Genomic DNA, 144,179 nt, shown 5'->3' with positions numbered 1-144,179 from the left:
ATAGTCGAATTTAACGTTACATGGAAATTGGAATCTAAATATATTATGTATATGTCGGCGAAAGGTGTAGAATGTGGATCTATTTTCAAGCTGTGGGCGTTGCGTTGGGTAATCGAGCAAAGAAACACCTCTAACTCAAACATTTCTTTATTTACCACCGATTCGGAATGCAGTATCTACAGAGAAGAACCGGCAAGAAACTCCATAGTTGCTCTTTTAAATCATGTCAGTTTTACAATACAGTCATTTCTAATACAATCACTTTCACTTGGTATTACAATTATTATGACCACTAATAAAATAAACTTCACAAATAAGTTATAGTAAGCTACTACGTAATAGATGTGCACTCGGCAACGGTCGGCGAACGAATGACCCGAGCAGCAAGGGTCTTCACACACGCGGCCTCCGTTAGGAGGCTGCGTGGGGGATGCTGTTCAGGACGATTCGTCCTCTGCAGCAGGTTGATAGCGCTGCCCGCTAATACGGGCAGGTCACTGGGAGGACGAATCGCCCTGTTTGGGGATAGAAATATTTGTTAATTGGGGCACAGTATAGGAGACTGTGCCCGACTTTTTAAACCTTTTCGCATTTTGCGAAGACTCGACCGACCTGTGTTTGGTTTTACGAGCCCGTCTTAGACTTGTGTCTAAGCCGGGGACGGACAGGGAACCCGGGAGCGACACAAAACCGATGGGTGTGATAGGAGGCGCCAATTGCGCGTGGGAGTGGGCGGTGGATTGGCTGGGTACGTTGTGTACCGACTGTGTAGGAGTTATGCAGGGTGAGGCGACAGACGGCGCGATAGGAAGCGCCGTCGCAGGCGGAGCTTGCGTGGGTGGGGGCGTTGTATAGGATTGCGCTATTTGCGCGTGGGAGTAGGTTTGGTAGGAGGGAGTAGTGAGGGGCGCACAGAGTGCGTGGGCGGTAGGTGGCGCTGGAGGCGCAGTGTATGGTGCCGGCATTGTTTGCAATGCCGGTGGTGAGGACGGCGTGTTCGCCTTAGGAGAGGGGGGAATGACCCGAGTCGTGCGCGCGCGCTGCTTTATATCGGTTCGCCGTTCGTTATTTTTTAAAGCTTCGACGGTGGCGCCGTCACGGCCATTCTGACATACGCTCGTCCTCGAGCGACTTCTGAGCACCTGGGAACAAGACAATTAAAACAATGTGCTGGTCCGGCAAGCCCTTCAGCAACCGTGCTAGTCCGGAAATCTCTCCAGATTTCCCTCTAGCGTGCCAGTCCGGAAATCTCTCCAGATTTCCCTCTAGCGTGCCAGTCCGGAAATCTCTCCAGATTTCCCTCTAGCGTGCCAGTCCGGAAATCTCTTTAGCTTACTGCTAGACCAGATTTCCCTATAGCGTGCTAGACCGGATCTGCAATCCCTATAGCCGAGTTATTGGACCGGACTCCCTTCAATAACTCGCTCTCTCTTTTTTTTTTGCACCATTCTTTTTGCTCTCCTTTTTTTTGCATCATTCTTTTTGCATCATTTTTTTTGCATCATTCTTTTTGCATCATTCTTTTTGCATCATTCTTTTTGCATCATTCTTTTTGCATCATTCTTTTTTTTGCATAATAATTTTTTTTGCATAAATTTTTTTTTTTTGTATAATTTTTTTTTAAGGATTATTTTTTTTTCCTTCTTTTCTTTTTTTTTTTTTTACACAACAATATTAAATCCAAACTCACGACTCTCTCCACTCTCTCCACTCCTCGGCCATACTGACAATCGTACGTCCTCGTACGTCCCTTCTTGTTTTACAGCACTACGGTATTTCATCCCGGGATTAGACTACTATACCGCTCGGCCATACTGACCTTACAGAAACCAACAACATCCACATAACATAGACACGACGCTCGCTCACCACAAATGAAGGCTCAACTACCGTGGACTGCAAACCAGATAGCACGCACAATTCCTGCAATGAAATCATTACCGTTACAATAATCCATGTTACAAACTTTTACTTTACACAAGTTATCTCCGATACAGTCATACTTGCGTCCTCGTACGCCATAATATCTCACACTACATTACTACGATAATTCATTTTCATTTTTTTTTTTGTCTAAATAACATCCATCCTGCCTCAGCCTACACTGACCTTACAGGGTTTCCACACTGCCCCGATCCTACTGACCGGTCAGAACACACATGTACTATCCTGGACCTCATGCCAGATAGCATATCACTTTCTTCTAATAAACGACATTACCGTAGTAATATTGGAATATTACGTAAATGTGTGTTGTGTGGACACAACACACATTTACTTCGTACAGCGTACGAGTAAACAGATGTCAGTATGCTACTGGTCAACTATGAAAACTGAAAACAGAGTGTTGCCGCAGCAAATCAGTAAAACGGTACGCGACCGTATCCTCAACGTTTGTGCTGCGTCATCCTGGCATCGCGTCATCGAGCCGTACCATTGGCCGCTGATGATGCTACGTTGCTCCATATGCTACGCAACCGCTGCGCCGTACTGTTAACTGCCTCGCTTCTAAACGCTGTGTCGTAAAACGCTCTCTGTAATTTAGCTAATTAAAATCAATCTGACATTTCCTGTCGTTAATTATGATCATTGACTATAGCGCAAAAATTACAATATCTAAAAAGTTTAAAACGAATAATTCGTAACTTAACCGCAAAAAAACACAAAATTTCGACTAACTCAAAAAGTGGCAAAAGCTTGTTCTCAAATGTGGTTAAAATTCCTTAACGGTATGTTAACTTTTGAAAACTCAACTTAAAACAATTGATAAGTGTAGGCTTAAACTCATCTGTGAATCTCATATCGAACAGTAAAAGGGCTGAGCTAAATTTTAGTTTCAACGTAAATAAGAATGTACTGCTCAACAACTACTGTACAACTACCTAATTGATGTATTCAGTTGATGTCAAACTGCAGCTAGTCACAAAAACTATTATCAAGGAATTACATTAAATGCACACAATGTAAATCGATTATACTATCGAATACTCCACGTTTAGGATTTGCGTTCTTATATTTTGAAGCTACAAAATAACCTTCAGAAAACCTGGATGGATTTTTTTCTTTTCTCTATTCAATTAAACAGACATTATATTCTGACGACAGTATGTAAACTGTAAATGCGCTATTAACCTTGAGATTATTTTCGGTTATTATCTTTTTTTTAAACTATCGTAATATTTAACGGACCCTTACGTTGATGGGATAGTTAAGAGTTTTTTTTTTTTTTTCTCTTTTTTTTATTTTAAAGCAATCAAATTACATACTAAAACCAAATCTAGACCCGTACTCCAATCATAAAATCTTACGCCAGATGTTTATTTGAACACACGCTAATTATCTGTGACATTGTATTATGAACTGCCTAAATAGGGACTTAATAAATTATCTAAGTAAAAATTCAAAACTAAATGCCTCGATTTACCGTTCAAACTAAATCTGCCACATTTCATAAAACTGCATATTGTAAAAACTGTATACTGTGAATTGTTCACGACTTAATATTTTTTTTTTATAAAGAAATGACCTCAATAATATCACCCTAAATAAAACCTACGAAAAGTTTATTAAACCTCTAAGCACAAGTTAACGCATTGCTTTTCGTTTTTTAATCGAATGGCAATAAGGCTGTCTTTGTGTAGCAATTAATTGCTATTTGTCAAGGGTATAGTCTAAATAAAAACTAACGCAGGTAGTTCAAGAAATGAATGCGGGTAGTCAAGAAACTAACGCGGGTAGTTAAGAAACTAATTTAAAAGTAATTCGCATACTGTTTTTGTTCTGATACACGGACAAGTGAATGTTTATTGTTTACGTTTGATTGAAGAATCTGGATGCAGTGTACAAATTAATGTGTTTTCTTTTTTTAGTGTTAATTCTTAAACTTACAAACATTAAAGCAAGTCGTTACTTAATTCATCTTGAAGACATGCTTACGCCGCGAAGTATTTTTTTAAAATAACACGAATTACCTACTAAAGTAAACGCGTCTCTGAATAAGTGAAATACAAGTCACACGACCTACTGATAATTTATCACTGCGTATCTATAAGATGGGCTAAATGTAATGGAATAAGATTTAACTAATTACAAAACCGTAAAGCAATATCGCACGACCTAATAATAACATGCGTGAATAAGTCGAGTTAAATGCAATAAGATTTAACTATACACTGGTTTTGTAGGTTACAACTTTTAACAAAATCTGTACGGCCTGTAAATCAGCGCTGTTTTTATGCAGCATTTAGCTGAGGCTGTGACGATTTTCCTCAATTAATTTTAAGATAAATTTTGTAATTAATGTTTTTGGCAATAAATTTCTTTTTCTTTCAAATAAGTTACTACATTTTAAAAACCTTACTTTCTTTATCTAATTGCACACTCAAAGTGAAATGTTATCTACTGACCTTCTTACAAGAGAACATCAGAAACATAGTAATAAAAATAGTACGACTGACCAGATTCACCAGCACTTAGCCTCATACATGTGCCGAGTGGCAGCTGCCAACGCGTCGTTTCGTTACACCATACGGTCCTCTGCCATGAACCACACGGCTTGTAGGCGCACCGCCCGCGCCACTGCTACTGCGATAACGCTGCGATGCCAGACTTGTGAAGTCATGATGAAGCGCTGCTCTCGATGATACGGGGTCCATACGAGCACATAACGAGCTCTCCCTTTGTCACCGGCTGCTCAGTGACACGTATGCTCGTAGAACTGTAGGATGCCTCTTCCCGTTGAAACTGGATCGAAGTGCCACGTGGTTGCGGCATTTTGTCTTTTAATCAGCACACGCATCAATTGTATCCAGGTTATCGCCACGTGTTTTCTCATTTGCTCGATTTCATCCCAATTCTGATGTCGGCGAAAGGTGTAGAATGTGGATCTATTTTCAAGCTGTGGGCGTTGCGTTGGGTAATCGAGCAAAGAAACACCTCTAACTCAAACATTTCTTTATTTACCACCGATTCGGAATGCAGTATCTACAGAGAAGAACCGGCAAGAAACTCCATAGTTGCTCTTTTAAATCATGTCAGTTTTACAATACAGTCATTTCTAATACAATCACTTTCACTTGGTATTACAATTATTATGACCACTAATAAAATAAACTTCACAAATAAGTTATAGTAAGCTACTACGTAATAGATGTGCACTCGGCAACGGTCGGCGAACGAATGACCCGAGTCGCGCGCGCAAGGGTCTTCACACACGCGGCCTCCGTTAGGAGGCTGCGTGGGGGATGCTGTTCAGGACGATTCGTCCTCTGCAGCAGGTGTATGGCGCCGCCCGCTAATACGGGCGGGTTACTGGGAGGACGAATCGCCCTGTTTGGGAATAAAAGTGTTAGTTATTTGGGGCACAGTATAGGAGACTGTGCCCGACTTTTTAAACCTTTTCGCATTTTGCGAAGACTCGACCGACCTGTGTTTAGTTTTACGAGCCCGTCTTAGACTTGTGTCTAAGCCGGGGACGGACAGGGAACCCGGGAGCGACACAAAACCGACGGGTGTGATAGGAGGCGCCAATTGCGCGTGGGAGTGGGCGGTGGATTGGCTGGGTACGTTGTGTACCGACTGTGTAGGAGTTATGCAGGGTGAGGCGACAGACGGCGCGATAGGAAGCGCCGTCGCAGGCGAAGCTTGCGTGGGTGGGGGCGTTGTATAGGATTGCGCTATTTGCGCGTGGGAGTAGGTTTGGTAGGAGGGAGTAGTGAGGGGCGCACAGAGTGCGTGGGCGGTAGGTGGCGCTGGAGGCGCAGTGTATGGTGCCGGCATTGTTTGCAATGCCGGTGGTGAGGACGGCGTGTTCGCCTTAGGAGAGGGGGGTGGTAGTAGGTCGCGCGGATTCGGACGACGCGACCCGGGAATGGCGCGGTGCGGAGCAATCTCTCGGAGATGGGAATGAGAGGAGGCGTCCGCCCGCGAGAACATGTTTTGGGAGAGACGAAGGATAAACTCATCCAGCGTTTCTACACCGAGATCGCTACGTATTAGCTCGTTTCTCACATACCTCGGCGCACCGACGATAGCGCGTAATGCGAGTGACTGCCGCGCACGCATTTTGCGGCGCAGGCTTTCACACACATACACATACCAGGCGGGCGCGGCGTACGTGAGGAGCGGCCGTAGGTAGGTTTTATAAACGCTTACCTTTATACGCAGCGGGAGTTCAGAGTATAACACCGGACGAAGTATGGCGTGGGCGGCTTTGCACTTGTTAATTACCTGCTTCACGTGGCTGTTAAAGCGAAGCCGGCAATCAATAGTTACACCTAGGTAAAGGACGGTATCGGACCATGGGATCTGCTCACCAGCCAGAGTGAGTTGGTGGGAGGGAGTCAAACCACCGAACCGAATCACCTGTGTCTTTCGTGCGTTAACAGATATCCGCCAACGATCGAAATACGCAGGCAACTCATCAAGCCAGCGTTGCGCCTTAACCATCGCATGCGTTGTATTCAACGATGCGGCGATTAAAGCTACATCGTCGGCGTATAGCGCGAGGATTTGATTAGAATTTGGCGCGGGGGAGGGGAAGTCATCTGTGTAGGCGGAGTATAGCGCGGGCGATAAACAGCTGCCCTGCGGGACACCCGCCTGCACAGAGTGGTTTCGGGAAATGGCGGGGGACACGGAAACGTGAAAGGAGCGGTCCGTGAGGAAGGAGTGCAATATCCTCACGAGCCGCGCGGGGCATTGGGTAGTGGTAAGGATCTTATATATAAGACCCTCGTGCCAGACGCGGTCGAAAGCCTTTTCGATATCTAGGAATATTGCGACCGCTCTCTCATTCCTGTTCAAGGCGGAGCTAACATGGTGCAATACTCTAGATACCTGAAGGGTGGTACTGTGTGCCGAGCGAAAGCCGAATTGCTCAGCGCGCGGCGACACGTACGGACGCAGCATAGGCAGCAGTAGTGACTCGAACACTTTGGAGACTGTGCTCAACAAGGTGATGGGTCGATAACTGCCCGCTAAGGAGGCATTCTTGCCGGGTTTGGGGATCATTATTACGCGACCGGTTTTCCACACTGAAGGGAAATGACCGGCGCGCAATATACCGTTAAACAGCCGCGACAAAGCCGCGACTGTTTTACGGGGGAGGTGGCGAAGGGATTCGTTCGTCACGCCGTCCTCACCGGGCGCTTTGCGCAACTTTGTACGCGAAATCGCACGGCGGACGGCGGACGGGGAGGTGAAGAATACTTCCTCAGCGGGCGGTATCGGTGATGCTAGAAAACCTGATAGGTGTTCGTTCACCACTGCTGCGTGGGCGGCGCTCGACGGCGTCAGGGGGTTCGGCTGAAAAACTTGTGCCAGATGTTCGGCGAACAAGTCAGCGCGACCCTGAGGGGCGTATATATAATTACCCGCGGAATCGGTGAGTGGGCGCGCGGGGGCGGCTGAGGATTTAAGCCTGCGACAGAGGTTGTGGAGCGAGGGCCAGTCCTCGGCGGCCGAGTCGATCGCACGGTGCCAGCCCTCGATCCTGTTCGCCTCAAGCGCATCGCTAACTTGCTCTCGCAAACGAGCAAGTTGCCGCTTGAGGGTGGGACAGCGCGAATGCTGCCACTGCCGTCGCAGAGCTCGCTTCCTCTGGATAAGGGCTTTAATGTGAGAAGGAATAGGGGGGAGTATGGACGTGGACGGTTTGAGTGTCGTGGCCTGGGAAAGAGCGGACTTAAGTGCTTCATGCAAGTCATTTGCGAATATCTCCACGTCCTCGGCGCTTGAAACCGCGCGTGAGGGCGTGGAGCGCTCAAGCGTATTCGCAAATAACTCCCAATTGACACAGCGGCGGGAGTAGGATGGGGCAAGCGCGGAACTGTTTGCGGTGATCTCGACCAATACCGGCAGGTGGTCTGAGCCGAGATCGTCCACAATAACAGTTTGCGTCATCGACTGGCGGATCACATTGTGAATCGTAAAGTCGATGACGTCCGCTTGGTGGGAGTCTGTACGAGGATAATGAGTAGGTTCGGAAGGGCCCTCTATAACAATGTCGTTATAATCGATAATGTTATAAAGGGCTTTGCCGTTGCAACAATCGAGGCGGGATAGCCAGTGCGAATGCTTACTGTTCCAGTCACCCGCGGCGATCGTCGGCACGCTCGAGGCGAAAAGACGTTTCACCTCGTTCGTGTCAACTCTCCCCCCGGGCGGCCTGTATACAGCATACATTCGCAGCCTGCCCACCGGAAACTCCGCCTCGATGCCGAGCGCGGAAAAGGATTGGGATGCGAAAGCGGGGAGTGGGGTGTGAGGGATGGACTTGCGGATAAGGATCGCAAGTCCGCGGTACTTACGCCCATACGGGGAGCATTCGTCCTGTCTGTACGAGACGTAGCCAGACGCGCTGAGTTTGTCAGGCGCGCCCAGGTGCGTCTCGTTTAGGAGGACGACGTCTACTCGTTGTTCCCGCATGAGGTGGCGCAGTAGTGTCGCTCTCTCCTTGCTGAGCCCGCTCGCGTTCCAGTAAATGAAGCGTATACTCACTGTTGAACGAGACTCAACAGGCCCTGCATCAGGATGGGTATTGGGTCGGCGCCTTCCTCCAGCGCGTCCATCGTGCTCTGGAGCACCTGGCACGCCGCTCGTATGACCGTCCGCTTGGCTGGGTCGAGGTGTGCCGGTGCTGAGCCGAGCTGTGTCGAGCTGGGTCGAGCTGTGCTGCGTTGAGGTACTCGGGCAGGTTCGGGCAAGTTCGGCTGTGTTCGTTGCGCCGAAGTTACCCGAGCGGAGATCGGCGGTTGCGCTCGTGTGCGCTCGGGCTGGCGCTGTTGCGCATGCGCTACTACGTAATAGATGTGCACTCGGCAACGGTCGGCGAACGAATGACCCGAGTCGTGCGCGCGCGCTGCTTTATATCGGTTCGCCGTTCGTTATTTTTTAAAGCTTCGACGGTGGCGCCGTCATATACTTATATTAAATCTTTACATGAAATATATTTCCTAAATAACTATCACGGGGTGATTAGGGATCGACACTGATGCCAACGAAGCAAACAGTAAAATTTTTGTCCGTCTGTCTGTCCGTATAACCGTTATAGAAACAAAAACTACTCGACGGATTTAAACGAAACTTGGTACAATTATTTTACATATTCCTGAGCAGAGCAGTAAAAGTAGAGTTAAAGCTACACAGAAATCATATTGTATGAAAGAAATGTTCTCCTTATTATATAAAAAATATCTCCCGACATCATAAATGTATATATCTTTTATGGTTGACTCACAATAACACGTGTAACTTCCGATAGCTTAGGAGTTCGAAGCTTTCTGATTATATTTGTCTATAACACTCTCAGTCCGTTTCAACTCAATTTTTATTTTCATGCATCAGTGCCACCTAAAAAATCTTTATCTCGAAAATCGAGCAAAGCTAAGAAAATGAGAAATAAGAGTTCTCAAGAATCGTTAGAGGTAAGAGGCTTACTATAGGCCGAAAACAACATGTGTTATGCCGAGAACCTGAAACCGCTTCACAACGAGAATTGCGGCTCACAGCTGACCGCGAACGGCATGTACTATCCCGTGAGACCGAAACCTTCACTGAGAGGGTATAATGTCTCACAGCTGATCACGGCCGTCATATTTTATCTCGAGAATCTGAAACTTTTACTCAATATGAAGACCGTTTGACAAATGATAGGGTGCACCATAATATTATTCGATCTCTTGAAGATGAACATGAGCATAAGCAATGACTAGAGTAAGGACGCGAATATTACAATTAATTGAGACAAAAACGATCAATAAGTTTGTTTAATGAAAGATTAAGAATTGAAACTATTCGGTCTCTGGAAACGGACGAATAGCGAGAGGCCCCTCTTACTGCAGACAGATTTCGACATAGTCTTAATGACTTAGATTAGAGGTAAACATAGAAGATCAATCTACGAATTCGGTGGTGGGGTCCGACAAATATAAAAGTGGGTTTGCTTATAACCTCACAATTGATTACAGATCATCTTCTGTATAGGCGATATTAACGTAGTATGTTATTTTTGTAATGCTTTAAAGTGGAGTAAGGACAATTTTAGAACATGTTTCATCAGGTTAATTCGTATGTATGCAGTTTTAAATCGACATTAGAAGCTTTTCCTCAAGATGGTGAATGGTGATATTAATATAAAATTGTTATAAATGCCGATAGACGGACGTCTATCGGCATTCAGGAACTTCCTGGGCGTGTTATAACGCCCAGGCCACAGTATTACAATTTTTTCTACAGCAGGGCGACGAATGTATTTTCGCATAGCAACGGAGGGGAACTCGCGGGGGGTCAAGTGACGCGGGCCACGTACCATTAACATGCTTAGTTTGTGGTACCAAGCGCGAAAGAAAGTCATCGTGTTTTTGTTTTGTTACTATGTAAACTAACGTAATTTAATATCTACTTAGGTACAATATATTCTATAACGGTGCGCTCAAACTGTTAATCTACATTTAATTTAGATTATTATTTGAAATACTAAGTAATGTAGAATTTAAATCACATTCATTCATGCTTTCCTCAGATTTTCGATTTTAAGATTTTCTTATCAGTGTTCAATTTTAATTTAGTTAAATTTTATAAGAGACAATTAAGAACATTCAAAAATAAAGTGTCACGTATTTTTTTAAACGACGAATGACGAAAAACGACGTAATCGCGGACGAAGTCGCGGGCAACAGCTAGTTTTAGAAATAACCATGAGAAATAACATAGACTTCAATTTAAATCTTTCTAATACCATGCTTTACTTTTAGAAAATGGCTTATATTATTATTCATTTGGATTCTTTTACCGTTTCACTAAACATTTCTTCATTTTAATTAAAATTAACGGACATTATTTCTCTTATCGTTAATAGGACTTGTGAGTGTTTTTGTATCATATAATGGCAATAATTATAGTACAGCGCAAAGTGACTCTAAAGATATTCTAAATCTATTCAGTAACTTAGAAGTAACACTAGCATAGCAAATGAATGTCCACAGAAATATTACGACTTCTTAATTGGAAAGTCGTTTTATAAGTGAACTTAAAAAATATAAAACAAAACATCTATTACGAAATATAGGAAAAGATTTAAATAATTTAACAAGCATTGACATTTTCTATTAAATTCAAGTATTCCATCATATAAAAAGGGTTCTATTCATATAAAAGTATAATACCTAGTTGACTTAAAGTGTGAAATGTTTCGACACTCAATCTTGAGGCCGATCAATTTACGGCACCCTTCTTCCGACGTCTTAACACTATTCTTATTTTAACTGGCCTTGTTTACTGTCTTCTCACTCTTGACCCAAGTAAACCCATACTATACAACCTTTTTTGCAGGTTCTTTTAATAGACGAACCTTTTAATGCTTCTTTCAAACTGGGCTAAAATGCTTTGAAAATTATCCCTTTAAATAGGTATACGCTAGAGCTGCATAAAATAAGCAATTTATGTAGTTTCTAATACAATTACTACTTCAACTAGGAGTATAACTCATATAACGTCAATTTCGTATAATATTTTACAAAGCCAAACCCTCCTCCACCGCCTCGACTATCATTACCGTCCTAAAACATAAAATGCAAATTTCAACCTCCTCGTACGTCGAAAACTATTTCATAAGCCTTCGCTACGTTCATACAAATTATTTGTTACGTGGATGTTTCCAGAAAAATGAAAAGCAAGCATACAAAGACCGCAAATAAATAAACAAAACACCGCGAAGTGTGTGCGGTGCTTCAGTTCACAAACGAGCGGAGATCCGCGCCCTCGTGTGGCGCACTCAAACCTCCAATTGCATACAACAAAAACAAATACGAGTGCAGAAACGAGCGTGGCCTTTGTGTGAAATCTGTCTTGGCAGGTGAAGAAAGCTAAACAATGGGCCGTACAGTCTAACGCTGCCTCGAGACCCTAAACTCCGCCGAGCGAGACAATAGCACTGCGAATATGGGCTGCCGAGAAACGTTCCTGTCTTGTTATTGCTGGCAATATTGTTAGTTTTATGAAGGAACTCAGAAAACCTTTGTGCAAACTTTTACAGTACACAACACACGGCCTTAAATTTTTGCTCGGGTTTCTAATATACCCGTTCACTAAAGCCAGCTCTTTGTTATATTGAGTAGAAAATTTGAGAAAAGATCTTGTTAGGAAATATTACGTTGCGGCGACACAATTTATTATTAAACAGGTAGAAATATATTTGTAATATTATGATACGTATTTTACCTTCAATCTTCATGATTTCAGAAAAATTATGAAGATTGAACAAAAATACTTCAGAAACTATATCATCGTATCACACACAATATATTATGGTGAGCCGATACCAAATATCTGTTTGACAGTTCGAAAGTTGTATAAAACTTCGCGCGTGGACAAAGTTTCCCGATGCCCTCGAAAACACCAAATATGTTTGATTTGTTTCTAGATATAGTATAACCATAGAAGTAACAGGTAATACTAAGGTCTTGTACGATTACTTAGGTATATTATAAATGCAAAAATGTGTTTATTTGTCTTTCTTACACGTCGCAACGGAGCGATATTGTGATATGATTTTTGTAACTGGAGATATTTATATTCTTATGGGAATTTCCTTAGTGCAGCCATGGACGGAAAACTAGTACACTATACATATACTCATGAACAACTGCCATTGACGCAATTGCCTCATATTCCTAAAAAAGAGTTAACCCGCCCAGATGCCACGAAATAACATTTGGAAGAGTACACAAATAGTGCCTACATAAAACCGTTTCAATTACGTTTCCCTTATTATTTAAATAAGGAGCACGAAAACACTAATTAATTTTAAATTAAAATAAGTCAATATACGTTTGGTTCACACATTTTTCAATTGCCAATGATTTCTAGGAAATTAATCCACAAATGTACATATAAATCAAAACATTGTACAAATCAACAATCTTTTCAAATACGACGGAAAAACAGAATAAATCTGGCAGATAATAATCAAACCATAGGCCACTCTTATAGAGAAAAGTAACGAAAGATGTTCCACATCGAGCCTTGTCACATAGCCAAGCTATATTCATATAGAACGCGATCCGTGCTAATCAAATGTAAACGTTACTCCATGATTGAAAGGGAAGGCTATTTGGCCGTACAGCAAACACAGGAGTTAACTAGAGACCAAAGCCACTGTTTGCGGGGTCACCGCTCCGAGTAGTTTTGTAATTAGCATCAAATAGACACATTTAGAGAAGGTTGTTTCGGTTGGGAATGAGTTAATTGCGTTGTTGGTACGCATACATTACGCAGTATTAATTTTAACATTTTCGAAGAACACGAAGTTCTAGTGACATAAAATGTATGCAATACATATTTCAAAATAGATTTACATAAGAAAAATTCATGATATACAAGTAGTAAGCACATAGCAACCAATAGCAGTAAAGCATGGATTTCCATCACGTCAATTATAATGCAACATTTTTAAGATATCGATTTTATTTAATACAAACACAACAAATAAACCATCACTGCCCCTTTCGTTAAGTGACCAGTGAGAGATCCTGGGTTCGGGCTGAAATAAAAGACATTTTGCTAACAGCGTAGTCTGGTAACTTACTTTTCCTTAAATCTAAATGATAAGTGAATCAGAAGTGGGATTTTCCTGCCATATAAACCACAAGGAAACACAGGATTTTCATAATTGCTATATCGGTATAAAAAATAAAGAAAGCATTTAATAGCTAGTATACGCGTAATATATATTTCGTACACAAGTGTAAAAATAATACTCGAAGTAAGAAGTATAAAGTATTCTACTGTTTTAGACTTTATAAGAATAACCAAATATGATCCCTTTCTATGCATAAAATTTGATCTTACATATTTCGGTATATCATAGAAAGTATAAAAAGTGGTCTAGACGAGTAACCAAATACAATAGTTGTCATTTCTAACAGAATATATTCAAAATAATTGCGTATGTTATATATTATATTATGCTTGATGCAACCCACACTATCAAAAAAATCTACACAGATTTAAGCTTTTATTATTATTCTTTTTTTGTTTTAAACAGAGCCTGTATGTTACATCAAATAATTATCTTATTACACAACAAAAGCCTAAAAGAGCCAGTGTCCATTAGCTAATAATTCTTTAGACGATATACTGCAGATGAATTTTCTATTTCATCATTCAGTCCAAAGCAGGGACAATGTGATGGGCAGACCAACTTGAGATAACTTATTTACTTTTCCAAAAAATATCATTTTACCCGGACGAAATCGGCTTAATATTTTCGGTTAACAAAATTACTGTTCCCTTTAAAACATACGATTTAAAGCAAATAAGTATTAAATAATTTAAATCCCCTTGATAGCTTTAATCTGTTAAAGTGCGTTCTGGGTTATTCATCCTTCAAAAACATTATATTTTTCGAAAAAATATCAGTCTTCGTACATATTGCAAGTTTGCTTTTAATATTAAACAACTTAAACCAATTTATCGCTACATGGACGTTATCGTAATGAAAAACAATTTAATATATCTCTACAGATTTTACTTCTCGACAAAAGTTAACTTAGTATTCGCTCTCGTATACGTTTAATAACTCAATTAATTTATTTCATTTTAAAACATGAAAGAGCCGTCTAACACATATATTTTTTTCAATTAAGCTCGTTAGTTTAAACAAGTTATCGAAATAACCTTTGCATTCGTAAAATAATGGGGGCTATACGCACGGTCTTTACATGGCTTGATACCATAAACCAAAACTAGTCTTGACCTTATCCAGCTCGTAACAAGTTCAGGTAAATGTATGATATCACGAAGTTAGTTGTTACGTGTTAAAACTTCGTGCGGCAAGGCGCCAAATCACGCAAGGTTCCTCGCCTTGGAGTCTTACCTGTTTCTAGCTTTCAACTAATCACACCAACAACTAAACACAAATATACTGCACATTCCATTCACTTTATTAATTAGTTTGCGAAGTTTTCAACTCTATAGAATTCGATTAATATATAAAATGTAGAATTAGTATCTACATGTGTGTTAGTATCTACGTTTCTTCCTTAATATACCCATACCTGTGAATGTTGAGGCGATCTTTAGCATAAATCATTTGTTGGAATGAAGCTTAAGGTAATGTGGGAGTGTGTATATCGACCTTATTAAAATTTTCAGGTGCCAAAATGTGTCCCAGCTTTATATTTTCCTTAAAGAGCGATCAATATAAAAAGTTAAAAGAATAATAGAGCAAGCACGAAGCAATTCCTGCGCGAAGCAGCTCGATTAGAATGGACCCGCCTTTTAACACTTTATTAAATGGCGTCATTTTTATTTTCAGTAATTATTTGTTCGATGTACACAAACACAAGTACGTAAGAAATATTCTTACAATAGTAATACACTTTCCTTACGCTTAAGAGTTTCCGCAACGCAGAACAAACTTAACAAGTCTGAAATACTTTAAAGTGGATGGAAAACAATAAGAACGTATTAGTAGGGAACTAAAGCGAAATATTCAAACACTATATATAGTATCTTTGAATAATCCGGCTTAAGGTTCCAAATAACATCGTCAAAGCATAGGTAGGTAATTAATAGGTGATGGCTTTCACCAGCATGGCGGATTTTGACTTCATGATATGGATAGGGTAATTAATGTACAGGCGTATGATGAAATTTATTTATAAGACTCTTATTTAGGTTTTGTATTGAATTGATGTTACAGAATCTTCACGAAGCAATTGTTGCACGAAGCTGCTCGCTCTGCGTAATTTTGACTCTAGGATTTAACAAAAAAAACTTATGAATTATTAAAATAATTACATAATTGATTTTAGTTTTATTTCTACCACTAATATATTATGTATTAAACAGCTGGATGAAATTTTATGCAACCATTTTGAACATAGATTATTGTATATTGGATAAAAGTACATAGTAAAAATAAGTAACTGTATAAAGTGTACTAAATACCTAGTTCATCGAGGTCGCAGGGTAAAGTTTAGAAATACCACAAATCGACATTTTCTTCATCAACTTTGCAGAAATAGATTTTCACTTCAACGATTTTAACTTCATTGCGCTATTCTTTACTTCTACAAAGTTTTTACTAAGCTTTCTGATTTAACAGCTTTTTTAAATGTATCTCTAATTTCTCTTTAACATCGTTGGCAGTGATTTAATTTCAATTATTATTATTTGATTATGTTTTGCCGTGTCTAAACAACATTACATAAAGCTAAATAATAATTTGTTTAAATATAATTAGTAATAACTAAAACATTTAATTGGTAAAAGGATTGTTTATTGTGGACTTAAGGATTAGTAATGCTTAAAATTCTTAATTTTATTTAATCTAAGATAGAGTTGTTAGCAATGTTTTATAAAACATTGATTAGCATTTAGGCGTAACATAGAGATGCCTAAAATTTCAATATATATTTTTGTGTTTGTTTGTTTGTTTGTTTGTTTGTTATTTATACCTTCATAAAATAACTAAGAAAGTGCTTGTTTTAATTGTATAAAAAGTTATTTTAAATGCATATCACTGTTTGGGACTAGCAACATTTTAAAATAAGACTCAATGTTAAGGTATAGACATAAATTCATACATATGACTCGTAAATAAATTCGATCAGTGAAACACATGTGAAATGCATCTTCCACCACAAGGGAACAAGAGTTCAATTTAACAGGAAATTAAACAAGGTGTTACCAGACAGACGCGCTCATTAGCGATAGAACAATTAGTTCAAAGTGGGATAGAATTCGGATTGTGGGATAATGGGATAGATCACCACTTCATATGTTAAATGCAAAATCGTTTGATAAATGCAGGTTGTTGTTGTTAAAACAATACTGTAACGATTAGGTCGCATATATTTTGATTACAATAAATAACTAACTTTAAAACTAGGGTCTTTAAAAACTTACGTATGTCGAATTCCAATAAAAAAAATGTCTAAGACGTTGTACAATTTTGTGATCAGGTAAAGAGTAAATAAGGAGATCAATAATAGATATAACCGTGTAACCATTTATTAAAAAAATATTAAAGGTGAGTTTGTTTAAGGAACTCACTAAAAGGAAGAAAAGAAAATCAATGAATGAAGCACATTTCCAAATCAATATCCCTATACATCACAAAATACACAGGAATTAAGGTCGTGTTAAATTTTGTGATGACCATAAAAGTTCCTATGCATATACTAAACACCAGAAACCAATATGAGCTTCACAAATTTTCCAGTCGGATAGTCTTTATATGTTTAACAGTCCATGAGCAAAAAGGGATTGCGTAAGTGTTGTGCTGCGTAAGTATCTGTGCTTGAATAATACACCTGTAAAAATGTACCACATTATTATTAGCCAGCCAATTACTATTAGATTATACGCGTTTTCCTTCACAATAAAAATTCTAAACATAACAATAAAATATATTCTGGTGCAATCAAATTTGCAAAACCAGGCTCGCTATATTCAAAACGACATAATTAAGTAAACAGTAATAAACCGAGTTAAATGGGTAATTAAAATACTTTTGACATAAAACAAGCTATAACAATCGTCTATTAAGGGCACTCGGTCGCCAGTCTGCTTAATTATTAAGAGCATAAATCACTAAATATTTGCTTATTATGGTTTTCTAATTCTAGGCTACTTGGACGTCACGCTATGGGGAGAAGCGGGTATAATAATCCCGGTCAACTGCGGGAAATAAACGCGACCACTCATAAACCAAAACCGATTTCGATTAAAATAATCTTACCATTAATATGCAATACATAGTTAAATTTCTGAATTCTAGCTATTACAAACGTTTATTATAACTTCACTTGATAGAATAAACATGTTTACCACATAAGTTCCAGACTACGGTCTGGTTGGTCCAAGAGAGCATTTATTGTTATTGATATTTTATTTAATGCAATAAGACAGTGAGGGTGATGGGACATTCCTGTACACATTGAGGGGAATAAGCTGAATGCAATTTGTGGCTACGACTTGCACAAAATAATATAACTGTAATGTACCTATTACAATCCAAAAATAATTAAAACAATCCATACTGTTTACTTTTGTAAAATCTACTATACTTACTTTTCTACTCACACAGTTCTCCTGTTCGATGGAAAACCTAATTTTTATTAACATTTATAAAAACATTCAAATAATAAAAATAATATTTTTTATAATAAAACATTTCTCTCACATCGATGGATAACCTCTAAATCGTGGCCATCCAAATCCTTCGGGGTTACTTGATAGTTTATCCGTTATCGTATGGGATAGTAAAGCCCTTGCCCTATGATTGATAGGACGTTGGGCGGATGCGGGACGCTTCCTCCAGTCATCCTGACTAAATACATTTCGAACTAGTACGCACTTACGGTGGATATCGTTTCTTTCTATATATAAGGTCCTATCTATAAGTGCATTTAGAATGTATATGTAATATCTTATGGTAACCAACGTGTTCAATTTTATACCGACTTCTATGTTTTATTCTGTAGAGCAATGCACGCTCTAGAGAAGTGATACGTGTGTAACAATTTGTGTTTCACATAATCATGTAAAAGCAATAGGCACATTTCTTTATAGGTTAGCTGAAGCGATATCATAATACAGTGAATCCTAAAGTGGTCCTATTGATAGAATATACCTACTGTACGAAAGAATCAGGTCTCGTTCTCAACAGTGAATTCACATCTTCTTTCATGTTTTGGCTATATGGCAGGCAAGCAGGAAAAAACAAACTCAAACATTTTTTTTTTAATTAGACTTTTAGAAGCATTTTTGAATCGACATAATGTTTTACCATGCACCACCCTAATCAGGCTACATCATCTACAAATACATTGGGAATGGTTTACAGAAAGTAAAGTTTGAGTACGTGGTTTAATCTATTGTTAGCGTTTAGCTACTATTATTTATTCTGTGCTATTGTCTCAATCTAAGTCTCCATCGTCAATCTAATTTCAGAATTCAACAATGAACGTTTCGAATGCAATTTGAATTGAGTGAGCGATATCCGTGTAACATAGATTACATGGTGTTGATAAATCTACAACTTTCTCGCCGAACTGTGTACAAGTGTAGAGTGCATTTGTATATGGAATAAATTTTTCGTCTTTATATTCAATTTCAAATTCAACATTCATATAAAATATAATAAAAATGTTTCGAATCATTTTATCAAAGATGACACAGTGTCGCAAAATATAAGTCTAGGTAGTAAGATACGCATTAATTGTCTCATCTTCTTAAAAATAAACAATTCTAGACTATTTAACAGATTTTTATGGAAAAGTGTCTTAGATCTTAGAAGGACTTGCATAACCCTAAATACCTCGCACCTCGGTAACAGATAGTCTTTTATCACATAAAATTCAACCCGATCATAGAGAAGCTAGACGTTAGCAATATATTTGACCTAAATAAAGCTTATATCTAACTGTATTAATATACCAATAAAGCGGAATCTGTTTCTTTGAGCTATTGTTTTCTGCAAGAACACTGTACATAGAATGCACATTGCACGTATGAATATTCTCGGTACGTGATATCGGAATGTATAGTTCTAGAATATTCAACATTCAAATATTAATAGTAGTCCAATACAATACACATGCTAAGTGACCAGTATAAATATCCTTTTTTTTGTTTCTATAAAATATGAAGGTGCTAATATTTTTCTTAGTTGTTTCTACAAACTTCTTTTACGATTTCTAGTTGATATTCTTGAACATTAGAATTCAATTAATTGAATTCAGTTCCGACAATTCTGCAGAATATACCTACCAGGAATAAAAATTGAGCACAGGGCACTTTTTAATTAATGACGAAGATTGCATATTAAATCACAAGCATAGATTATATCGCTTCAAGAACGTGATTTTGAAAACATTTTCATTTTATTTAAATAAGAATCTAATATTTATTAGCATATTATTATGATCTCACCTAGCTTGTTACTCAGGCCATTATTTTCACTAACAAGCTATGTTAACTGAAGCTGATAATAACATTTTTGCAGCGTCTCTTTAAAAATGTAAAGATTAAGATACTGCACTTAGTATTCGAAGTTATTTTACAATTTATTTTTATGTTGAACTATCAACTTCTCGCGTTCAAAATCATTATAAATTATTTCGAAAACGATTTAAAAATGGTACAATAAATTCAGAACCTAAGATCAATCAGTTGACATACGATATATGAAATTGATTTACCAACAATAAACCTAATATATAGCTCAAGAGTTTGTTTGCTTGTTTGAACGCGCTAATCTCAGGAACTACTCTGTCCGATTCGAAAAATTCTTTCGGTGTTAGATAGCCCATTTATCGAGGAAGGCTATAGGCTATATATCATCACGCTAAGACCAACAAGATCGGATCAATGTAGGTGAAACCGCAGGACACAGCTAGTAAACAATAAAGATCTATTATAAAACGTCGTACCTACGTACAATGAACTACCTTCATGTCTCTCCTTACATTATCCTAAACCAACGAACGTCCAGACAATAGACATTAATGTGAAACAATACGTTTATTTATAGATGTTTGGATTTTGACGTTAGTATAATAAAAGGACCGCCTCCTTGGTACAGTGGTTGGCGCTTGAGCGTAGAACCGAGGGGTCCTGGGTTCGATTCCCGGTGGAGACGAAGAAAAAAAAAATGCCTCGGTCTGGCAGGACACAGAAGGCTGATCACCTACTTGTCCCTAAAGAAAATCGATCAGTGAAACAGATGTATGAATAATGCATCTGCCCCTTACCCCACTACGGGGACACGGGACTTCACTTTTATAATAAAAGGAAATTACAATAACAGTAGGTAAGTATGAAAAGAAAGCATATCGTATTTAAAAGGGATAACGTATCTAATATTTTACAATTTTGTATTTAGTTTAAAAAAAGGTCTCTACCGTTAAACGTTTTTCCATCACGTCAAAACACAAACTTTAAGCAGCATGTCTCATAGGCATAATATTTATACAAATTAAAATATAGATTCCTAGCCATCTATGTTTATTTATAAGTATACATCTTTATATTTAAGTAAGAAATTGGTGATTTTCATACGATATGTATCTTTAACACACTGCGATCTCCTCGCATAAACCCACTTATTAATGTTGTTCCAATATTTAAATAAAAAATTAGTCTCATCTCGTAGCAAATTTAATAAAGACCTAATTAACTACACTCGAGCCATCAAAGGTTGAACGAATTGACTCTGGCCTCGGATTTTTATACCCGTCATTAAAAGGTTTCTAAGAAATTTTTTATAGCTCCTTAATTTATCATTTCCGGTGACATAAATAAATTTCTTCAATATTTAAAATTGCATACTATTTTATGACAAAACGTAGTTTTTGATCAATTGATAAATATAATTATTTACAAAGATAAAACAATCTAGTTATATTATGTGAATATATGCAGTTTCATAATATTATTGTGGAAAATATGTGAATAATCTAATTACAACCTCTGCATTCGGAATTTTTCATATTATACATTTGCTAGCCGCACGGTACGGGCTATTTGAGCTAAGTAGTGGAATAAGAACCTCTGGGATTACCTTATCCGCGAATGGGCGGAATAAATTCAGAGTTCTTTGAAATAATATCTCGGAAAGCAATAAACCAGTAAGTTAAAACATGCTCCGGAGAAATAGCGGTATAGAAAAGTTTTCAGCTGCTACCATAAACTGAGGAAAGGTTGAACATATACTGCGATCTGAACCGCACTTATAACAATTTCCATATCGTAAATAAAACAGAATTATACGCATGTTTTAATACATTTTGCCCGGTATTAAAGTGAACGAAGGAAAATGTAGTTTCTTAACGGAATGAGATACAAATGTATGAGCAATAAAATCAATGAACAAATAATACAGCGAAACGTGGAGCAATTTGTAAACGAGGAAACAAGTAACCGCTCCGCCGCAGTTGACAAATTGCGAACGGTCCAACTGATATTCGGCTCTACGCCGTAGATTGGTGATAAGCGACCAATTTGAGGAGGCGCCACGACGGGGTACGGAAGTCGTTATTACAGTAGGCGGTGCGACTGAGCAAATTGCACCCGGGCACGCCATCTGAACGTGACAGCGCTGTCGAACACATTGCTTATTTGAAACGTCTCAGTTTGACATTCCGACTGTATGCGAATTATGAATATCGAACTAACACTTGAAACAGTTGTTTATAAATAATGAAAGTTTCCCGGGCGAACTTGATAAATGTTGGAACAATGAATACTCATTTGTTTCCCTCTTGTTATTTGATGAAATTTAAAACTGTATTACGTAGAATTCGCTCAATGTTTTGTTAACGTTTTCGATGTATTATTTTATTTCGCTTTGTGATATTAGTTCATCTATTGGTTTGATAAAATTCAATTTAATCACTAAACAGTTATATTTGTAATTTCCGCAAACAATAATATATTAAATTAACTAGCGACCCGCCCCGGCTTCGCACGGGTGCAATTGGGTGCAATGCTGATACTAAATACACTACAGAAAAACTTTTAACGTTGTAAACATAGCGGCCCGGCCTGCCGGTGCCGCCGCAAACGCTACGTCCCGCAATTTTTAAATCTGTAATATCTTCGAAAATATTCACTTAAATTATACGGTGTAAAGGGCCATATAGATCTATATTAAATGAACAATGTATTTAAGGTATTTAATTGGTTAAGGATTAATGCTGTATTGGTTAAAATCGCTTCGAAAATTAGCCATTATTTGTTGTAAAAAGTAAATGACAAAAAAATGTTATTGTGGGTTATCCATAAGAGATAGACATATGCCATCGCGGACTTTTCTGTAGACCTTTTCAATGTGTACAATACGTAATACATTATTTTGATAAAACTCGTAGGGTTCAGCCTGCGTTTGCAATGTAAGCGGAAAAAATGTAATTATTTACGACATCACAATAGAAACCTCAAAAATAACAGTACTTCTCCACTATTTAATGGATGTTATTATACATGTAAACCTTCCTCTTGAATCACTCTATCTATTAAAAAAAACCGCATCAAAATCCGTTGCGTAGTTTCAAAGATTTAAGCGTACAAAGGGACATAGGGACATAGGGAAATAGGGACAGAGAATGCGACTTTGTTTTATACTATGTAGTGATTAACATATCTGGAATGGATCCAACGTAATTATCGTTTTGTAATTAGTTGATTTCTGCTTAATTTCTATTTGCGGAAAATTATAAGATTCCGCCTTTGTAACATAAATATTAGTATTTATTGGAATTGCTACTCAAGTAGGTACATTAAATTAACAGAAATCTTGATACATTATGATATCTTGATATGTATACTAGCAGTTTATCAATTTGTTTAACCGTTCGTTCGTATTTTGACCTAAAATATTGAAACTGATTTTGGATAGACTGTCCATAGAAATTATTTTAAGTTTCATATGAAAAAATAGAGTCGCGTCGCAGTGAAAGGTGACCTTTATATTACAATCTTCTATTTAGCTTTACTTGTCCCTACTGTACTGTCTGTCTGTGAAAAATCAAATCATTCAAGTCGAAATATGTTGTTTGTTTGAATAAAATTTTACATACACATATGTAGGTACTATCAGACCAAAGACAGAATATTCAATATTATGATAAAATATACATTCATCTTTAATTGTAAGTTTTTTTTTTTTTTCATTAAACGGCTTTCATCTCTTGAAGGGTATAATTGAGAGTTGGAAAAAAAATTTATTCATTTTATCTTCTAGTTTATATTTTTATTGGATACGACTCACGTGCGTTTCCCTACACGTGTTGTGAAAAACAAACATAATTATACTGAAATAACGATATACTCATCATGGCTCTTTCGCAGAAGAAACACTTTAAGCGCAAGAGAACACAATCTACTCTGTAATAAAATTTATAGATATAATGTTAAGATTATAGGCAGAATAAATATTTAATTAATATTTTCGCACGATGAACGTAAACTTTTATGAATAAATGAAAATTAAATTCACATTTTCAATATTTATCTCAGTTAGAAGAGTTTTCATTATGAGAGCCAGTACGTACAATATACTCTTTTTGAATCCGCCATTTTTGGACATTTAAAATGTATGGCCACAGTCGATATATGCCAGAACCGCTATTCTCATAAAAACATAAACAAATCTATCTAAATTGATCCATACAAGTCGATTACCACACTGTGCTTAAGAATATAATTGCGAATGTTAAATATTCATTTATATTGTGTGTTAGATGAGTTTTTTTTTTTTTTTTTGTGTGGTGTCTCTCAATGTTAGCCAGAAGGGCTTCTACATTTTAACGCGGACGCGGGGGTGAACTGAAGGTTCACCCTGGTAGCGACATGCACAAGGGCGTCCCCCCTTGACGGGGACCACGAACCTCGGCTTGAGCTGTCGCTTGAGTGGAGGAGGCCAGAAGGGCCCTAATCGGACGGGCGCTCACCCGGGTGGGCGCGGGAACGCGGAACAAGGGACCTCGTCTTCGCCGGCGAAGACGGTGTACGCTTTCTGCTGTGGTGTGTGCGGTGTCGCGGTTGGTTCGACGTTGGGCTTCAATCGCCGAGTCTAGCCGTGCGTTGGCTTTGGTAATGTCGTCGTCGGAGTCGTCCAAGACGTGTCTCGGCCGCCTGCGACGACGAGTGGGATCGGGATTCGCGACGTATGCGATGGCCTTTGTCACCAATGGGTTGGGGTGGTTTTTAGCCTTGTCGAAGTAGCGCTTAGACGCTTGCTTCATCCATTGGGCTATGGTGGGGAGTTCTAGGTCCCTATGTAGGTCCACGTTACGCACGAACCAGGGCGCTCCAGTCGCCGTTCTCATGAACCGCGACTGAATCGTCTGGAGCTTGTGTATGGAGCTGGGAGCGCAATGCGCGAAAACTACACTACTATAAGTGAGGATAGGACGGACCACCGTTTTGTAAAGTGTCACCTTATGTCTAAGGGACATTTTACTGCGACTGTTTATAAGGTAATAGAGCCGGCTAAGAACATAGCTGGCTTTCTTACGGACTGCCTTAATGTGGGCTTTAAATGACATGTGTGCGTCTAGAGTGACGCCTAAGAATTTGGTGTGCTTTTGCCACGGAATGACTTGGCCATAGAGTTTGACACTATCTATGGCCTCGGGGCCGCCGCGCCTGAAGAGCACGGCGGCGCTCTTGTCGGGGTTCACAGTGATACCCCATTTGCGAAACCATTTGCCTAGTGCATCGGTCGCGGATTGTAGGAGTGGAGTTATTCTTTTGCGGTATGGACTCGACACGTAGAGTGCCGTGTCGTCCGCGAAGAGGGATAGTTGCACTTTATCGTGCTTAGGGATGTCGCTAGTGTATAGCGCGAATAGGAGGGGCGACAAGACGGAGCCCTGAGGGACTCCGGCCTGGATGGGACGTGAAGACGAGAGCGTGCCGTCTAGTCTGTAGCGGAAGGACCGGTTAGACAAGTAGTCTCGTATGATGAACACGAGACTGTCTGGCACGCCGAGAGTGTACAGTTTGTAAATCAAACCGTTGTGCCAGACCTTGTCGAACGCCTTCGCTACGTCAAAGAAGACCGCTCCCGTTCTGTGGGGTGTGAGGCGGGTGAGGCCCGCGAGAATGTACTCCGTGATGCGGTGTACTTGGTGAGGACATGAGTGAGCTCGCCTAAAACCGAACTGTTCGTCCGGGAGCAGCTTTTTGGCAATGACTGCGTCCCAGAGGCGTTTAGAGATGATTCTCTCATAGATTTTCCCCAGAGAGCTGAGGAGACTGATGGGACGGTAACTAGATGCCACGTTCCGGGGTTTGCCCGGTTTGTGGATCCCGATCACAATTGCTTCCTTCCACTTAGCGGGGAAGGTACAATTGGCCAGGAGACAATTAAAGGTGGCTACTAGGAGAGCGATAAGGGCGGGCGGCAGGCTTTTTAGAGCTCTATTGGGAATAGAGTCTCCGCCTGGGGACTTCCTATTGGCAAGTGACTTGATGAGTGATTTTACTTCGGTGGCCGTCGTTGGTGACAAGGGCTCGGCATCGATACGAGGGGTTTCGGTAAAACGTGCGATCTCTTGATTAACTACGTTAATGTGAGTCGAGTCGGTCATGTCGAGATTGGGGGAACATTGTTCCTCTAAACTGTCAGCTAAGCATTCGGCCTTCTCAAAATCGTCAAAAGCGGGAGGTTGGTCAGGACGAATGAGCGGTGGCGTGGCGGCAATACCATCAGATTTGAGAGTCCTCGCAAGCCGCCAGTAGGCAGTGTGCGAGGGAGAGAGATCGCTAAGTAAAGAGTCCCACCGCTCGTTGCGTATTTCGTGAATTCGTTCTCTTACCTCTCTCTGTAAGGAACGAAGTATTCTACGGTTTTCGTCTGTCGGTGCTCGGTCGTAGGCGCGCGTCGCCGCGTTCTTATCGCCCACCAGCCTTCGTACGTCCGGGGGCAGATCCAACCGGTGGCCGAGGCCAACGGGGACCCGCCGGGACGCGTATTCAATCTTGGATTGAATGTGGCTGGTGACCGAGGAGACCGCGTCGAGCGCCTCTACGACCGTGTCGATTTTGTCAGGTACAGACTCCAGTTCTGGCGAGTCGACGGGCTGTAAGGCCTCGTGCAACTTTCGCCAGTCTACCTTCGTCATGTACTCTACGGTGGTGCTATCGGGGGGACCCAGTTCGAACAACACGGGCCTGTGATCAGAGTCGAGCTCGTGCAACGTTTCAACGGAGCGCAACTGTAGCGTCACGTTCCGCATCACCGCCACATCGAGCACGTCCTGTCTGTGTTCCGTGTTCTTCGGAAAATGAGTCGGTTCTAAGGGGCCTACAATCGTGACGTTAAGTAGGTCAGTCAGTCGGTCTAGTCGTTTGCCATTGGCATTCTCGTAGGAGCTATTCCAGTTCCAGTGCTTGCAGTTGAGGTCGCCGGCCAGAATGACCGAGTCGCCCAGTGCAAGCAAGGCTCTGAGATCGCTCTCCAAGATTGCCTTTGACGGTGAGAGATAGACCGAGGCGATTATGACGGGTTGATGACCGGTCATAGACACCTTGATCACTGTGGCTTCTAAGTTAATTAGAGGCGGCGTGTCGATGGGCGTGCAGTGCAAGGCCCTTCTGTAATATATAAGGGTGCCGCCTAAGGGGCTGTTTACGCGGTCGTTACGCACCAACATGTAGTTGGCGATTCGCGGATTGCGGTTAAAAGGCTTAAGGAATGTCTCTTGCATTACTAGCACATCGACACGCCGTCTAGTGACAAAGTCCCTAACTAAGTTAGTCTGTTTGAGAAGGCCGTCCGCGTTAAAAGTAACTACGGAGATCGCTCTGGGTTTAATTCTAGCTGTAGTAGCCATTAGGGAGTTGTGTTGATTTTATTTATTAACTCCCAATGGGTGAATACAGTGATCATGGCCTCATCACGGCTTTTGGCGTTTCTTAATTTCTCGGCCACTAGATTTACCTCATCAGGGTTGAGGTTGAGGTTTTTAACATAATTCCTAATGTAGATAACGTTTGCTAAGAACTCGTTAGGCGAGGCTAATTCTAGTGAGTGCACTTCAGCTGAAGGCTTCGGTGCTGCTTGTATGGCGGGAGCCGCTGAAGGCGGCGCCGCCACGCTCGGCTGGGCCTGCGTCACTAGTGACGGAGGTTTCGCCCAAGCGTTTGTTTTGGGTGGTGGAGCCGGTATAAAGGCCGGCTTTGGTTGTGGGGGTTGAGCCCCGGCGCGGGCGATCCCGCGAGGTTTGTTCGCCTTCTGGCGACCCCCAGCCCTGTGTCTGGGAGCCTTCGGGCAACCCCGGTAGTTCGCGGGGTGACCCGAAGTCTCACAGAGCACGCAGGACGGTGGATCCTCATTAGGCAAATCCTTGGACCTCGTGCAATCCTCCGTGCCGTGGTCGCCTAAACATTTGACGCAGCGAGGCCGCGAGAAACAGTTACGAGCAGAGTGCCCGTAAAGTTGACAGCGATGACACTGTCTAATATAGCTGTGGGAGTCGGGTGTTTCCACCTTGAGCCCTGAAAGTTTGCAGCAATGCCGCATTTTAAAAATGTCTTTACCCTTCGGGGTACGATCTAGGACCGCGAGGACCATGTCATATGGTGCTTTAGTGATTCTATTGTGCATGCGGAAGCACTCCTGCACAGGGAAACCTTGGTCTTTCAAGTCATTGAAGACTTGATCGGCAGAGATCTCTTTGGGGATCCCTTTTATAACGACTCTTAAAGAGCGTTCCTCCGGAAGGGGGAACGAATGACCGCCTATGTTTTGGTCTCTAAGATAGGCCGTAAAAACCCTATGGTGGGTTGACGTAAGCAATTGGACACGTATATTGTCCTTAGTAGGGCGAGCTTTGAAGGAGATTCCTTCACTATCTAAAAAGGCTGAGATCTTCAGCCACGCGGACTTATCCCTCACATAGACGGGGGGAGGGGAGGGCGGTTTACGCGTCGCGGCGTTGCCCGCGGTCGGGCCTTCGGGTGCCTGAGGGGCGGATGCCTGAGGGGCGGGGGGCGCACGGCTAGATTCGGCGCGCGCGGAATCGCGAACGGTCGCGTTCCGTTTGGCGGGCGGAGCAGCATTTTTTAGTTTGCGTCTCTTTTTATTTGTGACGGTTTCGAAGCCGTCTGACGAATTTGAGGACTCCGCCTCAGAAGCTATCGACTCTGGAGCGCTCTCGCACTCCATAACGGTCGGGGCTTCGAACCCCGCTTCGACTGCCACTGGGGACAGCGGTGGGGACTCAGGAGAGTCCCTTAACGGTTGCGCAACGGGCGCGGCAAGTTTTTGAGCCCCGGCGGCGCTGTGTGCTTTAAATGCATCCAGCACCTCCGGGTTCTCCCTGACTAAGAAAGCCATAAAGGCTTTTATATCTAGGTCCTCCAACGAATCGGACATCCTAACGGTTTTTAATTTTTCCTAATTGTCGTCCTAGCGGCCCTCCCCGCTTCCGGGCGGGGGGGGGGTTGTGTGCCTACACGTATGTATGTGTGTGTGGTGTGTTTGGTGCGTCCCGCTGGTGATAGCGGGGTGAGGTTGTCACTACCTAACAGTTCGCAGGGGTCTTGGAGTGACCCCCTGCGAAAGCGTGACGTGGACCCGTCAGGAGTAGTTCTCGGCCGAGTCCGGGCGCTAGCGAGCAGTTGGAGTACCTGCCCGCCGTGGCAGTGCCTACTAAGAGGACCCCGGACTCACAGTCACCGAAAAGCTCCCGAAGCGGTGAGGCTGTACGCCGTTTATACAAACGTGCGGTATCTGCGCCCCACAGATACTTCCACCGGATGGTGTTAATTTCTCCGAAGCCCGTTTGACACCGTTAGGTGGGCAACGGAGAAACCGCGACTGGCGCGTCGAGAAACAAGAATTAGTTGTACGCTGCGAGTGCAGCTGCGGTTGCACCGCGACTGACCAGGTAGTAAACTACCTGAGCAGGCGGGGTGGGACCGGTCGCTTATCGGTCGCTATTGTTCACAACAAAGGCGCGGGTCACTTCCCGGAATTTGCCTTTCGGCGAATCTCAGGCAGCGGTCCCCCGTCTCTATGGAGAACAATAGACGGCAGGTAGGGCGCTCTTGCTAAGCACGAGTGCTCAGCTCGAGTGCCAAACCCGGTATGTGTTAGATGAGATTTTCAAAGATCTAGTTAAAAAAATTGTACCTACATATACCAATATTATATTCTTCCCGAATCCTTAGAATTTTAAGTTCGTGTAGTTACGAGTAATTCATGCTTCAGAATTTTATTATTCATAGTACGGGCCCCTGTGTTGAAAATCTATAATTTGTTTTTATAACACTCTAGCATTCCGCGCGCGATTTCACGCGCGTGCATTTTGCTATCGCGATATTCTATCCCCATATAAATTAATATCCCCTTTTATCTTCGTGTTATAAAGAAAGCGTTATCATTTAATTTCTACTGAAATATGTAAACTCTATTTCAACTTAACTAATTTTAAAAATAATCAATAGGTAATCACAATTATACAAAAAGCAGGTTTTAAATTTCAGAATACTTATTATCCTAATCAGATCAAGCATGAAAATAAACAATATATTGTAATAACCTAATACGTTATAGTATCTATTAAAATTCCTTGAATTCCGATGTCATAATTGGTTTTTCTGTTCTAACGCTTTAAAACAGGAGATATCTAAAATTCTATTACATCGTATCGGAGCGCTCGAGTTAATCGATCCGATGTTTTAATTAATTTTTTTAAAACGTTGTCAAAAATAAAAACGACCAACTCTGTCCGAGTACAAAAGACTAGATAACGAATTGAAGCTGCATAACAAGTTTTAAATCGGCTTTTCCATAGTAAGCTGTAATCTGTATTTCCTACCTTATGTAACGTTTTCATGGATTATTTATTGTAAAGGTAATGTTTAATAGATAAATTGCTCTTTGATGAGCTGCTATTGAATTATTTTTTACTACATTTATAATTCAGATTAAAATTGCATTGATAAAATTGCAAAAAAGCATGCAGTGCTCATTATTGATTAGTTGTCCATCATGTCCCATATTTTTTGTGTATTTTTCATGTAAAACAATCAATGTACAGCTGCTAATGAGCCTTAATAAAATAAAATTTATATATTTTTACCTACTAGCTACTATAAATTTAACCTATAAATTATTTTTTTTTTTAAATTATAGCCAATAAAAAACAAACTTGAATAAAATAAACAACGAATAATAGATATGCCTTTTAACTCCTACTTTGACTTTTTACTTATCACGCTTAAAAAATTCTACGAAATATTTAATTTGACGCAAAATCTTAAAACAAAAAGCTAGCGCAGTCATCAAAACAATATATAACACAAAGCCATTACGATGCTAGCATAATAGGGCTATAAAATGTAAGAATGTTTTAAGTAGCATTCATATATTTTAATTAAGGCAACGTGCTCAAATCGACATTGATAAGGTAATACGAGCGGTAGACGGTTACTCAGTCTGGCTCGTTTTATTTCACATAATAACATATTAGGAAAAGCCCCGAGGCACGCGGTCCGTACGTCGCATATTTTCGTTCCCGTGTAAATAAAACTCCACTGCAAAATGACGGCACGAAACTACCGCAACTTTTTACATTTAAATTATTTTATAACCGCATTTGTACTACATTGTTACATTATTCGGTTGAAGCATTACATGTTTCGTTTATGGTTTACGCTTAAATTCCAGATATATGGAAGTGTATGTATGACGAATTTTGTTTTTGATTATTTTCCTTGCTAAAGTGGCTGATAAATCATAGGTTCATCATTGACATCATGATCTGAGTATCATTAGAGAAGCAAAGAATATTTTTACCTGTATAGTGTATACATATAGTGTATACTCTCGAAACAAATGAACCAAGTTTTTATTTCAAGAAGGTTGCATCGAACAGTTTCTAACGATCTGTCGAGTGTTGTGTTATGCGCGTTCATAAAAGAACCTATTGTATTAGCGGAGTACTGCAATACTGTCTGTAACAATCAAATGAAACTCATTATGGTAAAGCAATAAAGCTATCGAGGGGAGCTGCTTGCAGTGCGACCACGCACTTAAAGTATTTATAGCTAGACATCGCAGCAGACAGCGGAGCACGGGAGCCCTTTACCCTTATATCATCTACGGGCGGGCGGCCGCGATAATGAGGGCGAGTTGCGTAATTTACGACTGACCCCCTCAAACCCCTCAGGGGCAAGAACCCACCGTGATGCAAGTGTTTGAAGTTCTTCCGCATGCTTAGTCGGACACACCTAGGTTTGTGGCACTACCCTTCGATTTTCAAAGGGCATACGCTACGCTGGAAACATAATTTCCTGACAAATGACTTCAACATTTTAAAGTTTGTTTGTTTTTATTTTAATTTGTAAAACCTTTCGCATTCTGCGGATCTTTTATGTGCAGTTAAAGCAAATTTAGTCCCTAAATGTAGTAGGGGTATAACGGTAAAGTTTTATATCTATCTCACGAACTAGTAGCGCTTCAAATTGGCCCGTATGCTACGGACGTGCTACGGCTACGCGGCTCTACGCTAATGCTACAAAGCGATGCCTCACTCCTGTCAACTGTTTAACTATTAAAGTTTATCTTTGCACAGCATTTTCAATGCTAATTACAATATGGTATCTGATTATTTTATTAAGGATAAAATATTTAATAGATTTCAAGTTACATATTCACAACTCGAACATTAACTAGTATAATTATAAATTGAACACTATTGTTCATTAAAGAAAAGGTTATCAGTTTATAATTAAATTCAAAAGAAAAAAGATGCTTGACAATGTCGTAGAAGGTTTTCTGTATTTCTCTTATAATTTAAAAAACTGTACTTAAATATTCTTTATATTTCTTTATAACACGTCTCTTGCCAAAATTTTACTTTCAAATGCTAAACAAAAATACTAACTGTCTAAAATTTTTCATTAAAAAATACTCTTACTTTTTTTACAAAAACCTAGAAATTATAAATTAGGATATATTTCTAATTAAATTGTTATGTCTGGAAATAGTCCTTAGTGTTTGTGAGTTGTTTTCTAGATCTAACCTCCTTACTCCGCCCACTTAGTTTATCGTCAATAGCCCTTGATTGGCATTTGTTACCAATTGACTGCCTTAGTGTGGCCTTAGCTTGGTATTCGAGGTGTACATTTCTGTTAGGATCATTATTACTTTATATCTACACTAATAGTAATATAATATAAAGCTAAAGAGTTTGTTTGAACGCGCTCATCTTTAAACTAGTTTATCGATTTTTTTAATAATTAATTAATTGATCCTTGACCTACCTTACTATACCACATAAGCTATATTTTTACCACAGGTAAAGCTAGGGCGGAACGTGAGTTAAACTAGCAAATTGATCGAAAAAAAAACGTTGAGACTGCAATTAAACTCTATCATGTCGTTTATACAACTTAGACAATCCTAGCAATGCCCCTTGCATGCAAAGTTCAGCCAGAAGTTGGATGTAACAGTGAAATAAAAGAACGCATTGTACTTATCAAGCATCATTGGTGTAATGCATTACACTAATTTTCTGTCACAGTCTTGTAACTGATCATTATAATTAAATAATATATATTTTACTCATCCATCGGAGAAAACCTTACCTATAAATACTATTTATAAATCACCTAAAACTATAACTTCTGGTGCTCAGTAGATAATGCATATTAATGTCGCATAAAGTTAGTCGAACTCTCTTCCCACATTAATTAGAACCCAACATTGCTCCAGTCATAAATTGATTTATTCAATTACCTAAACACACGTGGAAATTGAAATTTTCCAATCCAATAAAGAAAAGCACGAAAGCTCGTGACAAATTGTTAAAATATTCACCTCAAATTAGGTAAACGTTAAAAACCGTAATTACGACAGTTCAACACTATTTACCTCTAATAGAGTGCCGTTAAAACTGATGAGAAAAAATCGGCGCTCCATTATATAACATTAAATGACGACTTCCTTTGCCGCCCTGGCGGTTCAGATCTTATCATTATGAGTTATACGTTGCCCAACGCGTTAGCATATCATTTCTAACTTATGTAAATCGAGATTTGACTGATATCCGAGACACGATTTAATGTTATTCATTAACGAAATTAACGCGTTTACTGTAACTGTGTATTATGTGGAATAATTAAACAGCGTTATGAGATACGTATTTATTAAAACAGTATGGGAATTAATTTGTAATTTTATAATGGTAGGTTCATTACTTAAATATTTACTACAATTAACCAATGTATGAATTCTCTACTAATTAACCATGACGTATATTGTCCATAAATGTAAAAAACAACTTATCTTTATATTTGAATTCAATTTGAATTGCAATAATTAGTATTTTTAATTGTATCATTTTGATCTCTAGCCAACTAGACTAAATTATTCTTTCTGGAAGTTTCTCCACAGATAACATTATTATACTACCAAATTCAATCTACCTAGTCTGGTCATAAGTTCTGTCACATATGTTTTATCAAATAAACAAAAAGTTACTTTTACATATTTATTGTTTTATATGTGGCAATAAAGCTTACATATTACTTAATAATTTCGTATAAAAATTATTTAAAATGGCATCCATGTTTTGCGATACAAGCTTTCAATCTCCGCGGCCAGTCGTCTATCGCAGCACGCACCATGTCCATGTTTATTTCAGCAGCTACTTTAATAATGGATGCTTTGAGTGACTCCAAATTTGGGTAGGATTTAGCGCAGGTTCGCTCCTCTAAATATTACCAGATTTTATAATCCAGAGGATTCAGGTCCGGGCTAGAAGATGACCAATCTTCATGACGAATGATGTCAATCTGATGGACCGCCAGCCAATTTTGGATACTCTTGGCTTTGTGGGCAGGTGCTGAGTCCTGCTGGAATACCCAGTGCTGATTTTTTAACATGGTCTGAGAAGAAGGTTTTACGAGATTTGTTAGAACCGTATTTTGGTAAACATTGGCACTTGTTTTCACACCCTTTTCACAGAAAAACACCTCTGTTAGGCTAAAATAAGACATTCCCAGGAAAACCATTACTGATATAGGGTGGTGGCTGCGTTGGACTCGAAATACACGTTGAAACGCTTCTTCACTACTGTGGGTATACACTTTGATATTCTGTTTTTTGCAGCACTCCTCCACTGTAAAAATTTTTTCATCTGAAAACAGGATTTCACGGTGCATTTTTCTTGCGCATCGTTTAAGTAAAGCGTAACATTTATCCAGTTTAATTTCTTCAAGCGTGTGTTAAGAAGATGCGATGTTTTTCTACAATAAGCCCGTAGTCCTAGGTCCTCGTTAAACACCCTTTTAACAGTGGTTCTGCTAAGGCTCATCTGCAGTGTTAACTGTTTTTTATTTCGGACCGGATTTCTTCTTATTCGCGCACATACTGCATTAATCACTGCCGTTGTCCTAGCCATGCGAGGAAGACCACTTCTCTAGCTATTTTCTAATCTTGAATCTTCCTTTAATAGTTTTATATGGCGATCAACAAATCTCTATGTTATTTGTAAATTTTTAATCAACCTGAAAAAGTTACTCGGCGCGTAACCACAACGATGCAGAGCTAGAACAGCGACTCTGTCTTCTTTTTGCGTCCACTCCATTATAACAAATATGTTATTCTAATAAAATAATTCGTTTTTAAATGCGTAAAATATTCAAAAACCGAACGTGAAAAATAAATTGGCGGTAAACATTAAAAATTTGAAAATCGATCATAATGACAGAACTTATGACCAGACTAGTTATATAAAACTTGATCTCTTAAAACCAGGCTTCTCAAGAAAATAAAACACAAACATCATCCACACTAAAGAGATGACTAGTGAAACCCGGTACTTTTATTTACTCTGTGGTAAACTAGCTTTTCATTGCCCGCCCGCTATGGAAAGGCGGTAACCCTAATCATTTGTCAAATCAACAGAAATATATTCGTGGGAACTCACAGATTGATGGAGCGTCCTAGATTGAATTACATCTCCGAATAACCTGACGAGGGTGTAATATTCCATGCGGGTACTGCTTCTAGAATAATACGGTTCTGCAGAATAAGATGGTGGAATTTTCTTGGTAAATGCCTGTCCGTTCGTGTGCAGTTTTCTATTAATGTCCTTATTCAGATGACTTTTGTATGTATATTATTATGCATAGCATTCTCCCGTGTATTTTACAAATAAATAGGTTTAAATCAAAAAATACAATCCTTGGAAACTTAGATTTTTCTAAAAATTTTCCAAGATGCTGTCATAGACATATCAAATACATCGTGCATCGGTCGCAGGCTTCAGTGGGTTAAATATCAATCAATAAAAATGTTTATAAACGGAAAAAATCTTTATCCATGTGTCAGGAGGATTTCTAATAACATGAATATAATTATGTTTATCTCATATTTTTATCGGTAAATGTAGGGTGAAATTAATAGCTCATTTAGCGAGATTCGACTTTACTGTTCAAATTCAAATTCATTTATTTGTCACCAAAACAAATATAGTGTATTTAACTTAAAACTGCAGTGGCCATATTTAAAAAAAAATAGAGGAGTTTTGGCGGCATATTTGACATTTACAATATATATCTTCTTCTTATATATAAAAATGAATCGCAAAATGTGTTGGTAAGCGCATAACTCGAGAACGGCTGAACCGATTTCGATAATTCTTTTTTTATTATATTCCTTGAAGTACGAGGATGGTTTTTATGTAGAGAAAACGTAAATATGTACCACGGGCGAAGCCGGGGTGGACCGCTAGTAACCCATACAAAAGAAATTTGAAAATTATCGTTCACGATGACAACGATGAAAACTCATCCTGTGGGTGCACCAATAGGGTTGTATCTACGTTACAGTTTTGTTAAAATACTATACGTCAATCGTAACATGTTATATTTTACTGAGTAGGTACGCTATTTTACCGTGTACCACTTGATAGCATCCGCGGTAAGAAGCTAGTTTGCTATATAATTGAATTTCATACTTCAAAGCGTCTAACCAGTGTGGGAGCATGCTCTTTGTAACTGCACCCGAACTAATATCATACTTTACACAGATAACCCGGCAAATGTGGTGTAAGTTGGACTCGCCGCAATATTCCGGCAATATTAATATCACTTGCCAAAAATAAACCTGCATTTTGCACGTAGCATGTGATATTTGGACGAAGCAAATAACGCAGAGACGCTACAGGTAGCAAAAAATGTACCAATTTTCTTCGTATTATGTAATTTAATATTATAAAATTATGTATCATCATGAAATTACTACTAAAAATTAGAACAAATACGGATGTTATTAATAATCCTTAATAATAGACAATATGGCGCAAGTTCAATGACGATCAAGATGCCAACATTACACGGGATTTAAAATCTACCTTAACACCCCTATTTTAATACTCCTGTTAATCGGTTCCATTGCATGAGGTGCGGAACCAAAAGTGATTAATACATCGAACTATGCTATCCGTAACAGAGTGCGTCCATCAGGTAGTTAACGTGGCATGAGCGACCGTAATCAGATCATTTAGCAATGCCAAAGCCGTCTCAAATCATTTAAGCCACGATTAATACCGCTAATGTATGTTAACAGTACTGCTTGGTATCAAACACTCTAAATTAATACGTTAAATTCGCGGAGGATTATGCCGCGTTTGTTTAAATCGATAAGGGAAATTAATAGTCTAAGCACATGCTTACTGAGCTCCTAAACTAGATGTTGCATATTCAATGAGTGATTTGCGTAGGTAAGCAATCGCTTATACACATAACACAATTTACGTGCCACCGCTCAATATCTCGTATCTAAATATGATAAGAAATAACAAGGCCTGTAGAGTGTAGATACATCATAGCAAAAGTCTTCGAGTATAGGTACTTCAGGTTAGATTCTAAAATCTCACTTATTTATTTTAGTTACAATTTTAGCAGATTAAAATACATTTCAAATATATACATATCAACTTAGAAACGAAGCTTTTTTAATAAATGATGGGGACAAACTGATGGATTTTGATCAGGAAATTTTATAAATTATTAAAATAAATAAAATTCAATAAATACTTTTTCTGCGAGATTTATTTATAAACTAAATATAATTTGCAACATGTGCTACACTTACTTGCTACTTAACTGGAGCCTGCATATTGAAGAGCTTTAGCCTTGAAGCTTTTAAGCATTTCATATTTTATGTTAAATATAATTTATAATCCAAACTTTAACGTGCTATAACCGAACGAAATATAAATAGCTTCAATTATTTTCCATAGAATAGCTATTCCTGAAAATATATAGTGTTACCACAGATAATATAATTATTGAAGTAAAACTTCTTTAGGCGCGACTAGGGAGTAACTCAGATTTTTTTTCTGACGGAAGTAACGCTTACTATAGTCTGTGTAGTTTCCGCCATTTAAAAATAATAATTCTGATTGGTTGTAAGTATATGTCATATACTACACGCTTCTTGACTTATACGCCAGCTAGTGGCAAATATCATAATCAATTAGGATTATTTATTTTCAAATTTTCAAACGGATCAATTGTGAATAGCAAAGTGAATGAAAATTATTTTAAATTGCAAAATTTTTTGAAAATCTCTAAATATACTTGTTTATTTATTACTTTTAAAATAAGTAAATTAAAAATAAAAATAAACATGTTGCGGATTATAATCAATCTATTTTAAATATTGCTGAAGACAAAGTAGTATCCATAGCAACAGATATGTATATAGGTTGTCATTCAGTTGAACAAGAAGCATATGTACGCCAACAATTTCATAAAATGTCAGTTATTGATACAGGAGGATCGCCTTATGAAATCATATTAGTTCTTAACAAATTTTACATTATTACAACCAATATTGATGTATCTGATGGCTTAGCCAACGGTTGTGTTGGAAAGTTAGTGTATATTGAACGTGATGACAGTGATAACATCATACGCTTATGGCTTGAGTTTCCTGGTAAGATAGGAGAGAAAATTAGGAAAAAAGCTGCCCATCATATTCAAACTCTAAACATTAGTAGAACAGCAGTCCCAATTTTACGAAGATCGTCATCTGTACCAATGAATAGAAATAAGACAATATTTGCAAAGAGAAATCACTTTCCATTAGTATCTGCTTGTGCGCTTACAATACATAAGTCTCAAGGTGGTACTTTTGATCAAATCGTTTATGAATACAATAAAAGTCACAGTCAGCAGCTGTTATATGTAGCATTATCACGAGTAACTGATATAAATGGATTGTTCATTGTCTCAAACACCGATGACAACAAATTTTATCATGGAAGAAAGCGTCCAGGGGGAATAGTTGATTTACAGTGTGAATTTGAAAGACTTTCAAATTCTCGCCTAATAACACAACAGGAAGAATTATATAACCTTGTAAATGAGAGTAACATTACACTATTTTCCTTCAACTGCCAAAGTTTACGTGCTCATGTTTCTGATCTGAATGATAAAGTATTAAAAAGGTCCACATTGCTGTTATTTTACGAAACTTGGATGAAAAATGACGAACAAATTCTTATTGAAAATTTTTATTGCGTTACCCAATACAAACGACCCAACTCAACTGCTGGTGGAGTAGCTGTATAATATCATTCATCTACAGATACACTGAACAATGTAACACCAATTCAAAATATTTCACCAACTATATTATCACAAATTTCCGATGAGGTTTCACAAATTGGTGACATCGCCTTGGTTCGATGTGTTAATACGAATGACCAACCTGTGATTATCGTTGTTATTTATATTTCTACAAATACTAGCCTGACAAATATCATAAAATTTATTCATCAGCAATTACTTCACTTCACAATTGAAGGTTCTCGACTTTTAAATAGTAATTATCATGAATTACCGATGATTCTAACTGGAGATTTTAATGTTAATTTTCGCTCTCAGGAATCTCAGCCGTTAATTGATTTTTTAGAAGAAAAATTTGATTTATCTATGAATACTTCTCGACTTCATTCAACAACGCGTTTCGGTACAACGATAGATGCTGTATTTTCAAGAAAAGTAGCAAATTTAGAGAGTAAAATTTATGTTTCACATTATAGTTACCACAAACCTATAATTTCGTACGTAAGAAATTATGATGACATTCAATTACCTGTTTCGAATGAATAATATTAATATAACATTTAAATAATCTTTGTAAAGCACATGAATAATAAATATAATTAAATTATAATATAATATTTATTTATTCAAGTTAATATTTAATCATTTCAGTGATATATGTCGTCAACGCCAAAGAAGTTTTACTTCAATCGCGCGTAAAGGTTACACGCACACACTTTTTTTTTTATTTCAGGACAATTTTTCACACACGGCACGATCTGATCCCATACTAAGCTTTCGCTTGTGTTATGGAAACCAGATGGCTGATAAACATACATATATAATTTTAAATTAATACTTATATAGATAATTAACACCCAGACACAGAGCAAACATCTATGTTCATCACACAAATATTTGCCCCGGGTGGGAATCGAACCCTCTGGCTTGGAAGGCAGGGCCACTACCAACCAAGCCAACCGGTCAGTCAATTGTAATGTTTCTCTATAACTTCAACCTTTTTATTTCCCTTACAATTGCCAATCTTGAAAAGATATAGACTTATTAAGAAATAGATTTTATCTACTACGGATGCGAAGATACTTGAACTAACAACACCAATGTTATTTCAACTCGCCTTCGCTTTTGCTTGATAGAAAAAAAAACCGGTCAAGATTATATTGAACACGAAGAAAATTTCGTAGGTGGCTTGTGCAAAGACCTATATTTAGAATTTTAATAAGTAGGTAAGATATTTTTGTTCGGAAAAAATAAGATTAATACACAAAAATATATGAAAAATATTTTAATGTGAGTTTTATATATGTGGCGAATTTATGGAAAGAAAATAAATTATACATACTGCAACAACCATTCTCTAAATAATATTTAAGATATACTCTGTATTTGACAAAACTAGAATAAGCAATGAGTTCTTTAAAATTTTATATTATAAAAACATTAGATTACAAATCCTAAATCCAAATGTAAAAAGACAGACTATATTCCAGATAACACCCAAAATGGTAGACGTAACAATCTTACGACAAATGAGTTTGAAATTCTATCACATAATGTTATTTACAAGATTTTCGATACGCGACGGTGTCAACAAAAATATGACATACAATTTTGTTATTGTAATCCAATACCAATACTATCTTAATTTCATAGTATTTGTATTAAAGCTTATTTTAGGATTTAGACAACATTTACCGCAAGAATTTACAAGAAACATTGTATATCCAATAACATGTTGCGTTTAGAAATCTATTTATATCTAACAATAATGAAGCGTGCCCAAATCAAAAGAAGAACCTGATAAAATCAATTCCGTCACTATTCAGTTCATTAGCAATTTCAATTAATTTTTCTCACTTAATCGATTGTTTCGCGCCAGAACAAAGCAATTACAACAGTAACGTAACCGATAGCAATTAATTTGTTTTCGCCTGAACGAGCAGTCCTCCGAACTCACCCTTTATAACCGTCAATCCAACGCCTTTCATATTAAATTGCTGTAATGAATTTTACATTTGTAAACTTTAACAAACATTGAAGCCGGACTCTTACAATTTTCTCCGACAATGAAGCGAAAAGTGATGACGTAATAAATGCGATCCATTGATGCGTGTTTCAGTTTCGATTTAACATGAAACGTTGCGTTGAGGTACATTTTAAATTTTACTTTCATCTTACTAAATTTACTTTAACAGATTCTAAGCTAAAACATTTGTATAATATCTGTATCAAAGCCTACCCATACATAAGTTTCATCACGCACACGACCAGACTAACGTTATCATTATAAAATACAGTCACATAACTTATATAACCGACCAACGTAAACAAACTAAACCCTACGTTATATTAAAAAGATATTAAAAACTTTATCAAGACTGCCAACGCAAAACAGTGACCCAGATTTGCTTGCAACTAGAACGAATCTTAGTAATTAGATAAGTATTATAAATGACTTGTAAGGCGGTACAAAAATATCTTTCTAGCAAAATATTGTGAAGAAAATTCTAGTGGTAGAGACTTGTCACTGTATAAACAAATGATGTCGAATACTTTTGTAATTTACCGCTGTGTTTTGAGTAAAGATATGATTGCATTTTGAAAGTGTTGTCAAGTGGAAATAATTCTGTATGTACCTTAACCAAAGGAAGAATTATGGTAGGCAACACCCATAACGTATGTTATGGACGTCTATCATATGGGCGACGCACTTTGCCATCAACATCGGCCATTGCGTCTGCTCGTTTGCCTTCCAATGTTATAAAAAAAGCACAAATTATAATAATTATGATCATAATCTAGTACTAATTGTTTTATATATTTCAACAATTAACCTAAAACCTTCTTAAAATAACAAACATTTAAAAAGTAAAGAAACATCGCAAACAACGTTTAAAAGTTATAATTAACTGTACAATAAATACATTTTTCAGCAACGGTTGAAAATCTAAAATTATACACAGGTCAAACTGATTTAACCTTTCTGTATAAATTATTTCACTATAGGTAGTAATGAAACGGGTTATTTTTAACCATAAAACGTAACAAAATTATAATAAAGAACACAAACTGTTTACAAAAATATTTTTTTATTCTTTGTATAGTCTATAAAAATAATAAATTTACCCTACGGTCCTATTTTCTGGAACAATTTTGAAGTGAGGTAATGTTTGTATAAGAAGGCTTTACTGGGTAAATCTGGGCGCAACATTTTAAATAGATTTTGTTCTTCAAAAAAGGATATTCCTGAAGCTAAAACAAAAACAATAATTCTACCTTTCTAGTACCGAAGGGTTACATGTAAGTATGCAAAATACGTAAGTATTTGTTCAATCTACAGGTATTCTTATTTCTAAATATTTTGCATTCGACTAAATCTTCAAAATGATAACACATCACATAGCAACGTACCTAATACAAGCCAAAAAACCCGACCTCTTGCAATTTCTTACAAAATGTGGCAAGACGAAATAGATTCAATGCGTTAGCTTTCCTTCGGGGCGGTCAATCGGACACGTATCTACAAACATCGAGTCACGGAAAACAACGAAACGAACGTGTAATAAACTGAAGACGTGATTTTTGCCCCGGCCTTGTTTTACTCTTAATAAAAAAGGTGGGCTAATTGATTAATTCTGGACAATGTATTTTATCGCATGTCGAAAATAAGGAAATGCAATTTTATTTAAGTTCTTAAAATCGTTAAATAGTATTTTCTTGTAATATATTATAGTCTCCAGTTAAATATAACATAAATTAAACTGAAAAAAAACTGAGAGACTTGACTTGACACGGTATAGATAATATTGCATACCGCTTTAAATTTCTTTATAATCTAATTGTTTCTGTGTTTGTATGTAACTAGCCAAATCACAAAACTAATTCGTCATCCGCTCTACGCCATGATTTCATATTGGAATTTCTTTTACTGAAAAACTGAGCTACTTTATGTACTGACCGATAATTTATGTAATTTAGAAGTAATGACTTAATTTTGTTTCAATAGAAATCAGAATTACAACAATTCGAAAGTAAAACAGCGCATCATTTATAAAATTAACACGAATGAGGATCATAAAGTGGAATCATGAAAGTTTATGCCCTGCTTTAGCTGAGGGCGGACCATTCAATCGTGACGTAAAAAATTTACGACAACACGTCAAGAGAAACACCAATGAGGCAATAAACAGTCCCCTTCTAACACTTAAGTACTTGTAAAGTTTCATTAGGTATTGCCAAAGCCGATTACAGAATTGTTTTTCGTTATATGCCTAAACGTTGAAGAAACATATTTATTGCAACCTCAATTTACGTCGTACATTGATATGGTTTTTCATCCTATCTAAGTAAAAAAGATGATTGGTTCTTTAATAAATGCGAGCAAAGACGTTTCCCCGGTAATGAGGTTTGAATAAGTGCTATGAATATTATAAGTGTTCCTTGAACTACAAAAAAATACGTGGTAGTTGGAAATTTATGAAACTAGATAGACCTTATATTCAAGTGGGTTTGTCTCGCAAGAATTGAAACTAAGACATTTCTTAATGAGGAATTAAAAAATATGTATAAATAATATTATGTTTATTGAGGTCAAAGAAATATTACTGAATATTTGAAAGTATTGGTACCATATTATACGAGCACGTCTTTAATTTATTTAATAATTATTTACCTCCATTATTGGAGTTTACTAAAGCGTTTATAAAAATCTTCCTATAATTAATTTACTGATTTATGAAGAGTAGATAATTAATAGCTTATTCATTCAATACATTGTACATTTCTTTTATATAACAGACTCTTTTATATAAATTAAACCTTTGTATAAAATGAGTCTCGCGCTATTTTGTAAGAAATTATTTTACAAATTATATAATATTTACTATTTGATCCCTGTATTAATTTTTCAACCTTCACACAAATTTACCAATTAACATAATATTATTACTAACAATATTTATTGACAATCAAATATTCGAATATCATTGATGAATTAAATATTACGGGATAACATTCATTAAAATTATGAAACCAACAATTATACTAATGACTAATTTACTAATTTGTTTTGGTTTATGCTTTATCGATGAATAATTAATCAATATTAGTTATATTTATAATAATATAAAAATAACAGTACGACAAAAGGCAGACCACACATATTATATTCCTGTTTGTAACGTTATCATCACAATACCTATTATAATTTACCCATAAGTTATACCTTTTTTTCTTTGAAAATATTCCGTCCATGTTCCATATCTATTTTATTTCAATATAAGTCGCTAGTGTTTGGTAGGCGTTAAATCACCAATTATACCACACTTGCATACGATCGGTATGTGCACCGAAATAGTTTTTTGGACCGAAAACTCGTTTGTAAGCGGATATTGCTTTCGAAAGCTTTCAAGTTAGATCGATACACCGTAAACTATTTACGCTTGCTGTGATAACTGACAAAAAAGCATTAAATGCATAAAAATATAACAAATAATTGTAAAGCATCTCGAGAATAGATAGTATTTTTTATCAAAACCTTAAAATTATTTCGTAATTGTAATTGCACTCTTATGCAATGTAGGTACTTCATGAAATCGAATCATATTCAACTCCTTAATAAGCCACTATAATTGAAGCATTGTCAATTCCATCGAAGAAATTATATTCATGATTCATTTGTTTCCTTTTTTACTGATTTTGATAAACAAAAACTACAATATTTTAATATTATACAAAAATAACAAATTTACATTTATTTTATCGAGAGCTCGTATTTAAAACACTTTAATGCGCAAAATATAATATTCACTTACAAATATTTTGATTTGGATTTATAAAATGTACTAACTGTATGTTATTCATCAATTTGGAGTGTTTGTTGCGCTTTCCTATAAAAGCTATTGACCCGATTGTCTAACAATTAAGAAATGAAATACTTCCAAATAAGCTCTCTATTATCCGAATTCCGATGGCCACGTGGCTTTTGTAACCGCAAGCAGAAACTAGTATTAAAAAGACCTAATTTCCCTTTTTATCTTCAACCCGAACGCTAATCCCACAAACAGTCTAGTAGGCACCTAAAGCTCATTACGGCAGAATAAATAATGGTTGAAATCCCTAAAGTAACAGCGTTGTTATTATAATAAAACGAATTTTCATACGTATTAACATTGAATGCGAGTAAAATATGAGGAATTAAGGTTGGATTAAGGCAGGGCGGTGGACGATCCAGCAGTCAGGTGAAATATTAAATGCTTGGGCAGACGTTAATTAATAATGCGACGTGCGCGAGCTCCTGGTCTCCTACTCGCCGGATATAACGGAAAAATTGCCGGATCAAACATGAGAGCCCGCTTAAAATTCTATAAGCAGTTTGAAAGTGTAAACACTAAAGTTATAGAGGTTTTAAGAGGATCACCGGCACGATCGAACACTGCATAATTAATTCCTTCAGCGGAATGAGAAACGAGGCAGCCTTAACAGCTCGTCTGCTAACAGTGTTGAAAGTGTTGTCCTTAATCAGTTAATTGATAGAAAAATATGTTTCCGTTTTTCCTCATGATGGTTTTAATAAGGCCCTTGTGAATAAATGAAAACAGAATCTTTTAAAAGCCAGATCGTACGACTAGAAACAATAAAATTTTAGGCTAAATTGTGTTATTATCGGACATTTATATAAATACAATAAAATAAAAGGCTTTTACTCCTCAAAACTTTTACTCTTGCCTTTGCTTTACCTAATGTGATTTATTAACTATCAACGTTAAATTGTTAGGGCTAGTATATTGTATAGTACAATTATATTTCTTCACTTATTATATTAATGGTATTATATTCCAAATAGTAATTGTTCCGCTAGTCAAATCGCTGACGTTGAAACCCTAGAGCCTATAACGGGCAAGTTCTAGATAGTCAGTTAATCAATGTCATAGTCCAATTTACATAATGCTTGATACAATTTGCAATTAGTAGCCGCATGATAAATTTCCAAACTGATATTCAGAGAAATTGTGTCCGTCTATTTTATTAGAATGACAAGAATCTTCAATTTAAATAATATGCAGGAAAATCAGTTAAATAATCGGATACCTCGTAAATTTTTGTTTTGTAATTTAAGCAAATGATAAGTAACTAGCAAATGTGTAATATATAGTATGTTAAAATAAAATATCTCCTCTATATCATATATTATGTTTAATGTATCTTATTTATTTAAACACTATAAAAATAATTATCTTTCCAAATATGTGGTCGATTGCAACTCAATTCAATATTCATTTATTAAAATTGAAACGCCGTTAAAGTGTTTGTATGAGATATTATTTAAGCTAGTTATGGATAAATTTAACCCGCTCATTTATAAAAGCAAAATACGCAAAAGTGAACCAAATTATTAACACTTAAAAGAATTGTTTACAATGAAAGAAAAATACTATAAAGATACATAAGTAAATAAAAGCTTTAAAGATAAAATATTGTACTTATAGATATTAAAATTTATTCTTATTTGTCATTTATAGTTTCGTACAATACAAAGAAACTAATAAACAGATAAACATGTAAGAAAGACGTATTCGGTCAATCTAGACTGGGAAGAAATTTTCTATAAAATATCATAATAAAGGCCACATATATGCATATAAAAACACATACGTATTACGTATGTTAGATATGAGTTAAGTAATTATTAGTGGCTTTATCTAAAAAAGCTTATTATTATTCTTTGAATTTATACGGACAAAGAACTCCTTAAAAAGTTTCCATTACATTCTACCTTCGTGGAATATAGCGTCTTATAAAAAATTGGTTTATTTTTCAGTTTGAATTCAAATTCAGCTCGGTCGTTTTATCGTACCAGACACTATATTTTAAGATTTTCGTTTAAGTTTATGAGAAACGAAAAGCGATCTATTAATTAGGGTTAGTTTTTTTCATGAACAATGGAGAAGGATCAGAATCGAGCAACGCCAACGATTTACATATAATAATCTTCAATTATTTCAGTATTTCATATAATAGATACCTGCCTATATGTGTAATATTTAATACTTATGCTTTAAATACTTGCTCTATAATTAACTTAAATTAATTTTAAAAAGAGTAAATATTAATAATTCATGCAATATCAATTAACTACGTCTAAAAGTTAAATAGTATTTAGGTATTCCCTTTACAAATACTAGAATAAGTAAAGCAAAACTAAGCTCTTTAAAAATGTAGTTATTTTAATATTCTCAGTTTCGTTTTGAAATGTATACCTAGTCACTGTCATATAAAGATAAACAAAAAATAAACCAAACAATTAACATTAAAAGTACGAGTAATCTAATAAAAACTTTGTCTCTTAGGATCTGCCATTTATAGCTTTTAAAGCGAATGAAATGAATCCTACACAAGTTGCTTCATTTTGCAGCCACAAAATAAGAATTATGCGAATTATAGTATCCGAGAATTATCCTTATTTAAGCGCCACAGATTAAAGGGAAAAGATTAATCATAAAGGAGTTTGCAGTCTGAATGAAGTTACCTCAGCAGGTTACCTTTATTGAACTTAGTAATAGAGTTCTATGAAGAGGAGTCAAAGCTTAAGAGCGCTCTAGAGGTAAAGGCCTCTTATTTCAAAGTGGCGACTTTCTTGAATATTCCTTTGATCCACATATTATCGTCGAATGTTAAAACTCCGTGTTCGTCAGGCGTCAAAGCTTGCCGTCAAATTAAAGATATGTACCTTGAAATGACTTTCAATTTTTACCACAAGTATATTAAAACCGACCGACTGCAAATAACGACGAAACGCGCTTAATACTATGTGATTTTATTTCGTATACTGATACTTTAATTTTTTTATAACTAGCTATCGAGCTCTGGCTTAGCTCGCATGTACATTCTGTTAACGCGACGTTTGTACTCGATCTATTCCCCTTTTTAAATTTGCATCCCCTATTTAACTTTCTCCAAGTTCTCATACCAAACATTTCCGTGTGTTAAATACACAACGCAACCTTTAATGGTCAAGAATAATAACTGAAAAATTTCATTTGTGCCAGACAAAGATAAGAAAAAATACAAAAAAATTCTTAACACATTACGTGATTAATCAAATGCACTTATGCACTTAGGTATTAGTATTAGTATTGACTTTAGCAATTAAAATAGAAGCACTAACAAACACGTACTTTTATTACAAATTCTTAAACATCCTCTTATTTAAATAAACCCAGCGACACAAACAAAGTTGCGACATATCGCTAGTATATGAATAAATGTCGCCTTTTTACTGCCAATAATATAATTTCCAAGAAATAACAAGCCATTAGGGGAGTCATTTAGGTTTTCTATTTCGCATAATACCACGATGCCAGTATTTTCGGTCACGCTACCTCGCCTTCCCACTTCAGTAATTTTGTGAGCAATCACATGCATTTGATTGTTTTGGTGTATAATTTGGGAAATCATAACTAATCCAATCTTTTACTATTCTATAATTTATGAAAAAAGAGGCGATGCGACGTCGCTGTATAAAACATAGTTATATTAAAATAAAAATTTACATTTGTGTCATGTAGATACAAGTACAATGTAGATATATTGCAAATGTACTTCAAATAATTATTAATTAATTAAAAGGTAATTAACGAAACACAAATTGTGTAATATAAAACATTAAATTATACATATAAAATAACTCAGAAATTTTTAAAGTCGCGTAAACAAGAAAATAGGGTACAGATTATGTAAAACTATATCTACTGTTTTACTTTATTTGTATCTGTGTTTTATTAATGCATGCATATAAAACAAGGTAGGTATATAAAGAACATAATTCAAAAGATTACGAATATAATCTATTAAAAAATTAAAAAAAAATGACACTATATTTAAGATCTTAAAGACAACATTATGACAAAAGATAGTGATTTATGCAATATAAACTTTGTACGAGAATAGTTATTATCACCATATGGCATTAAACTAAGTGCTCTATGAAGCCTGCAAGCGTAACAAGAAGTAGAAATACCTAATTAATTTGTAACATCAACTCTACACATTTAATATGAGTTTAGCAACATGCACGCGCGCTCTTTGCCGCTTTCACATGAGACGATTCAATTAACATTTTAGATATCATATTATGGAACATTAAAAAAAACAACGATACATTATGATTCCGGTAAAAGTTTTGATCCATCTCTTTGTTATTGAAAAATAAAGAAAAGAAAAACTCATATTTACAAATAATTTAGAAGCATACTCACTACTACTAGTAAACTATTTGTTATATATCTGGGATTACTGTCTTATGGATTCATGTTATAAAAATTTCATAAATAATAAAATTGAGAAAACGTACCTAATTTCTACGAAGTGCTACGCCGTAGCTTATTCACATCATGAAGAGAAAATACTTGCTCATAAATAACAATAAACACATAACCGTTGCAAAATAAATTTTACACAACGCGTACATTTTCACAAAGAAATGTTAAATCTAAGCTGGATAATATAACTCCTTGGCAAAGAATATCGCGAACTCTCATGTCTGTCGTGTGTTGCAAAGTAATAAAAATGCAGCCGTTTTAAACGCTCATGTGAAACACCGGCTAAAGCAGTCACTTTGAAACACTGCTTAAGCACTGATGTCGCTTTAAGAGTTGTTTCACTTTAAAGTCGCGCTGCTCGGAGATAACACTTGTAGTTAATTATCTCGTCGTTACACCTTCTTCTAGAATGTGATCACAAAATCACTACTCTATAAGACGAGCGTTATAGTTATAGTTAGTTATATATTCTTTATTGCACACAAATTTTTAATTTTACAATACAAGGATATCAGAAGCAATTGGCGGCTTTATTGCTAAACAGCAATTTCTTCCAAGCAACCAGTACCAAGCATGAAATATACAGTTGCAAATATGGGAAGATAGTGTACACATAAAGCAAATAAATTAATACAAAAACATTCAAATCAAAATAAACAAAAAAAAACAAACAATATCAAAAACACTAAAAATAAAACACAAAAAGAAAAACAGCACAGAAAATTAGCAGCTTACTTCTTAGCTAAGACTCTTGTAAGATATTGTCTACAATCTACGAGATATTAATTAAATTTTTATCTCTAGTCTTAATCTCACCACTCACAAAGCAATTAGTATACACACAGCCGAAATAATTACAAAGAAGGGTAAATTTAATAACATTATGATAAATAGTAAGCAGTCACCCATTAAAATTGCAAATTTTAATTTAAACGGGATCATCTGCTAATGAAAGAGAATTAATGTATAATAGAGCGGCCTACGCAGCAACAATGTACAACAGCTACAAAGCTCCCACTTAAACATTTACAGCAAAACGAATGTAGATCGTTAGTGCCCTCATTATTCTCTAATAGAAGGAACATAAACGAGCACCCATAGCGATTAGTTAACCGTCGAGACATACTTAATGAGATAGTAAAATAGCGGCCATGACGCCTCTTATGCGAAACGAGTGACCGACCGCAGTCTAATTAAGCCATCTTTTATATCACTTCATTATAAGGATGCAACCCTTATATACCTTTTACCACAACGGTGGCAACAGTCGATTTAATAACACCGTTTTAAAGGATCGTCTTAATATCAATTCCCGCCCTTTTCGTATTTATTTCCCAAGTTACGACTTGTTAACTTTATAAAAGTCCCCATGGGAAATATGCTTTCTTGTTGTGAATTTGTTTCTTGACCAGCCATGCGAGAGTTCTGTACTTTTATATTCCACAGCGTGTCACTTATAAAAAATTTACTTTTCTAAACTTCAACAGTTCACTTTTAACCGCGGGTGCGGTGTCATGATATTATCTATTTTTATGACATCATTATCGGCAGACTGAATTGTATGAATTTTCCTAGTAAGCCCAAATTTTATTATTAGCCACATGTCAATCAGAGAGTTCAAAATTGACTCACATAACAACTCACATTTGCTTAAGTATATAATCAGATCATTTCATTCGGCTATAATATTGTTAAAAGTTATTATAACTCGGTACAATAACACTAAAGCGAAAGCGTAGGTACCCGGATAGCCGGTCCCTGGACGGAAGTCATATTCATAAACAAATGCAACGGAAGTTTGGCAGGAAAGTTTTTGTGTATTTATGGCACCGGGCGGAGCCAAGCTGTGCTGTGTTCCTATCAATACGAGTTTTTGGCAAACGACACCAGAGTTTAACTCTCTTTATTGTAATGGTTTATGAATTGTAGGAACGTATCGGAATATCGCCTTACCGCGAATAGCTGGGAATTTTAAATTTTTATTGACGGTAAATGGAAGGGAATATTTAGAAACTAAAAATCCTCTCGTAGTATTTTATTATCTTATAACGAAATAAAACACCCTCCCACCTAAGCCTCACACATACAATTTTTGTGGTACCTACCTAATAATATAATTTTCAAAACCGAAAGTACCTAAGCCTAAGTAAAATTCTACCTTATTCATCCTCAAAATCTTTCTAATACATAATATATTCTTAGTGAAACGTCGAAAAAAGATTGACAATAGGATTCCCAAAGGATTGAACGAAACAAGGTACGATATGCCACATCTACATAAATTTCCACTTATTATTATCACGAAAAGGTTTAAAAAAACGGCAATGTGGCAGTGAAATCCCAATGGTGTGTTTATTGTTCACCAATATAATGTCTCGCAGCCAATAAATACTAAAATGCATTAGTTTATAGTTTACACAAAATAATTGATGAATATGGATTGTAGACACGCATAGTCCATTCCAAAATTCGAAAATCTTATAAAAATTTCATTTCCATACGAATTAAATATCAGACTGAGTTCAAACTGTATTTGATAAATATCTGATGACCATAATTAAGAAAATTGTACTATCGAAAAATCCTTTAACAAAACAAAATACAGAGCTATGTTTACCCACGCTCTACCTAGCAATTTAAATCGGAATATCTTGTTTTATAGGAAAATGCTTGCTTTCTTTCATGAATAATAAATTAACGAGTGATAACATTGTATTAAGTTTCAAACCTACCAAGGTCTGTCTGATTTGGAGCATAAATTATTATTATGATTCAAATAAAACGGCCGTCCTATTTTTTGTAACATGTCATGTTGTGCGACATTAAGAAACAATTACTGATATGTTTATTGTATATTATGGTATATTACTGGGTTCGAAACAATTTATGATTTATTAAAGTATTGTATGACGATTTTGCAAAAAGAAAAACTGTTTTATCCGTGGTTGTCAACCTCCGTACCCACTTTATGTGTGCAGCCCGCGGCAAAGTTAATAATTTAAATACAAAACAGATTTTCCGTTGGAAATATCCCGATCGTTATTTCCGGACATATCAAGATTGTCAATTAACTGTACGGACAGGAACGTAAGAAATATTATCTATCGAAATATAGTTATTATATAGGTAAAGTAGTCAGGGATCAAATTAGGTAGTAAAAACTTGTAACATTTTATTCATAATTAATTAACCAAAAGCGAAAAAGGAGACAGCGAAATATATTATGATTTAATATTGCGTTATTCAGAAATTATATCAATACCAGACTATAAACGTAAATAGATTCTTATTTTAATGGAAATGTCATAAAAACGGTCATAGAAAAAATTAGAAGATCAGATTCATTTAACAATTTAACCTAATTCGTACCACAGAAATTATTAAAATGGCAATTACCTTCTAGTGTACAAAATATGTGTGAGAATTATGTATATTATCAAATATCGATGTATCATGTAAGAATGTTACGATGGTAGGTAGCAGGTAGATATTCTATTCACAATGTGTCTACTTTTGAAGACAATCAGTCTGACATCCAAAAAGGTGATTTTATCGGCAGACGTGTGTAAAAACTACAGTAAAAGAGAACTTTTTTATGACTACTTGCACGTTTAAGCATAAACTCGTAAAAAGTTTTACTTAATACCACTGAATGCGCTAAAATACTAAACAAAAGTTTAGAGCATTAATAAATCTATATTCCCGTCGTATTTAAAGATTTTACGACACCTCCAAATGAAAAAATATATGTATTCCTTTTGTTAAGGCAAAAATAATAATAATTTGTCAAGAGAGCAAGCTTTTTCAGTAATTTACCACGAATATGGCAATAGAAATACCTATTCATATTGAAAATATGTATAGAAAAAAAACTTAATTTTAAATACATAATTAAATAACATAGAAAACGTATTTTTTTAAGTTGGTATGTACAACATGAGCGACATCTATGAACAATAATTTTAGAGAAGTTCCTTCCTGAATATCTTCCGGAGCATTTTTATTCATAGTCCGTAAGTATATTTCGTCGTTTCCACACTGAAATCAGCATACAGATGTCGTGCGTATAAGTTTGATTAAAGTCGGACTTATAATCTAGTTCAAATAATAATTAGAAACTGCTTTCCGGTGGTCAGTCTAGTCGAATGAATAAATGTTTGTGTTTACTTATTTCAAAGTATGTATAAAATAAAAACATTTATAGACATAGAATAAAAGTATCGCGCTTTGGTATCGCGTTCAGAAAACTTATTTTCGCTTCGATAGTAAATTAAATTTAAATTACAAATATTAACTATAGTCTCCGATTCCTTGTTGGTTTAATGCTCTAAGGATTCCCTTTTCAGTCAGCAGCTATTTTTGACCGATTTTGATAAAACATAGCTAAAAACGATCAATTAATCCACCTTTCAAATAATAATATAACAAAATTAAAATCCGTTCATCCGTTTGGGACCCAAGATACAAGAGACAGACACACCACACACACTACGAATCTACGATCAGCATAATAGTTTGATTTTTAAAATGAAATTTCTTAAGGCGCGTTGAGAGTAAAATTTCAAGGTCGCGTCATGGCAATACCGTCACGTCATGCAGTAAGACGACGATTTTGTTATCTTTGAATCTTACCAAAAATGTCCACTTCTGACATAATTATGTACTCAGCTCACACGCTCTTTTTATTATTTTCTTTTAAAGCATTCAAAATGCTTTATACATATATGAGAAACTTATATAATATAGGATAGAAAAAAATCGATCACGAAGCGGGATTCGAACCCTTCTTGTGTCAGTGACACAAGACTTGTTTGTTACGAGATAATTTAATCATTATTTAAATTATTTTTACAGTAATGACTTAAAAATGATAATTTTTTTTTATGATAGAAAATTGGTTGTGTATAAAAGATTTTATGTTTATGTTTACTAGTTTTTTATGTGTATAAGTAGAAATGCTATTGGGCAGTTATAATCATAGGTCTATATAACAGAAATAAATCAATACCATAATGCAAATTGGTGGTGAGACAATATATTTTATTAGATCATAAGTTTTACTTAAAACTACGAGACGTAACTCAATTCTCATTGTTACTTTCAGACTGTACAAAATTTCTAAATTCCCGAAAGTTCAAATATATATTCTCGAAAGTTCCAAATATGTACTAAAAATTTTAAGTATTGTATACTTACAACTAAAAGTTTTAGGGTGACATCCAAAAAAATATATTATATATATCAAGTAAAAAAAAATAGCAGTTACATTAGAGAGAATCACTGTTTAATCAAAAAATTAAATACAGCCACACAGTCAATAGAACATTTTTACAGACTGATTCCACCTTACAGTTAGTTACAATTATATCACTCTCTGTGCACCAAGACGTAAACGGCCAGACAAGCTAAAACAGCAAACTGAAACAAAACATATATATATATATATATATTTGATTAATTTAAATATGTCTTGTTCTTAGAAATATCAAGAATAAATAACATAAAATCTATACTAATATCATAAAGCTGAAGAGTTTGTTTGTTTGAACACGCTAATCTCAGGAACTACTGATCCAATTTGAAAAATTCTTTTGGTGTTAGATAGCCCACTTATCAAGGAAGGCTATAGGCCTAACATCACGCTAAAACCAACAGGAGTGGAGCACTGCGGGTAAAACCGCAGGGCACAGCTAGTATTTAATAAGTGCTGTGTAAAACTTAACAAATAATAAACTAAAAACTTTCTCTAACATAAGTTAAAATTTAGCATGAGTGAAAATCCCAGCTTTTTAAAGTAGGTAATCTTTAATCTGAGTTTACATATTATTCAGATTAAAGATTAGGTTTTTTCTTTATTATTTGTTGGCGAAGAAAGTTCTATCACAATACAAATGATAAAAATTTGTTATTATTTCATGTAATTGTGCATTGTTTCTATCAGTTACTATATTATAATAGTTTACTAATAAACCAATCTAAAATAAATGTTGGCAAAATTCTAATACAAATAAAATAAGCAGTGCAACTTGATTTCCCCTGTGGATGAAGCCACAGGCAAAATTATTTTTATAGCTCATGCATTATCCTGGTGTATGGGTCCGCCTAAAGCAAAGGGGGCGCAAAGTAAGGACTTAGAAAATTTTTGATCCAAAGTGAATTTTTTTTTTTTTGCGCGTCGACGGACCTATTTCTGTGTAGTTTTTTTTTAAGAAACCTAACCTAACCTAACCTAACCTAACGGCTAACCCAACCTAAACCTAACCTACCATCAATCTTTGAGGGCGAATATCTCGGCCATTTTTGATTTTAGAGAAAAGTTGTTCCTATAAAACATGTTTATATTAGCGTAATCTTTACGATAAAACAATAATAAATAGGTGTTATAATGACAACGTCCTGCGCTCCCTTTGCTTTAGTCCAACCCCCATCCAACCTCATAAACTTTCGCATTTATTAGTATGATATACAAACAACACATACCTTAAACTTAGGATATTCGTTCATATATATTGTGACCATTCCGACATAAGGCAGAAAGCCTCTAGCTCGACCCACTACGTCCTTCTTGGTGAGCCAGAGCTGCCCTTGTGCGTACAATCCTCTATCGTCTACACTATTATTATCTCCTTTGGTTAAAAACTTCACAGTGCCGTTGTTTCTGAAATAAGGCATTTGGTTGTAAGTATTTTTTTTTAATAAATGTCATTAATAAATCGAAAGTATGTTGCATCTTTAGTGTAACATTTATTCGTTACTGTACTATATATTTTTATTCTTTAATTAGCAAAATGTTAAAACTTTGTTTAGTGTAAAAATTATTCGTTACTGTACTATATATTTTTATTCTTTACGTTAATTAGCAAAATTATTAAAACTTTGTAAATAATCAATACAATTACATGGATTTTGGATTGAAAAAGTAGGTAAAAAGGACAGAGTTACATTATCACGACCAGGAAACTTGCAACAGATTAAAGAACTAGTAATACTTATGATTGTCAGGTATAAAGTATATATGTGTAGTTAATCAAATAAAGAAATGTGTGTGTTCACTAAGAGTAGAAATAGATCTTCAGAAAACTGTGTATGTAATACATATACTATGTATGTTATGTATGTAACCACTCCTGGCTACGTAGTAAATAAATATCCATAATATATCAAACTTGTAGTGTAGCATAAATTGTATACCTTGTTAAAATTATTCTCTGTTTCACCGCTTGTCTTGTGTGGGGTAAAACCAGAAGAAGTAACAATCTATGTATAAATTAAAACTAAAAAGTTACTTCATATTTAGGAAATAAATTCACTACTATATCATTTTAAATAGACATAATGTTACAATAAAACAACATAATTTACAAATCATAATGTAAAATTAATTGTTGTTGTCATTATTTTATTCATAAGAATATCAGATTAATGTAAATGATATGAACTATTATCTTACTTCTCATGCAGCTTCAGAACCCTGTGAACAATGGGAATATCACGACCCTCAACTTTGAACACGACAATTTCGCCAACGCGTACGGGTTCTTCAGGGTAATTGGTAAGGAATAAGAGATCTCCTCTGTGAAAGGCTGGCTCCATACTGCCAGACAACACAACCACGATCGGACTCTCACTGCCGGTTACTACCATCAAACCTTTCCATATCATTAAGGCAGACGATACTATCATACCAAAACTAAGTACTTGGTAAATGAACTGAAAATAACAAAGAAAATAGTTAAATCGGCCGGTGTGTCAGTCACGTCATCTTATTTTTCCATTTTCAATCAATATATATTACCTGGCGCTTGTTCATGCGCTTCACATCATCAAATAAACTGTCCAACATTTTTACGATTGTGTTATTCAAGTTCTAAAACGTATTTTATTTATAATTATTGGTTATCATAAGAATATTGGCTTTCAAAAGATATTTTGTAGTGAACGACAGCAAGAAGACAAGCACCAGTACCACGTCAGATATAAACTTCAAAACAAAACGTAGTATTCGTAGTGTTGTACCTACATTGTTTAAGCTATCTGTCAAATAAAAAATCGGTTTATGATCAAATAAACAATTATTAATAAATATATCCCATTTTTAATGAATAGAAAGTACTAGAAAGCATTATATTGGCAAATATTTATGAGAATTGAGAATTTAAAAATGTAACTATGCATAATAAGGTACCATAATGATCATAATAGCCTGAGCCCTGAACAGTCCAGGACTGTGATCCTGATCACCGACGTGTATGTATTTAATTATTGTATTCTGAATAGATTTAAATATTTAAACAATATTCAAAATTAGCAATAAGTACATAATATAAATTAAAACGTCATAGTATAAAGAAAGGTAGCGGAAAAATAATTCGGAGAGCGAAATGTGGACGGGATAGCTGCGCATGGGCATAGACTAAGTATATACTTATTACAGAGACGCATGGGTACTGTCGCGCCCATAACACAATATGTCCTTATATGAATCGATGGCTATAAATTTTAAATGGTACAGTTACCCACCACAAAAAACTTTTCGCTACCCAACGATATCATATAGTTGCATCTTCGCCTTTTATATTATATCGTTGTCACTACCCATATTCGACGTGTAGCACCTATCTTACCTACAAAATTATAATATTGTAAAAGAGTGTCCACCGAGCGAACAGAGTCTGTCTGTTCGCGATAAACTAAAAGCTACTGCATCTATTTTCATTCTGTTTTTACGAACAGATAGCACGGTTCTCGAGGGAGGTTTTAGTATTTTATTTATTTATTTAGTTTTAAACAACGAGTGAAACCGCCAACCACAAGCTAGTAGTATACATGGTGTCCCGTAATCAGCATATTATCATAAGCCTACATTTGTCCACTGCTGGACATAGCGTATGCATAACTTTAATTATGTACTTATACAAAAAATTTAAACACTGCCCTTTTAAATATTATTTATTCCAACTTATTAATAATATTACACAAGCAAGCTGTTTTTTTTAACGCGACATATCAACATCATTATTGCTCTCTGCAAATTTCAACTTTATTGTCAATGTGTTAGGGGTTGTAACATCTGCAACCAAAATGTCGGCACCATTGTATAGCCCCAATTCCGTGATTTTCTTCTTTAGATTATCCCTTGTTTTCTCTTCAATGCTCTTTATCGAAGATATGTATAATGTTTTGTTGCGTCCGTTAATGATAGTCGTAATACCTGAAAATAAATTTAATTATATTAATCTATTCATATTTAATGTATCATTAGTTTGCATAAATTATTTTTTTTTTTTATTGTCGATAGGGAAGCGCTTGACCACAATCTCGCCTGATGTTAAGCTGAGATGTGGTCTAAGATGGAACGCGCTTCCCATTATTAATTAATTCTTATTAATCATTAAATTAAAATAATTTACGTAATCTTTACTAACCTGGACTCTTCATCAAGAAGGCATTATCTTCACATAACTTGTTATAAATTGCTTGTAAAGTTGCGTCCGGTTCAATTTCTATAACTCTAGTCGTATTACTGCATGCAACACAGTCTGCACGCTTTTCAGCGTTAAATGTGTATGTGTACACACCTTCAGACATATTCAGAACCATATAATTGTTCATATTCGCACAGCACGATGAGGCTAATTTAAATACCTGAAATGAAAAATTAATGTTAATTAATATAACAATAAACAGTAAAAAAAATTTAATATATACAGTGGTGGACGTTTAATTAGAAACAGGTAACACGATGAAGTAGTCATCAAGTTTATTTAACATTTGTGTATTAAAGTATTAGAGATTAAGCATTATTTCATATGTAATAGAACACCCGTTTATCTAGTTTTATAATAAATTGCTTAATTTTAATCAAGTCTTTTTTTGTAGGAGCTCATAGAGTGCTTGATTTCGTCTTTAACTGTTCGAATTTTAAGATCGTGGTGTAACTGTTGGTTTGTAACATACCAAGGAGCGTTTGTGATTAGTCTAAGCATTTTCGATTGAAACCTTTGCAAAATTTCGATATTGGAGTTGGAAGCAGTTCCCCATAACTGGATCCCATAGGTCCAGATTGGTTTAATGATGCTTTTGTACAAAAGTAATTTGTTTTCCAACGAGAGTTTAGATTTTTTGTTGAGGAGCCAGTACATTTTTCTCAGTTGAATGCCAAGGGCTTTACGTTTAGTAAAAATATGTGTTCTCCATGTGAGTCTGCGATCCAGATAGATGCCAAGGTATTTCGCGCCATCGGCCTGAGGAATAGGTACACCATTGAGAGACACTTGTGAGCACGAGCCGTAACGAGTCGCAAATGTTACCTGTACAGACTTCTTTTCATTGGCTTTAATTCGCCAGGTTGATAACCAATCTGTAATTTTATCAAGACAGACTTGGAGGTTTTCACTAGCTTGTACTGGATTTTCGTGGATCGCTAGGGCTGCAGTGTCGTCAGCAAAAGTTCCAATTACCACGCCATCTGTCATGGGCAAATCTGCTGTAAATAGCAGGTACAGTGTAGGACCGAGTACACTTGAAAAATCCATTGTCTGCGCGTTGGTGGCGTAAGCCTTCGTTCCAGCAGCCACCAGCGAGGAGGGTTCTAGTGGTGGGCCTGGAAACGGGCATCTGCTGGGCGGGACACGCGGTAGAGTCGTAACCGTTCCCGCAGTTCCGTCCAAAGCAGCGCGATGGAACAGAGTGGGGTTTTAGTCGGTAGGAATCCGACATAACCACGGCTCCATCCCCGGGAGCCGGGGGTATCTAAGAAGATTTCCCCACTATAAAAAAAAAAAAAAAAAAAAGGACCGAGTACACTTCCTTGGGGAACTCCGGCGTGAGCTTTGTGAAGGGTCGTAACATATTCTCCTTGCCTTACTTGGTAGTGTCTGTCCTCTAGATAGGACTTGAGAAATATGAAGTGATTAGTTGGTAATTTAGTTTTTATTTTATATAGTAGGCCCTGATGCCAGACTCTATCAAAAGCCTGTGATATGTCAAGAAACACTGCACTGCAGTATTTTTTGGCCTCGTAAGCTTTGTGAATTTTTTCTACCAGTCGGTGAATTTGTTCTGTGGTTCCATGTTTTTGTCTAAATCCGAATTGGTGGTCCGGTATGATTTTGTTTTCTTCTATAACTGAGTTCAACCTTTTCAAGTAAAGAATCTCTATTACTTTGGAAAGAGTAGGAAGCAAACTTATCGGCCTGTAAGACGACACTTCTTCTGGAGCCTTACCAGGTTTCAGGATCAATATGACCTGTGCCACTTTCCATTGCCGTGGGAAAATGCCTCTCGATATTATACAGTTGAACAACTGAGTCAAAAATATTAATGCTGAGTCTGGTAGTTAGTTAAAAAGAAAAAGACTTGATAAACATCCCAATGCTTTGGCCATGGATTTAATGAAAAACGACACAAGATTCCAAAGACTTAAAAGAAAAGCTCCCATAGATTTATAAGAAAAGAAAAAAAAAAAAAAAAAAAGTAATAACGGCTGGCATCACTGGATCGCTCGCCCTACAAGTCTCAATACATTCATAACCAAGTGCTGAATGTTCTATGAACAGATTGCATTTACACATACATAAAAAAAAAAAAAAAAAAAAAAAATTTTAATCAAACGTTAGCTTAAATTAATAAAATCAAACAACTTTAGGTGAAGTCTGATTTCCGCGTATTTTCAGTCTGGACAACAAATTAGAAACAGCATGTTTCGAGTGTTCTAAAGTCAAAACCTATTAAAATGCCGTCAATATTTTTTTCATCTATAAATATTTGCACCGTTTTTTAAACATTCTATCTAAAAGTTTCTGAAAATTAATTTACTTTGCAGCAAAAATGGGTAAAAGTAAGATTCGTGACCCATCAACAAGAAAAATAATTTTAAGTTTACATTCTGACAAAAACTGGAGTTACAGGAAAATTGCAAATCATTTAGAGTGTTCGATAAAAAGATATTCAATGCTATAGTTTATTTCAAAGAGCATGGTACTTCTGATTAAGTGCCTAGAAAAGCTTGACCATGAAAAACTACTGCTCGCGAGGATAGGTAAATTATTCTTTTCGAAAAGATAGATCCATTTAAAGGTTCCAATTCTATTGGGAAATATGTTTTTGCAAACGTGTGAAAATCTCTTACAATCTGAGCCACGACGTTGTAAAGCCGTTGTTGTCTATAAAGATTATAACAATCTAAAAACAACCCCATACTATAATGTTTCCTCCGCCTTGCTTAACTGTTTTTAATTTATTATCTAAGGTATGGTTAACTGGACGATGCGCGTATCTTTTGCCATCAGAATTGATTAAATTAATTTGTTTCGTCCCAAAATAAAACTTTTTCACTGGCGGACTGTTCTCAAACAATATTTCTTAGTAAATGCAAATCGTCGTTCCCTGCATAATAAGAAGCTGTACTTTCCTGGCGTCTCTCACAAACAATTTTGCCTCGACTTACCACCCGAAAACCGATCTCATCGACACATGGCGTGGTTCATCTTCGGAAAAAACTAATTTTATAATAGAATTTGAGCTTTTAAATGGATCCATTTTTGCCAAAAGAATCATTTGCCTATCCTCGCGAGCAGTGATTTTTCATGATCCAGCTTTTCTAGACACTTGATCAGAACTACCATGCTTATTGAAATAGACTGTAACATTGAATATCTTTTTATCGAACACTCTAAATGATTTGCAATTTTCCTGTAACTCCAGCTTTTGTCAAATTGTAAACTTAAAATTATTTTTCTTGTTGATGGGTCACGAATCTTACTTTTACCCATTTTTGCTGCAAAGTAAATTAATTTTAGATAGAATGTTTAAAAAACGGTGCAAATATTTATAGATGAAAAAAATATTGACGGCATTTTAATAGGTTTTGACTTTAGAACACTCGAAACATGCTGTTTCTAATTTGTTGTCCAGACTGAAAATACGCGGAAATCAGACTTCACCTAAAGTTGTTTGATTTTATTAATTTAAGCTAACGTTTGATTAAAATTAGGCAATTTATTATAAAACTAGATAAACAGGTGTTCTATTACATATGAAATAATGCTTAATCTCTAATACTTTAATACACAAATGTTAAATAAACTTGATGACTACTTTATCGTGTTACCTGTTTCTAATTAAACGTCCACCACTGTATATAAAGTTAATTTATTTTGTATGGCAGTAACAAATCACAACAAGAGTAGTGTTCAAATATAATTTAAAATGTATTTATATCCATAAAAATTACACAAATAATTTTCGTCAAATAACTGCAATGAGCAATAGCACAAGATATTGGACGAAAATTAATTTCACCATCACTTTTCACATATATATTGAATATCTACAAGAAAGATTACGAATGTGATTTTACAAATATGAAATAATAATTTTAAAAATATACCGACCTCAGTTGCACAAGAAGCCGCAATCGCCGCATTAGTGCTTGCTACAGCCGGAATAATGTTCTTCAAGACGCCCTGCGTTAATCTATATGTTACGTTTGAGATTCCATGCTTCATCGCTCTTTCTTGAGCCTTTTCGTACACCCAGGCCACATGTTGAGGGTCATCACCATCGAGGGCAGTAGACGCACCCCATGGATTCTCTTTAGCCCACTGAATTACCTTTACATATTCTATACAATGTTCTGGCAACCTATGGAATGAAATTTATTAAATCTAATAAGAAATATTAATGAATAAATAACATTCAATAAGATAAATTTTTAGAAATTTTAAGATTATTAAATGAAAATTTTATTAATTTAAGTAGCATTATAATTATGTAACACATAAAAAACCGGCCAAGTGCGAGTCGGGCTCGCGCACAAAGGGTTCCGTAGCAGCAAATATAATAAATTACAGTTAAATCAACCTATCTCAAAAACTATAAGAGATACTTTGATCAAACCAAAAATCGTTGAAAGAGTTAATTAGCATGCATCACCTCTATTTTTTTTAGAATTTTATACCCCGTAGTTATAAAAATAGAGGGGGGGGGACATACTTTTTACGACTTTGAGAGCTGATATCTCAAAAACCGTTCACTTTAAGAAAAATGTTTTTTAGAAAACTTTATATCATTTTAAAAGACCTTTCCATTGATACCCCACACGGGTATGTACATCGAAAAAAAAAATTTCATCCCTCAGTTACATGTATGGGGGGCCCCACCCCCAATTCTTTTTTTTACTATTTAGTGTCATATTTTTGTAGCGGTTCATACAACACATATTCCCATCAAATTTCATCACTGTAGTACTTATAGTTTCCGAGTAAATCGGCTGTGACAGACGGACAGACGGACAGACGGACAGACGGACATGACGAAACTATAAGGGTTCCGTTTTTGCCATTTTGGCTACGGAACCCTAAAAAAAAGACATTACATAAACGACCATATACACAAATATAACGTAAAGTTAACCTACAAGCTTGCTGAAAACGTTAAGATTTAGTCATTAATACTTAAAAAATCTTACCTAGGAGTATTTGCTATAGTACATAGTGGAAAAGTCTTCTGCGGTGGATATAAATCAAGAGTGCATTCAATACATGCGCTCATTCCTGGTAATATCACTCTCGCATTACCTTTAAACCCTTCTGTGCCTCCATCCACTAAGGGAATTATGCTGCTTTGATCTAAACTTCCTAAAACACATTAGAAAGCATTTTGAATCTTTATTTTTGTAATATTGACAATTTAAAACAAAAATTAGATTATCATGTAAATTATGTTAATTTGAAGATGGATTTTTGTGATGTTATCAATTTTTCATTTAATTTTTTATGTAAAAATCTATATTTCATAGCACTTATACTATGTGTTGCAAATTAAAAAGCCTCCATACATATAAATCTGTTTACATTAAAATATTTTTATCATTCCAATATGAAATTTTCCAATAAGAATAAAATAATATTACTGTCATCATTATACTGAAGCAATGACATCAGCATGCCATTTAACCAACGTCTAGCTACAATAGAGTCAAGTCCACACACAACAATGTGAAATTGGCGGTAGAAACAGTCATCCAGATCTTGTATTGGACAGTGGTGTGCGATGGCTTCACAGCCAGGAACTCTGAAATGATATCCATACTAATATTATAAATGCGAAAGTAACTCTGTCTGTCTGTCTGTTACTGAATCACGTCTAAACTACTGAACCAATTTGCATGAAATTTGATATGGAGATATTTTGATACCCGAGAAAGGACATAATACCTTTTATTGCGAAATATGTACTACGGGCGAAGCCGGGGCAGACCTCTAGTTAATGATATGAGGAGGTATTTTATATGTTATAAATAAAATATATAAGCTAAATTGACTATTCTCTTCATATTTACTCAAATAAGCTCAAATATTAGACTTATATTTTGATCATAGTATGTGAATTTTTAAAAACTCGATTAAATAGTTGCTTCAATATACCTTTTATTTACAAAATCAACAGCACACTTTGCTTTTGACAAACCGATATCATTTTTTCGAAACAAAAATTGTCTATTCAAATTGGACAATTCTATTGTATCCATATCTACAATGTGTATCTTCTTGAAACCCATTAAAGCTAAGTCTTTTAGCAGCTCGCAGCCGAGGCCGCCAGCGCCAACTATAAGGACTTTGCAAGAATTCATTATAAAATCAAGTATTTCAGCTGAAGCTTCAAAATCTGGATGGCAAAAAGGACCAGATCGCTCCAAAACTTTTCTGATGTTATGCCATCGCCTTTGCTGATAATCTGCAGTTTGCATTTCACCTGTAGACATGTTTGCCCGATTGCAAATGTCGATTTAAATAATAATATTGAGAAAATACAAAACACTATAATACACTGTGTAAAGAATTTCACTAAAAGAAAATGTAACTTATTTTAATATTGATCAAAATAGTTGTATTTAACGGGCTTTAGGAGAACCTAAACCTTCTAGCTTAGAAAAGCTTTCTAGATAGTTAGTGATTTATGTTAAACAATAAATTCATATTATACAAATACAATAATAATTATAGACATCCGTGATTCGACGGTAGGGAAAAATCACAAATTCTGACATCTGTCAGGGCCGGCATCAATATGTCATTATTTGCAAGAAAATTATATACTTTGCCACCACAGATCTAGCACTAGTTTGCCACTATAGAAGTCCCACGGTGAAAAGTTGAAAACTATGAACTAAGTTTGACAGAACCGTTAAATTGTAGAAATAGGTCGCTCTCAGTCACTCTACACCACAGCTTTACACATTTACACTTAACCAAAGCTATGCGTTAGCTACTATTATGCTAGTATTCTGTGGCTATGCTTTGAACTCTAGTTTAAACTAGACAAAATATGGGACACTGTTCTGTGTATGGGACTAATGAAATGAAGGATTACATTGAAACATTGTTTAAATAAATGTGTCTAGAGTAGACTCTAATTGAGTCATTTTACATTTCCCATCTCTGTTTTGAATTCTTTGGATTTGCATTCAATATTATTGGCAACAGGAAGGCAACAGGGCACAGGTAGCGATAGCGCCACCTATCCGGGACTCCTTTCATGGCGCACTCTCTATTACTATTTTTGAAGAATCTCAAAGTCTAATTATTGATAGAAATACAAAAGTTCAATAAATTATATTTCATATAAAAAGCATTTATTAGAATCATGCTATCTTCAAAGTAAATAATTGTTAAATATCCACCAGTTACCACTATTACCATAGAATAATTATTCATACAATATTTTTAAATGTTTCTTCGTAATAATAAGGCTATATTAAGTTTTTGAAGCAGAATATAATGTATTTTAAATAGGTGGAATGATATATGTTTGTTTATATTTACAAACATTGCTTTTTATCGTTTTACAAAAGAAATTAATCAAGAGACAACAAGAAGAGATCGAATTCACACGGCACACCCTACTTCCGACTTCCGTCATTAAAAAGAAAAGTCGTTCAAAAATGTTGAAAGTAATGAAAATTTACTTTTGAAACAAATCGATATTTAATTAAATCATTTAAATTTTAATTATATTATTTTGTAAATTGCTGTAGATTAATTTTAGAATAGTGTACATATTACAGATAACATATCAATGGCATGATTTTGTGGCTGGTTGGTTAGCATAGAATACAAAATTCCAAAATCCGAGGACAATCGTGCATATAGCTATATATTCATTTGTTACTTATGGAGGTGTGATGGAGGCGCAGTGGTCGAAGATAGGCAATTTCATGTTTGCGATTTCAAGGAACTTGGTGTGAGTACGCATATTAAATTGATTTAATAGGATTCTATAGTGTAAAATCTATAAATAAAATAAAACTTAACGTTATAACAACCAATGTTTTTGATGATATTTGAGGGAGAGACTGACAGGCTAATAGAAAGATATTCTGATCTATTCAGCAAAAAACCCATGCTTACATTTAGGAATATTGTTCGAAATTAAATTTATTTATATTTAATGCAGTGTGTTTATTCAAGTTTATACGTTATTTTAATTATATTTGATGTTAGATAACAATGTGCCACCGACGATGTCGTTTTGGTAGTTAGACGGTACGCGATGTCGTAGCTATAAAGAGGTTCATGGTTATGAATGATTTATGAATTTATATTTAAACCCGTAAGTTTCCCAATAAGAGAATAATGAGAAAAATAATTCACAGTGAGCATGCATATTTTGCACTTTTTAAATTAAACTAAAGTTGTAAATTCGTCAATAGATGTCAATATGGCTGGTAATAGAGTAAGTGCTAAGACGAGAGGAAAAGAAGACAGGAGCAAATTTAATAAAAATGTTACGCAAAATAATGAAGACTCGGAAGATCTCGATTATAGTTTGCTTAGAAAGCCCATACCTACAAGTGTTACAGGGTTTGCTCAAGCAAGAAAAGTGTTTGATTTAGCCACAGAAGAGGTAAGAATTTACAATTTTTATATTTTACATATTTAGTTATTAGATATGATAATTCACATTTATAGAAGACATTATCGAAATTATATAGCTATCTACCTAGACAATATCTGCTATACCTGTATTGTATAAGTATATAATTGCTTTTGTAATGACTGTATGACTCATTGTATACTGGTGGTTCTTGATTTAATAAATGTAGTGAAAGTACTTACATATAATTTAAAAATTATATTCATGCAAAAGTGTTCTTTGGGTTTCAAGTTTAACATACTTTTTAATATTTTCCTTTAAAAATTATAATGAGATATTTTTTTTTCAGCTTAAAGAACTGCTTACAAATGAATGTGATTTGCTATATGAATGCAAAGTTTGCAGAAATTTATTTAGAAGTTTAATGAATTTCATTTCACATAAAAGGATTTATTGTAAGGAAAAGTTCAATTGTGCAGTGCACAGCCATTTCACAAGTGTCAACTCAACGGTATGTATGTTTTATGATAATATAAAGGTTTCAACATACAAACATTCATTATGTTTGTTTGTTGAATAAACTCATAAGTTACTGAGGGCTGATTTTTCAATCCTTGGTTAAAAATTATTCGTCGAATCGTATAAAACTACCATTTTAAAAACATATTCTAATTGCCCGTATTTGACAGTTTATGTGACATTTTAAAATTATCGTGTAATACTTTATTGGACGGATAAGTTTTATCCAAGCATTGAAAAATCAGCCCTAAGTTAAAAATATTAAATTATTGTTAACTTTCAAACTAAAATATTTACTTCTAGGTAAAGTTACCTAAATTTTATAACACAAGATTAACCTTTGTAAGAATTGATGATTGCATCAAGTGCAATTGATTTTTAGATCAAATTTTTACTGTATATGAGAAATTATAACTTTATTTTATAAATTTTCTCTATGGCTATCTCTGCCAAACAACTCCAATATAAACTTATGTCACAATAAATTATATTATATTTTATAGGCCAACGAATTACTGAAGATAAAAAAGTTTGAGGAGAATTATTCGGAGTTTTTAAAAGAAAAAACACAAGAACCAAGTGAAAATGTTGAGGAAAATGATGCAATTCCCATGACAAAAGATTTAACAACAGTAATTGAAAAGATTGTCACTTCTAGAGGTATTCAAGAGGATCAGTTGAAAGAACAAGATGTGGTATTACAGAAAATTCCCAAAACGTCTGTTGCCGTTTATCAAAATATTAAATACAATGATACTTCCAATGTGGATGATATGCGAACACAGGTATTTTATTTCATTTTATAGCAGACATTGCTTTATATATTTTACCATATTAAATACTAGCAGTTTACCCTAAGTCATTTGCGTTTAGAAATTTCTGAATCCAAACCTTGAGTTTAGTGCACTGAAAAATTTCATCAAAATTGGTTCAGCCGTTTTTGAGTAGTTTAGAGACGTACAAAATTACAACAGAACTAAATAGAAAGAAAATGAAGAAGATATGAATCTAATTAGTTTTAGTTAGTATAAACCCACTAATATTGACCACATACTTGTGTGGCTTGCGACTGAAATTTGAAACAAGTCTTAGGTTTTCACTATATTTATATGCCAGATGTTGTATGTCTTCAAGTATATCACTGTAAGAACTAGTCAATGTGTACAATATTATAATTAATATCTGCTAAACAAATCGAAGTACATAATTAACACAAAGATATGTCAAAATGTGGTGTAATAGTTATAAGGCCAAACATGAATTTTACAATAAAGTAATTTTTTACAGCCGAATGTAGTGAAATTATACGAATACCGAAAATTTGTGGTTAAAAAATAATTTATAATTGACTGTTTGAATAGTTACATAAGTATACAATTTTTATAATTTTTGAAATAAAAAAAATATTACCATTACATTGACTAACATTAAAAAAAATTTCAATCCAAGATGGCCGCCAACACAAAATTGGGCGGGGGTTTTTAAATCAATAATTTAATACATTTTTTATAATTTGCTGAAATGATTCTCTTTTTTCAGGTGAATGAATTGGACACAATACTATCACGACAAAATGCAGTATTACAAAGTGATGGCAAATTCAAAATTGAGAGCAATGTGGATTCTGAATCTGAAGGTGTTATACAAATAAGTGATGATGATGACAATGATTGCATAGGCAATCTTAAGTGTAAAATATGTGAGTACAGTGAAAGCTAATAGCTTTTCTTCTTATGTGTTTCGACACAAACAAGTTTTGTAATGAAAAGCATAGCAAAAACTTGCTAGCACTTTTATCAGACTATTAAAGATGTTAGATATTCATTTGATTTTCTGTGTAATTTTGTTTTTTTACTTATATTTGAAACTTGTAATAAGTGAACAGAATTAATTCTCTTTGCAAGTAGAAACACTTGACATCCAATTAATTTTAATGTATTAATTATTTATAAGTACATAATAAGTCTAAAGGTATATTTAAATGTTAATTACAATAATAAAGTGTAATATATTTCAGGCGAGCTTCAATTCTCAACGCAAAAGACGTTAAAGTCTCATATAAAAACAAAGCATTTGGAAAGTCGTCTCGTTTACCCGTGCCCTGATTGTCTCGAAATATTTTCAACGTCATGGAGTGTTTACAGACATTTATTCAAAGTTCATCGGTATGTATAGATTGATTCTATAGAATAATGCACAAAATATTTTTTTGCAAAATATTTTGTGCATTATTCTATAGAATAATGCACAAAATATTTTGCAAAAAAAATATGAAGGGTTTTGTTTGTGTCCTTATTTTTGTACTTGTTAACATATTTAAATTTAAAATTTATTTTAATAAAGTGACAAAATTATTTAAGTACTGATTGTCTCCTTATTCAGGTCTAATTTCGTGTAAACCATTTATTGTTAGTATAATTATTATAGTTCTGTTGTTGTTACTCCTTAGAAAAACTGCAGCGCAGATTCGAAGGTTGCGTGAAACTATTCAATCGAAATCCTTCCGTATGAACAACCCACCGGCGTTTTATGAAAAACGCAAGTCTAATATGAAAAATGCTACAGTACAGAAAATTACTGAGGAGGAGAGAATAGATCAAGAAAATCAGGTAACTTATTATATTTTTTATGTATGTGTTGACCAAGTCTAAAGTACTTGACTTTATAACCTGTTTTGGTAGTGACTTAATTAGACATTCCTGTTTTAGCCATATTTTAATGTCAAGGACTATAGTGATATTTTATTAAATCTGTGTATATCATGATCAAAGTTGGCAATGGGAGATGTCACCCGTTTTGATTGGTCTTTTCTTTTTTTTTATCTCACATCGAGATTCTAAACAGACCAATCAGATGCGATTTCAACTCTTTCATTCTGTACCCACATTCACTTGAAGAATAGTATTGTTAATAAATGCTTGTTAGGACAAGTGGCGTGGATTCGCTGTAAGGCCGGCCGTACACGGGCCGCTTCAAGCAGTTGAGACTGACGGCTTGAAGCCGCTACCGCGCGGTGAACTATAAACATTCATTCACTGCCGTACACGGACAGCTCGAGCTGTCGTGACCGCTTCAAGCCGTCAAATGCGCGGTTTGTAGCAACAGCTCGAGCAGTCGTTAACTGCTCGAGCCGCCCGTGTACGGCCGCTCTAACATGGAGATTGCAATCAGACCAATTAGATACAATATCAACCGTTTTTAAGCTATTGCATAGCTTCTATCGCGGGCCTCGAGCGCGGCGACAGAGTGTAAAAATTCCGTAACGAAAACCTTACACCTCCCACTCCAACCGGCACAGCGGTGCGATTCTATGCAATAGCTTTACCGCGGCAGTCCTCGAGTGTCACCCGTATTTTTGAAGTGAAAACTTCTTTAGCGGCGTTGAGCACTTTTTCTGTAATGGGTATAAAATCTTAAACTCGCGTCAGGCCACGTGACCTGGATCGAAAAAGCGTAAGACGGATACCATTCCAAAATATCAAACATGTTCAACGTTAATAATCAAGTTTTCTCTTCTGCCGGCACTCCCGGAGTGCAATCCGTCTTTTTTTTTATAGTATGTACCCACATTTACTTGTACTAATAGTAGAGTAAATAAATGAATGTGTCAGGCGTGGATGGACAACATGGAGGGCGACGGCGAGGTGCCGCGGTGCGGCGGGTGCGGGCGCACGTTCGAGCGGCGCGCGGCGCTCGCGGCGCACACCAACACGTGCCAGCCCCGCGTGCGCGCGCTCGCCGCCCGCCGCCCGCCCGACACCAAGCGCATCGAGATACAGATCCGCAAGGACTACCACAAGGGGCCGCCCGCTCGAGGTGAGTCGTGTTGCCATGGCAACGCGTGCGTACAGTTGTGCAAAGGGGCCGCCGTCGTCAGTGTGTTGCCTTGGCAACGGGCCAAGCGCAGATAGATAGAGATGAGTCACACTGCGTTGCAACGCGCATTGAGATTGTTAGTGTATGGTTTGTATTGCCATGACAACGCGCCAAGCGCTACCAGATACAAGTCCGCAAGTGGCCACCCAAGCGTGAACACGCCTTAAATTATTGGAATTGTTGGGGATTGGGGTAAATTATAAGATATGAGATTGAGATATATTAAGTTCCATAGGTCGGTTATCCATAGGTCGCTGGTTCAAATCCGGCTCGAAGGACCAATGTATGGGGGAGGTTTGGGGTAATTTATAAGATATGAGATTGAGATTTGAGATATATTTATTTATTCACTATAGACTTATGGGATGAGATGAGATAGGGATTTATGATGGAGATCCGCCCGGAACGGAATCCGACTGCGGACTAACTATGTTAAAATGATTAATACATTATAATAAAAGGTGCAACATCGACGGATTGTATTCCGGGAAGTTGCATTGTCTGTACGATTAGGTACTTAATCATAAAGGAATATTAAATGGAAATTTGTGTGGACGTACCATTACAGCCTGCTAATCTTTCAAATACATAACATACATTTTCTATTGTTAATTTTACAGAAAAGAACACTGCCGAAGACGCACCGTTACCCTCGAAACCGCAAGTACAAAATGAGAAAAAGGAAGCTCCAATTGAAAACACTTTGACCGAAGCCATTATGAGTATTGTTGGAGTGTCCACAAATCAAGAAGTGGTTGATATCGCACCTATAGAACAAATTACTGACGATCCGCCTAAACCTAGTATTAATGTAGATACTTTCAAACCTATGCATAAATTGAGGTTTTCTCACCAAGCCGAGAAGAGCAATTTTAATGCATTAAAGAAAAAAGTACTACAGGATGTCGATATAGACCAATCGTCGTGTAAAAAATGTGAATTTAAATGTAAGCAACCAAACGAACTTTACAGCCATGTAGCAGGTCACTACAAATGGTTGCGTTACGCATGCAAACTGTGTAATTTCAAACATTATGAATTCGAGAAAGTTCCGGAACATGTGAAGATTGTTCACAAACTAAAGGGTGATTCTGATTTCTATTTTAGTACAGTTAAAGCGATCGATGGTGTCGAAGCGACATTGTTATCTGATGTAACTGAAGACGCAAGTGAAGCGAATGAAACTAGTCCTGACTCCAGGCGACCTAGTAGATGTTCCAGTGATTCTAGCAGATTGTCTGATGACAGCTCATCGAGTAGTACAAGAGTAGAAACTGGAAGTAGAAAGAGGAAATCGAATCCATATAGAAGCATTACTAGGAAAAAGAGAGAAATCAGAAATGGTAACATCCTTTTAAAATTTATTGATTCATTTATTATTTAACTAAGTACGATTTTTTTTAATTTAAAAAACAAAGATCAAGACTGAACTAATTTTAACATAATAAATTTTGAAGCCTAGTAGTCTGAAATTTTAATATTACAGAACAAAGATGTTAGAAGTTAGAATAGGACCATGGTAACAAATTTATTTTATTTCTTGCAGATGAAGCTGATGGTGATAGCAAAGATGGCGAAGATTCACCCCAAAAAGACGTCATAAAATTAGATAACGACTCATCTTCAAATTCAAAAATATTTGATGAAAATTCGTCTGATATAGATGACTCTGAAGAAAAAAGTAGTAAACGTCTCAGACTCGATGATATTACTTCAGTCGTACCAAGAAGACCAGTCAGAAAACGGACTAGACCTAAAAATGAAGATTTTGAATATGATTTATCGAATCTCCTCAAAATGGAAGCGCAGGGCTACAGGGATTCGGTGTCAGCCTCTAATGTTAAAGCGGTTTCAACTAAAAAGAAACTACATCAGGAGCTTCAAAATAATTATAACAGTATTAATAAAGAATGTTGTGGAGCTTTGACTTCCCTGTCTAGATTATCCGTCGATAGTGGTAAAGCTCATATGAAAACTTCCAATTTTGCAATTTACTCATCAAATAAAGAACAAAGGATATCCAATATATTTGTTAGACCCATGCTGCCAAAAATCACTCGCGTAGATAAAACTTCCCTTTTAAAAGAACCGTCGGAAAATAAGGATATAAGTAAAAGTACAAAAGTTCCCGAAACAAACGAATCTGTAGTACAACAAATTATAGAAGATGATAAATCACCAAGTCCTCCTGTAACTGAATCAAATGTAGTAGATAGCAGAGTTAATACTGAAACCAATAATACAAAAGAAGTTAACGATGATAATCCTGCAAGTCAAACCACCGATTCTAGTTCTCAAGATAAAACCAAATCAAATTTAAATTTAGTTCCTATAAAATTCCGGAAACAAAGTATAGACCTTATGAAAAATCCCCTCATTAAAAAGAATATTACCGACTTTAGCAAGGCCGGTATGAAAACAAAAATTCTCGTTATCAAACCATTGAACAGAAAAGATGGCGCTCAAAGTATAAATGCACCTTTGAAGTTTCAAACGATAAAGTTAAAAGATCCCGTAAATATTTCCAATGAGGAGAAGAAATCGGATCAGGTTGTTGTGGTGAAAGTGCCCAAAGTAGATTGTGCGCGACCAGTTATAGTTAGTAACAATAATAACGAAAGTAGTTCCGTATCGGATACTAAAGCGACAGACAGTGAAAAAGACAAAGCAGAAAATTGTGATAGTAAAATAAGTGAAGAAAATTGTACTGAAGCTGATAACGAAAAGATTTCAAATGTAAATAGTGATATAGCTCAATCTGAAGCTTTTCCAACCGAAATCTCGGTGCCTGTGGCTGATACAGATGTAGCAGTCCAAAGCTGAATGAAATAATATGATAATGTATTTTATTTTTATTTAGAACATGTACAGTTTATGTTAGTTAGTTAGCTATGCCAATTAAATGATATAATAATTGCAGTGATCTTTTCTTGTTTACCCTATAAATCAATGGAATTCAAAAATAAAAGTATCAAAAATTTAAACTAGCTGCTGAATGAGTTCTTTCTTTTAATTCTAATGTTCCTGTGTGAAAATCGGCATTAAAATAGCCTTAGTTACTCCTTATAATATTAGCTATCAGTCAGTGAAAGTACCGTCAAAATCGGTCCAGTCGTTCCTGAGATTAGCCGGAACAAACAGACACACAAAAATTGCTGTTTTGCAGTGCAGTGTATTTATGCATTATCGAAAAAATAGGTTGTTTCAATATTAAAAACAGACACTCCAATTTTATCATTGGTAAGTATGATTTAATTTTGATATTATAACAACAGCATTTTTCATCTCTGTACCTACTAACTTAATAAAGTTCAGACTGAACAGCTTATTTAACGTAATTTCAAGTAGGAACTAAATAACAAAATTCATGCAAAAAAGGAAATTATGTCGATCACTGGAACGGCCAACGGAAACCAAATTTATGACGTGTGACGACACAAATATGAAATAGGTCGGAGGGTCGGAGGCTTGGGATTTAGAATACATAATACTCCAGTCAGTCAAGACAATCAATTCATAATTTCATAATAATTCCAAAAGTTTTCAAACTTCGGTCAAGTGAATGGTACATTGGGACGACAATAAATCTCCTTTTGCAACCTTGTCCGCAGTCCGGAACATTGTTAAAATTGCAATTAATTTAATTATATGTACTAATTTTTGCTGTATGGTCGTGAAAAAAATTCCAAAAGTTCTACAAACTTGGGGAAGTTTTCCATATAATATTTCATATCACGTATTAAATTTGCAACCAATCTCAGTGTACGGAACATTTTTTGTTAATGAATATTAATGTTTTTTTTATTAAACTGAATGAAAACGTTGAAAATGTCGAAAAAATATACCGAACGGTATGCGAACGGTTGAATAAATTTGCAACCTTTTTCTAATTATTTTTGATTCGAATCCAATTGTCTAAAAATGTCAGTCGGTAAATAAAGATTTATGAATGCAATTAAGGACCTCAAAAATCCATTTCATTCTTATCAGAATTACAATAATTTATGTAGATAATTATGGCAAAAAATGTATTAGATGAGTAGGACGTAGGTAAGTAGGTATGTAATAATAATAATCTTGAAAGCAAGATAATCTTGCGTAACCATGGACGTATAAAAAAAGACGGACGGTATATCGCCTAAACATTGAGTGAAGCCTAGTAATGGCGGCGAAACATCCATGTGTGTGTGCCATGTTGCCATGGCAACAGCTGTGTTGATGACAATGGCGGCTGTATTTTTTTCTATAAATTTTGCCGTAATAATTTTGTCATTAAAACATAAAAGAAATAACTTGCTTCCCTGTGGAATGTAATCCCTTGTGTTTTGTTATTTAAAATTGTACTGTTGCGACACCATTTAACAACGCATGACGGCATTTTAAATATTTTTTGTGAAACAGTGACGCAGTTAATCAGTCGGTAGTTCACGACGTAATGGCGGCCGACTAGCTTACTATGGTGAGAGTGTGTGCGTGTTTATTGTCTTTACGCGATCGCTAGCTTACTATGGTGGCTTCACGTTGTTTGTTCGTAATACGGCGTCCGTCTTTTTTTATACGTCCATGTGCGTAACATTATTAGCATTTAATTTAATTAAAGTACACAACAGTGTCTGTAGAGGTCATATTGTGGTTACTTTTATTTTATTGGAATTTTTTTCTCTCATACATAATATATAAAAGATCATTAATTTACGAACTTGGTATCTCCAAAGTAAGAGTCTAACCAATATGTTTACATAACATTCAAGTAGGGTTAGAAAATTTGTAAATTTATTTTAGTTAAGTATACATATGAAAACTATGTACTAAACTCGAATTATGAGGTTATTATCGTGCATTTTAAGAATTTGAGCAATAAAAAGATTGTTTAGCTATAGATATTTATTTTGAAATAAGATTACACTTTCATACATTCACTTTATGACAGTTATGCACTCTTCGCAAGTGTTTCGGCCTTAGCAACTACTTCTTCAATAGGTCCAACCATGTAGAAGGCGACCTCAGGAAGGTGGTCGTATTCTCCTTGCAAGATCTTTGAGAAACCTTTAATGGTCTCCTCAAGGGGCACCAATTTACCAGCATGACCTGTGAACACTTCAGCAACTTGGAAAGGTTGGGAAAGGAATCTCTGGATTTTACGTGCACGTGCGACTGTCAGCTTGTCTTCCTCAGATAACTCATCCATACCCAAGATAGCAATGATATCCTGGAGGGACTTGTAGTCCTGCAGAATCTTCTGAACACCACGTGCAACATTGTAGTGCTCAGCTCCGATAATGTTGGGGTCCATGATACGTGAGGTCGAGTCAAGGGGGTCCACAGCAGGGTAGATACCCAGTTCAGCAATGGCACGGGAGAGTACAGTGGTGGCGTCCAAGTGAGCGAAAGTGGTGGCAGGGGCGGGGTCAGTCAAGTCATCAGCAGGTACGTAGATAGCCTGCACTGAAGTGATGGAGCCCTTTTTGGTGGTGGTAATACGTTCCTGCATAGTACCCATGTCAGTGGCCAAAGTGGGCTGGTAACCTACAGCGGAGGGAATACGACCCAACAAGGCAGACACCTCAGAACCAGCCTGTGTGAAACGGAAAATGTTGTCAATGAAAAGCAGCACATCCTGACCCTCCTGATCTCTGAAGTACTCAGCCACGGTCAAACCAGTCAGAGCGACACGGGCACGGGCGCCGGGGGGCTCGTTCATCTGTCCGTACACAAGAGCTACCTTGGAGGTCTTGTCCTTCAGAGAGATTACACCGGATTCAATCATCTCATGGTACAAATCGTTACCCTCACGGGTGCGCTCTCCTACTCCGGCAAATACAGAGTAACCACCATGGGCTTTAGCTACGTTGTTGATGAGCTCCATAATGAGTACAGTTTTGCCTACACCGGCACCACCGAACAATCCAATCTTTCCTCCCTTGGCGTAGGGGGCCAACAAGTCTACGACTTTGATACCAGTTACCAAGATCTCCTGCTGGACAGACATGTCCACGAACTCGGGGGCTTCGGCGTGGATGGCAGCTCTCTTGTCAGTGGGAATGGGGCCACGCTCGTCAATGGGCTCACCAATAACGTTGATGATACGGCCCAGAGTCTCCGCTCCGACGGGGATACGGATAGGAGAGCCGGAGTCGAGCACGGGCTGGCCGCGTACCAGACCTTCGGTACCGTCCATGGCAATGGTACGGACGGTGTTTTCTCCTAAATGTTGCGCCACCTCAAGGACAAGCCTTGGGGATCGGTTTTGTACCTCCAACGCATTTAGGATGGGAGGTAGATCGTCTTCAAACTGAACGTCTACGACGGCACCGATGACTGCAACTACCTTACCTTGCCCTTTGCCTGCAGCTTTGGCAGCATAATTTCTGTTTCCTGCAGAAACGGACACAATTTTTCCACATTCTGCAACAGATTTTGCAGCCAGAAGGCTGCTACCCACTCTTCCTACAGCCCCTAACATTTTTAATAAATGATATGCACGGGCTAGGTAAGGATTTGTCGAAAAGTTAAATTATGTAATAACCTTAATACGATACGATATCTGCGGCAAGTCAGATACGTATAATGTTACCAGTTTTCGTTACGGAAGTATGGATACCAAAATTGTTATCAAAGCAAGGCAACACATCTTATTATTATGGCCGTGATTAGCTGTGATTATGGCCCATGTTCATTTTTCATTTTCAAAAATATTTATTTTAGAACTAGTTTATGTTTATTAATCACTCTTATTGTTTAGCATATTGCATATGAAGCACGATTAACAAATAACACAATTAATTAAATTGTAACAAATATAGAACATACTCATAAGTTATTAATATTTAATATCCAGTCATGGCTTTATTATAATGTAATCACAAATATAAGACAATACATAATTAAAATTATCATTCTATAATATAAAAAATACAGTTCGCTGTGGTTCGCTAAGGGTTCGCTGAAAGTCTGGTTAAAAATTTAAATTTGCAGATATCTTTTTAGAGTTTCTGAATTCTGAGTTTTAAGAAAATAATGTGTCAATTCACAATTGTCAAAATTAAGATGTCATATTTTGTCATGCATAACATGCATTATCATAAGTTGCAATTTTCACTTTATTTTTAATGCAATAAATTATAAAAGTTCTAACTTCTGGAATTTGAATAAATATGACAATTTTAATAAATAATTGAAATCTATATAATAATTTTATAAGCAGCGCTTACATTCATAAATCAGAATGATAAGACGTAGTTTGTTTTCTCCTGTAAGTTATTATCATGTTCTGGGTTCCCTTGTTTTGTTTTTTTCTTAAAAGATGCCTATTTATTTTCCTGTACATACAGCTGAACTATAATACTATAATTTATTTAAACAATGTTGTTTTAGATGCTTCGGCAGTACGCACTAAAAGGTTATGTTGATTATGCAAGACCTTGCAATATTATTCCATGCTGTGAAGTATTGAATCGTAGAGTACAAAGCACCATGGCTGTTGATGAAAGCTACCTCAAGAAATTCATGAAGGCAGTGGGATGGATGGATCAAGAAAGAGCTGTAAATATTGCCCTTAATTATATTGAAATATCCTATACTAGCTGTCCCGGCGAACTTTGTACCGCCCTGTCAATGAATGTTGTGTTACCTTTTATCTGAACTAATTTAGGCTTTGATGAACGTAATATAATGATACAAAATAAATATTTATATGGATTGATATGTAATAGTATTTTATTTTATTACTTCAAACACGTCTCAGAGAAAAATGACTGAATTTTAATAATTTGTGCAGCATGGATTAACTCTTTTCATTCTTTAACTGTTATCGACCACGCCATCGTTTCGTTTCACTTTAGTTGTGATAATAATTTTACCATTATCATTGGGCGATCGACGCTGATACAGTGGGTAACAATCATATTCGTGATAACAACGTTATGTCGGTCTAGATCGGTTTCAGGATTAGCAATCCCCGCACACTCATAGGTATATTTTATCTGCCCGAATCCTTTCGACTAACCAAATTAAAATGTGTGCATGCTGCAAGCCAGATTGTTGTCATTCGATTGAATACATCCATCATTGAATAATCCCAAAGATGTGTTCCATTAATGTAACTCATCAGTGATCGGATTTTTTGCTTGAAAACACGTGTGGTGATGTCGTGCCGATCACTTGATATGTGTCCGGGAAGCAGCAGTTGAATAATTTCGGATTACATATAAATGTAATGAATAAATCTGGCCTACCATAATGACGAACATAATATTATTATGTCATTGCATCTTGTGCATATTCACTTGGGCCGTGTATGTCGCCGGTAAAATAATCAATAGACCAACATTTTCTGCACCTTCTTCTGTGCTAATTGCATCGCATAAATTTATGTAATCTTCAAAACGCAATTTAGCTTGTTTATAGCAATATTGTTGACGCAGTCGACGAAATCGCAACAAATAATTGTCAGAATTTTTACATTTTTATAGAATTTTTTTATTATTTAATCGAACTAAACTTCTTGGTTAGTTTCCCCACCAAAAATACCTTATTAATTTCTGAAAACACGCGTAAACACAAACATTTGAGGAATTTTTATGTATCTGCTTTTATTGCACTTTTTAATAATTGATTTTAAAATAAATACAAACAATATTTATTTACCCTTTTTAATTTTTTATTATTTTACACATAATACATTTTTGAACGCATGAATGTCAAACATTATTTTCCGTATTTGACAGGATTGACAACTAATGATTGACATGTACGAAAATCAAAATTTTGGGAAAATATTTATTCGTCTAGTTTTTGTTGTTTTTATGATTTATTCTTCTTTTCTGGACGGAGACAAATCCAACGAATCTAAAACCATGAAAATTGGTTCAGCAGAACTCGAGTTATAAGTGTTGGAACATACAGACTTTCTTTTATATATATAGATATAGATTTAAAGTTTATTTAAATCCAGTTTCGTAATAATTATGGAAGCCAGGTAGCAATGAATGATACTCCTTACTAAATTTAGGCATAAATACATAATATTATGTTGATCATTTTGGAATATAAACAATATATTAATTTAGAAATCTAAACAATCATTCATTATTTATTTTACAATATAGTACTAAATTTTTAATCATAAAATTCTATTTTAATACTAGCGGTCCGCCCCGGCTTCGCCCGTGGTACATATTTACGTTTTCTCTACATAAAAACCATCCTCGTACTTCAAGGAATATAATAAAAAAAGAATTATCGAAATCGGTTCAGCCGTTCTCGAGTTATGCACTTACCAACACCTTTTGCGATTCATTTTTATATATAAGATTTTAAGTTGTTTAACAAATGCAATCTATAAGTTTTACAATAAGAATACATCTATCCATATGCATCTTTATTTCAGCGGCTTAAACTTACCGGTTATTTCCTATACGAGTGCGTACCTGAAAAAATAGCATATCAAGAGTGGTTTGAAGTGCTAGAGCTCCCAGATACATTTACGTCTTGGTTCATAGTCACGGAACTGCATGTATGGTTGATACTCGTTCGTTATATGGCTGAAGATGTTACCGTTACTGGGGATAAGAAGAAATTATTGAAGGGAAACGGCCATTTTGTAAGGAATTGTATTATAGAAGCACTGTGGGCGGACGTCGCTAATAGGATTAAGTTGTTAGAGGTAAGGCTTGATAAATGTTTCATACACTTTAATTAATTGTTATTTTTAAATATGCTATCTTATTTGCTTATTAATTTTTTGATGAATACAACTTATATCATGTGTATTAAAATATATTTTAGAATGAGCATTGAGAATATAATTCATGTATTTTTTAGATTATTTGATATGTTAAATTCAGCATAAATAATACATTGCAAAAGACTATTAAATTTTTTATTAAAACACAAGAAAGTTGTGATAGAAATACCACACATAACTCAAAAACGGCTAAACAGCTTTGAATGATTCTTGTTTGTTGTATGTCTTAATAAGGATAATAACTTTTGAAAATTTGGAAAATTTATCTACAAATAATGTCTTAGAATTTAATGTATGGAAATACACACTGAAAAGAATTTTAACCCCTTGACCACCGAGCGGCCCGATTGGCCACGACACAATAGATTTTCTATTGTGTCTGCGATTCCAGGGGCTGAGGCACATAAATAATTCTAATATAATGTTCTTTCAGGGTGCAAATCCTACCATAGCTAAGAAACAAGTGACAGAACTATCAGAACAATTTCAAGCAGCACTAGTGGGTTATGATGAAGGGTTAGATGACGATAAGGTGTTGGCTGCAGCAGTGTGGAGAAGGTTTTATTCATTGTCACATGATGTCAAAGCAGCACATATTGAAAAGATTGTACATTTTATACGGCATCAGGTAAATAACTTGTTTAGATATTAAAAATTATTAACGCGATGTCGCGACGTCATTTGTATAATATGACGAAAATTTAAATTATTATACATTTTCGGGTACAAAACTCATTAGAAAACTTAAAACAATCATATCATAGCATTTCGCAGAAGTTATGTTCAATTATATCACTTATTAGAAAACTCTGCCTGTATAGATGCATAGGCAGAGTTTAGCTTCGGACACTGAGTGTGATTGTGAGTCTAGTTATTTAATGTAAATCAATGTAGTATATTAGGGTTAATTTTGTTCATAGAATCTATTCCTAAAATTCCCTAATATGAATAGAATAACTTAGCGATTTTTTTTATTGCCTCATAATCATTCAGTGTCTATTTTATGTTTTAGCGTCAGTTTTATACCACTTACTTGATACGAATCGTTTAATTTATCTGTCAACTTAAATAATATATATAATACGACAAATGGTGTTCAGCAGGCTATCATGGATATCAACAAGTAGTGAATTTGGTCCTAAATCTAATATGTGCCTTTTTTATATGTAGAATGTGTGTAAAAATGTGCATTTCTTAAAAATCGTAATCCATTTTTTCAGATGGCAACCTTAGATAAAATACCAAGTAAAGATTTAAATTGGAAGCCTCAATTAGCGTGGTTAAGTATAGCGGATCATTAGTTTAAAAAAATAAATTATATATTGTTGAGATTTAGAAATAAAACAATTTAATTTAAAACAATGCTTTTATTTGAACACTTATGCGAAGAATAATCTTCGTAATTCCTCACACCTCTCTCTTTCGAACAACACAGTGACAACAACTTTGCACAGATTATCAATTTTACAGTAATCATTGCAATGCGGCCATCTTGTGTCGCTAAGTTTTGAGTAAAAAGCGTTATAGATGTCTAGTAACGATTTTTTATCTGTGACCATAGAATTTACCAAGTTATTTAGAGTCGTGGGCGAAAGGTCTTGGATACCAAATGTGTTCTTTAGATCGTAAAGTTGGAACCAGTGCGGTCTTCTACCCGGAGTCAGATTGGCTTCAGTTAAGTTGTAAATGTAATTGTCGATACTCAATGGTTCCTGAAAAAAAAATTATTGAAAAAATGTTGCTACTGAAAAAATTTTTTTCTCAATTTTGAATAAACTTTCTAGATAATAAGTATATCACGATTCCACGATTTTTTATCGATATGAAATCTACACGATAATCTTATAAAAACAAAATAAACCTGTATTTAGAAAGCATTAATAAATAAAAAATATGCTAAATATAAAATACATACGAAATTTTCCGGTCCAAAAGTAGCGATCTTATAATTGAGATTATAATTCGAGTAAGTGGTAGCGCTACCACCGCCCCAAGCAACCGCTACGGGGCTGTTGGCTTCGTCGTAGAACAATCTGAACTCGTCTGAATGTAGGTGCCCGTTGAATTCCGCTGCTATCGTTGATTTGAATCTATGGAAAATATTTATTAATTATTTGTAAAAGTAGAAGCGTGCAATTATAAATTAGCCTATAATGAGTAACTTTTATAAAATCATCATTTCTATCAAGCGAGCTATCTTGAAAGTTCCGATAAAATCTCTTAAAACCGGTCCTTAGGAACTAAGAATAGCGCGATCAATCATACAAACTTCAGTTTTATATTATTGGGTATAGAAATATAGATTGGAATATATTTTACTATAAAACATGTACCTATTAACAATACGATTGTACTCGCGGGTCCAAGTATGTGTTAAATCATGCACGCCGGGTGGAATATGACTCAGAATATGCACTTTTTCGCCATTTTGTTCAGCTTTGTAGAGCTCTCCTACAAGCCAGTCCAGGTGATTCTTAGCGTCCAGAGGATCGAATACTAACCACCTGAAAGAGAAGCTAGTGATTAACTTATTCTTGGTTATTTTTTTTTATTAATATAGTGTAGTATAAAGGGAATTGTGGAAATGGCAAAACAATATAAATAGAGCAGTTGTACGTTAAGAACTTTTTATTTTTTACATATAAAGCATTAAAATGATTTTAAAGATTTGAAAAATTACGCGACGGATGCGTTACGAAACGGCGAAGGACGCGGGTTCTGATCCTGCTCCATCATGGAATTTTTTTTTCTTAAAATAACAGTTCTCAATCTAATTAGAATCAGCATCTCATCATGAGCATTATAGGTACTTAAAAGTTGAAATTGAGTTACAGATTTCATAATGATCTCATTGAGTTACTATGTACTACGTACTAGAGAGGCCATCGCTACTACACTATTTGTAACACTAGTTAGAGTCAATTGTCTCAAACTATTTTTTTTTTGTTACATTGATTGGTTTTAATTGTATTAGATGTATTACTAGTAACTCAATGTGTATTACCAGTTATTTTTGTAGGCGACATTGGTGTTGATTGAAATGACCCGTAAACCCGGTCGGACAACCATAGAGAACTCTCCCCGTCTACGCATTGTTTCCTTTGCCTCGTCAGTTAAATACAATCCCCATTTTTTAGCCAAACCTTCATATAACCAGGTGGTGTTCAGTTTTTCACCAGTTACTCTCTCTGGTGCGAATCTGTTGACAAACGATTTTTAATTCTTTAAAAATAATTTTAAAATGAGAAAATTTTTCAAGCAATAATTAATTCGTTAAAATTAAAATCAAGTTAATAAACTGTCTTTAAAATGAAATTACAAGCAAAAGTTTTTAAGAGCACGATAAATAACAGCGCTTGTCAGTAGTTATTTGATATTTCTCTAAAATATAAATATATTACTGGTTAGTAGGTTGAGATTCGTGATTGCCAATAGTAGCTAAAACTGGAATATGGTCGCCAAAAGTTTTTCTAATTTTTTCCACGAGGTAAAGGTTCACATCGTTTATTAAATCGTATGTTGTTTCCCAAATGTGATGATCAATTGTGTCACCTAAATAATAGATGACATCTATATCCTGAAAGAAAATGAATAATATGATGGACTTCTTTGTAGTAAGTGACCCTGACACAAACATAGATTCGATCTCTGCTATATCTATGTACTAGAAAAATATTGTATAAATCGATTATTTATCTATTGTCGGGATTTTTATAATGATAAGTATTAGGTATTATCGGCAGAGAAAGGATACATTTCAGTAGGTATGTTTTTCTCGTCTTTACCTTTAGAATACCGCATTCTTTGTATGATTCAGTACTGAATGGCCTAAATATTATATAAGTATCTAGAGGGAACATTTTTTAGGTGTTTACCTTATGCGTCGAATGTATCCTATCAATAACATCATCATAAGCCCAAATGGGTGAATCACAATTTCTATAATCACCCCAGTAGCCAGCAGGGGCGGAGTTACGCGTGTTTCTGCTCATCTTGCTTCTCATTTGTTTTAACTTTTTTCCAGCGTCTATATCAAGGACGATTTGTCCATTCACTTCAGAAGTACTGTCTAGTACTATAGGGTCATCTGTTTCCGGGTTGTAAGTGAAGGTCTGAGTGCTTGGCGTTTGTCCAACCCTACAGCATGTTGGTTCAGAGCAATCGGCGACTCCGAAAGGCTCGTATAATGGGTCAATATGCGCATCTGATATGATAGCGACGGTGAGAGGTTTGGTATTGGTCTTTGGAGACTGAAATAAATAATGAGGAATATTTATCTAACTTTATTTTTATCCAAAGCTATATTGATGTATATGAATCCTTTAAAAATTCCGTACTGACAGTGGCTAATTTTGTAACAGATTTATTATTTTCCGATGATAATTCTGAAAATTCCACTTTAATAGTTTTCTACTTACGATGGGTACTCTACTAGGGGGTGGTAATTCAACTTGCCAGTTGTATCTCTCATCATTGTAGTTGCAATTATTGGACTTAGTATTTGTCTGTAGAGCGAAGGCACAGAACGTGCGCGCTTCTGCTTCTGGTGTGTTTCTTATGATATACGTAAAGATGGGCTAAAACACAGAAATAGTTTTTGTAGCAGAACATTTTATATGTTAAATTATCAATTACTAGCAGATTGCTTAGATGAGTCAGCTCCCTGCTGATGAAAAAAAAGGAAATCGGTAACGGTTTGATTGTTCGTCCCAAACATTCAAAAATACTTATAAAATATAAATATTTTCCTTCAATCTTTTTATTGAAAAGATCTTGTTTGTCGCTGAACGGCTCCATCGATTTTTATGTAAAATTCTTCTGTCTCTATATTTATTCGGGAATCGTTAATTAGACAATTCGTAATAATTTACATAAATACTTACCACGTTTAATTCAACAGCACCACGACAAACTTTAGGAGATACAATTGACAAATTGATGCAAATATCCGTTATTGAGTCGACAAGATCATCATCGGATACTGCTGCATTTACCAGGTCAAATAATGCACCAAATGCGCTCCGACATACTAAACAGTTCAACGTCTGAAATAGAAAAGTTATAAGTAAATTTAGAAATTTAGAAAAGTTGATTAAATTGTGTGTAAAACGTGAATCTTTGGGAATCGAATTATAAACGATATCTTATAATTTATTTCATCCTACACAAATATGTAGTATCATCACAGAACAAAAAAACAAATAGAAGTGCGATAATGTCATAATTAGTATGAAAACCAGTGTCGCCAAACCCACACATTTAAACCGATAGTTATACAGTACACTACAAGTAAACTATGCCTTTGATTGGACAGCTTAATTTGAGTAAAAACTGACTTAGGTTATAAATTCAGCATTTCAATATGTACCCTAACGCACCATGTTACGGTTTATTTTAGTATAACATCTCTAGGTATATTAGCTGTTTTGTTTCTCATTGCACAGAAATTCCAAATTCGAAAAACATTCAGCTACTCCACAACAGAGGGCGTTAGTTTTCGATAGATATAACTTTGAACCTCAACACATAGAGATAAGGTTGAAATTTGTGTCACTCAACATTAATGACATTAACTTGATATTTATCTGATGCTATGCCCTGAGGGATGTCAGCCTTGTTATCGATATCGAGATATCGATAATTCACAAATAAATATTTTTTGTGTATTTTTTTTCTTTCTATTATACGAGTATAGTATAATGTGTCACATTTTGGAGTATGTTTATTACTACTAAGTACGTCTTTTTATATTATTATTATTAAATAAAAAACGGAATAGAATAGTATTAATCTATATTTACAAAATACAAACAGAAAATATGCATTATTTTAAATCTTGGAACTGCCGTAGGTTTGCTGTATCGATGGCCTTTGTTAGACTGCTTAGTGCTGTTCGGCATTCAGTTAACTCGTCACGTTGCATTTATCCATTTCTCTTTTAAATTAGCCTCTTTGGGAAATCTGTAAATAAATTGGACTAATGAAAGCTAAGGAAAAATAAAATAAAATTTAATATTTATAATGTTTGTCTTTTCTAAAGTATCGATACTGTCGATATGCGCCACAGGCATCACTAAAGCGACATTCGTTTGTTTATTGCAATAATATTCCAGAAATTCTTGTTTGCTGTTCAATCTATAATAGTACTAATTTCTTACGGATTAAGGTTCATTTTGACTAGATATTTGTATACAATTTTGACAAATTACAAGCGAAGATATAACATAAAATATTATATGTAAAATAAATAAAAATAAGACTTACCGATGGTATGAAATGCCTCCATTGCTGATATTATTTCGTCTGCTATCATTTTTGCACTCTTATACCGAACAACACGTCCTAATTAATGAATAAATACGGAAAAAATGTTTGACAGCTGACAACCGACTCGAATATTTTTCTGCGCACAACTGAGAGCAAGTTAGGTGATCTTACCTTACAAGTGACACGTGGGCCACGCCCACATCACACTTCTATCTACTTTACTGTTCTGTGTATCATCACAGAACAAAAAAACAAATAGAAGTGCGATAATGTCATAATTAGTATGAAAACCAGTGTCGCCAAACCCACACATTTAAACCGATAGTTATACAGTACACTACAAGTAAACTATGCCTTTGATTGGACAGCTTAATTTGAGTAAAAACTGACTTAGGTTATAAATTCAGCATTTCAATATGTACCCTAACGCACCATGTTACGGTTTATTTTAGTATAACATCTCTAGGTATATTAGCTGTTTTGTTTCTCATTGCACAGAAATTCCAAATTCGAAAAACATTCAGCTACTCCACAACAGAGGGCGTTAGTTTTCGATAGATATAACTTTGAACCTCAACACATAGAGATAAGGTTGAAATTTGTGTCACTCAACATTAATGACATTAACTTGATATTTATCTGATGCTATGCCCTGAGGGATGTCAGCCTTGTTATCGATATCGAGATATCGATAATTCACAAATAAATATTTTTTGTGTATTTTTTTTCTTTCTATTATACGAGTATAGTATAATGTGTCACATTTTGGAGTATGTTTATTACTACTAAGTACGTCTTTTTATATTATTATTATTAAATAAAAAACGGAATAGAATAGTATTAATCTATATTTACAAAATACAAACAGAAAATATGCATTATTTTAAATCTTGGAACTGCCGTAGGTTTGCTGTATCGATGGCCTTTGTTAGACTGCTTAGTGCTGTTCGGCATTCAGTTAACTCGTCACGTTGCATTTATCCATTTCTCTTTTAAATTAGCCTCTTTGGGAAATCTGTAAATAAATTGGACTAATGAAAGCTAAGGAAAAATAAAATAAAATTTAATATTTATAATGTTTGTCTTTTCTAAAGTATCGATACTGTCGATATGCGCCACAGGCATCACTAAAGCGACATTCGTTTGTTTATTGCAATAATATTCCAGAAATTCTTGTTTGCTGTTCAATCTATAATAGTACTAATTTCTTACGGATTAAGGTTCATTTTGACTAGATATTTGTATACAATTTTGACAAATTACAAGCGAAGATATAACATAAAATATTATATGTAAAATAAATAAAAATAAGACTTACCGATGGTATGAAATGCCTCCATTGCTGATATTATTTCGTCTGCTATCATTTTTGCACTCTTATACCGAACAACACGTCCTAATTAATGAATAAATACGGAAAAAATGTTTGACAGCTGACAACCGACTCGAATATTTTTCTGCGCACAACTGAGAGCAAGTTAGGTGATCTTACCTTACAAGTGACACGTGGGCCACGCCCACATCACACTTCTATCTACTTTACTGTTCTGTGAGTATCATAATATAAAAAAAATGATAGTAGTTAAATACCTATGATAGGTATATAAAAAAGCTAGATACGTTACCCGCTCTCTATTTTGGCAAGAAAAAACTCAGCTAAGTGCCCGAGTTTCACTCAGTCACGCACCATTCAGCGTCGTGGCTGGACGTTCTTTTTTACACGCTTTATATTAGCTTCACCTGTATGTTTGTAACCGACTTCTTTGGGCGCGATTTTGACCCACTTTAAACGGCCAGATTTCGTTCAAACTTTGTAGATTTATTTAGGACCGATGACAATACACTAATTTGATAAAATAAATAATAGTTAAAAAAAAATAAAAAACACGCGTTTTATAGAAAACCGAACTAAAAGCGTGTTTTTGTTTTTTTAAACTATTATTTTATTATATTTTAATCGGCAGTTGTTATTACGAAGTACATGAGTGAGACATGTATTATGTCTCATGCGTGAGAGTGAAAGAGAGAACAACTAAAAAAAGCCCAAGTAGCCTCAAAAAAGCTTGGAATTCTGGCGAAGGTGAGACAGTATTTCAGCCCGGGACAGTTGCTCAACCTTTATCAAGCACAAGTCCGATCGTGCATGGAATACTGCTCTCACCTCTGGGACGGTTCCGCTAAGTACCAGCTGGAGGCGCTTGAGGCGATAGAGAGGCGTGCCAAGAGGCTCATAAACGACGATGACCTAGTAGGCAAAAAGCTCCAGAGCCTCGGTCACCGCCGCAGAGTGGCTAGCTTATCGGTCTTCTATCGGATACACTTTGGAGAGTGCGCTGCGGAACTGCACGATATCGTTCCGCCATCCCCGTTCTTCTATCGATCGTCGAGGCGCACAGACTCTAGGCATCGCCATATGGTGGACGTTCCATGTACCCGGACTAAGCGGTTTGGTTCCACATTCTTTATCCGAACCGCGAGGGACTGGAACATGCTTCCTGAGTCTGTGTTCCCCGACGAGTACAACATGGGGGTCTTCAAGCGTAGAGTGAACAGGTACCTTCTAGGGAAGCGCGTTCCATCTTAGACCACATCTCAGCTTAACATCAGGCGAGATTGTGGTCAAGCGCTTCCCTATTACCAATAAAAAAAAAAAAAACTGTATTGGTGATAATGCGTTAGTAAGTACTTAAGTAGGTATGTATTAATTACGCTGTTTTTAGTGCAATGATGTTGGCGTATGCCGCGTCTACTAGTATAATAGAGTCATTGGTTAAATACATAATAGATTCTAATTCTTATTGGGTAATGAAATTTTTTAGTAGTACAACTCTTTAATTATATATTAATGAAAAGCAAATATAGAGCATCATTCTCATCCGAGCGTAACTAATAATATATAATTAATTTATATCTAATGGAATAATTGCAGTACCTTTTTCCAGATCGTATAGATTTTCCGGAAAACTATATAGGTCAATATTTTTTAGGTACTTATATCACACCTTAGATATCCTCAGCGTATCATACTCATGCAATCTTAATTATTTTAATTTAATCTCCCTCATGTTATAATAGTTAAAGAATCTACATGATAATAATTTCCTTTTTAATGAAAAATCGTCATCATGATTTTATGATAAGTGATAACAAATCGAGTAGGTACTTAATTATTGCTTAATTAAAAAGGGACGTACACGGGAGGCGTGTGTTGCTTATTAATTTATTTTTAAGTACAATTTTTTGCCGGCATGTGGTATAATAATTTTATTTTACTAAAGATAAATAAAATAGGAATACCTAGTTGATTATAAGTCTAAGCACTGGTCTTAAGATTTTCTTACATTATTCTTACTGTCTTACACGAACACTAATAAATTCAACAGTTTACATACCGATCTAGGTTCCAAGCTTCTATCATCGGCTGCCAAATCTTTTTGCGGCAAATATAAAATCTGCGCTAAATCTTGAATGTAACTTTTCTCCGTTTCATTTAATTCATTTTTACCAGCTTTGAAAAAGAGGCTTTGTAGATCCTCTGAAATATGTTATGATTCGTTTCAATGGCACTTATTACACTTGGAAAAAAATACTGTTAAATTTAATAATTGTTTGTATTGTGTAGAATAAATTATAGAGCCTAGAGGCATGTTATATGGTTATACTTTTATTTCCAAATAAGTATTAATTTAATATTATTAATCCATTTAAATCAATTCAAATGCAAATACAATACATAGATACATTATTGTGGCATTTAGTTGTTAAATATTATCTTACCTGATGATAAATGCGTTGCGACACAAACACTTATAACATAAGTTAATACGATAAAAAACAACTTCATTATGAAAGCATGTGCTATTAATTAGCAAAATACGTTAAAGGCTCACAATTTTTATATATCACAAGAGTTGCGAGGAAAATCGTCGATAAAGCAGTACGTATTGACCAATCGGATTAATCTATACTAAATACTGAGACAACAAGGTATAACAATAGATATGTATATTATCGTTTACAAAGCACACATCTTTCTGATCAAGATAATTCTCAAGTGATCGATATCAGACCACTAGACATTGATCTCAAAATAGATTTAATTTCTAAAAAACCACGCACTTCATTCACGTTCGCCGCATGACATAGCCCACACACTATGTACTCATTATGCGAAAAAAATTATTCGATTATCCACAATCTATCATGTTTAAAATATTGATAAACGATTGTCCGATAGCATACTGCATATTTCCTTTCGTAATCTGTTTAATTAAATAATTAATAGCTATGAATGAACTTATCCAGGGTGATATGAGTTCTTTGCTATGAAGTGAAACTTCTTTAGGCGCGATGAGAGTAAAATTTCAAGGTTGCGTCATAGCAATACCATCACGTCATGGAGCGAAGCGACGATTTTGGTATCTTGTAATCTTGCCAAAGAAGTTTCACTTCTGACACTCGGCACACACGCTATTTTTTTACTATTGCTATAATGTTGCTAAACCACTCTATTAAAATAATATTATGTAATAATAATTTCGAGGATTAATTAATTTCAAAATAGACTGTAGTTAAAATAAAACACAATATAACTAGATAATATTTATTACTGCAAAATTGTAAAAACACGTGGGTTAAACTTCTGTCATATCCACGTCTTCAATGACCAAGTCGTCCAACATTTCAGCCAAAGTGATACGCGGGAGAGACGGGTCGATATCATCATCTGTGTCTATTGGAATCGATTTTTCATCCTTGAATATATTGATGTTTTGCCTGAACGCAGGGTCCTCTTCAAGATCGTCCAGGAACTCGTTGTAGTCCCTGTAAAATAAAATAAAATTTTGAAATATCGTATTATCGAAATGCGGTTTTTTTCCATACTACTTCTCGTCTTATCCACCTTGATATTAATTTATGATTATAGAGCATTGATTTTTTTAGCAGAATAATTATCAACTTCTTCTATGCCCCTATGTTTTCTGTTTTAATGATCCTTTTTTATTGTTACCGAAGTAAAATTGCTTGTTAAATTCGCAAAAAAAGGAAACATAGGGGCATAGAATTTATATCTTAGGTATTGTTTGTAGTTAAGTACAATATGAAATGTTTGAAATAAATCCAGATTTTAAAATATAACGATTACACGGGACACGACAGTCTAGCAGACTTATGTATCTGAAATCTATGAAAGTAAAATCACTAATGAATATAGATATTTGATTAATGTTTATAATGCCAATAGAAAAAAATATATGTTTGTTGATTTCATTCGAACTAGTTATGTCAATAATTTATTTGTTACTAGGTTTCCACTTTCCGCCCGCGGCTTCGCCCGCGCAGTCAAAGTACCTAAAACCCGCATAGTTCCCGTTCCCGTGGGATTTCCGGGATTGCGTCATTTTCCCGGGATAAAAAGTAGCCTATGTCCTTTCTCGGGTATCAAAATATCTCCATACCAAATTTCATGAAAATTGGTTCAGTAGTTTAGGCGTGATTGAGTAACAGACAGACAGACAGAGTTACTTTCGCATTTATATTATTAGTATGGATTCTATGGAATAGAAATTTTTTGACATACTTACTACAAAAAATATGTTAATCTTCTTATATATAAAAATGAATCGCAAAATGTGTTGGTAAGCGCATAACTCGAGAACGGCTGAACCGATTTCGATAATTATTTTTTTATTATATTCCTTGAAGTACGAAGATGGTTTTTATGTAGAGAAAACATAAATATGTACCACGGGCGAAGCCGGGGCGGACCGCTACACAGTATTTTTTTGACCCTTCTTTTGCGACAGCCTAATTTTAATGAATGAATGTATGGATATATACATGACAAACGCAAGAGTAAAACTCCCATGAAGCTCACTATCATACTTTTCGAAAAAATTCAATCTGAATAAAAAGTACCGGTATTTTATATAATTCAATTTTAATTTTTTATTAATTTTTCTACCATTATAACACATTTTTTTGCATTGCGAGCGTCAAGGCTAGCCATAGGGCCAATTTTCGATCCATTCGGGGAAGAGCTGTGACTTCGCAATTTCGAGATAATCGCATAAATAACAAAATTTCATTTCTTTTTTTGTGACTGAACTTTTAAGAATATGCAAATTATTTTTACTTCAAAACATAGTTATATGTATGGACTACTTCCACAAAAAAAACCGATCGCGAAAAGAGCGGGATTCGCGAGATATTAATTTCTGAAAAAGTACCGGTTCTTTAACGATTTTTTTGTATAAAATCCTAAATCACACTTTATCAATATTTTTATTTCATACTTTCATATAAAGGTAAGTAGGTACCCCAATTACTATTTTTTTTCTTTATTTATATACTTATACCACATTATACTATGAAGAGGATTACATAAATTTGTAAGTTTCCTTGTTTGTAAAATTATTAAAATAAACTTGACCTTGGATTTGGCAGGAAAAAATATGTAGCTAAGGGAGTGAAATGAAATGTGAAAATGTCTAAACTAAAAATACGTCATTTTCATTTGTTAGAATGAGTGAACTGTCTTCAATTTCAGTACAATATGATTCTTCTTCGTTGTGTTCATCTTCTTCTTCATTAAATTGAAATGGTTTCAACATTTCGATAACAGCAGAGGGCAAAGGCAATTTTTTCATACTGTTTTGGCGCATACTCAAACGTGTATTCGATATAACTGGATCGGACGATTCCAATGCCCTATGAAATAAGTCTTCCATTGTGTGTTTTCTGTCGTCTTTTCGGCTGTGATGTTCGCGATCATATCGCCAATATTTATTTCTGGACTCTCCAGCTTGTTCGGATAAAACACCTACGGGCAGTACCGAGTTTTCTATAATTTCTTGGCCGTGAATAAGGATTTTGTGCATTGTCGTCGTCATGGGGTGCCAGTTGTAATTAGCTACATATTTTTTGGCTAAATTTCTGCAAAAAATTCCGAACTTCGTTGAGTCTACCGGTAGACCGCAGTTAATTGCCACTAAAATTACGTGTATGTCATCTACAAGCCATCTACTTATTCCTAATATGTCTGCAAATATGCCGCGACTTTCCTCATTAGCGAAAACTCTTCGAGCAGTATTTCCGTCATTAGTTGTTCCAGAGTTCGGACGTACAACATCTACTAGTATACCCAGACGATCCCGTATTTGCGCCTGAATTGTTTTTTTTCGGTCTTCAGTAATTATGCCCGCAGGTGACAACTTTGAGACTCGCCACTGTCTTACTCGGGGGTCATTTTTGTATCCCAAGTGGAGTAAGAACTCTAGAAATCTTATAAATGCATGAAGAGGGCTCAGACCATTTTTTATAGCTTCTTTATTAATTTGTGTAGAGAACGCCAAATCCAGGTCATTGAATTTAGTTGCTGTCAACCCGCAAATTGGACACCTTAGTTGAGAAAAGGTATTGTTGATGATATTGTACACCTTGCCATCTATTATACTTAATGTAAGATTACAAATAGTTTTTACTATGAAGCCTTTTGATGTGGCTGCTGCGATAGGGGACAAATTTTTTAATTGTTGTTCAACGTACTGTTTTTCTCTGAGAATAAGAGACTTTGACTCTTTTCTATATTGAATATGTAGAGGCCTGCAAGAGCGATATGATTGAGGTGTTGGATTTACCCAGAGAATTTGACTGCTGCACGTTTCCATGACCTTTAATGGTACGAAGGTTGTGGCAAATATAGTATTTTCATCATACAAAGGATCTTGGGGTGCCTTCTGCTTATATAATGATTGGCCTGTGCTGCCGTCAAAGCCCCAAGAGCCTTCAAATTTACAAGACAATTCGTCCAAATCCATTCGTTCGCAATACGCATTAATGACATCATCACAGAGACTTACAATTCTTTTAAATGTGTGTGCAAGCAGACCTTGTAGCGAAACAGATGCTTCAACTTCATTTGCCAAGACTCCATCCTCTGGGTAACACTCCAGTTTTGCTTTTGCTACAAGTCTGTACGGTGGAAAAGCTTTAAAACCTCTTTTATTTACATCTTGTTGTAAAAATTTATATGTTTCGACACTATATTTTCGGTCAATAAGTATACCAAGCGCTTCTTCTGGAGAGTATGGATTACTGTACTGATTTATTTTTGCCAACACTTCAGTTGATTTATTTGCAGACTCCAAACATATCTTTATCACAGCTTCTAAGTCATGGGCACTTTTTTTGCTTAGTTTTTTGTTGTCATGAGATTTAATGACTTTAGTAAATGATGAAATCAGTTTTGCTGATGGTTCATTCTGAATCAATAATTCTAGTGATTTTTGTTTTCTAAGTTGCGTTCGTTTATGAAGTTTTGCATATTCTTCATCTTTATTACAACAGGCAATTTCACGCAAGACCAAGCGATGAGGATCGGGAACTATTGGGTGTTCATCGGCTACCTCAGATGGCACGTCCAAAACCATAGGCGATACATCCAAGACGGCAGGTGGTACATTCACAACCTCAGAAGGTTTCGAAATGACATCTTGAGGAAGATCATTTATAAAAGGCTTATTCAACCAAGCGTTATTTTTTTTTCGAAATTGTGACAAAATTCTGTTGCTATCGTTATATCTTTTCTCAACTTTGTTGATAAAACGGTTTATAGCAATGTTTATTTATTTATTTATTTATTTATTTATTTATTTATTGAAAACACACACTAACATTACAGTTTCCCAATACGATAGTGGTTTTACATTTAATTGGTTACATCATGATTACATCGAAATTAGAAATATAATATAACATACAAACTAAATACATTACTTTTTATAGCATATTACAAATAAAGCTACTCGCGTGAATTCATCCCAAGTGCAACAAAATATATCCGTTTTGATTGCTATTTCATTGAGTGAACGAAGTGCACGCGTCATAGGTGCCTGACCTAGCAAGTTGGTGCGAGCGGACGGCACCAGCAGCAGTGGCGGCCGGCGCCGGCGCCCCGCGTATCCATCCGGTACATACAAATACATTTTACCCAAAATATCCGCATTATGTATCCTACCTCTAAAAATCCTGAACAGGTACGAGATTAACGCCAGGTCCCTTCTAACCCTCAGCTCGTTATATCCCACCATGCCCAAAACGAATAAAGTCGGATACATAAGCGGATAGAAAGGATAAACCCCGTATAATCTCATGTAAAGGTAACGAGTGAATTTATTTTGTATGCGCTCTAGCATGAGATTATATTTAATTTCATGCGGGCCCCAAATAACGGAGTTATATTCCAACTGGCTTCTTACTAGAGTATTGTATAAGTTAACAATAGCTCTAATATTCGAAAAATTTCGAGACATCCTCAATATAAACCCTAAGTTTTTAAAAGCTTTCTTACAAATATTAGTTATGTGCTTACTATAACTCAAGTCAGCACTGAGATTAACGCCAAGATCTTTAACTTCAGTTACCCTCGACATCTGTGCCCCATCTACATGGTAGTTATACCTTATTTGGCTTTGAGTACTTTTAGAGAAAGTAATAATCATGCATTTTGAGGTGTTGAACTGCAATAAATTATTTTTACTCCAGTCTACAACTCTATCAATATCGCTCTGAAGTTTCTCACAATCACTTATATCTTTTATTGGCAATGATAGTTTAAGGTCATCAGCGAAAAGCAAGCACTTCGCATAATGAACTACCTTTGGAAGATCATTTATCATCAAAATAAACTCCAAGGGGCCCAAATTGCTGCCCTGAACTACACCAGATCTGGTAAAATACGGTTTTGATGTATGTCCAGCATAATTTACGTATTGCTGCCTATCCGTCATATAATTAGCCATAAAGTTTAACAGATGCGGAGTGAATCCAAATTCTGCTAACTTTTTTATCAGCACATCATTGTTGACCAGGTCGAATGCTTTTTTGAAATCAAAGTAGGCCGCATCGACTTGTCCGCCACCGTCGACTACGGGTATAATATCCACCATATAGCTTAGTAGATTGCTAGCAGTGTTACGTTCGGATCTAAAGCCATGTTGAGCATCTGACAAGTGAGATCGTACCTGTGTCAATATGCTTTTTTGCACCGCAGACTCAAAAACCTTCGCTGGTGAGGGCAATATTGCAACAGGCCTATACTCATCCACTCTGTTACCACGTCCCCCTTTGGGCACTGGAACGACGCGACTTATCTTCCAACAGTTTGGGAAAACAGCTGTTTTAAGGCATAAGTTGTATATATGGAGAAGGGGCTTTGCCAACACCAGGCGGCAATCCTTCAATATATATGGCGGTATCTGGTCTGGACCTGAAGATGTCTTTGGCTTAAGTTGACTAAGAGCCTTCAGCACTTCACAAAGCTGTAATTCCCCGATGTGCACTCTTACTGCTCCGTTTAAACAACTTGCTTGTGTTATCGCTAAGTTTACATCTAAATTTGGTTTTTGCTGAATATAAACCGACCTAAAATATTCAGAAAATGCATCCACGCTTTGCTGTGCAGTCATCACCTCGCCATCGTCGCTAACCAGATGTTTAGATTTTTTTATTACCCGACTATTGTTAATAAACTTCCAAAAAGATTTGGGATCTTCTATTAAATTCGCTTCAACTCGCCGACGATAACTGTTTAACGCCATTTCAATCGCACATTTTACCTTAGATCTATACCTACTGAATATTTCGTAATCTTTTTGCGATTTACTAGCCTTAAAACGTTTATGATGTGCCGCTTTAATTTTAATGTCTCGAATTATTTCTTTTGTGTACCACTCAGGATAAATGTATCTCGAACATACTTTATTTTTCTTCTTTAATGGCACACAGGAATCGAAAATTGAATTAAAAACATTATAGAAATACTTCAAGCTCATATCTAATCCTAAATTATAAAAATCCGTCCAGTCTACTTGTGCTATTTTAGAATAAAGTAAAACAAAATCGGCTTTATTAAAATTCCACTCTAAGGAAGTATTCGTACTCACATCTGTGTCTGAGTTAGGAGCGGCAGCGGGCGGGCCGCGCGGCCACGCCGACACCAGCAGCGGCGGGTGGTACGCGTCCACCGGCACCAGCGGTTCGGACGCTTCACATACACTAACCAAACTTCCTTCACTCAATGAACTCAACACTAAATCTAACTGTCGGTTGTTGATATTACCTACTTTGTTGCACTGGGTGAATCCACAATAACTAAAAAAGTACTCGTAATAATTTAATATATTTAATGAACATGAATACAAGTTGAAATCTCCGATCACTAATAAATCACTGTATTTATTATAATACCCTTCGATAGTTTTAAATAACAACATATATTCGCACTCATTACTATTCGGCGGAATGTAAACTACGCAAACCGTGAATAAATATCTTTTCTTCAAGTACACTGTAGCACAAACAAGTTCGAATGCGCGAGCGGCGATGTTTATGTCACACGGCACGGGTACACTCCGCAGCTCGAAGCGCGGTGCGGCCACAAGACACGCTCCGCCTTGCTTGCGGCCGTCCATGCGATCGCAACGTATGATACTGTAACCGGGAGGAACTAATTCCGCGTCTGATATTGACTCGCTGCAGCCAGTTTCTGTTATAGCGAATAAATCCACTAAAATCGAAGATACGCTAATGTAGAAATCTTGTAACTTCGTTCGGAGGCCTCTTACATTTTGGTATAATATTTCGAAAGGTTTACTTCCGCATTGTTTCTTAATTTGGTGTTCTCCGAAGCTATACCCACTTACAAAATTCGATTGTAGCGTACAAATACTTTTTAATTTAGGGGTTTTGTGTCGTTTTTCGGTTGCGAAATCCACTACGCCAAGGCTTAATGTGTACATCCTCCGCCCAATGAATAGGCGACATATAAGTATCCAAATTTTTTGTGGGAACAGTTAACTTAAAAGATGCATAGTCACCACGCGAATTCAACTGTTCTACCAAACATTTATCATTTGGGCAAATACATAACAAATGTTCAATAATTTGTTCGACTGTAGTTCCTTTCTTTAAATAATATACATGTAAGTAACTTTTACGTTCGGACGCTTCCAATAACGTCGAACCGGGCGCGGCCGTACCACGAGCTACATTTCTCGCCTCACGTCTAACTCGACGCCGCCTCACGTCGACCCATTCCATGTTAGCCCCGTCTCCGTTCCGGTCGTTCGAACCATCCGCGTCCTCGAAGTTGTCTTGCGAATTCTGCGTGACTTGCGTAGAACACGTAGTAGGGGCGATCTCGCCGTCAGTGCCGCTCGGTGGGGACGGAGATGCGAGCGGTAACATCTTCTTTCCTGCTCGCACCTTGGGCTTCGCGACGTTGATAGTCGTAAGCGCACGAAGACGAGCATCGCGAAGTGGCCGCTGCTTAGAGTTACCCTCTTCATCATCACACTTTTTGCTTGGCGAACTCAAATCTACCGCCGGATCGGTCATTTCTTTATTTTCAACAAATTTTTTTATGATCAAATTCTGTTCTAGAATGAGCGTTTCTAGTGAAGTTACTTTGTCTTGCAGATGTAACACAGTCTTATTTAACTCACGAATAACATTTTCCAAAGTTTTGTACGACATATTCACAGATTTTATTTTATAACGTAACAGCTGTGCGAATGCGTTTAACCCTTGCAAGCGCGCGGGGACTACTCTGTACTGTTAAAATTTTTCTCCTGTGGTTCTGAAAGGGGTGTATTTAATATAGTTGCAAAAATCGATTTTACAAAAATATTCCTTTCCGATTTGGATAAGTCAAACGGTTTTCCATAGCGACCATGGAGTTTTTTACTCTCTTGATCCAGATATATGTATATATCATATCGAGTTAGTGTATGGCAGCCTGTTTCTACATCTAGCCTGTATGCGGCCACCTCCGAAGGATAAGAGGTTCCAGCTACAGCGTTATCCATAGCCTTTACGTATACAAAACTGTATGAATGGCAGTGAAAGTATTTAATCAAATAAAATAATTGGATTAAAGAAATTAAAAAACAAAGTAAAAAAGAAAAGTCAAAAATCAACAACCAATAAATGGCTTTACAAAACGAAATAGAAGATTTAATTAGGGTTTTGACCCACAACCAACGAACTGAAACGGTTGGACCGAAAAAACCAACCGATTTTTCGTTTAAAGCGGATAAAACGCTAATTCAACCAACCTTACTTTTCAAACTACCAACTTTACTTTTTTTTACTTATTTCTCCAAACCAATTAACCCAACTCATGGAAATCAGCTTACATCTTATATGTAACTAACAAAACATTTCAATAGCGCGATTCAGCGCGCAAAAGCGCCCTCTAGTCTGGATTGCGAAAACTCCACACACCCCGATAATGTCAACTAATAAGTTGAAATAAATAGTCGTAATCTTGATATCTAGTGCCTAGAGAAAGCAATTTCAATTGATGGATGAGTTGAATAAAAAAAATTTGAACTATTTATTTTTATTTATCTAATTAAATGTCATCCGACCAAACAAATAGAGAATTTATTGAAAGTCTTTTAAAGCAAAAACATTTTTATTATAACACCTTATGTCGCGATAAACGCTAAATAACATCAATAAAAAAATAATTAAGATTAATTTGTAAATGATGTAATTTTACTGCATAAAGAAATTTTGTTTAATTTTAACTCAATTTTTTTATAACTTTTTTATTTTTTATATTTTGTTATAGACACTTCAATTTACTAACAATATGTCTCATCAAATTTTCTGTAGTATTCCGTCATCTGAGAAACGCAACTCTATATAAGTTCAATTTATATTGTGGATTTTATACAAAAAATTCGTTAAAGAACCGGTACTTTTTCAGAAATTAATATCTCGCGAATCCCGCTCTTTTCGCGATCGGTTTTTTTTGTGGAAGTAGTCCATACATATAACTATGTTTTGAAGTAAAAATAATTTGCATATTCTTAAAAGTTCAGTCACAAAAAAAGAAATGAAATTTTGTTATTTATGCGATTATCTCGAAATTGCGAAGTCACAGCTCTTCCCCGAATGGATCGAAAATTGGCCCTATGGCTAGCCTTGACGCTCGCAATGCAAAAAAATGTGTTATAATGGTAGAAAAATTAATAAAAAATTAAAATTGAATTATATAAAATACCGGTACTTTTTATTCAGATTGAATTTTTTCGAAAAGTATGATAGTGAGCTTCATGGGAGTTTTACTCTTGCGTTTGTCATGTATATATCCATACATTCATTCAATAAAATTAGGCTGTCGCAAAAGAAGGGTCAAAAAAATACTGTGCGCTAGTACAAAATAAAAATTAAAAGGGGTTTTTCGTACTTCGCGTAATCAGATCGAATAGACTAAGATGTGGTTATTTCACTAAAAGAATTCGATATGTATTTTTATCTTAAAAACCTCGTTTTACGTGAGGCACAAACATGTAGGTTTGTGCCTCACGTAAAACGTAACGTAAACGTATATTTATAACAATATACATATTATTATGTAGTGTATTTTTCATCCATAAATTGTTATAAAATAAACTATTTTTGAATTTTTTTTAGAAATACTTATACCTAAGTACTTATGCAAAGTTAATAAAAATTTATATGAAAAGCAAAGGATATTTTAATTAGGAATTTGTAAATTCTAAAATCTCAAGCAAGGATCACCAAGTCGTGTGAAAAAAAAATGGATGTCTAAAAAATATACCAATAATTTTTTATTTATCGTATATATCGATATCAGTATCGAATTTGTTGGAGAAATCTTCCATAAAAACATTTTACTTTCTGAGCACAAAATCGAAAAGAATGATCAAAGTCGAGTACATAACCTAGTTACACATAAATTAGATGATAATCGCACAAATTGTGGTATGTATGTTGTTTTGTTTTTTAATTAAGAAGTTAATCTTATCTCGGAATCAACAAACCAGATTGCGTATCGAAATGGTAGTAGGTTTGATAATAAATAACAATTCGATTGTTTTCATTGTTAAATTTAAGATAAAGGTCCTGGTTACCAATCATGTATAAAAATTTATGAGTATTATGGTAGTTAGTAGTAATAATTTAAAATAATGTATGTTGGAGCAAAAAAAATAAGTATAAAAATGATTAACAATAATGAATGTATTATATGTTTTGCAATAATATAATTATGGAAGATTTTTGACCCCCCTTTCCCCCTTGTAACACACTGTAACATTTTTCTGTACCCTATTACGCATCAAAACGTTTTACGAGACCCCCCCCTCCCTCTAAATTGCGTTACGTAATACTTCAACGCCCCCTAATTGAATAGAAAAGTAATAGAAAACTTTATGGCTTGTGTACATTGTAACTGAGAACTGAATAGCTGTGTAAATCGCATAACTTTTTGATTAAGATGGTTCTTAGGCATGAGTACTATTTTGGAATCTAATATAAACCATAGACAAAACGTTCGAAATGTCAAAACCAGACTGGCACGCAATAAAAAACGGACTTGGACGGCGTTAAGGCGTTAGTACACCGGCAGCGAAACAACGAAAAATCTGTCAGTAGTGTGGCAGGATTTCTCATATGATATGTCTCACTCTAGCACATAGATAGATGAAATAGTTGCGTCCTTGTCAGTATTGTTTCGCAAGGAACTGCGTAATGGCCATTACACAGACGCATTGCGAAAAAGTTGCGAAAACATTGCTGTGTACTAATGTTCCGCAGATATTTCGCTACGCAGTAGTTTCGCAGAGATTAGCTGCCGCACGCGAATGCGTAGGTGTACTAACGGCGGGAACTCCTGAAAAGCAAACACTGGAAGGCGAAAAAAAAAAATCAAAAATTATTCGAAATTCAAACTCACTCGTTCGACGACCCGGTCCCGTCGTGCAGCTCATCGGCCATGTGCTTCAGCTTCCAGTTCCGCGCGCGGCGCCGCGCCGACCGCTCGCCGTAGAACTTCTTCACAAGGAACACGTCCGGTATGTGGCTGCGGTCCAGTTTGTCGAAGTTGTCATCGTTCACGTTCGAATCGCTTAGGTTGTAGCTGAAGGGGAATAAAAAAAAAAGACGGGTTGCACTGGGGGAGTGCCGGCAGAAGTGAAAACTTTATCATTAACGTTGAGCATGTTTGATATTTTGGAATGGTATCCGTCTTACGCTTTTTCGATCAGGTCACGTGTCCTGACGCGAGTTTAAGATTTTATACCCATTACAGAAAAAGTGCTCAACGCCGCTAAAGAAGTTTTCACTTCAAAAATACAAAAATTGTTTGTCTGTAAAGGCGGTTTACTGACGATAGTTGAACGTGACAACGTCCGATTGTGCTTCTTTGTCGCTCGTTCCGCGCTCTCGCTTGCACTTCAAGCCTTACATGGAAAGCGGAACGCCTCAGAGCGAGGTAACGCCGCAGTCATGTTTTTTCGTGCGTGCAGCCGACTCTATCGAATTATAAGACGTTGTCACGTCAACAAAAAAAATTAGATAGAGGATAGACCATTGTGTTTTAGAATGATTATTTAAAACAAAAGCCTTGTGTAGATATTACATTCTCATGATCATGGTTATCTTTTATGAAATTGTTTATGATAATTTAATTTAAACTACAAAGTAAAGAATCTGATTCTTGTATAGCCAATAAGTTATTTTAGCTTTTTTTTTCAAAATATGTAATCTACTTTAAAACGATAGAGCGTTATTATTTATTAATCTTCTTATATATAAAAATGAATCGCAAAATGTGTTGGTAAGCGCATAACTCGAGAACGGCTGAACCGATTTCGATAATTCTTTTTTTATTATATTCCTTGAAGTACGAGGATGGTTTTTAATTTTTATGTAGAGAAAACGTAAATATGTACCACGGGCGAAGCCGGGGCAGACCGCTAGTATTTTATAAATTAAAAATCGGAAAATAATATTGCAATCAATAAATTGCGTTTAAAAACGGATTTTAAACGCAATTTATTGATTGCGATATTATTTTTAATATGGTAAAAAAAGAATTTTTAGGATTTTTTTTTCAAATGTGTCCAATTATCATAAGTTTTAAAATTAACCACATACCCGAGTACGGTATCTCCAGGCTTTAATATATGACCCAAATGTGTTTTAGCGTGCACGGGACTGACATCCAAGCCTAACTCACTGGCTTTCACAACCCATACATCGGCCACCACATGCTTGTTCGAGACTACACCTTGTCCTGGGAATGTTTTCTTTTCCTGTGAATTGTAAAATTAATTTGTTAAATTAGTAAAACATTTGTTAAAAATAGGATAAGTAATTAAAAAAAAAATACATAAATCAGAAAAATTCATGCAAAATTCTAATAAGAATCACAAGATAATAAAATTACGAAAGCTTTTCCGGTAAGTATCTAAAATTTCACAATAATATGCACATATCCATTAATGTAATAATCTATACTAATATTATAAATCTGAAGAGTTTGTTTGTTTGAATGCGCTAATCTCAGGAACTTCTGGTCCGATTTGAAAAATTCTTTCGGTGTCAGATAGCCCATTTATCGAGGAAGGCTATAGGTATATCATTACTAGACATCGGATTATATGCATTTGCATGTTTGCATATTTACGGCGTTAGTGCATATTTTAGCCTTTTTCCCCAATCGTGCATATTTCGTTAAGTAGCGGGAGTTTTGATTGGTTGACTAACCTTTATTAGCCAATCAGAACGCTCAGCAAGTAAACAAACCCTATTTTGGCATGGTAAAATGGCAAAAAATTACAAAATGGGCTCCATTTTAAGTTAATTTTGAGCCATCAAAATAGGGCTAGATTACCCTTTTGGGGCTTAAAATTTAAAACACGGGTTAAATTCCAAAAACCGGCTAGATTTAGCCCGTAATGGTCTAAGGTGGCACCACTAGGCTCGCGGGTGACAAACTATATTTAATTTTAAGAAAATTTCGCTGTTTTTGTACAATCTTTGATTAAAATATATAGAAATAATAATGGTTTTTCGATTTTGTATTGTGCATATTTTAGGCAAATCAGTCGTTTTTAGTGCATATTTCAACCTTTTTTAGTGCATATTTGCATGCATATTTTGGCATTTTGTTAGTGCATATAATCCGATGTCTAATCATTACGCTAAGACCGACAGGAGCGGAGCCAAGCGGGTGAAGCTGCGAGCGTAGTCTAGTGTTGATATAAATTTTGAACTCTTTTAATAAATTCATTTTTGAGTAGGTACCTATAAATTTTTTGAATACCTACATGTTCTTTCAAAATATCAATGTCCATAACAATATATTCAACCAATTGCCTTGGATTGCAAATTGGTGAAAATGGATGTCTCCAGTACACAGTAGATGAAATATCACACACTGGAAACAAAAAAAAAATAATAATTAGATTGATAAAACAATATTTTTTTTTTCTCTGAATTAATTAAATAATTTAAGAGACTGTAGTATCTATACTAGTATTATAAAGCTGAAGAGTTTGTTTGTTTGTTTGTTTGAACGCGCTAATCTCGGGAACTACTGGTCCGATTTGAAAAATTCTTTCGGTGTTAGATAGCCCATTTATCGAGGAAGGTTATAGGCTATATATCATCACACTACGACCAACAGGGGTGGAGCCACGGGGGTGAAACCGCGCGGAGCAGCTAGTTAGAGATAAAATCCAACAAACAATTTTTACACATTCATCTTCACAAATATCAAAGTAACTAATAATTTGTCTCTTCATTTATAATGCTTCATTTTTAACATACCTTGCCCCGAATTAGCATCAATCAAATGTATTGTGCTCGTAACTCTCTGAACGAGACATATAGGTGATATAGATCCTAGTTGATGCGTCAATTTCTTCGGCAAACAGACTACACTGTCTTTAGACAACGGCACAATCTCAATACTGTACGTGAACTTGTAATTATACACGTTACTGTGTATATCGTGCGAGATCAGCTTCTTTGAGTGTTGACACTTTATCGGTAGAACCGATTGAATGAAATCTACCATTTTGCGAGCGTGATTTTCTGATGCGTAGAAGAAATCGAGCCCATCTGGAAAATTAAACGAAGAATTTATAAAATACGTACAAGATGTAAATAAAATAAGTCTTATTTTTTTTATTAAATACTTGAATACTGTGACAAAAAAAAATTGGCAATGTGGCATGACTTAATTCAACATTATTGTTAAAAATACGAAAAAATTGATAGTTTGTTAGAGAAACACCTTGGAATTAAGGCTAAGCAATATCAACTAAACTCTTTACAAAACTATACAATCTGAAACGAACCATGCTTCGGTTTAATGCCCAGTGTATTAGCATGTGCCTTATGTTTCAATATCAATTGCTCCAAATAGTAGAATGTTTTCCTGTTACTAGCGCGTTGTCTGACTTGAACTAAAGCGCGCCAATAATCCTGCGCCTCTGAGCGATGGCAAGCGTCGCACATTTGATGTTGAACAACATATTCCACAATGAACGTCTGTTGCAAGACCGCTCCGCCCATAACCTCACCTTGAACTGTCAGTTTTACCTACAAAATAATAAATTATTTAGTTACAAGAACAGCTTATAATAAAATATGGTTTGAATTAGGTTATAATAAAATAAATATAAACTTTGCAGCAATATAAAAGAATGCTTTTTTCCTATGAAAGGATTTAAAAAGTTGGGAAAAACATATTTTCTTTTGAAGTAAGCTTTAACTAAAATATCTACTATCTAAATTTAAACTGAAAAGTTACCTTAATCCTTTTAGAATGTGGTTCAGTCCACGCAAAACCAGCGTCTACCAATTTCACTCTAGTCAAGCCTTTTAGCCTTTTTAGGCATAAAGCCAAGAGTTCCCTTGATTCTAAAGCACAGACCACCCATTCTGCTGGTGGTTGAAGGTACCTAAAACATAAAATAATTTGGAAAATCCAAAAGTGCACGCCTCATATTTTTTTTTTAATAAATATTTATTAATTATTATTTTTGTTTATTTAATAACAATTAAACCACATCGAATCAGACCCTGAAAAATGAAAGGGTTCTATTCCTGAGCATACTCAAGCGTAAGAGAAAAAAAAAGACTCGATTAGTAAAGTATTTCGGTCGCTATCGTGTTAACAAGAAAAAGGATCCGCACATACAGACACACGGACGTCCAAGACAGAACTTTTTTAAACTGTTTTTTAACTAGTTTAAATAACAAAAATGACATCAAAAATATCATGAACGTTAAAAATAGTGTTTTTTCTTAATATGTGTGTGTATGTATTATCTTACAAGTGCAATGTATGATACATAAAGACATTTTAAGTTTGAAAAATCAGATGTTTTGCGCGAAGTGACAGTAGTACCCACCTCAACGCTTCGCTTATGAGGCGTGCAATTACAAATCTATAGTCACAGAAAATATGATATTACATTTAAAATGTATAGGTAACAATTGTGTAAAGGGAAAAGGTAGCTGCTTAGAATAAATTAAGGTTAGTACGCTGAAAATTTATACGGCGAAGTAGCGGGCAGCAGCTAGTTGTGTTATATAGTAGCAACTTACCTTTCACAGCCCCTACAGAAGAATAATGTAGCCTGCTTTGGAATGCCATCGGTAATATCGACGTGAGCTCGTAGACAAGCTACACACATATTGGAAGGATTGGCTTCAATAGGAACTGCACATTGACAGCATAATCTGAAATATTGAAATTAAATACGAGAACATTAATGAGTTAAATATAAAAACGTAACATAACCTCTGTTTACAACATAAAACTTACATTCTGGTGCTTGTAGAGACTGGGGCATCTTCCGGTGCTATGTACTCCATTGTATATCAGATAAATTTATATCACTATTAGTATTTCATTAAAAATTGAATATTTTATTAATTATGTTAAAGAATATAATATCATCAACACTACATAGAAATAGAACCATGCCTGTTTTGACAGATCACAGATGACAAATGCCAGGTGAATGATCATAGAACAGAAAATAGAATGACAGCATGTTTTTTTAATATTCTGCTGCGTATATACACGATCAAATGTTGTGTTCTCGCATGGACGAAATTAAGAAAATACATGAAAGATATTTAAATTATGATTGAATGTAATCTTAAATTATCGAGATACTTTACAATGAGCGAATAAATGTGCCATGTGGTATTGATTTTAAATAATAACACTTGACAAAGTTAACTTCGCAAATGGCAACATTGAACTTTGAAGAAAAAAAAATCACCATTCCTCTTACGTAAACTCAGTGGGCACCGGATTTTTAAAATAAGAATCTTCGATTACTGTACATTCCGACGACCACAAATCCAAACGAAAATGTTTTCTACCGTAGGTAGAGCTGGTCTCTTGGCCACGAAAACGGTAGTTAACAACGCCCTAGCCGAGAAATCTCCTCAAATCGCCGGAGCCCTCGTGAACAAGCGTGATTATGCAGCCAAAGCTGCAGCTGGAAAAGGTCAAGGTAAGGTGGTTGCCGTTATTGGTGCCGTCGTAGATGTACAATTTGAAGACAATCTACCACCTATCCTAAATGCCTTGGAAGTACAAAACCGGTCCCCAAGGCTCGTCCTTGAGGTGGCGCAACATTTAGGAGAAAACACCGTCCGTACCATTGCCATGGACGGTACCGAAGGTCTGGTCCGCGGCCAGCCCGTGCTCGACTCCGGCTCTCCCATCCGTATCCCCGTCGGAGCGGAGACTCTGGGCCGTATCATCAACGTTATTGGTGAGCCCATCGACGAGCGTGGCCCCATTCCCACTGACAAGAGAGCTGCCATCCACGCCGAAGCCCCCGAGTTCGTGGACATGTCTGTACAGCAGGAGATCTTGGTAACTGGTATCAAAGTCGTAGACTTGTTGGCCCCCTACGCCAAGGGAGGAAAGATTGGATTGTTCGGTGGTGCCGGTGTAGGCAAAACTGTACTCATTATGGAGCTCATCAACAACGTAGCTAAAGCCCACGGTGGTTACTCTGTATTTGCCGGAGTAGGAGAGCGCACCCGTGAGGGTAACGATTTGTACCATGAGATGATTGAATCCGGTGTAATCTCTCTGAAGGACAAGACCTCCAAGGTAGCTCTTGTGTACGGACAGATGAACGAGCCCCCCGGTGCCCGTGCCCGTGTCGCTCTGACTGGTTTGACTGTGGCTGAGTACTTCAGAGATCAGGAGGGTCAAGATGTGCTGCTTTTCATTGACAACATTTTCCGTTTCACACAGGCTGGTTCTGAGGTGTCTGCCTTGTTGGGTCGTATTCCCTCCGCTGTAGGTTACCAGCCCACTTTGGCCACTGACATGGGTACTATGCAGGAACGTATTACCACCACCAAGAAGGGCTCCATCACTTCAGTGCAGGCTATCTACGTACCTGCTGATGACTTGACTGACCCCGCCCCTGCCACCACTTTCGCTCACTTGGACGCCACCACTGTACTCTCCCGTGCCATTGCTGAACTGGGTATCTACCCTGCTGTGGACCCCCTTGACTCGACCTCACGTATCATGGACCCCAACATCATCGGAGCTGAGCACTACAATGTTGCACGTGGCGTTCAGAAGATTCTGCAGGACTACAAGTCCCTCCAGGATATCATTGCTATCTTGGGTATGGATGAGTTATCTGAGGAAGACAAGCTGACAGTCGCACGTGCACGTAAAATCCAGAGATTCCTGTCCCAACCTTTCCAAGTTGCTGAAGTATTCACAGGTCATGCTGGTAAATTGGTGCCCCTTGAGGAGACCATCAAAGGTTTCTCAAAGATCTTGCAAGGAGAGTACGACCACCTTCCCGAAGTCGCCTTCTACATGGTTGGACCCATTGAAGAAGTTGTAGCTAAAGCTGAAACTCTAGCCAAGAGTGCATAAACATAAGTGATCTTGTAACTTTTAGTCATTTTCAAAATCAGTTATTTATTGGATATATACCTGTTACAATATTGCATGACTGGTGATTAGTTCTAGCAATAAATAAACTTTATAAAGGATATTATGTGCTTTCTTTTTGTCTAATTCACCTTTTAGTTTCATAGCTTAACTTTTTCATGATTGGATCATAATATTCCGATTATGATGGTAATAAAACACCACAAGTTTTGTTTTGTCGCTTGTTTTAATTGTTTAACTTACTCAAAAGTCAGCTGAAAATCATTTTCTTGAACCTAACAAAGACTACTTATTACATAAAGTTATTGGAATTCAGTGGAAAATTGGCCATATCACAAAATTAAAAATAGGTCACGTATATTTCTGTCATATACATGTCTGTGATCGAATATCTTATATTTCAATACCACAGGTTTAATTTGAAGCTGGCACTACTCGCTTGTTATCTGGTAAAATGGCCTGTTCTAATCCATAATAATTTATCTCTGTACCCAAATTCATACAGATCTGGTCAGTTGTTTTTACTTGATAGAATTACAAACGGTGCCGGGTTCGATCCGCAGCCAAAATATTTCTGTGACTTCAGTGCGATTATGATATACTAGCTATTCTCCGCGGTTTTACCCGCAGTGCTGCGCTCCTGTTGGTCTTAGCGAGATTAGCGCGTTCAAACAAACAAACTCTTCAGCTTTATAATATTAGTATAGAAGTATAGATGAGCTAGGTACCTACATTTCTGCAAAGTATCATCTAAATCTGTTCAGTGGTTTTTGCGTAAAGGTGTAGTTCAATAATTATCAAAAAATATTTTCCGTAGGATTCAATAAATTAAACATGTAAATCTTTACAAACACGATATTTGTTCCTAAAGTGGAAGATAATTATGTGACCCAATGGCACTTGGGCTCACTAAATTAGTGAGCATCTGTTTCTATGATCGATTTTCTATTGTATACGTAGTATATTATCACAGTATTACAATATTATTTCCTACAGTAAGGAATCGCCTTTGATGTCGCGCGATGCCGCCGCCAGCGTAGGTACTTACGCTGCCACACGAAAATACGTTAGGGTTGCAACAAATGGGAAATAAAACAATTTTGATTATTAATATTATAATGAAATCATTTAATCATATGTACATTCAAAATAATTGCGATTATTAAATCTGATGTAATTATTTGTTCATAAATTATATAATTACAGATATTGCACTGCTAAATATTATTTACGTGGACACTTTATTTTTGGATGTTCTTAATTGTATATTATACCATTTAACTAAGTAATGCATTCGCATTGAGATGTACAATCTGATTAGAAAATAATGAGGACAACATATACATAGCTTTGATTTTAATTCAACAAATACAATTAATACAATCTTTCTGAAATATTGTTTCCTTCTGGGATTTCAATGTAGATTTACATCCGTAAACGGAACAGTTTTTGCGCGTCATAATAGAATATGTAAGTACCTATGTATAATAAAATTATTACACAAAAAATACGACTGCGTCATCCTTTCGCGATAGTTAATGCAAACTCAGCGTGATTGCATTAAGCGGCCCGCGTCGCCCGACCCCCCGCCAGTTCCCCTCCGTTTCTCTGCACAAGTACATTCGTCGCCATACTGTAGGATGGTAATACTGTGATATTATTATTAGTCTGTGATTTTCTAAAACCAGCCGGTGATAACCACTGTGACTGAACCAAGAAGGCAGTCTTGGTGGTATGTTCATGTGTAGACTGAAGTGATAATAATGGTACTCCATTAATTGAACTAATTTGTTTATTACTATACTCTTCATTATCTACTGGACAAAGCGGGAACAATAGTAATCAATAAATTTATCACATTTTTACAGCAAATGTTGGAGTAATGTGTAACTGCTAATTTCTTTGTCTGCTATAGGTTGGAGGTAAAATACAATAAATTCGATCGTGAAGCGAATTTCGAATAGTGTCATTCGCCTAACCGCTCTGATTGGTGGCCATTTTAGCCTAGCGATCTAGGAGGCTTGGGTTCAAATCCCACATAATAATAATTGAAAAAAAAAAAATTGATTTTTATATTAACTATTTTCACATAATATATTATAGACCGGGAGATACTGACACAAAATTTCGAGTCATTTGTAACAAGGATGGCGGTTCTACAGGGTTCTTAGTACGCAATGACAAAAAGAAAAATGATGGTGTGAACGCTGGTACCGGTGGCTTAGTCGCGTGGGCGTTTGTCGAACTCGTCAGAAAAATAGCGAAAGTCAAACGATTTGTAACACAAAAATTTTAGAATTTACCGATAGCCCATAAAAAAGTAGTAGGCGGTAGTGTCATGCCATACTTTTCCGGTGTGACTTACAGCCCGCCATACCGACGCGAATGTGTTGATTTAAATAAAACAATCATTCAACCATTTGTACCAGGCTAACTTTTGCACAGGTAACTATCGTCGTGTAGCCATTTACGAAAATCGCCATGCCATACTTTTCGGACGATTCCAAATGGTCGCCATACCGCCGAAAATCTGCAAAAAATTTTTATTTCGCCAAACTTTTTGTACCAGTATTGCATTTGGATTTTTGGAGAGTATTTGATAAAATGTGACCATTATTATATTTGCCATACTTCTAGTAGGGGGAAAAAGTGCTGTCATACTTGAAAACTTAATTTATTATTAATTTATATAAGTGAAGATTTCCAACACATAGATCTTTGAAATTTTGTATTTATATTTGTTGATCCTCAAACTTACAGGAAAAATAAGTGCCATACTGTTACAAATCGTTTGACTTTCGCTATTTTCCGACGAGTTCGACTAACGCCCACGCGACTAAGCCGCCGGTACCAGCGTTCACGCCATCGTTTTTCTTTTTGTCATTGCGTACTAAGACCCCTGTAGAACCGCCATCCTGTTACAAATGACTCGAAATTTTGTGTCAGTATCTCCCGGTCTATTATATTGCTATAAAAAATATCTTAAGGCGCCAATAGTGTATGTAACCTTATTATTTAAGGGTTAAAAATAAAAGAGGTTATTTATGTACTTAAAAATTTATAATTTTTATCGTTTTCCTCCAATGCGAGTTGTTGGTTTCTGTGAGACTTTCGCAGCCTTAGCTTTAGGAGGAGCCTTTACTTTAGTTGGAGGTGCGGTGGCTTTCTTTGCTGCTTTGGTCGACTTCTTAGCTTCCTTGGCAGCCCTGAAAAAAAAATACAACGAATTCAGAACCCCTATAACTAGTTCTTTTCACTTTATTTACCAGCATTTACCAGCATTTACACACATCATTTCTCATACAAATTGTAATTTTTAGTTATGCATGAGATGAATATATTGTCCAACATTTCCTTCAACACTTTTTAACCCTAAAGCAGACAGATCTTTTGAGTAAAAGGGTCAAAACTATGGGTTAATTTTAATTTCAAAGTGTCCAATCACTTTTTAATGGACTCTACAGTCAATTATTCTTTTAAATATCATCAATAATAACTGCCAATTTTAATATAATAACCGTGAGATCACTTGAAATAATGTTCAAGTATTATATTCATTACAATTGAAGTGAAACTTCTTTATCGGGGTTGGAAAAAAAATTTAGTGTAACATTTTTTCGTTACGTGTGACATTTTTCCGTTACGCGCCATCTTTTTCTTATCCCTACCACGCGTGATTCAACGTATTTCTGTACAGTTGCATATTATAGTAAATTATTTTTTGAAAAATAAGGTCATAAAGAAGTTTCACTTCTTACGTGTGTACACCTACACACACACATTTTTTTTCCACTATACAATAAAACATGCCATTAACTCACTTGATAGCCTGTTCTCTTTGCGCTTTCCTGACTTCAGGTTTCATGTTCCTCTTGGCCATGATGTCACTTAGAGAAGCACCGACAATAGCCCTTTGGAACTTTTGAGTTCTGCGGGTGCGCTTCTTAGCCTGTTCCTCCTCTTGACCCTTCTTGAACTTGCGCCTGGTGAAATTATTGTACAGTTAGTCCTATTAATATTGTAAATGTGAAAGTTTGTAAGTATGGATGTATGGATGTTTGTTACTCTTTCACGCAAAAACTACTGAACCGATTACAATGAATTTTAGCACACATATAGAGGGTAACTTGATTAACACATAGGATAGGTTTTCCGGAAATCCCACGGGAACGGGAACTATGCGGGTTTATCTTTGAAAATGCGGGCGAAGCCGCGGGCGGAAAGCTAGTAATAAAATATGCTCGAACCATGTCCTTTATATGGACACAAATAGATCATAATTCAGTAAAAGATAACTTGTATACATTGTGCAATTAATTTGCAATTGGATGAAATCCAATCCTTCTTATACTCTTTTTATAACTATGTAATAAAACAAATACAATAATCTAAATATTGGCGAAGTATAAAACATAATTTTAGGGTTTTTGAGTATTTTTTTTAGTTCTACTATTTTACATCATTATTAATTAATAATTGTGATTTAATAAACAAATCTACACAGCACAAAGTTATAAAAATTTTAAATATTACTTACCTGTAAAGGACAGTCCATGTCACCTTACGAGGATTCCTTCTCATGAGGTGAGCAGCTTCACATTTTGAGTTCAGGAATGTGAAGGTCTGAAATATACAAAATACAAAATTCTAAGTAAGTTTTTCAGTCGTAAAGTTTTCATCAAATGTTCATTTTATATAATAGCAACTTTAGTAATAGTAAGAATAGTGGGTTGACTTTAGAAACGTGCGGCACGAATTTCGGCGCGATTTTAATTTTTATCGATCGATAATGATGCCCCGAAACATACATTAGCGGCTTTTCGTGCGGAAACGTATAATTACAGAGAAATCTTTTTTTTAATTTTTGAGATTATGTTCAAAATTGTTTGAGTTACATTGACAAAACTACAAGAATTGTGTTTGAAAGAGATAACAAATGTCTTAATGTACATATTAAAAACCATAGTTCATTCAAAAGCATGTTGCTGAGGGGACAACAATTCATACGGGTTATAGGCGAGCATATGATTGTTTGGGGCAATATGGGTATGTTCATAAAAAAGTTAATCACTCAGACCCAGACAACCCATTTGTTGCCTCTGACCCATTTGAGTCCCAGTGGCATGTTGTAAAAAGATTTTTTAAAAAAGATAACTATAACCACCCAGCAAACTTCGGTGATAATATTATAGAATATGTGGAGACGATGGGTGGAAATAAATAAAATGGATCCATTCATTGCCATTGTAAATTGTATCAAACATGTATACAAGATTTGAAAAATAATTATTTAAAAAAAATGTTTTTATTGTATGTAAGTATATTGCACACAAATTGTTAATCACAGAACCGAATCTGTCCACCCCGATTCCACGTGGTACTTGTCTGTCATACACTAGAGTGTATTTAAAAAGTCGGAGGCGCGGAGGAGCGTGGCGCCCGCGTGTGCTGAGGAGCAGGCAGAGTCAAGCGAGCCGGAGTGGCTGAGGCTGGTCGCCAAAGGCGACCAAAAAGCCGAAGCTACGAAGGCGAGTGAAGACTCCTGCCTGCAACGAGGTACACGGGGGCAAGCGCCACGTTCTGCAGCGCCGGAGCAGTCAAGAAAGCCCATAATCTTCGTTATATTTCTAACTACATCACTACATAGTATAAAACAAAGTCACTTTCTCTATCCCTATGTCCCTTTGTATGCTTAAATCTTTCAAACTACGCAACGGATTTTGATGCGGTTTTTTTTAATAGATAGAGTGATTCAAGAGGAAGGTTTTAGTATATAATTTATTAGGTTTAAGTCAAAGCGGGCGAAGCCGCGGGCGGTAAGCTAGTATAAATATAATCTCAAAAAAAATTAAAAAAAAAATAGAAGGGGGGATTTCCTCACCCCCCCACTTTATAGGGGGTCTCCTCTTACCTCCCCCCTCCCTTTCCCTCCCCTCCCCCCCCTTAATTCGTGCCGCAAATTTCTAAAGAAATACCAGAATAGTTACTATAGATATAGATATATCGTAATAAATATTTGTTTTCCACACATGCATCCATATCACAAGAGCGTATTCAGAAACATAAACCTAGGTGAAGGTTAGTTATTTGTTTACAGCATTTGCACTATATTTTATATCTCATGTATGCTATGTAAAATGAAATTGAATGTGAAAGAGATTTTGTCTAATAATTTACCTTTCCATCCACTTTAACCATGGTCTTCCCATGGCCGGGATATATTTTGTAACCACTGTAGGCGCAAAGTCCGATCCTGAAAATAAAACACACATAATGTAGTCAACACACAACACTTTATTTTTCAGATAAACACATCGACAATCACATCGTGATTAATTATATTATTTTAAATTAAAAATCTAAACCACAACGTACTTCATTTTGACTTCTGTGAAGAAAGAAAGAGCTAGCAAGCGATGGGACAATTGACAAACGCCTCTTTGACACTGACAAATGACAATGACAATAGATTTTTCTCCTTGCTTGCTACTATAAAATATTATTATCTACTGAGTTGCCCCAAGTTGCCCCGTGGTTGCCCCAATTCTTAAAGGCCGCGTTTCCAAGCTTGCTTGTAACCAAGAAGCTTATACATATCTAATACCACAGACATGTATATTTTAGTAGACAACGCAAGTACCGCGATCTGTATGAAAACCAAGCGTGTCATATTTTTTGTACTGACCTTGACGCGTTATGACGTCACGAGCGCTTTTTAGTGATGGTAATTTCATTTTACGTTAAATCGATTAGGACGCCACTCGCGCGGCGATTCTAGTATCGTCCGTATCCCATCGTACTATCTTGTTCGCTTTACCCCGCGCCACCTCCCAGCCCGCCCCGCGCCCGAGCCCGTCAGTACGATGATAGACTTTTCAATTTTTGTAAATAGGTACGCATTTCAAATGCCTAAGATTATGTTTTTAACAAAGAGCACACTAACCTCTTAATCAACTATCGTTTTCAGTATATCAATTGTCGGATAGGCTGTTTTTGTCAATAGTCGAAGCTTTTTTCCTTCAACAAAGCTGGCTTCATTAAAATGTTTAGAGCAAATTGTGCTATATTTTGTTGGAAACCAATCTTTATGTCCCGTTGCATCGATCCATTTTTCTTTTATGTTCGGGTTACTTGGAAAACTGAAAAAACAAACATAGTCTAAGCAATAAGGAGTTTTCTTAAAAACTCCCAAGATGACACTTTAACTAATGGCGTCCATGTCATAATATTTATTTTTAGTACCTTTGTATTAAAATACTTAAAAGTTCTAGGTCAAGTCGTATTAAATGACAAAAAAAATCTGTCTTTTTTTCTGAAAAATGGCTCCTTCAAATTATCATTTTTCTGTCCGATTATAAAATCGATTAGAATCGAGAACTGTTGCATCAAATGAACATCACTAACCACAAAATTGGACAGAAAAATGAGAACAGAAAAATGAGAAGACGCTATTCATTGCTTGTTATCATACGACGCGATCTTTACCGTGCCAAGTAAAAGCCGCAATGTATTCCGAATCATTTCGTATGATTTGGTATCCGTGTTTGTCACGATCGTTTTCCACAGATATTCTTTATTTAATTTTAAAATAAATAGTGCATAGTCTGATTAGAAAATTACTTACCGGGTGAAGGAAACATCTCTGCTAACTGCCACTGCCACTCACAGCTGTGGAGTTTCTACAGTTTATAACGGCGCAATTCGGCATTTTACTTTATTCAGCTTCACGTCTTTCCTTGGCGAACTGTAAGCGCGGACTGAGTGTAGGCCAGCGTCAAGTAAGTTTCATAAACTTAGTTTGGACACGGGAAGTACGTACACTCGCTTAGTCTATCTTGATACATGTCTGTGTCTAATACACTTGCCAAGTTAGGTGTGAAAGGGATAAAAAACATACAGGCGTCATTCAATGTCATATTTTCTTGTTACAATTTAATGGTCATAGTGCAATCTCCAGTGAGATATAAGCTTCTTGCTTGTAGCATATCTTTGATGAAGACCACAATGAAGACGAACAAAAAATGTCTGTGAGTTTTTTGATTTTTCACCCTTATCCCAGCAACATATTTTTTTTTTAATTCAACCATGGAAAGAAATTCTGTATGTAACTATGTCTATTTGGACTAAGATTTGGACAACGTAAGCACCACGGTCAACCCGCAACAGCAATTTTGACGATAATTAATCAATCTTAAAATAGCATTAAACCAATTTAGTTTCTCCTCTGTTTTGTTTTGTGTTGAGTGTCAAAGTGGTGCTCGGAGCAATTAACAAGCCTGGAGAAGTAACAATTAATTGAACGTTTCTTATATAGTGGCTCTCTTTTATTCAATACCCTAATTAATGCGATAGAAAGAGACAACACACTGTTATCTGCTTGGCATTCAAATCCACATGTAGCCACTTTTTGTTCTAAAAAGGTAGTGCTTGCCTTTACTTTATCGAATACTAAAATATCGATAAATAAAAAAATTAAGTTATAAAATTGCTTGAAGATAATTTAAGATTCGTTTAATTTTGAATTATGGATAGGTAATTTCAAATTTTAAGATTCGTTTAATTTGGAATTATTCATTTACGATGCGTATTGACTGCCTTGCATTGTATGGTAGTGGTATTTATAAAAAAATATTTTAAGGTATTTCGGTTTAGGTTGTTTTTATGGTTTCGTAAAAAGGTACGTATTTTTTCCTGTTTTCATAGATTCATTCATAGAATTATACGGAACCCTTCGTGCGCGAATCTGACTTCCACCTAGTTGATCTTTTTACAAATCAATAGTCGTATCCTACTAATATTATAAAAGCAAAAATTATATAAGAATGGACATATTTTGATACTCTTTCACGTAAAAACTACTGAATGAGTTTTTATGGAACTTTACAATTATATAGTTTAAACATCAGAATAACATATAAGCTACAATTTACCACAGGAAAATAACTCATTCCCACAGGAAAAAATTGGTACAAGTTTAAAATAAATTGCTTCAAATAAAACAAATAAACATTTAATTTTTTAACAACATTTTATTTCGATACTTAATTACCAAATTACAATATTTATTATTTAAAATAGATGCCACCTTAAACTTGTGGCACAGCATCTCTGCAAAGCACTTTACTTTTCTTCCCGTCTGATTCGAAATGATTTGAACAAGGCCGAGAATGTTTTGAAGGCTTCCAATTTTTCCCGTGCTATAGCTTTAACTCAAACATCTTTTAATTGTTCTCAAGCCAGAAACCTGCAAATAACAATAAAATCCATACTTAAATACCTTTTTTTTCTCCTAACCTAAAGCAGTCATTATCAATGAAGTACTTCGTTCCTACTCAAGTATCGATAATTGCACAACACTATGGAAGTTATATTTTGCATTTTTTCTAAAAACTAAGCTGATTATGATTTCATTTCAATGATTACGGTTAGATAAAACATAGATGATTAAGAAAATAAGGTAAATTAACTTATTTATCATACAATTAACAAAAAAATTGATCAAAACACTAACCTGTGAAATGACAAATTTCTATCTTCGTCCGATTTCACATTACTACGGCTTTTACAGCCGTAAGCAACACAAGCCATGTTATCTTTAGTCAATTGTCTTTTCACAAAATAACAAATTAAACTAAAACACTCGTTTTTCACTTCAAAAATAATAATTAAAATCACCATGCGTCCGTGACCAGACTGGTCACTGAAACAAATTGTCATGGGCACATGTCATTTCAAACTGTCGAACTGACATATATCTGTCCTCTTTTTTCGCATGACATTTTGCCATAAGCCGAAAAGGCCAAACTTGTTCAATTAATTGTTACTTCTCCAGCTTAGATTATACACCTATAGATGTAACCACTAAAATGACCTTCCTTGAAAGAGCGAGATCGTTAATTGTCAAACCCATGCAAAGAAACAGGACAGAATATATCTCAGAGGAATAAACCTATAGAGTACTTGTATCGAGCGTATACAATTTACATATATTTGTTTCTCTCTATCAAAAGAAAACGTCGTATGAAAGAATCAGATAGCTATAGACTACAAGCTACGTTTCAACATAGTCATGGCACCATTTTTACTATAGGTACGTATTTAGATAGATAGAAGGTGATAGTGATGGGATGTGCTTCAATCGATAAAATCGTGAATGCATTTTGCATTTACGGTTTCGTGAAATAATAAATAATAAAAAAAAACAAAATTAATCATAAATTTCAGTTGAATACATTATTTGTTTAATCCTACGAATATAATAAATGCGAAATTATGCGAGAATGGATAACTTTCTCTTTCACTGCTGAACCGATTACAATGAAATTTTGTACATACACACATAGGATAGGTTTTATACCAGAAATCCAAACATATAAGAGAAACAACAAACTAAACAGATAAGTCAAATAAAACAACCACGTGGTATTTTTTATTTTCCTGCTGTAGAAAATTTACATCTATTATTTGCTACAACAACTACATATAAATCTGATATAAGAAACAAAATAAATAAATCAACTTTAATATGAAATATATTTTTTGTCATAAATCGATAATATACGCTAGATGTGTTACAACACTACGGTGGTAAACAAAATGCCAAACGTAATAATATTGTGACATTTTTTAAAAATTATTTAATTCTTTTGTATTCCACAACCCCATAAAGTGGGTAAATGTTACAGTTACAACATAAACTTATAAAGAAGCGCTTGATAAAACCTTCACTTCAACCAACCTTCAACCTTCACTTTCAATCACTTACCGATGGAAAGATATTTTTTCATTGTTTTCATCCAAAACTCCCATTCGACTAGTAATAGCCGGTAGCTAAACATACAATAGTCATTTTAGCACACTGACAAATAAAAAGAAACACTATACACTTTATATTTTCTAAATATTTCGTTAAAAACACTTGACGCACTGAGCCCACCAGCTGGTTGGAAAACAAACTAACTGCCGGCGCGCTACGTTTGAAGACAGTGCAGATACTCTTATCGCTATCTCAATCTGACATATGCTATTATTGACTAAGAGTAAGTAGATTAGAAAATATGTATTTTGTTCTGTCTCAATATAAGAACTCTATAGGTTTATTCCTCTGAGGAATATATAGTTTTTGTCTTTGTCGACATGGCCGGTTTTATTGTTTGGCAAGAACAGATTGTGACAAACAAACTTGGCGTCTTTTGGATTTTTCTGTGATTGTGTGAATTTACAGTGTTTATTGCGTATAAAAATTGGATAATACAGAATATTTAGTGTACGTGCGATGGTGGGTTGCAGTGTTTTGGGTTGTAAAAGCCGGAGTGAGCGAAAAATTGAAGGAATAACATTTCACACGTAAGTAGGCGAAATTATCATTTCTTTCGTTATTACAACGCCAGATGATCACCGATTATGATGTTTTGTGATGAATTCAGTGATGTGATGCCAAGAATATTGAGTTGTGATACGTGTTTTCACTATCTTAAAATAAAATAACGATTATAGGTCTACCAGAATCTGATGGCATATTTATATTTAAAAAATAAAAGATTTTCATGTGGCAACTTTATTTGACAACTATCAAATTGGTTGTCAAATTATTTGTGTTGATGATTAATTTTTAGGATTTTGTCTTCAAAATCTTCGAAATGTCGATAAAACCGCTGCGATCACAAGCAAGAGGTGTTGTTTATAATGTGTATAGAAAAATATTCGATGAAGAGGGGTCAAACACATCACAATTTTCAATTTTAAAGCGCGTGAAAGATTTTATTGCTAAATTGGACTGACCCGTTTTGATACTTTAAATTAAAAATGTTATAAACAGGTAACTATAATATTGTTTGTTGATTAAAATATAATTTTATGAAAACTTATTACAGGAGTTTCCAATTCGGCTATTTGTCAAGTCCAAGGTGTACAAGTCAATTTTATAATGTGTTAATACTAACGAAAATAAACATGATTCTATTTTATTATTGTTTTATTTTATAAAAAAAAATGTGTGCGTGTACTAGTGTACATACGTAAGAAGTGAAACTTCTTTATGACCTTATTTTTCAAAAAATAATTTACTACATAATATATGCAACTTTATAGAAATACGTCAATCACGCGTGGTAGAGATAAAAACAAGATGGCGCGTAACGAAAAAATGTTACATTAAATTTTTTTCCAACCCCGATAAAGAAGTTTCACTTCAAAAATTATAAACAATCGTTAAATATAGTAAATAAGTTTTGATCTGCATTATCATTACATCCATATTAATTATGGCATGTGAAAATTTTTCACATGCCATAATAATATATATTCAAATATAGGTATGTGTAAATAAATAATATTATGTATTACCTTTAGAAAAGTAATATGTATATTATACATGTAATAAGTACCTACATAATATTACGTGGATATCTCATTATTAAATACAGTATTATCCACTTGTGTAATGTGACTAATGATATTGTGGACAAAATAAAAAAATTGCAGTATCAAGATCGTTCAGTCCATTTTCCCTAGGGTTGCACACTCAAAATTTTGATTTCCCTAATTGCCATCAGATTCTGGTTTACCTATAACGATGAACGGTTCAGGGTTGCCATAATGGCTACTTTAATTTACCCAAATAAATCATATTTCTTTATTGTCAGTACATACATACGATTCGAGGTCTTGTTTTGTGAAGAGAAAATAAAGATTATGATTATAATTAAAGATTATGATTGTTGGGTTTGCTTATCATGGTAGGTACTCATCCTACTTATATTATAAATTCGAGGGTTTGGATGTTTGTTTGTTACTCAATCACGCAATAACGTCTGGATGGATTTCAATGATATTTTGCACATGAGTAGTTTATTACCTGGATTAACACGCGGATGAAGTCGCGGGTAAAAGCTAGTAGTATAATAGTATAATATTTTTATTGAGAGGAAATTAATTCTTCTGTACGTAAACTTTAATTTTAGTTACATTTATTTAAGGGCTTTATTGTAGTTTATTTAACTTATTACTCAATAAAGATAAACTTTCGTAACATGCGAATAAAATCTTCTTTTTTCAGGTTTCCATCCAATATTGATAAAAAGAAATGGCTGGATGCCACTGGACGAGAAAATTGGCTGCCAACAAAATATTCAAAAATTTGTTCCATTCATTTTGATGATGATTCATTACTGTATAAAAATAAAATAAATTAAAAATAAATCATTCAAAGTGTTGGTAACGAGAGGACAGTAGTGACTTCCGGTTTTCTACTCTTTTTTGCCAAGCTGTACTTATTTCATTATGTATATAGTAATCTTATATATAAAAATGAATCGCAAAATGTGTTCGTAAGCGCATAACTCGAGAACGGCTGAACCGATTTCGATAATTCTTTTTTTATTATATTCCTTGAAGTACGAGGATGGTTCTTACGTAGAGAAAACGTAAATATGTACCACGGGCGAAGCCGGGGCGGACTGCTAGTAAATAATAAACATGTTTATGTTATAGACTGGTTTTATTTCATCATTGAACGTGTCGTGTGTGTTTTATGTCGTGTCGGTCGATAGATGTCTATCATTGAAGTATTATTAAAGAGAGGACACCACGAACAAAATCTGTGCAACAAGCGCGGCGAAGCGGGCCGGCTAGTGAGTCATACACTTTGTAGATATTCTGCCTCTTAATACTTATTAAAAAAATATGAATAAAATTATCAATTAAAACCAATCAATGTAACAAAAAAAAAATGGTCCGAGACGATTGACTCTAACTCGTGTTACAAATATGTAGTTTAAAAGCGATGCCCTCTCTAGTACGTAGTACGTGGTCAATAATGTCCATACAATTCTCCTTACCTACCTTACGGAGGTTTTATTAAAGTATTTCGTACGACTACGACATAAGAGTTACATTATTGAAGCTAGCATTTAAAATATGCAAATTCAGAATTTTTAGTTTGCGAAGTACTTACAGGTATTTATAAAGTCTGTTCGCGATCAAGTAAGATTCATAATATTTTTTACCTAATATGTGGGAACTGCCAACTTATTAGGCAACACCACAAAAATCTATTTCTGTTTCAAGTGCGGCCACGCCATGGTTACATCTATAGGTGTATAATCTAATAGCATCTACAGACGCTCCGATTTGGTTGGTGCCAACCATCCGACCACGACCAAATCGGAAAGTGTAGAGAGCGGTCGGTCCGACATAATTATTATTAATATTGGTTTGACGTGGTCGGATGCGCCGGCGGTACCGACCAAACCAACTTCCTATCCGATCCAACCAAATTGGAACGTCTGGAAGCTTTGTTCCGACCAAATCGGCTCATTCCATAGAGTAATATAGGTAATTGGCTCATTCACATTCGCAACGCCGCCGGTGTAGGACGTCAACATGAACACCGAGGGAGTTACGGTCACCGAACGTGACATATTAATAAAATTGCTGGAACTATATAAAGACTTTCCCTGTTTGTGGGACTTAAGTAACAAAGATTACGCAAATAGAGATGCCAGAAATCAAGCGTATTTTATTATGTTAGAAGTATTAAAAAAAATTGACAGTGCGGCTACATTAAAAACCTTAAAAAATAAGTTGTAAGAGCCGCATATGACTGTAATTTTCTCTATTTCTATAGTAGAATTTAGCCCATTCTCTTCGTACTATGGTCAACTGACATATTACTCTATGGTCAACTGACAGCTGGAAGGCCAACCGTCGGACAATCTGTAGCAATGTTGGAATGGTTGCCTTGTCGGTTCCGATATGGTTGGCACCAACCAAATCGGAGCGTCTGTAGATACATTAAGTTCTCCAGGCTTGATAATTGCTCCGAGAAGTGGTGTCAACTTAGGTGTCAATCATACAGTAATCTGTCAATACAATGACAGTTATGTGTCAATAATTGTCAAAACGACAAGAAATATTAAGTAAAATCTACTGAGATAAAATCAATAATATTTGAGTTGAATCCTGTCTCTGCCTACGCGTACTTATATTGGGTGGAGTTGGGGTGGAACTGGAGCCATTAATTTTGAGACAAAGAATAATGTTAATTTAAAAAAATAATTTCAACTTGTATTAACTATTAAGACAGTGTAAAGTGGTACCTTGTGCTTTGCAATAGTATTTGTTTTGAATGAAAAAGGGTTTTAATTATTAACAAATAAAAAGGAATACTGTGCATTCAATAATCGATAAATTTATAATTCTCATAGCTGCCCACTATTCTCATAGTTGAAACAACATGGGAGAATCAAGTAAAGAAAATTCAAATCAATTAGACATAAATGATAGTAATTTTAATTCGGACATGTATTTAGAATGCATTATGAGATGTGCCACTCTTAAGCAAATGTTGGATAAAGAAGCAGAGGTCTTAACTCAAAGCCAGTTCTTGCAGTCTGAAATGCAGACATTAGTTTATGAGAACTACAATAAATTCATTTCAGCCACAGAAACTGTGCGTAAAATGCGCACAGATTTTCAAATCATGCAGGAAGAAATGGATAAACTAAGAGAAAACATAAATAGAATAACCAGTTTCAGTTCTAAGATTTCAACATCTCTAAGTGATAGTGGAAATAATGTGAATAGGCTATGCAGTACTCGGCAACTGTTGGATAAGTTACAGTTCTTGTTTTTGTTGCCCACGCAGTTGAACAAAGCTATACAAGAAGGTAGATATGCAGATGCCGTCCACGATTACACACATGCACAGAAAGTGTTACAGAAGTATGGTAACCAACCATCTTTTAAAAGTATTCAAACTGAATGTTCAGAAATAATTTATGACTTAAAGAAAAGCTTGAGAGAGAGATTGCTAACTCCGGATACATCTGCATCTGAATTGGCAGAAAGTGTTGGCCTTTTAAGGCAGCTACAAGAATCAGACTCCTCATTGAAAGATATATTCTTAAATTGTGCTGAAAGTAGATTGGAACAACATTTAAAAGAACTTGCTTCCATGGTTGAAATAACAGATATACTGGAATGGGTTGAAAAGTGTAATAACACATTGCTTGCCGATCTAGGTATTGTGATATCTTGTTATCATGAAATGTTTGAAACTGATAATGATTGTTTGCCAGATTTTGCTGACAAAGTAATGACTCAAGTGTTTTGCCTCTTTGAAGATGTTATAAGGAGACCAGAGAATATTGGAACTGAAATCCTAATAAGAGGTCTTGATAAGTTCTTTAGAAAATTGCAGGCAATGTCTGAAATAATATCTAGTGATGGAGTATCTAATAAAGCATTAGAAGTTGTTGTTCAATGTATTAACCATAAAGCTACAATGCAATATCAAACAATTCATATACAATTTAAAGAAAATTTAATGAGAGTAAGGCAATCTTTAGCAAGCAAAGGTACAGAAAATGTTGATCTCAAAGATATACTCAATTCTTTACAAGTATATCTAATGCAGAAAGTGCAAGCGTCACTCCTAGATTTGATGGCATTTTTACAGAACAATTTATCCTTTGGCTTAAAACCTTGGTGTGCTAAGGCAGTTGCAGATAGCTGTTGGAATGTTATATCAGAAACCCTCATAAACCTGTCAGATATGGTAAAGAAAATGTCTTGCTTACAGTCATCAAACAACATTCCCTTTGAACTCTTCCTCATTCTAGCCAAGTTATGTTTAGAAATGCAAGAAAGTGGTGTTACAATTCTACAAAACCATTTAGTTAAATTATTAGAGGAAGCTGCACCTGGTTTGAGTGTAGAGAAAAAGGAAACAAATAATGTCATGGTCAATTTGTCAACTGCTGCTCAATCTGCCTTAGATTCTGAAGTGGTATTTATTGGACAGACTGCGGCGCAAATGTTGCGAGTGTCCGTGTTGGCTCGGGATTGGTTACGAGCACCAGAGCCTCGTGGGCCGCGAGCGGTGTGCCGCCGAGTGGTGGAAACTCTTGCCAGTGCGGATAGTGCCGCGTCACAACTATTTCCTTCCAGTATTAAACCATCGAGCGATTCCAGCCGCCGTACTATATGGTCACGTGCTCCCTCTTCATTCTCGCCAATTAACCGGCTGTTTTCCGAACGAATCGAAGTTTTTAGTCCAGCTGGCGCGGACAGAGCTGCTCTGTCCAATGGTGCATTGAAAGTAGCTCTAAAAGCATTAGTGGAATGCGTACGCTTACGCACTTTTAGTAGACATGGTTTGCAACAGTTACAAGTTGACGTTCATTTTCTACAACAAAGATTATCCTGCATGGGTAATGATGAAAGGTTACTGAATGCTCTATTGGAAGATGCGCTGTCCTCCGCTCAGCTGCGATGTGTAGATCCTCAATTAATGGAACCTAGTATTGTAGATATTATTTGTGAACGTGGCTAGGTTTTACGTTATTATTATAATAAATGAATTTGATTGTTTTACAAATGCAAGTATAGCCTACTGGTTGTAAATTAAATGTGTATTGAATATTCGTACAGTCCTTGGTGTCAGCATGACTGGTTTACGGCGCTGGGTCAGAACTACATCAATGCAATTTCAAATTTCAAGTCAATTTACCATATAGTATTCAGCTCTGAATCGGAATAGACCGGCCGCTTATTTTCTCGAATAGCAAAACGAAGTAGAAATGACTATTGGATGCGTGTAAACGACGCGATCTAGAGTCAGTATGGCACCGGAATCATATTCTACTATATCAGTTCTCATTTTATCGACGATCTGATTTATAACGAAACATGTCCTAGGTAGTATAGAATAAGAACCTATAGAATATAAGTACTTACATCTGTAAAATATAAGCGTTTAGCTCAATTCGGAATTCATAAATGTTAAAGATTGTGTTTGAAAAAAATAAATACAGCAATGAAACCGTTTATGTGCATATTAATTTCCAACTATTTGTTAATGTAGGTTACCTAGATGTAGAACCTAGGTTTCTTCACCTATTTATAAAATAATGACCTTTTTTGATTAAGTACTTAGATTGTTAAATAGGTACTAGTTATATGTTGATAATATTATGTATTATTTTATAGTAAAAAAAATATCTTAAATACATATAGGTAAATGTTATGAACTGAAAGTCTTTTATTAAAAAAAAAACCCACTTGTTTTAAAGAATTTATTTATAACCCAATAATTAAAATTGCATCATCATATTAAAAATAATGATATCATCTACATAGACACTATAATAATAATATATATTTTCTTATGTAAATGCTCCTAGAACATAACTCACAAGACAATCTACTCTTCTTCGACATAAATTACACGATATTATAAATGTTAGTTGCGGGAGTACGATAAAATATTAAAAATTAATTAAAAATAAAAACAACATACATTACATTACCACTAAAACAAAATATTTTGGTCCTAAACCTACTACAAATTTTTACCAAGATAATTACAAAATAATGTATCCGTTGAGATTTTAATATTTGTCTTCCAAAAAGTGTAAAAGTTTCGATTTATCTTTTATGCTGGTATATACTTCCTATATTTAGATGGTCAGTTTATAACTGAATTTCGAATGCATGCTTTCACAATGCAATTCAAAATTATCTACAAAATTCCAAAAATTCTTTTGAAAACCTATGGGAAGCTCGTAACCTCACTACATGGATGTGATTTATCCAAAGAGATTTAGAGAAGCATTAAAATAACGGGCATGCACATGGAGCAAAAATAAAAGTAATGGTGAAACTAAGAGAAATAATATTATTCGAAAAACTACCGATATTCGTAACAATAATGGCATGTCCTACTTCACCTAGCAAAATATGTATCTAGTGAGATAACTCGTTTTGTTATGCCATATCAAGATATAAGTATGATAATTCTCTCTCTTGACCTCTATAAAAATAACATTAAATCTCTTTGGATAATGTCACAGAAATAATCAAAATTATAAGCTCGTACAATACATAGCTCTAATATTATTTATGTACATTGATGTTGAAAACGTATGGATATGTGTACACATTTAAAAGGTAATTTTTTGGTACATCTTTTACACTATTTGCTTACCCTGACTAACATACAAAATTGACCATTTGAAACGACGAAGAACATACATAATAGGTAGTTGTTAAAAAAAAAGTATGTGATACAAAAAAAAAAGATATAACAGGCATATCTACTTCCAATTAATACATAAATGGTGATTGTAGATAAAACATTAATATTAGACAATAGCCAATTTCTCTGACGTTATAGTAAATAACCAATGTTAAAATATTAATAGTAATCTACAAGAATACTTTACGTATGACACCAATTTATTAAGTTATTTAAAGACAACATTTATATGTAAAAGTCAATGTAGTAACATCAAGCTACGTGTTTTATCATATTATTTGTGATTATAAAGAGGAAATGTTAATCAATTCTAAAACAATTGAATCAATAAATAATAAATAAAGGAAGCAAAATCACAACGCGCTATTTTGCGGGTAGATTTCGTCAATAAGTTATAGGTACATAAAGTTTCAAATTATTATGACATATCTGTAACAAGGTGTACAGAAATATAGTTCCATAACAAAATAAAACAATTTAAAATATATTTTGGCAGGAAAGCTGAAAATGTTTCCCTTTGAGCGTATTTTATAACAGCTATGTAGATAAATTGCGAGCGCATATAAAACATGAAAACCTGATGCAGTTTCTGAAAGGGATATTAATTTCTTGAATATTATTTATTTTTATGAATTGTGTAGTTATGAACTACTTTAATAGGTTAATGATAATAATTAAGTTCATGTTCATTATTATCTCTGTAACACGTTGTATAATCGCATCGCAATTCATAAGCCCCAAATGTATTTCAATTTTCAATTATATTGAAAGTTTACATCAAAAAGTATAAAAAGCATTCATAAACATTCACTAATTTTAAAACTAAATTAATGCAATGTAAACTCGACACCTTATGACTAAATAAAAACATAAATTATTTCCTCTTATACACATCTATATCTATAACATATCAATTGACAAAATATAGATTTTATCTTTCCCGCTAATTTAGCGACAAGACCAGCGCCCCGCTCACAAAAATATTTTTATTTTATTTTATATTTTATTTGATGCATCCTAAACTCACCGAAAGTGTAAAAATATATTTATCAACAGTGGTCCGTTAGTTTCTTATTTGTGAGCGCTGTTAGTGCGTGATTTCATCAAGTTACTAGCGAACACCCCTTTATTTAAAATACATAAAAATTATTGGATCTCTACTCAGTCCATTTATCTTAAAGTTTTGATTCCTACATTATCAGCCACTGTCTTGTGTGTAATATAATTATGTTCATACTTTAGCGCTGTTACACATTTTTACTCAACAATTATTGTATTATGATATATTTATTTTATAACACTTGATTTCCTCGTCGCTACACCTATTTTCGAGTTCTTACTTGCGTTGTTCACATTATTAGATTTACTTCGCGTCGGGCTCGACTGAGCGTTAGATTTCTGTTGTGTCAACGTCTGTTTCGGTTGATTTGAAGTATTTTTCTGTTGTGCCAATGTTTGTTTCTGTTGAGATGAAGTTTGTTTTTGTTGTATTAAATTAAGTTTCTGTTTAGTCAAAGTGGGTTTTTGTTTTGTTGTCGGTTTTTGTTTGGGTTGTTGCGTTTGTGTTTTCGTTTGAGTAACGGACGATTGTGATTGTTTTATATTGGGTTTCAATAGATTAGTGGGTTTTTGTGATTTAGTGTCTGGAGGGGGAGATCGCCGGCGTCGTATCCGCGGGGGAGTGTGCGCCAGAGTCGTGTGTCGCGATAACAACGCAGCGCTGCTGAAAAGTTGTCCACAGTCACACCTGTGCTCTACCTCGGCTGTGCCTGAAATGAGAACAATCCATTATATTACACCAAGCAACGTAACTACGGTCCGAGATAAAATATAAATCTCACTATTGATTGTTGATTTATAGCTCAAAAAAATGTTTATATTTCAACTCCAGCCATAAATTAAAACATAAATAAGTATACAATAAAATACTTACGCTTTCTAATTTTCTTAACAGGTGTATTTTGTTTATGTTTCCCCAATGACTTCCTCTTAGCAATGCTACTGATTGATTTTCGTTTATCACCCATTATTTTTCTATTTGACTTCTCCACTTTCTTTGGTGTCTGTTTCACAGGCGTTGTCGGGAAAGAGTATTTAATATCACTATCATCCGAATCTGTAGAAGGCACCGTTTCAGGCGTCGGGGCTTTTGCATTTTTAATAGTAGTTTGGGTTTTAGCTTCTACCGGTTTCGCTTTCAAACGAGGTATTTTGGGTGGGTGTTGCAATGAGATTCTCCTTAATACCAAATCTTTCGAATTAGGCCTTTCTAGTTGTAGTGAACTACGTTTTTTAGCTCGCACTTTCATAAACTTTTCTTCAACTGTATGATCGAATTTTAAGTCTGGATTCAACATGTATCTCACTTCGTCATCATCTTCGTCAGCGTCATCTTCGTCATTTGATGCTTTTTCCGATTTATTTTCCTCGATGACAGGCATGGTAACGTTCAATGTTTTTTGTTTCTTTGTAACAGTAACTCCTGCTTTCTCTTTCGTTGCAGTCCTTTTTTTCGGTGTAGGCGTGTCTGGTATAACAATAGTTTCAATTATTTGCGTATTTAAAGGTTTCATTTCAACTTCATTCACAGGTTTATTAACAATAGTTTCGGATTCTTTTGCTTTAATTAACGGGATGTCGTCACTTTTACTATCCGAGTTGTCAATTTCTGTGTTATTTTCTATCGACTTACGTGTAGCACTTTGTATAGTTTGGAGAGGTTTACTTATTTCCTCTAAATCATGGGTATTTGGATTTTCAGACTTAATATTATCAACCGGCATAACATCTGCAATTATTTTAGAGTCAGTTTCTTGCTCCTTATCATCTTTATTATCATCATCGATAGCAGTTTTTTCTTCTGCTTGTTTCGCTTTAGCAGCTGATTGCTTTTTCTTTCTAAGACAAATGATGGTGTGTTTATTCAAAGAGTGTTCATTGGGGAATACCATATAACAAAGAGAACATTCGTGTATAATATCTCGTGTAGAAAGAGAACTTTGAACACTCTTATCGTCTGATTTTTCTGAACTTGTCTCCAAGTGTTGATCTTTATGTTCCATAAAGTGTTGTAACTTTTTAAAAGATTTCTTACATATGTCACATTGATGTAATGGAGATTTGGAAGGTTCAACTGTAACTTGTGGAGTACATTTTTTGTTAATACCATCATGAGTTTCTCTGTGTTCCACAAGATGGTGAAGTTTTCTAAATGACTTATCACAAGGTTCACATCGAAATCCTGCACTATGATCTTCGGTTTGTTTTGTTTGAGCTTGAACTTTATTATCTTTTTCGCTCTTATTATCTCGGTGTTCAGATGAGCTTTTTCTACTTAACCTTGACGACATTGCACTTGGTTTGTGGATAAGACGATGTTGGACCAAATGATGCAATTTCCTAAATTCTTTTTTACAAACTTCACAACAGAAAACATTCTTTTTAATTTCATCATTGTTGGCTGATTTAACATCTTCTTTTCTGTGTTGGATTTTGTGACTTAACAGATATGATAACTGTCTAAAACTTTTACCGCACAGTTCGCACACTAAATTATTTGTGTTAAATTTAGTTTTATTAACAGTTGTTTGTGATTGATTTTCAGTTTGTTTTCCAGTATCCAACTCGTTATTTAATATTTCATCATTTTTTTCTTTAACTGGCTTTGAGTCTCTTGATTTTCGTTTTCTTGGTGTTAGTATTTCTTCATCCAAATCCATATCTGATTTGCTATCAGTTGATGATCTTTTTGATTCTTGGGAAAAGCGCAATCTCGAAGAACTTCTTTTATCCGACTCAGACCTATTCGGTGATGGACCTGTACAATGTTTCACATGTTTAAATACAACATTCTCAGAACGGAATAATTTGTTACAGATTGGACATACAATGTTTTCATTTATCTTACCCATTGTCCAATTTTCTTTTATTATTTCGTCGTCACTACTTTCTTCTGTCTCTGTTTGTTCTTTATAAGATTTTTCTTCTTGCAATCTTGGTTTTTTCTGAGGACTTGGTGTCTTTGGTGTATTAGACTCTACTCCGGGAAGAGGGTTTTTTCTGGGTCGCCCTCTACCTCTTTTAACTGGTGTGTTTTGTTGTGGGCTATTCTCAGTTGAGTGGGTTAAAATTTTGTTCTCAGATTGTGTTTCAAGTAACTCAGCAGCCTTGACTAAGTTATCAATAGCTGATATTGGATCAGAGTGAACATATGCCTCTGTTTTATTCAGAATTTCAGTGGGATTTTTCACAATTTCTTGCTTTTCTTCTGACATATTACGGTTCAAAAGATATGATTTTTTGGGCACCAATGTTTTTGATTTTTTATCAGCTTTCTCTTCAAATCTGCGTTTTTTCTTTGGTGAAGTTTCCATGCCTAAATCACCCGGTTCTATGAGTTCCAATTCAGGTGTTTCGACTGGAGTTAGAACTTGTTTCCTCTGATGTTTACTTTTAGATTTAGTTTCGTCTTGTAACTTATTCTCATAACTCTCAAGTATATCAGAATCTAATGACTCAGAGGCACTATGGACAAATTTAGAAGATTCATTCATTTGAATTTTTGTAGGCGAGAGTTCCTGACCCTGTATATGTAAAACTGGTACAAAATCTGTATTTGCGTCCATAAAAACAACTTTTACAGGTTTATCTTCAATAATTGTAATTGGGCCTTCAAGCTGCCGCTTTGCCGTTAAAGCAGATTGGTATGCAATTTGGACTTTGGACTGATAATTCTTGTTATGTGTTTCATTAGATGTCTTGACTGTTGGAATTTTACTGGAATGATTATGACGTACCGCGTTATGCTTATTTGTCGATTTAGCTTTAGATTCAGCAAGCATAAGTTCATTTCTTGACATTTTTTTAACCGGAATGTCTTTTGGTACTACACTTTTAATAATATTATGGGGTTCTTTCCTATCAAAATTAACAGTTAGTAAATTTTCATATGTAACAGAATTACGCCTAGCAAACTTATCAAAATCTTTCTCTGTGATAATTGGTTCTTTTTTAGCACCGCTATCACATATCGTACTACCAACTAACTCGTTAATTTTACTATCCTTACATGGTAATTTAATATCCCCTGTAATTGGTACATGTTCAATGATTTCTTCATCAGATATTACAGCCCTTTCATGTTCCTTAATAACATTTTGGTGAGGTTTATTTGTGAATGGAGGAGGATTCAATAAGGTGTCTGGTTTATTTGAATTAGATGTTTTTGTATCTGCACTACTTGATTTGGATTCTTGTGTAAGTGCAGGTAACTCATGTGGAGGTCTCTCCACGAAAGGGATTCCATGCAATTCATTCATTTTCTTTTCAATATCATCTAATGTAATCTGATACGCACTTTTTTCTTTCTCACTTGCATTACATTCCACACTCTGCTTATGCTCATCTTGGGAAGCTTTGACTGGAAGAGCTCTATTAATAATACCTTCAATTGTTTTATCAATTAAATCTTGATTGTTAATTTCTTTCCTTTGAGTGGGTTTTTTATCTATCAGATCAGCATCTGGTTTAGTTGTAGCATTTAATTTTGATATGTCTTTAACGAAATTTTTCTCATCTTTTAGAATTTGTGTATTATCAGTGTGCTCAATGTTTGGTTTATTTTTGAAAGTGACAGTTGTAACTTTTGCTTTAGCAGAAGTATTTACATCTTGGGATTTTGATACAACTATATTGTTGGATTGTCTCTGACTATCTATTTTCTTTAAAACGTCTCGCCTATTCAAATCTTTAGGCTGTTTCAGTTGTTTTGTACTGGAATTATTTGAAGCAACTTTTGTTTCCTTTATTTTATTTAAAAATTCCTGTCTATTTGCTTCAGTCCACTTTCCAAAAGGCACTGCGGCGCAATTTTTCTTAATAGGTTGTTTTGCCTGAGTATCTGGAAGTACATCAATTTTTGTGCCAATCTTTATATCGGAAGTATTTGCCTTTACAGGCAACTTCACAGCTTTTTGGATATCATCAGTTGATTTTATTTCAGAAACAGTTAGTGTTTTATTATCTGTGGGTACAATATTATTATGCTTGTTTAAATCATCTACAGTATTTTTATAATTTGTAACTTGGATTTTATTTATATTTGTATTACTTATCGTTTCATTTTTATTTGGTCTCAAAGATACAACATCAAGAACAGAAGCAGAGTCGATTATTTGTTTTGAAGTAACAGTGGCGTTCTGAATTTTTTTTTGGGGTTCAATTGATTTTGAAGGTAATGTCCCTGTGATTTTAAGATTACGTTCTAATTTCAAATTCTCTTGAATAGTTTTCTTTTCCCCAATAGTTAATTGTTCTTCTTTTTGTTTATTTTGAGATGTTATCTCACATGACTTTAAATTTTTTTCATCATTTGTATCATGCTTGATTTCGGAAGTTGTAATATCAGCTAAGCTTTTTTTAACTTCAATAGCATTATGTTTTAGTCCTGTTGTCCCTAAATTATTATTCTTGCTAGGCACATTTGTTTTCTCTATAGAACTCTTGTTAAGCTTAACATCAGTTTCAATATTTTCAATCTGTTTCAATTCACTTGTACTATCAGCCACTTGCCTTGTGTCTCTTTGTTTAGAACATGTTTCTCTAACATCAAGTTTTATATCCGAGATTAATTTGCTTGTTTCAGATTCAACCATTATTTGAACCTTCTCAACTGCTATTGCTGAACTTGAAGTGTCACTATTTTTTTCGTTACTTATTGGCGGTGAAGGTATATTTTCGACAATAATGAGCTTATCCTCAACTGCTTCTATATCATCACATGTTATTAAATCAATGGTGTTTTTGTCACCTTCATAGGCGGGAATAAATTCGGGCGTTTTTTCTTCAACAGTTTTATTGTCTTTGGTGCCTTCTATATTGTTTTCATTTGGTAACTCATTTTCGATGCATTTTTTATCTTTATCCATATTAATTGGGGCTTTTAAAGTAATTTCATTACTTAAATTAGAATCTTTAATTTCTATATCAATACTATCTTTTATTATCTTTTCTTCTGTTTTATTGTCGATTAATTCATCTTTACATTCCTTCTCATCTATGATCAAAGGTTTATCTTCACACGTATGCACCACATCAGGTAATGTTTTATCTATATCTTTTTCATCATTTTCATTGTTTTCAGCTAACTCTTTATTTTTAATAGGTGTATCAGATAATTTATGTTTGCTGTATTCTGTATGAACTTCTATAGTTTTCTTGATGTTATCAGATTGTCGGTTTGGATGTAATTGCTGATCTACCATGGTTTTTGTTAAGGGTATTCCTTCTTTATTGGGGGTAGAGTGGTATGTCATGGGAGTAAAAGTATTTATTACTGGTGATTTACGCGATTCACTGAATTTCATAACTTTTCCATTAAAATTAACTTTTGAATCTTCTTTAACTTCCCTACTTGTCTCTAACTCTGCATCTTTATTTTCTGCCTCAGCTTGTGGATTTTTAAGTGTATTATCAATAATTTTATTATTATCAGACTCTACTAATGGCTTGTCTTCCTTTACAATACTCTTAGGCGAACTTTCCTTCGGTTCTTCATTGTTGACAGGCTAAAAAAAGAATATTATAATAAGCTTTAGTTTAAAAAGATACTATCATTTTGCTACAAATATTTGTCTATACATAGCATCCATTTTGATACATATTATGTATATGCATTAACAAAATATAATAATAAATACAATTTAAAAATGGGAATTCTCACCGCTTCCTTTGGTACTTCAATCTCAATTTCTTCATATACTTCCAGATTGCCTTCAGCATTTTCCCTAAAATAAGAGCATGGAATGAGTTATATCCCTATTTACACATTTTTATTCCATAATAAACTAACCAATAAGATATATTTTTATAGTATAAACAAAAAACCCTCCACTACCTATTAATAACATTTGCAATTTTTTTTTATTTTACATAACAAGTGGTTTGTCACCATTCACATAAAAATATGACAAGCTCTTATGGATAACCTAGGTCCTAGAAAACCAAATAATTACTCATACACTTGAAAACATAGCCCTCCGTATGTTGCAGTTGGATAAAAATATTAATTCATTACATGTAACATATTATGGCTATACAATAATTTAAGTTCAAGAAGAATCTAGTTAAATTCCAAAAATATTAAACTACAAGACTATCTTATATCATATCTTTATTTGTTTTGCTAAAACTAAGGTTGCTTTTCGATCATATCCATCAATTATATTATTTATTGGATTTACATTTGAATGGATTTGGACTATGGATATTGGATGCGTGCTTCCTCATTGCTTTAATACAAACATGCAGAAACATAATAATGTAAAACAGAGTAAAATTATGGAAATGTAGCAGTATAAGTCCTAGCTGTCCCAAGCCACAGCATCTGCTTTCTTCCAGATTTTGCTTCATTTTTAGTCAGCTCTATTCTCCTCTTTGATAGGTTATAGCATGATAATATAGCCTACTCTCCGTAAAGAATGGACTATTCAAAACAAAAATAATTTTTCTATTGAAATTATATTGCCTAAGCCCAGCATTTTAAAACAATAAAACTTTTACTTTATATTATTAGTTTTTGAAGAACAGATAAATTTTTTATTATTGGTCTTTTTTGCATGACCCAATGTGAAGCATTAGATAGTAGATACCCAATGCAGGGCACCTTTCAGGGTTCAGGGCAGGGAGGTTGAAAGGCTTGTGATGATATAGGACTGTTATTAGTATTGTAATTATCACACAAAACAATAGAAGGGGAAATAGGAGGTGTATGTTTGTCCAGCACATATGCCAGGAGCTAAATTTTGAACATAATACGAGTTATTCTTCAACAAAACATTCAGTGTTCCTGTAGTATATTTGAAATCTTTTTTTTTAGGATCTTTGCAAAGGCTGTTGTTGCTTATACCATTAAACTTAGTGAGAATAGTGCCATTATTAGAAGTATAATATTCATTCAGTAAACATAATTCGCTTGGCTATGAGTTATACTGAAGGAATCTATGAGAGAAAAATTTAATATGTATGCATGCAAAATATAGATGTTAGTTAAAGTAAATTATATTACAAATAGCAGCATTGAAATATATTTTACGCAGTTTCTAATAAAAATAGAAATGAAAATATATCTCACCTGATGAGTTTCTAATAAAGATAGAAATGAAAATAAATAGGTATATCTCACCTGACTTTAAGAAATTTAAAACATGGTTGTTGTTCATTATCGGGAACAATTTGCACAGCAGCTAGTTCCTCTTCACCTGGTCTTCTATATAGATAAAGGTCATTACCAATGTCTATAGCATCAACATTTTTTCCATCAATCTGAAGTACTACCTCAGTGTCTTTACTTTTTATTGCCTCCGCAACATCTGTAGTCTCCACCGTTTCATCTGTTTTATCTATACACACAACATTGGTAACATCTTCTGATTTAAGCTCCAAATTTGGTTTTCCATCATCCATAGCCACATTATCATCAATAACTAGTTCATCACCATCATATGAATTATCATCAAAAATATTAACACCACCTGACAAAATATTTGCAGCTTCTATTTGTTTACCAATTTTGAAACTTCCTATATCATTTGTTTTGGGTATAGGAGATAGGTTAGATATTAAACCAGAGTCAGAAATCGGTCTATCTACATTGGCGGGAGACGCATTACTGTCTTTTGTAGGCGAAACACTAAAAGTGGAATCAACTTCTGACAGCGAAAAGAATTTTGATGAACTTTCGTTAGCTGTTATATACGCTTCGCTTGGAGGTGACGATGTATCCAAAGTGAAGTCTTTGGAACGTTCCGCTTCGCCCCGAATCTGGTTCAATCTATCCATTATCACAATTCATCTGTTTTGACATAAAAATTCGCAATAAGGAGAGATTTATGCACGCGGCGCTTCACACTTTATCAGCTATTATACGACAGTTAACAAAAACATTTGATGGTTGACCAATTAGCACTTAGGTCAATAGCAGAATTACAAGTGAAACTTTTTACTGGAACGAACGATAATGAAAATGACACCTTTATCGAAAACCGAACAATACGATTAACAAGGTGTATAACATTGATTTATAGAAAGAATATTTAACATTACATTATAAATATGTTAATAAATTCAATAAAAAACGCTATAATAATATTTTTGTAGCAATTTTGTTAAAAACACAACACATCAATTTTATAAAGATGGACGTCGTGAAAAATAGATAACGGTGTTGCCGTTTAAAAATTGTTCTCAAAATAATTAATAAAATATCAATGGTAACAATAATATTGATGTTTTGCATTAAAACAAAACATGTATTATGTGTCGAATAAAACACACAGCGTTGGTGAAGAAAGCTGTCTATGAATCCTATATATCTCTATGAAAAAGGGTCACCTTACCGAATATCGATGGATCTTTCACCTCACTAGCAAGAGCGCGTCCCTTGTATGTCATCTGTCATCGCCAATTTGACATCACCTTTGAAGCGCTGTCATCTGCCTCTGCCGGCATAGCATCTTCATCAGCAAGCAGTAAACTGCAACGCTGTGTGTTTTATTCGACACATAATACATGTTTTGTTTTAATGCAAAACATCAATATTATGTGTCTTTCTAAAACACACAGCGTTGGTGAAGATGTGTTTGATATCTGCTGGTGAAGAAAGACATACAAACGCTATGTTGAAAATAAATTATCTTGTTAATATTGTAATACCTAAGAGTATTAACAACTTAAATTTCATTCCTTTCAGAATGGTAAATGAACCTCTTGTATTGTAAAATAAAGTTATATTTTAAATTCTAAAAACAATACAAGGGGGTTATGTAGCAACAACAAAAATAGTTTTTCTTTCATGTAAGAACTAACCATATATCCTCTAAATTTTAAATTATTCTCCTCAGATAATCATAAGCCAATACTAATGAACTAAGTCTTAGAACCTAAGAACTGATTTATTATTTCTCTGTATCTTTGAAACAAATCAAAGTTCGAATAATAAGATAAAAATAACATTTTAAAAATTATAACTCAAAGGAAGATCAATGTCATCAAGGATAAACAATGGAGCCTCTAAGGCTAAATACTACAGTAAATAACATCTGTATATAAAATAACTATAATACCAATGTTAACACAACTGTACCTTAAGCTTTAAGCAAGTTTGTTACACATTGATCATTACTTGGATCTTAAATCAATTACAATTAATTAAATAATTAATTAAACAGTTTAAGGTTACCTTAAAGTAAACCAGACTCACTGGCACTGGCTAAATTGACTGATTGACAGTAAAACTTTATAAAGGACTGTATGGTCCTTCCATTGCCTCAACAGGTTGGTGCCCTTACCACCTTCTTGAAACCACTGCTGGACAGGGTTGCTACTGTCTTTAAGATCTGGAAGGACCCTATCTAGCCAGACATAAAGGTTTGTGTTGCAAGCTTAAAGGGTCCGCCCCTCTATAGATAAGAATCAATTATCTACTTTTAAGACTGAAAATCAGTCCTTTGTTACTTGAACCAACCTTTCCACATGGGTCACTGGGCATATTTATGTGTCTGGTTGTCCTCACAACCGACCCCTGATGGATAATATGTTGTTGTATCCATTTTATATCCAAATTCAGGTCAGGTTATAATCTTATTTTGCTGTGATAAAAAACTCTATTTTGAGATCTTCAGAAGTCATGTTCATGTCATGAGCTTCTCGGCCTGACCCCAGTAATAGCATAAGAGCTCCTGAGAGAATAGGGTCAGCTTGCTTATGATAGACCTAGGCTAATTAAAATTAATTAATTTAATTTAATTAGCTAAATAGAATCTCTGTATACTAGATTACATGCATTCTTCTTTTTTGCATTATGAAAGTCACCTTCTGCTTGGAGGATCATATGTTGGCACTGTGGAGGGGCACCACTACCTAACTGCTCTTTCTCCTTTGCTCTACAATGGGCTTTTTTCTCCCCCCCCCCCCCTTTTCTGACTGAGCAGTTGGGGGGTAAGGCCATTCACCAATGGTCTGAGTGCTCCTGACTTCCGGGTCAATAACCATATATAACCATAATAGTCAATAACCATAAGCCATCTTTAGGCGCTTGACATCGAGTTGCGGAGAAATGCCCGTATATTATTATTATTTATTATATTAACCATAAGCCACCCTTGGGTGCTATGTATCTGCCCGGGTCCCGGGGTGCGAGGTGCGCTAGTACACTTGGAGGATTATCCTTGGAAGGGAATATTCAGCCTAGGCGTCAGCTCCATCAACGACTGCAGATGTCGCATAATTCGAAGCAGGCTCTGGCAAATATGCCCTGGCACTAAAGCACCTCTTTGGATAGCGGAATGGACCATATCAGGAGCCTCCGAAATATATTTCCTGTTGTACAAGGTAGGAGAAGCCACTCCGGTACAGGTAGATTTCTTGAGAGGCAATCTAAATCAAAAGCCATTTAGGCGTCCTGGAAGCGTGCCAAGAGTTATTCTCAACTTCTCATCTAGGTACAGTTACTCAGTTGTGAGGGCTAAGAGAGTTAGCAACCTTTGTATGTGGGCGACCAAAGTCTGATTGGTTGCTTGGGCTACAGGATGTGCGCCCCTTTCAATCTACTCAGAAGCATTTTTATTGCATACCTATGGTACACTACATATAAGTCAGAAATTCTAAGGCCAAGTCCCCTGCTTCCCTCTCCATTTCTCTGACAGGTAAGTACTGTTCAGATGTCCTACTCAGCCCGCATCCGCGGTATCTGTAGTTAGGAAGTGACAAACTTGTTCTTTTACAAAGACTATGACATTTCTGTGTATGTTGTCTTTTCCACAGCTCGTAAGTCTTGTGTAGCATGTAGAGGGAAAGCCTTTCTCTCTTGGTCTGCTGTGCGCGAAACTCTAGAGAAATACCTGGAGGCGACAACTGTACAGTCCTCTCAGTGTTAGATGTCTAGAACTGTCTGCAACTCTTATTTAGTGCAAGACATGGTCCTCTTAATGACTACCACAGTATGCTCTATCTTTGAAGCTTTTGGGACTAGCAATAACACAGACATTTCTATACTATCACACATGAGGCACAAGTATCCAGGTTTACAATGTACATTTTGTAATTGATGTGCCAAACCTGCTTTCCCAAAATCTCTATGGTCTCCGGGACCTGTAAAGTTAATTGGAACAATCCTTGTAGACAAAAAGATAATTGTCTAACTAGAAGGCTGTGGCTCATTCTGTGGCTTTACTAAAATCTCCATGGTCTCCGAGACCGGTGAAGTTAAATTATTAGAATAATCCTGATAGTCTTACTAAATCAGAGGGCTGTGGCCCTTTTTGTGATTGGAGTGCCAATCAAGCTTTACCAATATCTCCATGGTCTTCGCGACCTGTGAAGTTGAATTGGAATAGTTCTGCCCATCAGGCTTTACCAAAACCTCCATGGTCTCCGCGACCTGTGAAGTTAAATTGGATTAGTCATGGTAGACCCAAAAGATAATTGTCCAACTAAACCAGAAGGCAATGGACTTTATGTGGCTGTAGTGCCAATCAAGCTTTTCCAAAATCCTCACAGTCTACAAGACCTGTGAAGTTAATTTTGTAACGGTCTCAATAGACCAAACTTAATAGCTTAAATAAAACAGAAAGAGGGCACCTCTAGCTTGTAGGGTCTCCGCGACCATTTGAAATGGCTGCAATATGCAGGCAGAAAATAGGCCAATGATGCCTGATTGTACAAGCCAATCCTGGCCTTGGCAGAATCTCATTACTGTTACCAATGATGTCTAATTTTACAAGCCAATCCTGGCTTTGTAAAAATTTAATTACCGTTATAACCTGTGATATGTATCAAAATTACCTGGTTAATACCTAGGTGTTTAGGTGTCTTATATTGAATATCAACCTGGCGGAGCCATCAGCTCTTATTGCCAGAAGCATATCTGAATGTAAGTATGGCATATATTTTTCTGTGACTTTCTGGACACTCAGTTGTTTCAGCATAACCATACTAAGCTAATCATGGCTAAGGATGCCTTGTACATATTTTCAGTACATATTTTTGTAGAAGATACAAATAAAAAATACAAAGATTTTGGTTACTTTACTGTTGATATTATAAAAATTTTATAACGCCTGAGTGTTAATTTTAAGGCAAGCTCTTTCACTTAAGTAAGAAAGGAACTAGATAAACATCATTATCATCGGTAACATTATAAGCAAGAATGATATCATTCAACTGTTCGGGTAAATATGGGTCCTTGATGATGATAACGTATATAAACATATCTACATCTCCTAATATGCAATGTCTATTTCTTATGATTTTTCAATACTTATTCAAATAAGTACCCATAGAATCAAAGCTTATTCTGGTATCAATTGACTATGAAAACACGCTCTTTATGTTAAGAATTATTTACCATAAACTAGGTAATCTCAACTTGTAGTAATCAGTACCTCATACTGAAAATTGTGTGAGACCGTTGTTCACATTATACATTCTATATCATATCTTAAGTAATGTAAAATCTATATGTGACATGTTTGATACATGATAGATATGAAAATTATATTATAATAGTTAATTAACAATTTCTTCTCTTTAGAATATTGTGATAGACAGGTTTTGTACCTATCTAAAATATAAGTACCTCTTAATTGT

The 144,179-nt window shown here is 35.3% G+C and overlaps 11 protein-coding genes, 2 long non-coding RNA genes and 1 pseudogene across 15 annotated transcripts; 5 read left to right on the top strand and 9 right to left on the bottom strand.

Moving 5' to 3' along the window:
- Positions 1 to 1,645: 1,645 nt before the first annotated feature.
- LOC149905015 (uncharacterized) lies at positions 1,646 to 3,842 on the bottom strand. Its single transcript, XR_016457163.1, has 2 exons — positions 2,110 to 3,842; positions 1,646 to 1,923 (listed from the first exon to the last, which is right to left on the bottom strand). It is a non-coding gene; the product is annotated as an uncharacterized LOC149905015 (long non-coding RNA).
- A 50,850-nt stretch (positions 3,843 to 54,692) lies between these two features.
- twr (signal peptidase complex catalytic subunit SEC11 homolog C twr) lies at positions 54,693 to 57,410 on the bottom strand. The gene is made up of 4 exons (XM_090106322.1): positions 57,226 to 57,410; positions 56,881 to 57,140; positions 55,911 to 56,088; positions 54,693 to 54,848 (listed from the first exon to the last, which is right to left on the bottom strand). Exons 1-4 carry the CDS (start codon positions 57,271 to 57,273, stop codon positions 54,798 to 54,800), a joined length of 537 nt encoding a protein of 178 aa, XP_089962448.1. The 5' UTR covers positions 57,274 to 57,410; the 3' UTR covers positions 54,693 to 54,797.
- Positions 57,411 to 58,366: 956 nt separating this feature from the next.
- Uba3 (Ubiquitin-like activating enzyme 3) lies at positions 58,367 to 65,480 on the bottom strand. Its single transcript, XM_090106273.1, has 6 exons — positions 64,859 to 65,480; positions 64,345 to 64,505; positions 63,901 to 64,069; positions 62,825 to 63,074; positions 58,856 to 59,075; positions 58,367 to 58,641 (listed from the first exon to the last, which is right to left on the bottom strand). The coding sequence occupies exons 1-6, from the start codon at positions 65,194 to 65,196 to the stop codon at positions 58,424 to 58,426; spliced, it is 1,356 nt and encodes a 451-aa protein (XP_089962399.1). The 5' UTR covers positions 65,197 to 65,480; the 3' UTR covers positions 58,367 to 58,423.
- A 1,058-nt stretch (positions 65,481 to 66,538) lies between these two features.
- LOC149905012 (uncharacterized) lies at positions 66,539 to 74,621 on the top strand. The gene is made up of 10 exons (XM_090106417.1): positions 66,539 to 66,674; positions 67,144 to 67,337; positions 67,657 to 67,818; positions 68,330 to 68,611; positions 69,366 to 69,525; positions 69,844 to 69,991; positions 70,276 to 70,435; positions 71,438 to 71,642; positions 72,323 to 73,045; positions 73,249 to 74,621. Exons 2-10 carry the CDS (start codon positions 67,152 to 67,154, stop codon positions 74,523 to 74,525), a joined length of 3,303 nt encoding a protein of 1,100 aa, XP_089962543.1. The 5' UTR covers positions 66,539 to 66,674; positions 67,144 to 67,151; the 3' UTR covers positions 74,526 to 74,621.
- A 1,947-nt stretch (positions 74,622 to 76,568) lies between these two features.
- Positions 76,569 to 78,278, bottom strand: LOC149905011 (ATP synthase subunit beta, mitochondrial pseudogene; annotated as a pseudogene).
- A 500-nt stretch (positions 78,279 to 78,778) lies between these two features.
- Uqcc1 (Ubiquinol-cytochrome c reductase complex assembly factor 1) lies at positions 78,779 to 82,805 on the top strand. The gene is made up of 5 exons (XM_090106566.1): positions 78,779 to 78,954; positions 79,077 to 79,244; positions 81,091 to 81,366; positions 81,881 to 82,075; positions 82,668 to 82,805. The coding sequence occupies exons 1-5, from the start codon at positions 78,928 to 78,930 to the stop codon at positions 82,746 to 82,748; spliced, it is 747 nt and encodes a 248-aa protein (XP_089962692.1). The 5' UTR covers positions 78,779 to 78,927; the 3' UTR covers positions 82,749 to 82,805.
- An 11-nt stretch (positions 82,806 to 82,816) lies between these two features.
- LOC149905009 (sphingomyelin phosphodiesterase 1-like) lies at positions 82,817 to 91,671 on the bottom strand. Its single transcript, XM_090106565.1, has 10 exons — positions 91,492 to 91,671; positions 91,107 to 91,249; positions 86,331 to 86,492; positions 85,866 to 86,024; positions 85,323 to 85,697; positions 84,849 to 85,024; positions 84,452 to 84,646; positions 83,781 to 83,951; positions 83,363 to 83,537; positions 82,817 to 83,159 (listed from the first exon to the last, which is right to left on the bottom strand). Exons 1-10 carry the CDS (start codon positions 91,556 to 91,558, stop codon positions 82,827 to 82,829), a joined length of 1,956 nt encoding a protein of 651 aa, XP_089962691.1. The 5' UTR covers positions 91,559 to 91,671; the 3' UTR covers positions 82,817 to 82,826.
- Positions 91,672 to 92,303: 632 nt separating this feature from the next.
- Nmd3 (60S ribosomal export protein NMD3) lies at positions 92,304 to 108,517 on the bottom strand. Its single transcript, XM_090106645.1, has 9 exons — positions 108,374 to 108,517; positions 108,154 to 108,288; positions 107,354 to 107,504; positions 106,899 to 107,142; positions 106,366 to 106,659; positions 105,864 to 105,973; positions 104,689 to 104,846; positions 103,487 to 103,669; positions 92,304 to 92,538 (listed from the first exon to the last, which is right to left on the bottom strand). Exons 1-9 carry the CDS (start codon positions 108,421 to 108,423, stop codon positions 92,349 to 92,351), a joined length of 1,515 nt encoding a protein of 504 aa, XP_089962771.1. The 5' UTR covers positions 108,424 to 108,517; the 3' UTR covers positions 92,304 to 92,348.
- Positions 96,614 to 100,268, bottom strand: LOC149905008 (uncharacterized). Its single transcript, XM_090106492.1, has 2 exons — positions 98,661 to 100,268; positions 96,614 to 96,682 (listed from the first exon to the last, which is right to left on the bottom strand). The coding sequence occupies exons 1-2, from the start codon at positions 99,513 to 99,515 to the stop codon at positions 96,614 to 96,616; spliced, it is 924 nt and encodes a 307-aa protein (XP_089962618.1). The 5' UTR covers positions 99,516 to 100,268.
- A 305-nt stretch (positions 108,518 to 108,822) lies between the features above and the next one.
- LOC149905006 (ATP synthase subunit beta, mitochondrial) lies at positions 108,823 to 110,600 on the top strand. Its single transcript, XM_090106213.1, has one exon. It carries the CDS (start codon positions 108,932 to 108,934, stop codon positions 110,477 to 110,479), a length of 1,548 nt encoding a protein of 515 aa, XP_089962339.1. The 5' UTR covers positions 108,823 to 108,931; the 3' UTR covers positions 110,480 to 110,600.
- Positions 110,601 to 113,535: 2,935 nt separating this feature from the next.
- RpL24 (ribosomal protein L24) lies at positions 113,536 to 116,954 on the bottom strand. The gene is made up of 5 exons (XM_090106595.1): positions 116,873 to 116,954; positions 116,675 to 116,750; positions 115,035 to 115,120; positions 114,319 to 114,480; positions 113,536 to 113,703 (listed from the first exon to the last, which is right to left on the bottom strand). Exons 1-5 carry the CDS (start codon positions 116,875 to 116,877, stop codon positions 113,565 to 113,567), a joined length of 468 nt encoding a protein of 155 aa, XP_089962721.1. The 5' UTR covers positions 116,878 to 116,954; the 3' UTR covers positions 113,536 to 113,564.
- A 6,121-nt stretch (positions 116,955 to 123,075) lies between these two features.
- Positions 123,076 to 123,664, top strand: LOC149905004 (uncharacterized). Its single transcript, XR_016457182.1, has 2 exons — positions 123,076 to 123,234; positions 123,555 to 123,664. It is a non-coding gene; the product is annotated as an uncharacterized LOC149905004 (long non-coding RNA).
- A 1,922-nt stretch (positions 123,665 to 125,586) lies between these two features.
- Positions 125,587 to 128,192, top strand: Vps51 (vacuolar protein sorting 51). The gene has a single exon (XM_090106459.1). It carries the CDS (start codon positions 125,733 to 125,735, stop codon positions 127,830 to 127,832), a length of 2,100 nt encoding a protein of 699 aa, XP_089962585.1. The 5' UTR covers positions 125,587 to 125,732; the 3' UTR covers positions 127,833 to 128,192.
- A 1,093-nt stretch (positions 128,193 to 129,285) lies between these two features.
- Positions 129,286 to 139,726, bottom strand: LOC149905002 (uncharacterized). Of its 3 annotated transcripts, none has more exons than XM_090106732.1 (5): positions 138,718 to 139,726; positions 137,257 to 137,320; positions 133,444 to 137,101; positions 131,470 to 133,353; positions 129,286 to 131,305 (listed from the first exon to the last, which is right to left on the bottom strand). In XM_090106732.1, exons 1-5 carry the CDS (start codon positions 139,371 to 139,373, stop codon positions 130,824 to 130,826), a joined length of 6,744 nt encoding a protein of 2,247 aa, XP_089962858.1. In that variant the 5' UTR covers positions 139,374 to 139,726; the 3' UTR covers positions 129,286 to 130,823. The 3 variants fall into 3 exon arrangements, with proteins under 3 accessions (XP_089962858.1, XP_089962859.1, XP_089962857.1); XM_090106733.1 differs by having other exon boundaries at positions 131,470 to 137,101; positions 138,718 to 139,114; positions 139,638 to 139,722; XM_090106731.1 differs by having other exon boundaries at positions 131,470 to 137,101.
- Positions 139,727 to 144,179: the final 4,453 nt, after the last annotated feature.

Source organism: Colias eurytheme, chromosome 10 (assembly GCF_061535395.1).
Source record: "Colias eurytheme isolate Ceu_HAF_F1 chromosome 10, ilColEury1 Martin Lab GWU primary, whole genome shotgun sequence".
Classification (NCBI taxonomy): Eukaryota; Metazoa; Arthropoda; class Insecta; order Lepidoptera; family Pieridae; genus Colias; species Colias eurytheme.
Note: the sequence above shows the minus strand (reverse complement) of the source record. Positions and strands in the feature narration are given on the sequence as shown.

What these genes read in the sequence shown, in the direction of transcription:
- LOC149905006 (XM_090106213.1), top strand. Translation starts at nt 108,932, where the DNA reads ATGTTTTCTACCGTAGGTAGAGCTGGTCTCTTGGCCACGAAAACGGTA.
- LOC149905009 (XM_090106565.1), bottom strand. Translation starts at nt 91,558, where the DNA reads ATGAAGTTGTTTTTTATCGTATTAACTTATGTTATAAGTGTTTGTGTC. An exon ending in GAAGCTTGGAACCTAGATCG is followed by an intron (nt 86,493 to 91,106) that starts GTATGTAAACTG and finishes TTTCTATTTCAG; the next exon opens with ACGTTGAACTGTTTAGTATG. An exon ending in GTCGCCTACAAAAATAACTG is followed by an intron (nt 83,952 to 84,451) that starts GTAATACACATT and finishes CTTCTCTTTCAG; the next exon opens with GTGGTTAGTATTCGATCCTC.
- Uqcc1 (XM_090106566.1), top strand. Translation starts at nt 78,928, where the DNA reads ATGATAAGACGTAGTTTGTTTTCTCCT. An exon ending in GACGTAGTTTGTTTTCTCCT is followed by an intron (nt 78,955 to 79,076) that starts GTAAGTTATTAT and finishes ATGTTGTTTTAG; the next exon opens with ATGCTTCGGCAGTACGCACT. An exon ending in GGATGGATCAAGAAAGAGCT is followed by an intron (nt 79,245 to 81,090) that starts GTAAATATTGCC and finishes TCTTTATTTCAG; the next exon opens with CGGCTTAAACTTACCGGTTA.
- Vps51 (XM_090106459.1), top strand. Translation starts at nt 125,733, where the DNA reads ATGGGAGAATCAAGTAAAGAAAATTCAAATCAATTAGACATAAATGAT.
- LOC149905012 (XM_090106417.1), top strand. Translation starts at nt 67,152, where the DNA reads ATGGCTGGTAATAGAGTAAGTGCTAAGACGAGAGGAAAAGAAGACAGG. An exon ending in TTGATTTAGCCACAGAAGAG is followed by an intron (nt 67,338 to 67,656) that starts GTAAGAATTTAC and finishes TTTTTTTTTCAG; the next exon opens with CTTAAAGAACTGCTTACAAA. An exon ending in GAATAGATCAAGAAAATCAG is followed by an intron (nt 70,436 to 71,437) that starts GTAACTTATTAT and finishes TGAATGTGTCAG; the next exon opens with GCGTGGATGGACAACATGGA.
- Uba3 (XM_090106273.1), bottom strand. Translation starts at nt 65,196, where the DNA reads ATGTCTACAGGTGAAATGCAAACTGCAGATTATCAGCAAAGGCGATGG. An exon ending in GCTTCAGTATAATGATGACA is followed by an intron (nt 64,070 to 64,344) that starts GTAATATTATTT and finishes AATGTGTTTTAG; the next exon opens with GAAGTTTAGATCAAAGCAGC. An exon ending in ACTATAGCAAATACTCCTAG is followed by an intron (nt 63,075 to 63,900) that starts GTAAGATTTTTT and finishes TTCATTCCATAG; the next exon opens with GTTGCCAGAACATTGTATAG.
- Nmd3 (XM_090106645.1), bottom strand. Translation starts at nt 108,423, where the DNA reads ATGGAGTACATAGCACCGGAAGATGCCCCAGTCTCTACAAGCACCAGA. An exon ending in GGGCATTAAACCGAAGCATG is followed by an intron (nt 106,660 to 106,898) that starts GTTCGTTTCAGA and finishes TTAATTTTCCAG; the next exon opens with ATGGGCTCGATTTCTTCTAC. An exon ending in GGGACCGGGTCGTCGAACGA is followed by an intron (nt 92,539 to 103,486) that starts GTGAGTTTGAAT and finishes TTTATTTTACAG; the next exon opens with GGACTACAACGAGTTCCTGG.
- LOC149905002 (XM_090106731.1), bottom strand. Translation starts at nt 139,373, where the DNA reads ATGGATAGATTGAACCAGATTCGGGGCGAAGCGGAACGTTCCAAAGAC. An exon ending in TTGAAGTACCAAAGGAAGCG is followed by an intron (nt 137,102 to 137,256) that starts GTGAGAATTCCC and finishes TTCTTTTTTTAG; the next exon opens with CCTGTCAACAATGAAGAACC. An exon ending in TGTTAAGAAAATTAGAAAGC is followed by an intron (nt 131,306 to 131,469) that starts GTAAGTATTTTA and finishes TTCTCATTTCAG; the next exon opens with GCACAGCCGAGGTAGAGCAC.
- twr (XM_090106322.1), bottom strand. Translation starts at nt 57,273, where the DNA reads ATGTTGGACAGTTTATTTGATGATGTGAAGCGCATGAACAAGCGCCAG. An exon ending in AGCGCATGAACAAGCGCCAG is followed by an intron (nt 57,141 to 57,225) that starts GTAATATATATT and finishes TGTTATTTTCAG; the next exon opens with TTCATTTACCAAGTACTTAG. An exon ending in ACGAATATCCTAAGTTTAAG is followed by an intron (nt 54,849 to 55,910) that starts GTATGTGTTGTT and finishes GTTTTGTTTCAG; the next exon opens with TTTGCTGTTTTAGCTTGTCT.
- RpL24 (XM_090106595.1), bottom strand. An exon ending in TGGTTAAAGTGGATGGAAAG is followed by an intron (nt 115,121 to 116,674) that starts GTAAATTATTAG and finishes TGTATATTTCAG; the next exon opens with ACCTTCACATTCCTGAACTC. An exon ending in CAAAGAGAACAGGCTATCAA is followed by an intron (nt 113,704 to 114,318) that starts GTGAGTTAATGG and finishes TTTTTTTTTCAG; the next exon opens with GGCTGCCAAGGAAGCTAAGA.
- LOC149905008 (XM_090106492.1), bottom strand. Translation starts at nt 99,515, where the DNA reads ATGTACACATTAAGCCTTGGCGTAGTGGATTTCGCAACCGAAAAACGA. An exon ending in CTCCTAACTCAGACACAGAT is followed by an intron (nt 96,683 to 98,660) that starts GTGAGTACGAAT and finishes TGTATGTACCGG; the next exon opens with ATGGATACGCGGGGCGCCGG.